The sequence below is a fragment of the Mugil cephalus genome, chromosome 19 (genome assembly GCF_022458985.1).
Source record: "Mugil cephalus isolate CIBA_MC_2020 chromosome 19, CIBA_Mcephalus_1.1, whole genome shotgun sequence".
In the NCBI taxonomy this organism is placed as follows: domain Eukaryota; kingdom Metazoa; phylum Chordata; class Actinopteri; order Mugiliformes; family Mugilidae; genus Mugil; species Mugil cephalus.
The window spans coordinates 17,645,402-17,789,580 of NC_061788.1; the positions used below are offsets into that span (position 1 = coordinate 17,645,402).

Below are 144,179 nucleotides of genomic sequence, written 5' to 3' on the forward strand. Positions count from 1 at the left end.
GTGTGCGAGCGTCTGCCTGTGCCCGTCTGTAGGTGCAGGAAGCTGCAGAAGAGGTGTCCCGTCTCCCCACTTCACTCTAATGTTCCTCTCAGTGAAATGACTCTCTGTCTCTTTCAAGCACCATTGAGTCCATTTCCTTCGCAGGCGGCGCGGAGGAACGCTCGAGTGTGCGCATGTGCGGGCAAACATCTTTGCAGACACGTGCGCGCGGCAAGCAGGCAAAGGGGTCTGGAATCGAACGCATCCACGGGCCTAACCCGAGCTGGTATCCCTTTTCTCTGAGCTTAATGGCTTCAGCAGATGGGGTGGTCTCTTGTCATATTTCGACTGCTGTGCCCACATGGACTCTGGCCTGGTTTAGACCATCCATCCTTGCGGCGGCTGTGAGGCCCCCCTCGCTCAACGTGCGCTGTGCCCCGTGTGTACACAAGATCTCTGGCCTCGGCGGGGAGTGTTTACCCAGCTGAAGTCCAACAGTGACACACTCTCTCCCAGCTGTACTGTAATGACTCGAAAGGAAGTCACTTAGCTAGGGACCAATATCAGGCTTCTATCAGGGTTATAGCTGCAATGAGCTCCGGTTTTCGACCTAAGTGCTTTAATTGTATTGCCCTCATTTTATTGCAACGCTTGTACGTTATTTGGAGAACAGTGTATTCAAGTGTTAGCACGCTCAGTCACCCTAAATACACATATCTCAATTTAAAGATTAAGATCAAAAAAAAAAAAAAGATTTCTGTGAATGTAAAAATAGACTTTTCGTCAAGCCAATCGTTTGTCGTGCCTTCGAATACCCCAGCACGCAGCGCAGGATTTAGCAGGACCTCGGTTTTGTTGCAGGATGTGCCTTGATTGCGAGTCCCAATGCCGCAAAGCAAAGCAGGATTAGGAAGCAGACTGGGCAACAATGAAACACGCAGCAGCTGAGCCGAGCAAAGACAAAGCTGTAAGGTAAATTCTATATCTGGTCAATGAGCGTTAACACGGTGAGCTGTGTGCGTTTCCCGCTCGTTTTGCACAGAAGTGTGCGGCATTCATCTGACGACAACGTGGCAAAAAAGTAGAACTGGGAATTCTCCTGTGATTAAAAAAAACAAACACGCTTAATCTTGGTTTTGTGGTGTGACAGATATTTATATTTGGGTTTCCGCACACTAAATTAGCACTAGAGACACGTTAGCTTGCTTTTTGTTTAGTTTTTTTTTCCTACAGATTTTGAAGGAAAATATTCAAAACTCACCTGAGAGGTTTTAACTCAAGCCAGCCAATCTTCGCACAGACCACAAACAAAACGTCTGACTACACCTTCAACCCTTTGCACAGCCATAACTCACCCTCTCAATCTGTCGGCTCCGGCAGGCCAGTATCTCCATCATCGAGCAATAATGCTGGACTCAATCGTAGCTAAGAAGATGATGCTCTTCAGGGAGGGCGATTCTCCCCGTCCCTATAAAACCAGCTTCTGCCAAGTGCACATGAGATTTATCACCACGTCCGTTTAAATGTAGCCAATTCCACTTTAATATGATATTAAAGAATGATGCATGCCTGAGGTTCACATGTTCCCATTGAGGGTGTCTCATCTGCCTGTGGCAGCATTCAAGGCCCAGAGTTGTGGGCCAGTGATACATAACAGCCCTCAGCTGAATGGGCTCTCATTATTTAGGAAAATATTGAGCTTTTCTTTTGGTTTCAATCTACCATTTATTGGCCCTGTGCTTGGATTGGTTCCATCCATCAGTTCGGTTTGATGGGCAGATATCTGCAGAGCTCTTATCCTCCCAAATCTTTGTCTGTGGAGACGGAGTTGCGAAGGTTGAAACCAGGAGCTCCTTCTGAAAATATATGTTTGATAGGCTTATATATTATTTTTGTGCTTTGTGTAATGAAAATGCTGCAAGTCAGTCTGAAACATAGCCGCTGTCTGTGAAACCTGTGCTCAGTGGCTTCACGTAACCCATTCCCATTGTTTTCCATTCAGTTGTAACATTTAAAATATAGAGGTTGTATATAGGCCTCAAGCTTCAGTTGTGTAAACCATCGCAGTGACCGCTGTCTTTATTCAGTTCAGGTTAAGCCCTTCCCCTTTTCACTCAGTCTACTCTTAAATGATGGTTCGAGTTAATTATGACTTGTCTCTAATAACTGTACATTTTCTTATCAGTCTTGCCAGTAAAATGAACTGAGGTCCAAATTAGTTGAGGTCATGGGATTTGATGATGATGCTAAAAATGACGTTTATAAAGAATATTTTTCAAAATGACTGATGCTTGCATGCCTCAAATGATTGCACACATGATTGCACACAGTGTGCAATATATATGCAATATATATGTGACATATGACTCTTGCAACTGTTGTGCTGCAAGAGTGTGAACCTGTCACAGTGACCATTGTATGCACTTTAATCAAAGATGCATTACTTTTTTACTCAGTCTCGATGTAAATGATTATTCTGGTTTACCATAACTTGGGCAGATTATTAGATATTGGGAGTTTGAAAGAATAAAGTCTAAAATAATCTTTTGAATACAGAATGCAAGGATACCATTTCTCATATCAATTAGCCTTTGTGTTGAACTACACATACATGCTGTACAGTAGTTATGCACTCATACAGTAGAACTGTCGGTGTTTAAGGCACACTTCATGTTCATGGGTGTTGTACGCTACATGCGATACCAGTGGCAGCTAATTTACTTAACACTGCATAGAAAACTTAATGGAAGTCAATAGTTGCCCATAGCAGAAGGACAAATAAATCCAAATTTGCACAGCGTGCCGTCTGCAGTGGTCAGCAGAAATGTAAAAAACGGAGATGTGATTTCAACTTAACGTCCTAGGAGGTGCGATCACACACACAAGCGTGATACTTTTGCATCAGTTCTTTGTCGATACAAAAGCCATATTCCAGCCCGTACTTGCTTCTATGTGCGCGATGGCCCTTCTTCCTGCCTCTGTGTGCGTCTCCAGCATTTGGTGTGTCAGCTCATGTTGATTTCCGCAGGGGAAGTTGCCTCAGTGCTATCCTCAGACAAAAGCCCTGACCCCGGGGGTTAAGGAATGTGAACCCGGGGCTGTGACGATCAAGACCTTCCCTCGGGGCAGACAATGCCGAACACCTCAGCGAATGGCCTAATGAGCTCGGCCGCCTTTGTGTGTTCCTCCCAGCACACCTTTTTCCTCTGTCCTCAATCAACTGGTCACATTTAAGTGGGATCAGATTTTCAGACGTCACCTCCTCCTGGTGAAAAGCAATTCAACTTTGCGCGTGCCTATTTTAAGAGGCTCGCCTTTCATTTGAATTTGAAAATTCCGACGGTTTAAAAATGACGAGCCAATTTCATATTTTCAGAATCTGATATTTGCTCATATTGAGGACATTTCATTATGTGCTCAGTTCTTTGCTGGAAAATATTTAGAGCTATATTTGCACCAATATATGCTATATTTATATGTACATTCCTCGGGACTGGAAACCATTGTCATTGCCACTGAAAGAAGCCACAATAACTTTTACGGATGAGCTTGTTGTGAATGGTCAAAGTACAAAGGAGACCAAAAGGCCCTTGTCTCATTTATCACCCACTTTAAGAGAGGCAGAGAGAGGAGGAAGGGGGGCTGTCAAAGCAACCACGCCAGAGTGTATCTGAACAGTGGTGGTCTCCCATCCCCTGAGGCCCAAACACATTTCATAAAGTGAAGAAACAGAAAGAAAGAAACGAGAGGGAGATCTGAGCCAAGAGATCGCAATTTAGGGGGAAGTGTGGAGCCGAGGCCTCTCCGCGAGCAGAGGTGTGAGGCGCTGAGAAGAGCCAAAACAGGCTCTGGAGAATTTATATGGATAGGGGTGAAGGGTCAGGCCGCTATTAATCACAGTCCGAGTCGAGGTTTAAATAGCTCGGTCTCGAGAGCGAGATGAGAGAGCTGATCGAGGTGTTTAAAAGGACTGTGTTGTGTCTGTCTTATATTACACAGTGAAGGCCCGAGGCAGAGAAGCCCGAGCACAAATAGGACGTCCGACTGCCGCTGCTCCTCCTCCTCCTCCTCCCTCCGTGCCCCTTCCCAATGAGCATTTACCCAACCAGTTAAGTCACTTGACGCAGTCGTGCCAACATGAGCCAACCCCTGATTGATTAGCGTTTTGACGGACGAAGGAAATCTTCCCTCAAAAGCGAGAGGTGATCGGCCGCTAATTCTCTCCCGATTCTCACACGTGTGCACAGAAACACGAATCCCTTTTTGCACATATCCGCACACCTTGAATCAGTGCCCAGTCAGACTTCATTTTTCTCTCCCCCTTTTTCTTTTTTTTTTTTCTTTTTTACTCCACACAACTTCCTTTGATCTTAGATGTGCCATGTATCACATTAATTATGTATCTCCCCTCGGCACAAACGTGGCGAACACCTTCAAGTTCTTAATAGGAGCAGGCTCATCACGGGGGCCTCGAGGATGGCTGCAGGAGGTGTGTGCATACCCTGCACTACACGCTCCTATATATCTATATATGCACTGCATAAGGGGAAAATCTAAAGCCTGCATCTGAAGCGCTTTGATCTGGGCCATGGAAGGGACACTCCGCTCTCCCCTGGAACATGCGTCTTTGTCCGTGTGTCGATGAGGTGCACGCGAGGTGGACGTGACTCGAGTTATGCTCACGCTGCCCTGGTCGGACCAGGAAGAGCGGCGAAGATCGAATGGTCTCGATTTCACGTTTTTGTCTAATGCAGAGTTATGCGAACGCGGCCCCGCTTGTTTCAGCGGTAGCCTGGGGAGCTTGCCGTGCGCGAATCTTCGGTGAATTCATAGGCTTGTTTGACAAATCGGTGAGGATTTCACAAACGTGGGCAGATTAAGAGATTTGAGAGAAATATGGATGTTTCCAATGTGTAATGTTTTGGTTTGCGCAGTTTTCTTGCTCTTGATTATAGCACTTTTTATTGTTATTGTTGCTTTACACAATCTCAGTGCAAAGATTAACCCAGAGTTATGATTACAGTTTTAGTTTGAACTGGTGAAAATAGAAACTTATATTGCATATCTATCTATAAAAAAAACTTTAGCACCAGAGCTTGTCTCATTTTATGTGTTCTTATTTGAAGTAGCTCCTCTTATCAAATCTCTTATGTTAAGATAAGAATTAGATGTCTCATCTCATTTCCTATGCTATCTCCGATCTAAGTTTATTATAGCTCATCCTATTTTATCTCATTTTACCTGACACACTGTATCTTGTCTTACCTCTTATGTTAGCTTATATTATATCATATTTTGCATCCCAGTGTATCCTACCTGTTATCTTATGTTATTATCAGATTGGCATATTTTATTTTATTTCCTCTTTCCTGAGATAACTAATCTTATCTTCTTCTCTTTTTTTAACTCAGCTTTTTTAAATTCCTTCACTTCTTACTTTTTAGTTTAGCTTATCCACGTTAATATTTCAGCTTATCTCACCTTAGACAACTCACCTTATCTTCTCCCTTATTTTAGATGAGCTTACCCTATTTTTCATTTAATTTTATCTTTCCTTATCAGAGACAAATCGTCTTATATTTTCTCTTATTTTAGCTTATCTTATCTCATTTGATTGCACCCTATCTCTTCTTGAAATATCTCTTATGTCAGTGTACCTATTTTAGCCTACCTGTTATTCCATACATCTTATTTCGTCTTATTTTTCCTAACCTAAGACATCTTATCTCTTCATATATTATTTTGTCCTGTCTTATCTTGCTTTATATCTCATGTCATCTTATCTCTTATGTTAGCTTACTATATCATTTCTAGCTTCATCCTATCTAATGTTATCTCACCTGAGATATATCATCTTATCCCTCATATTTCATCTTTTTCCCCCCCCCATCACAGTACAGAATAGGAAAGCCTTATTGTTAATGCAAGTTACATCCGGTAGAAGATGAAAACATATCAGAAGGTAGAGCGTGCAGGACATAAAAAAAATCCATTACAATCTTATCTGATTTTATCTTACAATATTCTTAACTTTATCTAATCTTGGATCTGGTTCCAAGTTGAAAAAATACCTGGATTTGTTAATATGTTTGATAAATAGTTTTAGTTCCCTGTTTCACGCGGGAGCAACAGTGATTAATGTTCTGTGCGATGGACAAAGTTTTTCTTTGTCCTTTGTCCATAGGAGTGGTGCCCACACAAAACACTAAAACACGCCGATGACACTTGAGGTTCTTTGACTGTTCTTAGCATAAAGAAATAATAAATAACCATTCTGAAAGCACGATATGATTTATAGCCGTGTAGATTTGAGATCAGATTGGATAAAACGCTATCCATTCCCAATCATGCAGTGTAGCTGAGTATGTTTTATCGTGTTGTGACAGCTCCCAAAAGAAAGATGGCCTGATTTCTTAGACGGTGAGCAAAGACAGTTGAAAAATCTGTCTGCTGAGCCAACAGCCCTGGTTCAACACATGTGACCAGGTTAAAATAACAGAGATAAGCGCTGAAAAGAATAAGCAGCCTGCTGCTCAGCTGAAGCGGGTCCATGTGATTTGCAAAAAAAACAAAACAAAACAAAAACAAACAAAAAAAAATGCGGTTGGCTTTTAATATCTCGAACTATTCTTGTCGTTTCTTCTTTTAGTGCGGTTCATTTTAAAGTTGTCAATCTCCGTTCGGATGCGTCGCGTCGCTGCAGCCCGGGTTACGTTGGTGGGAGTACCCCCTGCGCAGGTCCCTTTTGCAGTGCAGATCCAGTAGTTGGAGTTGTTGTACACCGAGCACGACAGAGAGGGAGAGGTGAGGAGAGGAGAGGAGCAGCTGAGTGAGCAAACACGGCCAGAAACATTAGGTTACCTTCTGAGACTCTCAGACATCGACCTGTCACTTTTACCGCTCAGAGCCAAGTCTTTTTCTAGAGGCCCACAGCAGCAACACCACCAGCGGCAGCAGAAGTAGCGGCATCCGAAGCAGCAGCAGCAGCAGCAGCAGCGCCCTGGTCTGGTCTGCCCGAGCAGCCGCCCGCCGGTGGAGGGGGGCAAAAAAAAAACAAAAAAAAAAAAGAGAAGAAAACTCCCGAACGCGGTCGTCTCAGCTGGCATGAGCTAACCTACGAGTCGGACATGGAAACCAAACCATTCTTGTCATTGGGTAAGTTTGTTTGTTTAATGACAAAGCCTCGCTGTGGCTTTTTTTCTGATAGTAGATTAGTGTGGTAACGTGTCCTCGCGGCGCGTCTGTTTTTTTTTTTTTCCCTTTTTCCCCCTTCTTTGCCCTCTTTTGACAGCGCGTGGTGCGAGTTGCCAAACGCGTCAACATGTTTGGAGCTATTGGCACCGAAGCGGTGGTGTACCTGTATGTCTGTGCATATTTGTAATTTAGCGGCATTATTTTTTTTTTTAACTGGACGCATTTCGCCGGGCTGCACATCTAACACTGCCTCTGGAGCTGTTGACACTTCGCTCTGATACGGTGTGACACCGCTCGCGGTCGGCAGCGCGCGTACCTCGCGTGCGCTTGCAATGTATCTCGCTGGTATTAACTTTTCACGTTTAAAACCGTCAAAGGGAAAGCCCCGTTGTCTAGCGTTTACGCCGCTCGCTAACCAGTGAAACCGAATAAATTCACTGCGAAAAGACGGGAGAATGCGAACTGGGACCAACTGTTTAAGTTTTCTCATTTGTATTTGTTTTGTACGTGTTAAGTTATCATATGTCGGGCATATTTTCAAGTCACGTGGCGTGGTGCTTTAAAATGTGGAAAAAAAAAAGTTTTTAAGCTAGGCTATAGGTTGACTCACGTGACTCCGTTTAATTTAAAATTTGCTTCCGTTTATGTAGGTCGTCTGCACGTGCAGCATATAAAACTGTCTAAAAAGTTTAGTCAAGCACAGTCTGGACTAAATGTAAAGATAACTGAAAAGTTTATGTCACTTGCTGCATACCGTGACGCAGGTGTGGAATATCTGCAGCAGTTCATGAGTTTTTTTTTTGTTTAAACTAATGGGAATTGTTCAGTTATTTAACAAAGACTGCATTGTGTTAAGGCCTTTGCATTTTGTGTGAGGAGAGTCACACGCATGCACATACTTTTTTTTTTTTCATGCTGAATTTTTCCACAAAGTGAGCACTAAAAGGCAAAACCGGACAGCTGTCATCGTTTTAAATGTTGGCTAACCCAAGACATGTAGGAATTTACCAAAAGTACAATAATGTAGTTGAGTGATTATGTTTTCAAACCAGTAATTTGAAGACATGACTACTATTCATCAATGGCGCCTCTCAATTTTCAGCTTAAACACACACGCAAGCACGCCACGCTGTAAATCATTAATGCCGAACGCTACTGTAAGTTTGTCAAAGTGAACAGAGCGGACCCTTGTCCCCTGCAGCAGAGACGAGCGCGGAGCTGCGGCCCTTGCTATTGTGTCTGTTGCTCTTTCGCGGGGGCGTCATGTTACACCTCGGCGCATATCGTCAGCTGCCTGTACGCACCAAGGAGATTCACAGGGACTTCTGAGACACCGGTCGTCTTTCTTCTGTTACAGGCCCCCGCTCTCTGACACCGTCGCCACAACGCCCTTTATGTGGCTTCCCAGAAATACGCTAAACCACCAGTGTTACTCACGCGCTCGCGCTCGCGCACACGCACACACACACACACTGACAGTCTGTTATTACAGGTGCACCGTATTGTGTGTCCACACTGAAAGTGATTCAAGTTTCAGTGTGCCTAAATGTGCAACAAAGTAGCCCATTACAGTACACGCAGACAACAAAGCCCTCAGTGGTCGGTGTTAGGCTCAACAGTTTTCCTTTAGCGTTGGATCTCGTCTTTTCCTTCAGGCCATGCTGCATCAGCAGCTTTTTCCATCGTCCATAGCCCCAATCTGTCACTCCTCGAATCACCATTTATGTTTAAACTTGGACCATCAAAGGTCCACTTGAGCGGCGATTGTTAATTGGCCACTCCAAGGGCGCCGCTATCTGCGGAGTCCTTGAACGTATCGATTAGCCGCTTTACTCGGTGTAATTATCTGTCGCATCGCATTAGAAAATCTGACATGCATCTGTTTGAAATGACAGCCAGCGCGTTTTACAATTACAGATCGGTTGTCGGCCGTGATGACGGCACCGCTCCTCCTTTTAGCGCCATTATGCTCCGTACTGTATGCTGATGTGCCCCCCTTCATGTCTGACATTAAGCCGAGAAGACGGAAGGGATGACATTGAAAGGAGAATGTGTCCTTTTGTCAGGGCATTACCGGGGCTGATCATGACAGCCTGTCAGTGAAATATACAGCGTGGCGGTGAAAGGAGTTTTTGAACGGCGCCGAGTTGAAAAGCCTGTTTTATCTCTGTATTTATTGATTTTTCTATTTGGCTGATTATACTGTGTATTTAATATGTCAGCACCTAGGTAGTTCCCCTTAATGAAATTTCACCAGCTGAATCTTGCGCATGTCTGTTTTTTTTTTATTGGTTTTATTGATTTTTCTGTCCAAGAGAAAGGGTGGAAGGTTCAGATTGCGAAGCGAGCAGAGACGAATTTAGGCGATTTAAATAAAACCGGCTTTGACTAGCGTTCGACGGAGACTGCTGCATGAACTTTGAAGAGCACTGCGCGTAGTTCACTTTTGATTTGTTTTCTGGACTGATTTTTGCTACCAAATTAGAACATGTTCAAACTTTTTAGAGAATCTAAACCAGTTTTTTGTTTAAATAGTGGAGTTGTGAGTCAAAAAAAACACGTTAACGGGAAAAAACAGCCCTTAGAAACAAATCATTTTTACAGAGAAGTTAAATCTCTACGAAATAAAACCTCCACCTTACTCCTACAACATTATTTTGATAAATCACATTTGAGAAGTGCCAGATTACTTGATCCGAATGCCTGTTTTGCCACGTGCTAAGGGGTGTGTCTTGTTTTCCTTGAGTGCGGCGGAACTAAATTCCTTGGTGCTTATTGTTTGTAGGAACATAAGGTAGGAACATAAGGTACCCCTACCCGGACACTTCCAAAATCAATGAAGTTCATGATCTTTGATGAGAAAGTGAGATTCATGTGGATGTGTGTGTGTGGGCGAATGCTACATTCCTTTTCTGGCAGTAACTCAGGAACAAAGGTAATACTGGGAGAGGCTGTGTGTGTGTCTGCCGGGGGGGGTGCGTGGTGGTGGGAGCGAGCTGGTAGAATTACACTGCCAAAAGCATTTGGCCAAGTTTGTCTTTTACGGCCGTCCAGTTTTGTGTTCCTGATGTGATGCTTTTGCTCCCCTTTTGAGAAAAGGGCCTGCAGCTGTCATTTTTATTGGAGGAGTTTTATAGCGAGACTTAATGGCTTAAAGTGACAGCTCTCTCTCCCTCTCCTTTCTCTTCCCCCCCCTCTCCCCCTCAATCTCACCCACGAGGCCTTTAACTCGAGCAAATCAAAGAAAATTTGCTCGCCTTCCATGTGCCCACCCTCCACTTTCCCACCCCTCACCCATGGCGTCATCCAGACCGAACTATACGAGAGGAAAATAGATTGACGCTCAATTATGAGCACAGTACGAGCACGTGTTTTTTCTTCGTGGACTATCATCAGCATGAAGCATTAATTATACTTCATGACTAGAAGACGCCGCTGGGTTGGCTTCAGATAAAACGGCGCATATTTTAGCCTGTCATGCTCTCTCCACTGCAGCAGACACTTGTTTATGTTCTAAACATTGTGTGAATCAGAAAGTGCTCCGAGTCTTTCTGATGCGCAAATCACAGAGTGACTCAAAGGCTCGTTAATTATTTGTGTAAGGGGCTCCTCACTCGCAGGAGGTCTTTATTGATAACGGCCACACTGAACTTTGCACCTCAAACCTTGACCTTTGCTCCCCATATGCTCGATCATGTCAGGAATTCGCCTTTGGCGTTCAATCTGTTGCTTATAGCGTTTAAAGGCAGTAGCTTGTAGTTCCTAAGTTTTTCTTCGACTTTCTTTCCTTGATGACCTTTTTCTTTATGTGTTTTACGATGCTCTTTTTTTTTTCTTTTAGGCTTCACAGTCTGAGAATTTATTCACGTTAGAGTTGAAACAAAGGATTAGTCTAGACGTAGCCGCTTTTGTCGGCCCACGGCTTGATGTGGCCTGTCTATTGTCATAATATGTGAAATAGTGATGCACAGCTTGTATAACAAAATGCACACTGCTTTGCTGTTGTTTGGCCTCGACCCAGACCGTACACTTGACCGTTGACCCCGTGTGCTCTGTGAAAGTCCATTTATTTTGGACCATATGAAGCCTTATTGAGGTAAAATGATACTCGCGTCAACGCTTACTCATTTCATTTGTATGTGCCACATTTTCTGCTTCAGATGCTGCAGAGCTTAATTTAGAATTTCATTTAGAAAGAATAAATGGATGCAAAGAGATAATGGAAAGAATGGAAAATACAATACTAAACTTTACATGATAAACAAAGACGTTAAGATAATACAAAAATAAAAAGATAATTATACTGTTTCTCACCACAAATACGTCACGTGTTGTGTTATTGAGGTATTTAACATCAAACGTTTTTCAAAGTGACACGTTCTGTCTGCCTGTCTTCCTGTCTCGGTCTTCGCTTTGCTGTCACCTGGCTCTTCTATGGGTGAATGCGACTGTAGAGATGCTGCCGATGGCCGTCTCTGGGAAACTGCTGTCTCTTAGGACATTTTGCTGATGGCTACACTTGTTTAACCAGCAGCATTTGTTGTTATTGATTCAGAGTCCTCCTCTCCCGCTGTGTGCCACTGTTGTTTGTCACTGGTCTAGAGCGTGGTCTATACATTGGCATTATCGTCATGACAGCAGTGGTTTTGAACTTACTTTGCTTCAAGAGTGCAGTTTGTTTGTCCTACTTTGATGCTCAAAACAAACACGCAAATAACAATGGGTGTATACTGCTGCTACTAATAGTAGCGATAGCTTACCTAGGGTAAAATGAATTGGGCGACCCTGATCTAGACTATAAAATAGCAAAAACTACACAGCACAAGCGGTCGAGAGTTTGTCCTTTTTAAACATTAGAATCGGGGAATGTTTGTCTGTTTTTGTTTACACTTACACCTGATTTTAGTTGATGACTTGATCCTTTTCGAAGTCCAGGCTTAAGTTGTTGCTGTGAATGCTTTTACTATTCAGTAGTGGAATCATTAGAGCACCATTGGTCTCAGGGTTTATTGTAGGTCCTCGGGGTGTCTGAATGGCTTTGCTGTGGGCTGGCATTATTCAGGGTGCGTACAGCCACTCTTTTGAAGTGGAAACGTGCTCTCTGTGGGGATTTGACCAGATCACACTCATAATTCGTATTGAGAGGAAGGTCGGTTCGCCCTACCCTTCTCTCCGTTCTGTGTGCAACTCCGGGAAAGGGAGAGAAAGACGACGCACACCGGGATAGAGAGAAACAATATAGAAAAGAAAAGGAACGGCGCGCAGCACATTTGAGTTGTTAGATTTCCTAAAACAGAAGCCGTCGGAGGCCAACTACTCTCTCCTCCTCAATCCTGAAGCCGGCTTGTTTTCAGTGATAAAAAAAACAACCGTCGACTTGTCTCCTGTGAGCGCGGTTATGCATGAAAAATATCTTGGCTGTTTGACGGTTGTGATGTGTTTATTAATTATGTTATCAGAACACGGGCTTTGACGAGTGTCCACTGGGGAAGGGATGACGAATCGCGTAAATCCTTCATATGTTCTGCTCCTTCTTGTGAACATATTTTCTTTTGCCTGCAATTATTTCCCCCTTTTGTCACTGGCCTTTATAAGAAATACCAGTTAAGGAAAACGTTGATTTATTTCATACGCGCAAATGCGTATTCAGGTCTATGCGCAGGGCTGTATATGTTTTCCTGACGTTTCCATACACACCCCATGTGTGCGTGAGTCCGTATGTACATGTAAACGCTGGGCAGCCGACAGACACAGCGAGGTGATTAAGACGGTGTCCCGCGCTGCTTCATCGCTGTTTATTTTTGAGGTCGCGAGCAGCTAGATGAGGTGTCCCTGCGTGCCCCCTGCCATCCTCTCTCTACACCGCCACCATTGTTACTGTTGTCAATCACCTTGCCAGATGTGAGGGCGGCGGACTTTCACCAACTTATTTGCCGCAGGGCCTCAGAAATCCCACAGCATGCAACAACACCTCGGGTACGTTCCACATGTGACCGCGTGCAAGTGGGTGGGGGTTTGGGTGTAAGCAGTTTTGAGAGCAAAGGTTGAGACTAACGTACATTTACAACCCAAGGCCAACAAATCCGTATCTCCGGTATCTGTATTTTTGCTTTTGTTAATGCACCACGGTTTCATTTAAAATTTCCATTTTGTCACCCCTACACATGAACTACTATTCCTAATACAAGCACATCTAACAGATACATTTAATGTTGATACACTCTATTTTTAATGCGTTTCCAGAAGAAAGAAGATCGTAAAAAACAAGTGTAATTTGCACTGGCATGAACATGACATATGATGCCGATGTGCCTGTCAAAACAGTGAGACAATGAGACCCAACAAAAAGTAGTGTTTTCTTCTCCAGAGAAAAGGCTTTGCTTTGAACATAGTCAGGCTTTCATACCAAGAAAACGATCTTATTTGGGAATGGCCGTAGTTAGAATTTTAGACGGAGTAGTGTGCAGTTGCCCCTGGGCACAAACGCAGGTAGCTCATAATAAGCGGTGACTCAGTTCTCTAAGCTTCTGTTTTTACATTCCAGCAACCCGTAAATGTGACAGTAAATTCTGTAACTTAAAAAAGCTACCGGTTAGACGATAACAGCTTTGTCTGGTCCCAGTATTAGTCAGAAAAAAAAACTGGTATTATCAGTATTATCTTGTAACGTTCCCTTAAGAAAGAAACCATTTCAGAATGTTTTAAACATTTTCAAAGACTCCAGTTGAACAAACATTCTTCTTATTTTATCACTTTCATCAATTATCTTGCAAGGCTAATGCAGGCCGAGATACATGCATGACTGGAGGAAGTAAAATGTTCTGATAGTGGTGACTCATTAAGTAACGCACAGCCAGCTCTATTAAAACCGTTATAAGCTACAAAGATCATCAAATCCGTAGCTATTCTTTTTCGCATTGTGAAAGACGTTCCCTCGTGAATCACGTCCTAGTAGTTATTTTAGTAGTAGTTATTTCCCTGCCTAAAAAACCACTTAAGCTCTGCAGAAGTCCTTCTTTCTGTTTTAAATGCTTAGATATTTAACGAGCTGAAAGTGATTTGTGAATAGTCTTTATCAGGACTTAATCATGGATCTTTAGATTGCAAGTGGTCATTTGAAGCGGCGTCCCCATAACAGATCAGCAATCTTCTTCCTGTTTCTATAGTGGCTGTTGTGCTCGGTGCAAATGTTTCAGGTCCACTAATGTCACACTTGCCAGGTTTCCCCTGTTGTGTAGCCTCACAGAAAATTAGATGGCAGCAGAAATCTTCTAAAATAAAAGCACATTTCTTCTGTTATCTTGCCCATTGCTCATAAACGTTTTGGTTTTTCGTATTGGGGGTTATTCCCTCTTCGCTTTTCCCTTCCTTTGAGTCTCCTCGGCTTGGTCTGAGGATAGTTGAAGTTGCTGTCCAACTTTCCAGACCCTATAAGAGCGAGCTCCCAAGACACCGACCGCTAAGACGCTTCCGCTTTCATGTCGTCCTTTTCATAAAACAACTGGATTTAGGCTTCTGCAACGGCCCTTTAAACCAGTCCGTGAGATTAAAGGCTGGGACTTCAATTACGATAAACAGAAGATCCATTACGGGAACTACCAAACACTCTGGATTACCGATGAAAGGGATGTTAAAAAGGATTGACACAGGTCAGCTCAGATTTAGAAACAGCCTAAATGTGTTTAACGAGTTGCATCTCCGGCATTATTTCCACAAATTAGAATGCGTGAGGGAAACTATAGAATGGAGGCAGTGATAACGTTCAAGATAACGGGGTTCCTCTGCAAGTTATTTCCGCTTTTCCTCTGCATGTAGTGGTAAATTAACTGTTTGTTGACGCCTGTAGGTCTAGCATGTTCATGCATCCACAGAGGCAATGGCCTCTCGGTACACACACACACACACACACACACACCTGTACGGGTGTGCACACTCAGAGAGGGATATGTGGAGCGAGCCTGCACAGACGTCTGGAGGGTTGTGTCACCCATGGTTAGACACCTTGCTGCGACCGTCTGGTTATAGGAATGTTTTCAACGGCAGGAAGGTGGAGGGTGTTAAGAGCCGGGGGGGGGAGGGGGGGGGCGTCTATCTGGAAAAACGACACAATGGCAGCACTCTCTACTCACTGACAGATGAACGCACTATACCAATTATTTCACCTTGAATAGAAAGCACAATTAAAAACTAAACAATATGTTTAATTCCTAGCAGTACTATGTGTGTGACTGACATTTAATTGGGGGCACTTATATGCATGTTACCTCCCTTCCTCTGCCTACAACATTCAACCTATTTATTCTAATCTATTTTAACATTTTATTGTCCCACAAGGGAAATTTCCTTTGCAGACAGGGCTTGCAGTAAAAATCTCACAGTACAGTCATTTAATAAAAAACAATAAGGCCCGGTTATATTACACATCCATGAAACACATTGTAAAAAATAAACTTAAATTGACTTTATTTAACTGAGCCACCGCAGTGAAAGTAGGGAGAATGAGGGAATGCAGAGACCGTATTAAGTGCCTTCTGAGTTAAAAGTTGAGTTAACACGTCCTCGCATTGCGCCACCGAGGAAAGAATTCTTAGTGTCAGGTGAATGGATTATGTAAAAGGCTGCGCTCTGAGACGGTGTGTGTTTTTCCTTTACCAGCGTAATGATTCCAGGAGGTTGTGTGTGCTGTTTGGGAGAAGTGTAGTTGAACAACCTGGTTTACTAGACAGACAGAGGTTTGCAGGCTTGCAGGTGCTGGCCGGGCCTTTGTCGTTGGCATTCTGCATGCCAAAGTGCTGACAAACAGCTCTGACAAGTTAAGGTGTCGCATTTAGAAGGTGTTCTTCTGTTTCAGCTCAGATTGGGACACAGGGGAAGATTGCAGATTAAATGGGACACATCTGAGCGAGTTATTGTTGAGTGTTCAGCTGTGTATAGTATTTGTGTATGTTATGTAATCATTTAGTTAGTTTTCCAGTAATACACAAAAAATCAGCCCTAGGTGACGTATACGTAATATTTAACCGTAAAGGTAAAAATAGAGGCAAATTACCATTTGAGCAACTTAAAATGACTTTAACTTTATCTGAATGGTTGGATTGTCAGTGCAGATTCTTTTGACGAGGAGCTGAATGATATATTTTAACCCCATTTTTACATATTTGTATGTCAGGAGGCATACGAGTTTATTATTGAGCCTCTGCACGTGTTGTCAGCGTGCAGATGTCTGCTCACATATGTACCTTTGAATACGTCATACGCATGATCCGCTGATGTTACAGCATGTAAGCGTGTTCCGCTAGTGGAAGTGGGAAGTCCCTGACACGCTGATTCATGAACTGATATAAGTGGAGCAGAGCTGGCTGAGAGTCGGAGTGCTGTCTGGGAGAGGTAAGGTCAGGGGTTGTGGCTGGGTCATGCTCTGTGGGAGAGGAGCAGCCACAGCAGACATGACAGCATTTGTATGGAGGTGGAGAGAAGCGAGAAGTGATGGAAAGAGGGGGGGGGGGACAACAAAATCAGATCAGTGTGGAGTCGGGGCACAGGAAGCAGGAAACTTGTTGTTTTTATTTAGGCTTTCCTTCTCTCATCACATGGCTTTTTATTTATTTATTTATTTATTTCTGCTCTCATCGGCGCGGCTATTATTAGTAACCAAGTTAATTGTTAATTGATCCAAAGAGAGATAAAACAAGCCAGCTAATCTCCGTCTCACTGATGCACACACACTTTCACGCACACACACATGTGGGCAGCAGAGAATGAGAGTGGATGTTTATTACAGGATCCTAGTTGATGCAAAGGTGCCCTGGGGGCTATTAAAGTCCTCACTTAAAAGGCACTATCAGGGAACAGTGATGTGGTGGAGGAAGGGCTAGAGAAGTGAAAGAGAAGAAAAGGGAAGAAAGAGAGCGAGCAGAAGGAGGGAACAAACAGAGGGAGCACATCTGGATTGCCTCAGCAGAATATTTGTGCAACATCTGGAAAAATTCCCTGGAATTTAAGGGTCCCCTCCTTTCATTTCGGCTTTTTTTTTTTTTCTCTTTTTCACTTCTCCTCCGCGCTGTTTTCTGCATCTTCAAAGTCTCTTACCTTAGCTCGGCAGGCGCGTAAATGCTGCCCGAGTGATGCATGTTGAGCCCTTGCACACTTTTATAGCAGACCAAATTGGGCCCATGTGACCAGCTCCCCTTTGTGCGGGGCCGGGCTAATTAAGTGGCACACAAGTGAGAGGGCACCCGGCTGTGGATCCAGACTCAGGCCAGACCTGGGCAAAACACAACCGCTCATAAAACGGGGGAAAGAAGAAAGAAAGAAAGAAAGAAAGAAAAAGAATTCCCCCGCTTTCTACGGACGGTAAACTTTAACTCGCAGCATAAAAAAAAATAACCTCTTTGTTTTGTTTTCACCACAACTCACGTTTCCCGCGCAGCCGTGAAAGAGCCTTTATGTGTAACGATTCAAATATAAACAAGCTAGAGAGCTGAAGAGTAGTTTTGAATCAACACCTTCACTTTGTACCGCGGGGCTGCGCTCAGCTACGAGGCCTGTACAGTATATTACAGATGCACACCGGCGCTTTTGTCTGTCTCCACAGCGAGATCACAAGAGCAGTTCCCTCTGCTCTCATCAGCGGTGAAGCAAGCCAGCGTTCATTAGCGATTAAGATTCGGACGGGCTCCCGGAGCCTCCTGCCTCACCTGCGCCAGGCTCCTTGCGGGTCGGCGCCGCTGACAGGCAGGTAGCTTGCTCGGAGTGGAGGAGAGTAGTGATACATGCTAATGTGGTGGCTGCGCTGATCAAAAGAGATGCAACACGGTCTGCTTCTGATGGGCTCACTGATGCCGCCCCCCCCCTGAGAGCCACTGTACGCACAGGCAGGAGCAGGCCAATGATCAGAGGGAGGAAGAAAGGACGACGGGTTGAAAGGGATGGAGGGAGGAGGAGTAGAAAGAGATACTTTTATTGAAGTGGATAAATGACAGAGTGAGACAAGGTGACGGGTAATATTCAAGGTTTATAAAGCATTTAGTGCTGAACCAATAAGTCAACAAAGGATGTTTTTATTATGGCTTATCGTGATCTAATGCGGATGTAGTTTCCTTCATTATCTGCTTATCTGAATGAGCCGGCAAACATCCTGTCAGTCATAATTTTTGAGGTGAGGACACAGCTGATTTTCTTCCATGTTGCTCCGCAGCCGGCCGACATCTTTCTGCCTGGCTGAGCCGACAGTTTGCACTCCTTTCGAGGAATGCTGATGTCGATGATACGGTTGGCTGTATGTGTTTGTGTGATCTTAGATTGTGTCTATTCTGAGCAGTGTGAACCTCCTCTCTGTGAGAATGTGTGCTGGTCTTTTGAGCTTACCTTCATGTGAACAAAAAAGACGCAAAGGAACAGAAAAGAGACTATCCAATAAAAAAGATGAAACAAATATCCAGCTGCAAATTGGATTAAAGTAATACCACTTGCAGCTTCTTATTGTATGTCGTGTTACTGGCAGCTAATCGTTGCTCTTTACATTTTCTTTGAAAGCTCTGGAAAATACTATAAAAATGAAAAGAACACAAATGTGGCAAATTGTCTCAGATTTTCCGTCGATCATCTAATTGAATATTATTGAGCCAAACATACCAACAAAAATGTGAAAGCAAAGTCACAGTTTGATGATTTGATACAATCAGGATTGTTTCCTCAGCCTTAGGGTTGTGTAATGCAACCTCTTCATCAAGCTACAATTGTAAATCTCTCCCTTTGCCTTATGGTCACCGTGTTAGCAGACATCCGGCGTGGCCTTGCTCTGGCTCGTCCACTTGCCCATCCCTTGATCCAAATTAACTTTGCTGCTTCATACGCTACGTTTTGAGAGGGAGCACCGCTGCTCTGCTGTAAACCGACCTGACGGTCTGTCTCTCTTGGTCAGTAATTGTTATTTGAGACAAGAGTTTTTACCCTGAAAGGCAGATTCAGTAATTTTGGAGCAGCCTCATGCTTCGCTGGCTCATCACATCTTGCGGCGTCTGCAGGTGCATGTACGGTGATGTCATCCATGGCATTTCAGCGGCTCTCAAAAGGTTCCTCACCTTCTGACCTGGACCTTCTTACAGTATCAAAATAAACCTGATTTTTATTGCTGTTTGATTTTCATGTGCCTGAGGGCTCTCTCTCCTGGTCTACGCAGTAAAACTTCAAATAAACCCTCAAGGTTGACCAGAGACTTTTGCTCTTATATCTACAATACCAGGTCCAATTACTGTTTACACCTGAGGTAAGAAACTGGTGGTTTCTAAACCTGCAGCTGAACAACTCTGCACATAGTGAGGTGTTACGCAAGCAATGTCAAAATAAGAAATCAGGTTACATCATGCATCTGCATTTAAAGCAGTCTGTTTTTCCACTTCACAATCACTGTTGCAGCTAAAGAAAAAGCTTCTGGCGCCTAATAAATAAACATTTCTCGGCAAAGCTGTTGTACAAAATGTATTCTTCAAATTTATCAGACAACAGCAAGATTTTAAAGTTCCCATAAAACTAGCGGAGCGCTATTTGCTTTCATACATTTGCATGTTTCTTGTAAAATCGCAGCTTGGGAGGCCACCCCCCACCAAAAAGTCTAATTTACTCAAACTCCAGAGGCCTGAGCGGGGACTGCCAATGCATGTCAGTACTGATCAGTGTGGCAGTATAGCAAATCATTTAGAAAGCATTTCATTGGACACAAAATTAGTACCCGCCCCTACTGCAGGATGAGTCATCAACATTTCATAATAATCTACCGGGAGATGAGGAGCTCTAAGAATACCTTCAGACGCACATTTTTTCTCATTGTTAACAAAGTGGCATACATTACATTAAAAGTTAACATTATCCTAAATGAGATGAGATGAGAATTACATGCAGTTGTCCTTTAGATTACGGCAAAAGATGCTCTTAACTAAGCGCTGTAGCACAGTGGATATTTATGTCATCTAAGGTCACAGATACATCATTCCCTAATTATTCTGGGAGACCTCATTGTAGCATCTGCCCGTTTTATCGACACTCTTAAACACAGTGATGTACTTACACTTGGCAGAGCTTGTGACCCTCAGCCTTAGGGTCAAACCAGTGTGAGAAAAGAGCCACGTGTTGGTCTGGGCCGTCGGATGCGTTGCGTCACATCGATTGGCTTTGATCTGGTGGGGATTCTCCAGTATGAGATCACTTATTGAAATAACAAGTAGCCAGCCTCACATTTCTGTGTCTCACACACACACACACATCTTTGTGCGTCCCGCTCTCAGCTGACCACAGATGTGAATGAACGATTGCTATTCCACATCCTGCGCTCCAGGGGATTGACTGAGCTTATGACCAGCTTAGCCTGAAGTCCAGCGCTTGATTGGCAGCTGGAGTTTCCTCTTTGAATGCAGCAGGGGCAGACGGCGGCGGGGGGGGAGGGGTTGATGGGGCACCAGTGGCATTTGGCATCTCACGACTTGTCATCCTGCATTATGCTGTACGTGCGCCTCCATCATACGTTTGATATTCCACCCAAGCAACCTTTGAGTTGCAATAATAATGCATCCGTCAGCATGACTCATTGCCCTTTTTTCTTCTTCTCCATATAGTATAGAGGTAGAACAGTGACTAGTGTTAGCTCAAGACCAATAATATCCTCATCTGTAATGGTTATTTCATGTACTTTGCATATGTATGACCTATCATGGAAAATGTATTCCATCCAGGCCCAATGTCCTCACATTCTGGCACACTTTTGCTGTCACTTTGTGACCAGCTAAAATATGTGACCTCTTTTTAAATTTTCACTGTCGTTTGCATTTACCCGGGATAATGGGCAGTGTATGTTCCAGCCATTAGCCTGTCACAATGAAGCTGTCTAATGCTGGAACCGTGTCCCCTCCTGTTCTGATCATTTTCATGCTATCTGAGGCTCTCGCTTTGTTTCCCGTCTCGGAGGGAACGGCTCACTCAAGTCTTTAATGCTCTGTTTTTGTGCTCGCTGAAAAGCCCCACTTCCAGCCGGCGTACAGTGCGGCATCACACTCGCACTATGCTGAGACTCATCCCCCATGGAAGAGAAATAATTTATAAAATGAAATCTACATTTGTTGTGTAAATGACCACATGCTGTAGGATATTTAATCCTGCCTGCAGTCGATCCCAGTCATGTGACTTGACCTAGTTTTGTATGCCTCCCTCGGCCTGTCTCTCCTCTCTTTTTCTCTCTTTCACTCTCTTTCTCAGCCCTTCTTTCTTCTAAGCGTTGCTTTGTTCTCCTATTCTTGCTCTGTCCTTCTTTTACTTGTTCTCCCCACTTTTCTTCCCCCCTTTTGTTCACCCCCATGTTCTCTGCTGTCCTTTTTATGTCTGATCCAAGGATTTATTTTTCCTCCTGATGTGTTAATGTTTTCTAGAATGTTGCCAATAACATTGTCCTTGATGCACTGAACACAAACCAATTTCAAAAATAAGATCTGTTATGTGGAGGCTGCCGACTTCCAGGATGATTGCTAGTGTGACCGTAGAGTGTGGGTTATTACTCATAAACCTTGACATCTGCAAGACAGTTCAGCAGAATCATTTCTGTTTACAACTGATGAATCAGATTTTCATCCGTTTGTCTTGGTTTGTCTTTCAAGATTTGACTTTGTTCAGATGTCCCTTCCTTAAATTTGAATCTCGACATGACAGAATAAATGATAATCTTGCACTGCTGTAATAACATTAATTTAAGGGCGTAATAGTTTCAGTTTTGTTCAGTGTAAGTTTGGTGTTTTCTTGAATCATAGTGTGAAACAAACATTGTCAGAGCTTTCTCTGTAACGCTTACATCATTTATGGATTTACAGATTTTACTCTAGTGTTTGGTAGTGTTTTTCAAACTCTTACTGGTACCTTTGCTTTCAGTGTTGAAACAGCAGGGTTTCTAGAGTAACAGGGCAATATGAATTCCACTTGTTTATTCTGTACTGTAGTGCAGCCAAATTTACAGTTTACTGCCATGCAGACTTTCACGAATGCAGATATGTGACTTATTTATTTATTTTTTAAACCACATAATTCTATCGCTACCAGTTTACTGGTGATGTTCTTCAGCCTGGGGGATATTCAAATATCTTCCAGTTGAGCAGTTTGGTACACATTGCAAAAAAAAAAAAAAAACATACAAGACCAGGCGAGTCGTGCTCAGCTAAACGCAGTGCTTTGCAAAATACAGTATGTGGATGTGAGAGCGTGATAGATGGATAAACAGATGCATAATCTAGATTGAGGTGGTGCAGAGAGCGACTGCAACCTGCTTGGCACACCCTCGTGTGGAACGATTTGGTCGCCTCTTGGAATGCGTGGCATGTATCCATTCCTGAAGAGCGCGAGAGATCACTCAGGCTTTGGAATAATACTGTAACCCATAACAAGCCTCAGCTGTTCCACGCCCCCGATGATTTTTTGCACATCTTTTAGCGGTGTCTGTGTCTCCTCGCAAGTAGTTTGTATTATACACATATGAATTGATAATGCAGCCGTGTCAAGGAAAACCTAATGTTTCTTAACAAATGCCAGCGTAAAAATCTTTTTTCATCTTCTCCTCTTCTGAAATATTGAACCGTGGTGCCAGATCTTAAACGCGCATCATGAATCACATATAGTGCTGCTATACGCAGGGTATTATATTCACAGCTCGTGACTGTACAGTCACATTATTGTGGGATTTTTCCCTCCTGAATGACGGCCTCATGGTAAATTCTTGTAGAATCACCCCAGCAAAGGTTTTTAAGATGAGACTCATAACATTCGTGGTAGTCTAATATCATGTTGTTGCACGATTGGTCCATTTAAGAGTAATTATTTTACTGCTGACTTCAAGGGCTCTGCAAGGTTCAACCCCTCGCAGTATTTCATAGTTTTTACATAATGCGCATAAAGAGCCAAAGAGTAAGTTGAGATTCTTGGCCAGAGATTTCCTGGACTGTTCAGGTTCTCGCCAAAGACCAGAGAATTAGTTTTGATGGGAAATCAGTGTAATTTTATGTATAAGTTCTCAGAAAAAATATGTTTATGGAAGGACGTGTATGTCTTACCTGTTCAGTATGCATTCATATGTTTAATTTGGCTGAACAAAATGCTCTCGGTTAATGGTCTAAAGACAGTGATTGCACGGAGCTTTGTAAATGTCCTTTCATTTACACGTGAACATTAAAATAATCATTGCTAATATTTGGTATGCACCCGTTGTCTTTGTCTGGACTGAACAGACAGAGTTGTATAAAAAGCCTCTTTCATTCTTCTTACTGAGGCCTCATTTAGTACTTGCTTCAGCTTTCAATGCTCTCGTAAAATTAGCAGAGGACACGGTGAAAAACAGAATGTGCTCTCAAGCTTCACACAGATAGAAGTAATTGTCCAGCTGGCTGAATTTCATCTGCAACTGACAAGCCTTGGATTTTACATGTCTGGTTGAAGCATGCTTCTTTTAAGTAGTAATCATTCCAAACAGCTCATTGTTCGTCAAACCATGTCATTAATATGGGACCTAAAACTCTGTCATTTGAAGGTTAATGCAGGGGAAGAGCCCTGCTGTGTCCATTTGTTATCTTGGCCCAAACGCTACATTCCAAAACCTGACTTATTTGCACTGTTTTTCTGTCTAAGTCTTTTTAGGTCCAGCTCTGCTCTTGAAATGGTGATACAGAATCCGAGTTGTGTACTACGCAACGAATTGAATCGCAACCAATTTGAATTTGTGGGTAGGATTTTCCCAATATGTTTCCCTTCTGCAGCCCTATACTCCCTAATGGAGCTACAACAAGCTGGAATCAGCATTACTGGTTTAAGAAAAACCCATTCACATTTAATGGCTCCAAGAGATTTAGCCAAAGAGTTCACTTAATCCTTGTTTTTAAAACCTTCCTGCGAGTGGTCTGTCTTGTGTAATTCTTATTTTAGTGTATTATGAATTGCACTGTTCTTTTTCAATTCTGGTTTTCGGTGCACACACCCATGCACAGCAGCTGCAGCTCCAGATGTTTTCGTTTCAGGTTTTGAATTATGAACGATCATATTCATATTAATATGCTTCACATATGGGGCTCATACATACCGTTTCCCATTACTGGTATGTATTCAGGGATTTCTTTAATGAAGCCTTTGACCAAACTCTATTTTTAGAATGGCACATCTGTAGATTATTCATCAGGATTTAAAAACATCTCTTTATGTTTTCATAAAAAATGTTTTAGGGATTTAATTCAACTAGATGCTGAACAATTGCTAGTTCCAGTGTCGCATTGTTTTGACTGTTAATAGGAAGCGCACATGTACCATGTCAGACTGGGAATCCAGAAAAACACACTCTACAGAATGAGTAAATATTAATGCAAGGCTCAATTTGAACATGCTTCAACCTTGATTGGTGAATCTGTGCCAGAGTTATAGAACGTATTGTTCAGATGAGAAGAACAGAGGACGTGGGTGGCAGCTCAAAGGCCTTCAGTTTGTTTTGTCCTTGGGTGTTTGTACATGTTTACATCCTTAGTAGGTAGATTGAAGACGCACTAGGCAGGACGAGGTTAATGGGAGACGCTGTGCTCCCGCAGAGATGGAAGCGTGGGCGTGTGGACTCAATTTAGCAGGCTAACAGGAAACGTGCTCCGGGACCTTCCACCAGGACTCATGCGGGCGGTGAGTGGGGCACAGGTCGCCACGCTGTGCCCCACCTCACTTTCTGCCTCAGAGCATCTGTATATTTCTGCTGACGCATTTGATTTCATCCCCCCAGAATATTCATTTCCATAATGTGATGCCAGGCTTTATTTTACTTTAAGTTGCTGGAGGTAATTTTCTTTGATCACCCCAAAACGTCAGCTGCAATCAAGGAAAATTGAGGCCATGAACTAAAACATGAACCATATCCAATTGCAAGCATTAATCAAGACTAAAAATAGTAGTGTTGACGGTAGATTGAAGAAACGCAGGCCCGAGTGAATCCTACAAAGTCCTAGATGAATTTGTAGCTGTGATCCATCAGAGGAAGCTCATAAAACAAAGATTTTATCCGTCTCTTTCTGTTGGTAATATTTCACAGCTGAGAAAGGTCCAGTGTGCGCTTTGCCAAGGGCTGTTGGTGCGGGCAGATAGTCCGTCATGTGAACGGCTACTGTAAAGATCAGCAGCGGGATAGAAGATTTTTAAATGCTTCCTTGTGTCCGTTCCGGGGTGAAAGGAGCCTCTTATACCCCAAGAGCTTTTTCTGAGTCCAATCACGCAAATTTGATTAGAGTCGTTTGCCCAAGGAGCTGCTCTGGCTGCCTGGATGCAGTGAGGCCCTTGTTCCCCTATTTGCCCTGGAGAAAGGTTCTGACGTTCACAAGTGGTCTTTGAACCAGTCCCTTCTTTTCTTCCCCTTTAACCTCATTTACCATAGTCCTTTAGTTTTTCTTCCTCCCACCCGGACTGACTGTGGCAGCTTACCAATGACCTTACACTGGTTTCATCACGTCATAGGAAGACAAAAGACTTAATAAATTATCAGGAGCCGCTGCTTTGGTGTGATCTCCGCTTTACACCGAAGCAGTGTGATGTTTTATGCAATCCCTAGAGACACCAGTACATCTCTGTTGTAAAAGTGGACATGAGATATATTGGATGTAGTTAAGTCAAAAGTATATGTATATAGCTGTACTCTAAGCTGGTTTGGTTTTGGCATAAAAGTATGTGAAGAGAAAGCCTCTCCAGATAAAGATTAAGAATGTGTGTGCCATCTAATGTGGGGATTTTTACGGTAGTGGGGCTGTTTATTTACTACTAGAATCAACACAACTGGAAACCACACTAGTTGTTTCAGAATGTGGTTCTCGCACTCTCCCCCTTTCGACAGTTTCAAAGCTTTGTCACATGGTGTTGAGTCAAAGGTGTAATGGAGTTGAGAACAATAGGTTCATCTAGGTTTTCTCCGTTTACTTTTTTTTGTAGCCATTTAACAAAAAACTTGTGCCATATTTCACAGGTTGTTCCGCTTTATGTTGCTCTGAGTGACGTATTCAGTTAATGGAAAAGTCGGATTGAAATCATTCTAATTAAGATGTAGATTTTCACAAATTAAAAATCATACTGTTAATCAAAATGAGAAGTTATCGCTGTCAGCATTTTAAGAAATATATATATTTTTAAAAATCAGAAGATTAAAGGAGAAAAGTTTGTAGCTTGTAGATAGACATGTGCTTCTCAATAATAATAGCCCTAAAGTCACGGTTTTACAAAGGTCATCTTTGTCAGTTCTACCTTTTCAGTAGATGCCTCGCAGCTTCGAATGCCACACCAGGGCAACTGCCAGTTTCATTATCCTGAGTCTGTGTGAAAGTGCAGACTCAGTTTCAGACAAAGTAGGAAGGCATGTTTTTTTTTTAAAGAGCCGTTACAGAAAGGTGCTCTTGTTCATTTCAAAAGCGCCTCAGTTTAGGTCTCACAAAACACAGTCGCTTAATAAGTCATTCAATAAAGCTGTCCAGTTAACTTTTTATTGGCGGTCCAGACCTCAACAGCGGTTGGTTTTGTGACTCACAGCTCAAAAAAACAAATGAAAGATCCATTTTCAGTCAGTTTTGTTTTTGCATTTAAGACAGGACTACTCATACCGTGAACCCCCTTGTCACTTTTGTTAAAGGAAGTTTTGCCTCGAGTGATCTGGTTTGTTGTGGCTGAACTTGAAAATGTTCCTGCCAAGGTCTTCATCGGTATCTGTTTTTTGCAGATTTTGTCTGACCTCCCATTAGGACTTAAAAAAAGCCCTCAGGTTACTGATGTTACCCTCATGATCCAAGGTAAAGCAAATTATGACTGTGAATAATCCCCAGTACATACAATTTAGCATTCAGTTTATTAATTTGCAAGCTGGTTGTACCTTGATACTCTTTCTGTTTGACAGTGTTCCCCATGCTATGTCTGTACGTTGTTCTAAATCTACGGCTTTTGTTGACCTGCATGCATCTGGTTTAGTTACTCAGGTGGAATTTATACCCAGCGATGGTGTTTTTGAAATTGAAGGAAGGCGTGTAATCAGTACAGATATGCAGGGAAACAGTGTGGAGGCAACGGCTAAAGGATTTTCACGTGTGGAATATATGTCAAAGCTATTTTTCTAACAAGCATAATACTGTGATCAGCATATAGGTATGTAGCATATTGCCTGCAGTGATCTTTATGAGGCCTGCTTTGTTGTCGGGATGGATCTGCTCAGGCTTTGCTCTGGTTGAGATAAATAAGAGCTTAGAGGCATGTTTAAATATGGCTTTTTATTCAAAATGGATATCATCTGGGGGGAAGGAAGACAGTTTGCTGATGGAGCAGATATGTGAAGGAGCGGGCCGGGTGTTTTCCATACTGATCAGACAGTGATGCAGTGCTCAGATGAGAAATAGTTGATTATCAGCTGATTGGTCCTGAAATGGGCTTTAGCTCCTCAGAGAGATGGGTGCTGACCTGCAAAAAAAAAAAAAAAAAAGTTTGTCAGAATTGGTGTAATGACACAATTCACACAGGTGACTGAATAGCAAGATGATGATTAGGTGCCATGCTGGATGTCAGTGGAAGATGCTGTATTTCTAGTGCAACCTTACCTTCTTAGAAAAGAAATATAAGGTCAAGAGTCCATCAGCACTTGTAGGTTATAGAACAACTTAATTGGCCAATGTGTTTGGCCTTGGCTGTGATTACTGATAAACTGATTTTTGTGATAAATCAATTGTCTGTAAAATGTTAGCAAGCAGAAGAAAACAAATCCCGATAGGCTCCTTGAGCTCAAGGTGAGGCCTTTGAATGGCCTGAGCTGTTTGTCCAAAACTCAGCAAATGGATGGAATTAGCGTTTTAAACATAAAACCCAATGAAATGGATATCTCAGGGACATGTGGGCAAACACTTGATGAACATTGTGTCTTCAAGGCTGCTGCAGGGGACAAGTGGTGGATGGGGTGGGGCTTCCTGTTCTTCACATGAAGCTCGGAGGTCTAGTCTAGTATATGGCTGAAGGTGAATGGCATTCACGATGGTAACCGTAGCGATTGATGGTCCCTGCTGGTCTGTCCTTTGGTGCACTCTACGAGGACCTTATCCCCCAGAGTCCCATGAGGGAAGGGCATTTTTTATTGCACCTGGGAGAAGCATTAAGGGTCCAATGAACTTTGACCTTGGGCTTGATCACCCCGGCAACACGAACAATTGTTACGCTTTAGGAGAACTCAGCTGCAATCCCTTGAACTCTCATAAATGTTTGGATGTATTTGATTCAAAAGACTTGAGTTTGTGAGGTCTTGTAAACTGTGGAAGCTCATTCACTGATGTATCTGTGATGAATGTCCGTTAATGAAAATGCTTCTGCTCTGTCCTTACCATGGGGTTTTGTTATGCTGGCAAATTTCCACACCTTTGTTTCATTAGAACCTTGTCATTAAGCCCTTCTTTTATTAGCCTTATATCAATAAAAGCCCTTCTTTCATTAGCAGAACATCTCAAAGGCTCGCCTTCATTAGCACAAGGTTGTAAATGCTAGATGCGATTTCATTAGCGGCCTATCTTTAATGAGGAAACCCCCAGCGTGTTTACATTGCTCTGATCCCCCATGATCACTGCTGCGAATAATGCTGATTGGCCGCTAGTTGGAGGAAGGTTTGAGCCTGTCCCCCAAAGAATGAGATCCTCGCTGCTTAGAAGCGAAGAGCGAGATCAAACATTTCTGTAATCAAGGTCCTGTTAGAGTACATGAGCCAAGACATAACGATGCAGCGTGTTAGAGAAGATTTAATGACGAGGCATGTACCAACCGTACCGCTCCTGACAGCAGATCCTGAACCTGCACGTACACGTCTACTTTCATCGTTCACTTCAAGGCCTGAAAAGTAAAGCCTTTCACTGAAAATGAGTAATTGTGCCAGCAGGAAAGAGACAGATATGTGCATCTCACGATCAAAGTTTTTTCCACATATTTTCATTGCTGTCAAATAACCGAATGTTTTAGGACTAACTCTTTGTAACTATATGTCTTCTATATCCCATCTTCTAGTTCTTAATCATTAATCGTAAGTGATGGCTCCTATGAAAGTTTCATGTAATTCAGTGAAGTGTATTTACATTGAAAATAGCAAAAGATAGTGTTTCTTTTTTGAGATGCTGAGATCACATTCAGATTTAAACTAATTTGAACCATTTTCTTGCGCTCCCTTCAAGCTTTAGGTGAAATTCCAACCCCATACTTTAGCGTTGGTCTGTCCCGTGGGAACATTATTTCAGTGGCTTGCAGCGAAGAGCTTTCTTTTTTTTTTTTTTTTTTTTGTGGGGGGAGCTGCTGTCTGCTTAGTTTACTCCTGACTTTGGAAAAGTGCAACTTGACTGGGAGGCTGGGCTCATATGTTAATGCCTTAATGTTCAGTGACATTGCTCCGAGCTCTACACCATGTGTCATTGTTTTCCCTCCAACCCCTTTGCACAAAAAAGGAATGTACTGTGTTCTTTTAGAAATTGATTAATTTGACAAAGATGGGGAAAGTATGGCTGGATGTAATCGGACTTCTGACCTCCGAGACCTTTTTTCCCTTTTTTCCTCCCTTTTCTCATCCATGAGTACTAACACAATTCTGCAATGAGTGATGAGTGCTTTCTAGTGCTTTGAGGACCAGTGCATTTTCTGATGAAAACATTTTAACGGGTGAAGGATTTTGATGTTGTCTTGAAAGAGAAAGCAAATGTACTAATGAATCAGTCTTTCTTTTGTATATTCACAGTTGAATATGCTGTCATTTGTACTGCATTAAATCGTTTCATAATAGTTTACACTTGTTTGCCGCATATTCTGGCTCCGCGTTCTATTTGTTGTTTGAATGTTTGACAAATGATGACAAAAACTTCTAATTTGGCAGAGTATACTAGAATGATCTCAGCTGATCAAAGCTAAGTCCAAAAACATTTTTGATTGTATTTAGGGGTCAACTAATCCTATTAGGTTGACAACAAATGTACGACTTATTTGTAACTCAATAACACACACACACGCGCACACGCACACGAATGTTGACTGAAGCTTTTATAGCGTAGAATGACAAATCGTCAATGCATTTTATTCATGTCCTTCCAACACGCCTTGGCTCTTAATGATGTTAGCGATATTCCACCATATGATAACAATAGCATAATTATCCTCAGCCAACAACGAGATGATTGGTATAAGGAAAAACATGTTTGCTTCTGGTTTAATGAGATAGACAAAGTGCCGTCCTCGTCTGCCTGATTCAATTCTTGATGTTCGGGATGATCTCAGTCTGTCTGCTTTTTCTCTCGCTGGTTCAGACTTGCTTTGACCTGCCAGTCTCTGCTTCATCCCTAATACTAATCAAAGCTTTGAAGAATGCGTCGACTACGGAAGCCCCCCCCCCTCCCTTTCCACGCCCCCCACCCCTGTCCTCACACATCTACATAGCTGCACATGGCAGTGCACACTCACACTCGCACACCCTTATGAGCAGGAAAATATCGGTATCCCAGACAGCTTATCATGGGGAACTAATTCAATATCCCTGTGCCTGTTTTAAATGTCATTCTCTGAGCTCATCTGGAGTGACATGCTTTTCATGGTGGAAATAAAGGAGCTTTATTGAGCTCAGAAAACGGTGGCGGGGGGGTGGGGGGGGGCTCCTCCATCTGCTGCTCTTGATGTTTGCTGGAAATCCAAAGGTCCTCATAAGGAATGAATAAAGTTTGGATTTGCAGAGGTCAGTGCCAGTGGGATCTGCATGACCTGCCCGGTCGATAAAGGTGGACCAGCTCCTTCACTGACCGAGAGAATCATAGCGCACGCACAAGTTTGGCTAGGACCTGCAGGATCAGGTCACGTGTACATTCGTACTTTATTTAATTTTGAAAAAGGTCGTATTAACTGTCCTGAAATTGCAAATTGCTGAATTGTACGACAGCGTCAGCAAAACGTACAATGTATTATCCATGTTGAATTAGCGTTAGTCGAGACAGAGTTCTTTTTTTTTTTTTTTTTTTTTTTCTTTACTGGAAATGGGTGAGCTAATAGGAGCATCACAAATCAGGGAAGGACACATGCTGACCGCCCAAATCAGGAAACCAATGTGGGTGCCTGCATCATTGTTTCCAAAAGTCTCACTTTCTGCCTATCCACACTAAAAAACAATCCCAGCTGTTTCCAACTAAAATAGGTCCTACGCTTAAATGCAGCACGTTATATATTTTAAAACAGAAAATGAAGTTTCTCTGTGGCCGTAGTCTCTCGGGGTTGAAATAAAAGGCTATTGTCTGTATAAGGAATCAAAAGAGTGTTTTATTTATTTATTTTTTAAAATTAAAATCGGGAAATCTGGATTCTTTTTTTGGTGCTATCCTCCAGGAAATATTTCTAACCAACGTGGCTTTTTTTTTTTTTTTTTTTTTTTTTTGGTAATTTAGGCTCAATTGTTGCTCTTTCTCTTTGCCAGATGATGTCAGTGGTTGGTGAGTCCTTGTCTGGAGGGGGTACAACCTCCTTAGTTGCCTCATTGTGTCAGATAATGACTTCCCTATTGGAAAATAACCTCGGTGACCCCGGAGACAGACAGTAAGACGGCCTCTTCCAGCCCCTGGAGGCACCTCGTCTGCTCTGGCATTTTGCCCACGCAGAGCAGCTAACCCCTGGTCCCATGTCTGGCTGCTTTTTTGCTTTCCTCCAGGCCGGCCTTGCACCGCACACTTCTGGGTCTGTCCAGCGTATTGAGTCCTCAGCCTGGATGTAGACACACAGCTGCCATGAGCAGCGAGCTGGTGCGGTGCCTCCAGAGAGGAGGTTACGATGAAGTCCAGCTGGACACAGAGCTGTAAATGTTAGGGGTTAGCCGGGTCTGATGGTGGCACAGTGCAAGTTGAATTCTTTTTAGGCCGATTCTGTTTGTGTGAAACAAAGAGCTCCTAGGCATTCGTATTCTATACTTCTTTCTTTCTGTGCGTAATTCCTCTTCATCTCTTCACAGGGTTCTTGAAGCCCCAGTGCTCACTGGCTCCTCCCATGCAGCGAGGTCGCTCAGGTGAAGCCTGTTCCTGTTTCAGCGGCGTGTGTCCCCTCCATCAGCGTCGCCTATCCACAGGTAACAATGACTGCGCATGTGAGCGTGTTGCTGCCTGATTACTTTGCGGGTTCTCGGGTAGAATATGCGGGAATTCACCTTTCCTCTGTAATCCGCCAGGTAAGAAATGGGATTAAAGCGGAGACATCTGCGAATGAATCATTTTCAGGTTAGCAACAGGATGTTTCTTTTTAGAAAAATAAGTCACGAGGAGCTTGTTACTTTTAAGGGCACCTCGTAACCCGATGCACCCGAAGGACACTGTGTAATCGCCCAAACTGGCTTCTCTTTCTCATTTAATTGAATCTGTTTTCATGACATCAAAGGCAGACGGCAAAGGCGACCCATTGTTTCTAACTTGATTGTTGGATGTTATTTGTTAAACTAAATTAAGAGTATAAACACAAAAATGAAAACTACCTACACACAATTCCACTTTTGAAGGGAAGCTATTTAACTGGTTTTGTCACAGGATGGAAAATGTTCTTGTTTCTGCTGCACGAACATGCACACTCAAGTGCCTGCAGCCAAAGGTGTGGCTGGGGGGGGGGGGTTATGATTAATGGAGTCTTTGCATGTGGAGCCCCAGTGATGGACAAGTTAACAGAGGTGCTGTGAAATCAGGCCCTTCCTCCCAGCACCTCGGCAAAGCAAGCCGAGTCAGACATCAGTGGATGTTCTGAACTGAACTTGTCTGGTATGTGGCTAATGAATAGGGGTCCAAACTGTGCAAAACATGTGGTTAATGCTCATACATTTATCGTTCCATCCCCAAAGGCCTGCTCCATCTGCAGTGTCGGTGCTGGGACCAGCTGAGCCGCCTGTCATGTGAGGAGAGCATGACTTGTATGGCAGGACAGAGTCACGTAAACTTATAAAACCCTCTTTGAGAGCATCTGTTTTATTTCGACAATCTCTTTTGGTTTTTGAATTGGTTTTTATTTGAGTTTTCAGAAGATGTCTTCAGGCAAACTTTATAGCAAAAGCCTCTCAAGCCCATTAATATGTACATGCACTTTTTTTTCAAATGTATTGTTTTCCATCCTCCATCTAGTTTTACATTAACTCAGAGTTCTCTTTGTTCCTTTTTGCGCTGCGCTACAAATTAATCAGACTGCTTCCCGGTTTGCTTAATTTAACTCATTTCAACTCTACTTGAAGTGCTCTTAGCTGGGGAACAGAGGAATTGGTTTGTTGAAGTGGTTCATCGGGACCTGACCTGCAAGGGAATATCATTGTTCTTTAAATCAGTCATCCAGTGTTTATGAAATTTCTAATCTCTTTTCCGTCCCGGGACAAATTGGTGAAAACACTTGAGATGCTCAGAAGCTTCTTCTCTCAGCAACGATGAATTGTTCCTTTTGAGAACTGGCCATGTGAGCAAAAATAAACCATTCAAGGCTCTGTGTAATAAGTTTTAGATGACAACAAAATCTGATCAATCCGAATTTGATAAGCAAAGAGAAGACCCGCACATGTTTCTTTCATGTCTTTATCAAAGCTGTCTTGGGGTATTTCCAGATTTTAACTCGTACTGTTATATTTGACAATGATCCATTTAAAAAAATAAAAATAAAAAAATAAAGTAAGATACAATCAAATTTGATGATATGATTACGATGATCAAATCCAGCAAGTTTTTTTTTGGCTTGTTGTTTTTTTTTTTTTTTTTTTTTTTAATTTTTCCCCTTAAGAATCAGACATTCAGTCATTCTCGAAACTTTGTTAGAGGTCATTCTTTAAAAAAAAGAAAAAGAAAAAAAAAGAATGGTAATCACATTTGACAAAAATACTGGAAGCCGTGGACGCAGGTTTTGTTGGTCTTCATTTTAATTTTAGTGTCTTAACTACTAAGTTCAGAGCAGGACGCTGAACCTTAACCAGCTGCAATTCTGGTCATCGTCTCATGTGTGGAGAGAAAATAACATGTAGTTTTAAATTCATTGATTTTTTTTTTTTTTTTTTTTTTTATATCATTTTTGAAAGCAAAAGCAGATGTTTTCTTTGCCCCTCTCGTAGTTTTTTTTTTTTTTTTTTTTAGTTTTAATTACCTTGGCATAATGAGACCCCACCATCCTCTCCTTCGCAGGCAAATACTTTTTCCACGGACAAGTTTCAGCACGATGAGGTGCACGGTTATCCCGCCAACCTCACCCCTATCTTTGTGTATTTTACAGAGTTATCTTGATTGATTGCAACATATTTTACTGTCACAGCTTGTGGTGAGGGTGGATGTGTTTCCGGAACAAGTGGGACCATCTGGATCAGAAGTGTTGTCTCGCTGCAGTATGTGAAAGGTTTTCCTTCTTTGTGTTGTGGCTATTTTAAGACCCATGTCACACTAGGTTACAAGGCGCGTTCGATTATTTTGTCTAAGACTCAGGGGCAAGCGGGGAAGAGAGGAGGAGCGGTAGGAGCGTAGACAAAGTTACGTTTCTTGTTGCTGTCTCACCACATGAGACGTTAAAGTAGTTCGGTGGTGTGTTATGGAGCCAAGAGCAGTTTGTACCAGTGGTGAAAGCAAAGTAACTGTTAAGTCATAGTAGCAGCGGGTGGACAGCTGCCCTGGAGTCTGAAGTTTATAGGCCCTGTAATAATCGTGAGGTCTAATTATGGAATGTGTTGCTATAAATCCACCAGCGTCCCCAGATTGTGCGATTGTCCTCCAATCTCGGTGTTCCAGCCGCCCCGATCACAGCCACAATGACAAGCTGCTGTGGGAGGCGCGAGGCGCGTACTGGTGACCGAGCAGGAGGTTTCTGGGAAGGCTTTGCGAGCCTCGCCCCAGGGAACCGTATTCAGCGGCGATCCCCTGAACTCCAGGCAGCGCACTGATGTGGCGGGGCTCCGGTTTCAGCGGTTTTACATTGTTTGGGGTTTTCGAAAACAAACTTACTGGAAAGGGGCCGTGAGAAATGCAATGTCCGGGACTTCGCTTTTTCCGCAGGATAATTTTTAAAAGCAGCCATTTATTTTACTTTTTTATTTTTTTTAGCGTTTTATGAGAAAAAGGAGTTACGGCGGGGGGAAAAAAAAATGTTTTTTTCATTTTTTCGAAATTGTGGTGTATGAGGTGAGAGAGAGGGAAAGCGCAAAAGAGAGCGATGGCATTGAAGACGGGGCTTTTTTGAAAAAAGGCCTTCACAATGCGAGCCTTGTGCTGTGATTTGGTCTGTCCGCACCGAGCTGAGCGGAGGAATGGAAAAGATTATCCGCAGGAATGTCTGGGGTGCCCTCAAACGGAGCGGGCCGCGTGACTGGCCAATAGGAGCGAGGCCTGCAGAGCGGCGGGCTAATTTTTTCCTGATGAACTCAGCCGCCTGCTCCACAATGCGGTCTGATTGCCAGGGCTGAACTCACATATGGTCCGTGTTTGGAGGGTCCAAATGACAGGACCAATTCTGCCTGGAGAGGAGAGGGGCTGGGGGTGTTGGACGTTGATGATTATTAGAGGCTCCCCCCCTTTTTTTTTTTTTTTTTTTTATTTCATTAGTTGTGGATGTGGCCGACTGGTGCGCCGGAAACGCGACTGGACTGTCCCGCGCTTCCTGCTGAGATTAGCCCACCAGGTGTACCGTTTGATGCACTTTATTAATTGTGTTCCATAAGTAGCAATTATTATCCCAGCCAAGCCACATTAGTGTTCCCGCTTCATTACAGGGCTTCAGAATTATCTCACGGCCTCACAAATCCTGCCAGTTAATTTGGAATCTCTTTACTCTTCAGATTAGAAAGAGGCTCTATCGCTCCTCCACCTAGAAAGCGGCCAGAATAAACTACGGAGCAATGCAAGTAATTGCGCTCCAGCTCCGTGCGAGTAATGTGTGTTTTCACGCTCGTTGTTTTCCTCCGTGTTGCTTTATGGCATCGGTACGGCAGTAATAAGCCATGTGGTGGGCCCACAGAAAAGAGGCAGCATGTGTTTGCAGACCTTGTGGTCACACAGCAGGGTTTAAAACTAGCGGCCGGGGCGAGGGCGGGGGGGGGGGGGAGGTGAAGGAGGCTAAAGAGAACGGTCCTAGAAGTGGGGGGTTTGACGTGGAGTTAAAGTGGCTCCCAGCTCCTCGTATTTCCCATCGCGGGGTCCTGCAGAGGTGAGCGGGGTCACCGGGAGGGAGCTCGTTAGCCTCAGCGTGCGTCGCGCTACCTTCGCTGTAATTGGCTGTCTGGAGTCTGGGCTCTCCCCCCGGCTGCTTCCTGCCAGGTCAGGAGCCGGAGGGACCGAGGACACCAAGCTGCAGTTTACGAGCCCTGGATCTCATTCATTAGGACACGCAAGTTATTTTTAATGGACAGCGCAACTCATCCCTAGAAGCAACCAGCTAATCTCTGCGTTTTTTTTAGTGGTATGCACTTTACTGGAGCCAAGACTGGAGTTTGGCACAACAGGGATAAGAACGGCCCAAACCATGTAGTTAATTGGCAGTTTGATTTCATAATAAATGACCAGAAACAAAGAAATGCACTGGCTGCGGTTTCTAAGAGGTTTCTAAGCCTCTTTTTCTTTATAATTTGTTTATTATCATTATGTCTTACTTTAACTAGACGGGAGGTGGAAGCTGAATCAAAATAAATTCCATTCACAGAAAGAAATTTTAACACCCTGCGCTGGACCCCTTCACAGAAACACGAGAACAATGATAACAGGCCAGAATCGGGCCTCATTAGTATCACTCCCTGTTCTGTTAAAGAACCAGACCCAACAATTTTGAAAGTAATTTGAAAATGTTGTTGCGATGTATTATGTAAATGTAGAGCAAACTGCAGACGGGGCAAACTAGTTTCATTCATTTGGTGTTGGCTGCCTGGCCACATGAATTAAGCCCAGTACTGAAGGATGGAGATGCTAATGGGAGCTGCAGTCACTCACTGTGGGTTTACTGCTCTGAGTAACATATGTCATATATCTGTCACGCAGGCGGTTGATCCATTATTGATGCATAAATATTTACTGAGCAGGTTTAAAGCGATCACTTTTATTGTCTCTAGTCACCGACGAGATTCATATATCTGGAATTAAACTTCCCTGAGATATATTTACTGTACGCTCTTTTCGTATTGCCCTTTAATAATCTCTAAAGTAGTCCTCTTATCAAATGGGGAAATTTGAATAGCCATATTAACCATCCATCATCGGATGCCCCCGAGTGACATTACCCCAAGTTACCAGCTGCCACCACAGCAGCAGCAGCAGCAGCAGCAGCAGCAGCGGCGAGGATGCGCCTGCAGAGGCGGAGGTCTCCGTGCGGGTACAGAGTGACGGCAGCCATCCACGGCGGGTCACTAGAAATCAGAGCGACTAAGCCTTTGATAACTCTCTGAGCCTTTAATCCCCCAGCAGCACCATCAGAGTGAAATGCTATCTCATTGTTACAGCGCAAAGCCAGCGGAGAGCGAGGAGGGCAGGCAGCCGGGGACACGGGGGACGGACAGGAGGTGGTCATATCCCTGCTGTCATGCGGCCTTTGTCATCTCCACGGTGTAAATGATGGGGTGGAAATTGAATATAGCTCCAAATCTCAAAGGCTGTTGTTAGGAGTTTAAATTTAAATCATAGCTGTGCAAAGGAAACAACATTTAAATTTAAACCGTCAAGAGTACGGCATAATTTAATGCCTGATGAAGTTCAGAGCGGAATACAATCATGTTCAGTGTTACTTCTCCCTGTAAAATTAGAGAGGACTCGAGCAGTTTTTTTGTTTTAAATTAATTTTCTGTCACATCTTTAGTTATATTTAGACCGTCGATAATATATTCTCTCAGAGGCGGTTTAAACGGATGAGGTGAATTTTCATTCGGCCACAGATTCCAGCTCTCCTCTGAGTTTATCCCGACCCCTTGAGTGAGATTAACAGCACGGTGTGGGAAGCTTTGCATCTGGAAAGGGGGAAACAGGGAAAAGCAATCCTGAATTTTTTATTAACATCAATTAAACATGAATAAGCAAGTTCTCATTCTTCAGGCCCCATGTTGCCTAACACAGAACAATATGTTAATCACAGCGAAGCGTGTGGTGCTCCGATGGAATATATGGGCAAATTAACCAATGGCATGAATTTAAATGAAGATGTACATCTTAACCCAGATTTCACTCTGGGTTCTATCTCCGCTACATTCTGCTGAAAAAAAGCCTCAGAGTCAGGCTGCAGTGTCACTGCAGCTTCTCTGGCTCCTTAAGCCCCGACCCTGAGAGCCATGTTTATATCAGTGAGGTTGACTAAGTGTTGAGGGGCGCTGGCCTCATCTAACCGCAGATAAACATTGGAGAATTGGGGATATGAAAGAATTGCATGTGTGCCACATTTGTCAGCGAAGAGTCAGGCAGGCTCATGACACGCTGCTCTTTGCTGTGCAGACAAACAGAGGGAAATGTGTTCTCTATGTGCAGGAAAAATATGCCACAGGTTGGGATAAGTCATACAAATGCAGTGATAAAAAAAAATCCTCGGGTTAAAAAAAAAAAAAGCCAAATATGTCAGGCGACAATGATCTGCAACAAGACAAAAAAAACAAAAAAATAGAGACATGATTTTGTGAAGTGTCATCTAATATGGTGCCTTCTTCATTCTTTGTTGGTGCGCTAAGACAATGGAGAACGGAGAACATTTTAATTGAACATCTGGATCAGTTAATAACAGCGGGGCCAGATATTTGGACCGGGAGGAGGCCAATTTCTGTGATTTATTTATCAAGTCTTATTTTCTCTGCGAACCATGCGTTTCCTGTTGTTATGGTTTGCTTGCAACATCCGCTGCTGCTTTGGTAACGATGAAGAACAACAGCGCAGGAATGCTGGAACATTTTTGTGCGCCTCAGCAACATGGTTACTTGGCTCCGATGCTCACCGGGCGGTCCGCGGAGGAGGCGCCCAAGAGGTGCAGGTGTCTTGTCCCGTGCTTTTCGCCTCACTGTGGTCAGTTGCTTCCGCCCTCGTTGTTGAGAATTTGAAGGGCAGCTACAGATCATCGGAGTCTGCGTGTCCCCAACCCCCCACAGGAGGAGAAGCAGGGGAGAGGGAGACAGCCAGACGGAGAGAGTGGGGTGACTGTTGGTATTTTGACGTTGAAGCGATTCGACACGCTTGGCATTATAGCTGGCTCGGCGGCGGGGGGAGGGAGAGCCGGTGCAACCGAGCGCTTGATCCGAATGTCATCGATGCCGATCTCATGAAGTGGAAGGTCAGAGACGTTGCACCTGCCACCCAGGCTCCCTCCGCCCTCGTGGTCCCGCAAAGGTCAGGCGGAGAATCGAGGGGTGTAGGGTAGGGGGACGGAGGGTCAAAGATCCAGACGCGTGTGCGTGTGCACCAGTGCGGTGGGTAAAGGCAGGGTGGCAGAGCCCTGACCCCCCAATGTCACATGTCTCCGCTGCACAGCAACAGGCCCACCCGACTGTGCTAATGCAGCCCGGTGCATGCTGGGATGTGATAGGTGGAAGAGGGGGAGAAGTGTTGGCGACTGCCACGTGCTTCGTCCTCAGAGAGCCGCGTCTTGAGGTGCATAGAGAAAGCAAGGGTGGGAGTGACGGTAATGCAGCGGCTAATGGAAATGTCTTGTCGGGACTCGGTGTTGGTCCGAGGAGCTGGTGGCCCTTGGGGGGGGGGGGGGGGCAGACGGTGACCATTGTACCAACACTAAAGCCTTAGCCCCTGTTTTACCAAACAAACAGAGCTACAGCTGAGGTGTAGAAAGTCTTGGTGGTGGAAACCGTAGTGGGTGTTAGCTGTCTGAGCAAAATCAATTGCCAAAATGACTCGAGATGATTAAAACAATTTCGTTCTTTTCGTTTATATTTTACAGCATTGTATTGCGTATATGACAGCAGATCATACAGGTTAGCTGGATTATCCAAAGCACTTCTGGATGAGGGCATCCACAACAGCAGTAATAACCATGACTACATAACTTTCGCAAATGTTTACCAAGGACCGCTCAGCAAGTGTGGCGGATATCGCAATCAATTAATTCGTCCTTAAACCCAGTGATATTCTCGTCCACTCACCGTAGGCTCTGGGCGCAGGGAGGCCTCGGGTTTTGGCAGGGGAGCTGTTGCAGAAAGCTGACCTTTAGTGTCTGTCCATGCAGACGGCTCAGTCAATGCGACTGTGTGATGGGGGAAGCGGCTGTGGCAAAAGAGCGGACCAAACGCCACAGGGGCATCATGTCCACAAGCCCATTACAGTCACTGACATTGAGCTAATTGACTGGCGTGGTTGTGCACCAGCGGTGGCATGACTTTGAAAGGAGGGTAGGGGAGCAGAGAGTACTCTGCGGAGCGGGTGGCGGAGAGGGCGAAAGTTTGCGCAGGGGGGGCAAAGTCAAAGTTGAAATCCAATGGCTCAGCATTGACGTATCTGCAGTTGTTATTTATCAGATGGATTTGGCTATGTGGTTCAGTTAGCCAGACCTTTATCAATCACACTGATATGATTTGGGGCGAGAAATTGAAATAAATTTTAAAAATGCAGGACTGAAGCAATCGATTGAGCAGAAGTAGTAAATGTTCTCATTATTTTTTATGACTTATTTCCACGTTTATGAGGTGACCTGGGGATATTTTTCGCTACTTCCTGACACTTTATGTCATGGGTGTGTTTTCCTCTCTCATACTCACACCTGTCTTCCTTGTTCTTTCCTGGGGCCGCTTCAGGCTTGCCCAGGAAAGAGTTAATCATTGACGTGACAGCTTTGCGCTAAATATTATGAAACTGTTCAGAGGAAATGGAACATTTAGTTCCTATCCACTAATGCTTGTCAAGTTAAGATCTCCTCTGCAGCATCAGGACAAGGGCTTAATGCCAGAAGGAAAAGCGAGCCTAATGCCCTTGCTTTTGCTTTTTTTCAGGAACAATCTGTGGGTGGTTATTTGTGTGCATGTGTGCGTGTGTGTAGGTATGTGTGTCTTTGTGCTACACATCTGTATACGTAGATACTGTATGTTCTGTCTTTAAAAGCTTTGTGCTTCCATCTCTTTGCCAGCTGTGGCGGGCCCTATTTTAGATTGTGCGTTAGTGAGTGTTCCTCCCAGACGAGCGATTAGGAAAAGCCGAGTCCCCGCATTGTCCACGCCCGTCTCTCACTCTAAATTACGCGCGATTGGCTTCTGTGTCGTGATTTGTTTTCCACCTTCCTGCGTTCGTGCGGATGTGATTTTATAGAACATCTATGTCAAAAGGCAGAACGGGGCGGCAGCAGCTGCCTGTAACCCAAGCTGATAATGAGCATGTATTTGTGTTTATTTAACACCCTCCCTGCCATCTGTTCCATGTATTGTGATACACAGACCGGGCACGTGTGCGTGAGCCTGATGATTACACAACAGCCGGGGCTAGTTTTTTGTGGTGGCAGCGTCTCACCCGACACCACCGCGCCGCCACTTCCATTATTCAGACTTTGGCACGACGCGTGAATCGAAACAAGACAGCAGACAGACAGTATCAAGTGTCAAATACACATGTATCAACACAGAGATGCTCCACGCGCAGTCGGTATGATTAATAGAACATGCACTTGCTGCGTTTTTTCTGTCTTCCATCTGCCGGCTGAAGGTCAGAGGGGTTAAGGGAGCCCTCAGAGCCTATGGAAAAACAAACAGGTCCATTATCACTGATGGTGCCTCGGTGTTATTAAGCATTTGTTGATTTTGCCTCTGACTACCTGTCCTCATAACCATTATTTGTGAACTCAACACCTTCAGTATGTGGGAGTGCAAAAAATTAATACCTGAGCACAGCAGCTCTGGAGGTTACATAATGATTGTAAAATGCGCTCCGAGCGTTGTGCACAAAACTGTATTTAGAGCACATTGTTATCTGACTGCATGAGTTATGTCTCCTTACTACTATCAGAGGAAGCGATGAGAGGTTGACTTTGGCCTGCTTTAATGCCTCAGACAACATCTGAATGGCTCTTTTATCTGCCCTACCGTTACCTAATATGTAACCCATGTTGCTGGCAAGCTCTTGCTGTGTCGGCAGATTTCAGAATGGAGATATAGGTATTCATAAAATATTGCACAACCTGTGTGGATGCAGCATGTCGTATTTTACGACGCTCGCATTTAAAACAAGATATCCTTTAAATCTTTCACTACTGTAAACACACAATTCATGTTTCACTTGGCCTGTGTCAAAAAGCACAGAATGCTTTCATCTTAATCAAAATAAAATGCTTTTTTTCTGTTAGATTATTGATGCTGCAGACACAGCCGTCCATAGTTTATTGGCTTTCTAGATCTGTGCTCTCTGTCCCCCTGGTTGAGGCCCCATTGTCCCCACAAGCAAAAAGTCAATTACATCGAAACTGTATTAGACCATGCTCAGAACAATAACATGGCTGTCAGATATGAAATGCACTCCCCTCGGCCATCGAACGTCGCAAAACAGACTCTGACAGATGGACGCTGCAGTTGTAACGCAACATATCAGGACAAGCACAACCATGTGATATCTGCAAGACTGTCTGTCCTCAAAGCTGTGTTGCAAGAAATTGTTGTTGATCAGAATGACATGAAACCACGGCCTCAAAATGTCCCTGTACACCAAGAAATCTACAGAATTCCCAATGTATTCCAAATTGGGATGACATTCACAGACTGTGCTTTATTAAATATTGAATTATATGAGGTACATGTAAGAGCCTGTAGGAAGGCAGACGATCGTCCAGATCACTGGTAAGAATAGACCGGAGAAGACATGTTGTTAGAGGCTATTTATTGTGGAGAAGAAGGAGATGGGGCTTGGCTTAATGTAGAACATTTTGTAAATGGAGCAGCGGCTTCGAGAGAAAGTCTCTTCAAAAGTGACGTTAAAGAATGTCTATGCTGATATGTGTATATCCTTTAGGATGTCCCGTTCCCTGATTCACTATACAGTACATGGAACTGCACTCACACTCTAAATGATGCAAAGAACCGGAGGAACATACAAATGACTTCTTCCTATCCTCACAACAATGACTTTGGATGACAGTTTGTTTTAGAAAGTGTTGGGTTAGATGAATGGGTTTTATGTGCGCTCAATGGGTGTCATGATTGTTTTCAAGTCATTATTTTTGAACTATTTAAATAGACCTGATGCGAATGCTTCAATCCGTATCTATATTCTTGACTTGAATACATACGCTGAGAACAGACAGCTCGTGAGCTACATACTGCGAACTGGAAGATGTGTGTAGCCTTTTTAAAAACAAGCTGCAACTGTTGTAAGATGGCATAACGTATCACGATTAAATTCACCAGCAAATAGTGGATGTGCAGCCTCCTTCTCTCTGATGCCACAGGGTGTTTGGTGAAGTTGTTAATTGACGGCAGTTGAGAGGATTTTTGGACCATTTCTCTGCCATAACACTTGAGGCATCATGTTGACTGGTCAACGGTCATGCGACTAGTTGACTTGATGGTTAAAGCGTCATTGAAGAGAAGTCTGCAAACTGGCTGGTTCATATTAAGCAATCAGACCTGTACCTGTGGACAGGATGTAACAGTAGAAGATTATAGTTCCTCTGTAGGGTTACTCCCACGTTTGATAAAAATGGTCCCTTAGCGCAAAAAAAACAAAACAAAAAAAAAAAAAAACAGGAAGACAAAGGGCCCTACCTTCCTGTTTGTGTGCTGCCAGGAAGCTGAAGGGAAGACGTGCCAAAAAAATGAGAACATAGCGATACTAGATTCTCGATGGGACTACCCAAGGCACGTTTTTATAATTGTGCAAAATCTGTGTTTTTATTGAATTACGCATGAAAAGTTTCTCTCTCGTACTGTCTTTTTCCTGTCTTTGCTTCCATCTCACCCTTCCTTTATCACCTTATCCCTCCTCTATCCTAGAAACCCTGAATCATATTCCAGTGGACGTACTTCTCAGCCAGCTCAGCCAATAAAATCGGCTTAGGTGATTGATCCCTCTGCCTGTCTTGTTTACACCGTGTGCGCTTGCCTGGGCCCAGAAGAGATGTTGACCTTTCACACGCAGGACTGCTGCCCCTCTTTTATCTCGCATCATTGTGCAGCTGATGAGTCAATTGGAGCCAATCATGTGGGAAGGTTTCCCTGACAATAGCGGGGAATCGCGCTCGGGTCTGTGCGCGCGGGGATGACGAGGAAACGAGGGATGTTTTCCTCTGAAGTTCACGGCCATATAGTTTCATCGCCCCTGGCGGAGGGCTTATTTATTGAAGGGAACGTGTGTGGGAGACAGAGGCGGTGTTGTGCAGGCGCTGTGTCATGAATCAACTGCTCTGTTGATCTTGTGACCAGCCGGAGCTCCCCCCCGGTCAACTGTGGAGTTCAAAGGTTGTCTCTGAAGCTTGTCTCTAATCTGCACTTCAACCTCCTTGAGGAAAGGTGTAAATTGGCCCTCTATTGACAGTACGCCGAGTATAAATGTCTGGGATCTTGTGTGCTGCTGTGCCACGCTTTGCTGATACTGACACACTAAATCCTAAACTGTTAAAAAAAAAAAAAAGGTCATTTGAAGTTTTCTGGCATCGGCTTCCCATTTCTGAAGATGTGTTGTTTTTTTTTTTTGTGTGTGTGTGTATATTGTTTTTTAGACTTGGCCTCTGAAGTATTTTGACCGGCATTTGGCACCGAACGATTATCGGGAGAATTATTATTAGATGGAAACACAATCTTAAGTGTCTTGTTTTGCTTGAGTTTTTCCCCACTTAAGCACACACAGTTGTTTATTGCAATATACAGTAAGTGGTGTCAAGACATTTTGAGCACCCAGAAGTTCCACAGAAGAAGACGCGAAACGAAGAAACGTGCTTCTCTCCCTTCACAGCCGTTATAAAACGAGGATTAATCCTCCGTCATGTGATGCGTCGTTCAATCTCCTGTTGAATCTGTGCACATGACCCGACGACCCCAGGAGCCCGTCCTATTCAGCTACCGCCGCTAATATTAACCTCCATAATCCACTTTTGTGCTTGAGTTATTTTGACCACAAGGACATCTTTGAATTTTGGTGCCGCTTCGCTGTCAAGCCGCCAAGTTGCGGAAGGAGCTGACCTCCTGCCCATGGCTTTCCCTTTGGCATACTTGTTTCAAGAATGTTTCCCTTATTTCTATCATTTTATTTCTCTCTTTTTTTTTTTTTTTTTTTTTTTTTTTCGCTATTTCTCCCAGCAGTATCCCCGAGGTACGGGGGGAAATGGAAGGAGTGAGCAGAGCACAAAAATAAAGAGAAAGAGAGAGCTGAGATATTCTACTGGGGATTGTGGGAACCCACTGATAAAGGCTTGCATCTTAATCCATCCTAAGGCCTGTCTTACGGTGTACGATGAGCTTTTATGTGATCATTAATGCCGCGCGCTCGTGTGCGCGTGCGCCCGCGCGCACGCCGTAGGTGCGAGTGTGTACGTGGCTTTAGGTATTTGATATGTTAATGATTTCTTCTGCGCTCGCTCGCGCTGTAGTCCAGTCCTTTTGAATCTCGTATTTCAAGACTGTTCGAGATCACCAGATGTCATGTGTAAAAACGAGCAAGGCAACACTATCCCACAGTGAGTGCATAATGACTTATTTTATAGCTCATAAGTGTATTAAAAGCACTAATTAATGCAGCGCAATTCTCCATCCAATGCAGCGCACAATGTAGGGATCTCTCTCTCCCTCTCTCTCTTAGGTTATGTCTTCAGCTCCCCCCCGTTCCTCCTTCAGCTTTAGTGGAATTTGGCTGATGTGCGCCAAGGGGAGGAGAGGAAGGAGGCACTCATCTTGTTTCAGTGCTTTATGAGTCTGACGTGTACGTCTGTAATTGTGGTTATGGGTGATTAAACTCTCGATGCCCCTCAGGATCCGCAGCCAGCTATCAGTCAGCCCCGGGGCCGAGCCGCACGGCGCTGCATTCAGGGCTCAGATTGGTTCTGTCTGTCAGATAATGCCGCTTCATGCCACTCGCTACCATTTCCCCTCTATAGCTCCCAACTTATTATTTTCATAACCGGCGACTAGTTTAATTAACGTGAAAAATATAAAGTGAGAACAACCCCCTGAGCAACAATATTAAAAAACTTAAGCAACGTTCTGGAACTGATATGTTTATTTGTCAATTGTTGATTCGATTAAAAATGTATCAAGCAAAAAATGCTAAATATTCCCTGCTGTGGAATAAATAAAGGAGTATATTATCTTTATACAATTTCTCAGTTGCAAGACAAAAGCAGGCATGTGTAGATGTGGGGCCTGAGAACTTAAAAAGCTGATTTATCCTCTAATTGACTGCTACGTGATGAATTGCTTTGGCTCTATTCCATATTGTCCTCCTTGACTGTATGTTCCAGATACTTGGTGAAGCAAGATGGGAGAGAACTCGTGTTTATTATTTGTCTAAAAATGGATGTTGTGCGTGGGTGGATGGGAGTGGGGAATTGGAAAGAAGAATCAGCGGATCATTTCATGGTGCCTGTGCGGTTATGTATTCATGCCTGTGCGCAATGTGCTGCCATGCGTGCCGTTGTCATATCTGTACAGTGCGTTTGATTTATATTTATAACTTTAAAAAACGAGGCCCTGAGCTAAGGTCCGCCGCTTTGCTGGTCTAATTGGCATGTAAATCATGTCTCTGTGGGTGGTAGCTGCGTGTGTTTATGAAAAAATCCATGACTTATCTCCAGAGGAAACATGACCGCTGGAGTGTTGTCCTCCTCGCTGTCCGCTCTGACACTCTCATGGCGAGCGGACAGAGATTTTCTCAGCTGATGGGAGATAGGCAACCAGGCTTCTGAGCATTACCTATCACATGGATTCGAGTCCAAACAAAACACTTCAGCATGTGTGTGGTAATGAGGAGCTGCATCTGTGTGTGTGTGTGTGTGTGTGTGTGAGCTATCTCTCAATGACCTCCTCCCATTCATTTGCTGACTTGGCTGAGCCCTTCTCTCTGCTGCAGCTTGGATGTTTTCTCTCGTCCCTCCCCTCCTCCACACAGTACCCTTGGAAGCAACAAGAAAAATAAGAGGAATCCACACCCTCTTTACCCCGAGGACCCTTGTTAGTCATGGCAGAGTAACCTCATAGAAGAGGATGCAGGGTCATGAGGGCAGAGAAAATAACTTTTGTCAAAGCACGGAGACACGGAAATGTCAAGAAAGAATTGCTGAAGATTAAAAGAGAAAAAGGGGGGAGAAAAAAAAAGAGACTTAAGTGAAGAAATAACTGCCGCTGCACCACTTCTGAAGCCTTTGCCTAGACTTGACTGGGGCAGAGTGTCTGGGTCAGCCTGGGCCGGCCTCGCTCCGCAGTGTAAAGGGCTCCATGTGTAGAAGCGAGGGGTTGATTCATGTTAGACCCATTACAGCCAAAATATAGCTATCTTAGGTCTCTTCAAGCCACTCGATCTGCTCAACGACAACATCATCTGGTGCAAACATCAGCTGAAGCTTCTTTCTGGATGACTCTCTTAGTGACGTGGCTTTTTTTTTATGTAAAAAAAAAAACAAGGGACGTGTCTTCCAAAGCTTCCAAAACTTCATCATTGCTTCTGTTATCTTGCGTGAGTGCTTTAAGTTTCATTTTATATATATTCAAAGATCAAAACCGTGTTGTCATCGAGAGGATTTTTCCTGTAATTAATGTGGAACACATCCTAATAGTCTTTGTACTCCTGTCACTCTAAATCACGATTCCTAACTATTATTGGTGTTTTAACTATTTCCATCTGCTTTCTCTTCTGAGTGGGCAAAGCAAAAAAAAAATCCCCCTTTACTGGGTGGAAAAATCCGAGCCGAAACTGTTTTTGAAAGTCTTGCTGGACAGCATGTGTTTGTTGGAAGGCTGCCAGTGAAAATGCAAGAGAGGGGAAGTCAGCAGACTGGCTGTCTTCTGTTCACTGTTGTTCAGATTGACTCTGTCAGGCCGGCCTTTGAGGCCCGTGATCCAGGTGGTCTGTTCTCCGCTCTCCCCTCCTCATCCTCCCCTCCCCTCCCGTCACCTTGGCCACCCCGTGCCCACAAACACGCCTGGCATCAGCAGTTTTCCCAGAGCGGTGGCGTCTTCCCTCCGCCAATCGCGAGGCTCCGCAGCTATGGGCACATCGGCGCGAACCAATGAGCGACACCTGTTTCTCTCAAACGTGGCCGTTCGTGCCAATCATAACACCTACTTTATTTGGCCTCTGTCTTGAAGCCAATGCCAACACGTAATTCACGGGCATCCTGGCCACGAGAGGCACCAAGAAGAAAGAAATATGGATTTTATCGCTGGGGAACGGACCTTCCAGAAAATAACTTTCCCAGCACAAATGTCACAGCAAATGTGTGTTGCATCATTGCATCACTGGAAAAAAGTATCTTAGACTTAAACAACCTTTTGATCGGACTGAGGGATCATTGTTCAGCGGTGAGACGCTGGAAGAATGAGTCATTTTGTTTCCTTTTAAAAGTTTTCCCTGTGTTTGTATGTACAGCTGGGAATCATGTCCAGGATCACATGTTTAACATGGTCTCAAATATTAATATGTTACTTTGTATCATATAGCAGAAGGAGTTTTTTCTTGAGGCATAACAGTAACTGTCGCTTCACAGACTTGATATGATCCAGAACAAACAATGAACTCATTGAAGAATATAAAGGTCCAGTCCCTAACTAAACATCTTGTTAGAATAGATATTTATGCTTCTAGTTGACAGTCCTGGCCAGATGCTTTATGTTTTCATGTTATCTGTCCATATGTGTGCAGCTAATTATGATGACAAATGCCTCCTAAGGTTAAATGATGAAATGATGTAAGGCTTCACACACAAGTGAACACATCACATCACATTAAATTAGTAATAGCATATGAGTAAGTCTGAGCAGCAAGGGATTTGAACTGCAGCTTGACTGATTGACGGCGAACAACCGTGAGGTGGTAATTCTAGTGTGACAATCATTTGACTATTCCCTTCAAGAGAGCACAGCATTTCAGAAGTCACGATATTTTTTTTTTTCCTTTTGAAGATTATGAACTAGATGTTATGTCATTCGTAACACACACAGAAAAAAAAATAATCTAGACACGCCACAATGAAACTTAAATGAAAATTAAATATCTTAAAACATCCCTTGGCAGACAGTCTAGTGGGTGCAATAAATTGGAAGGCTGAGGAGTATCTGAGAGTATCTGTATTCAATACAGGATTAGGATTACTAGGGTTAGGGGGGATTGTATAGGAAGCCACTAGACCTACTGAAGAACTGGTATGAAGTGGATGGAGTTCGTGTAATGATACCAAGTTTTATGGTTCAGAACTAGAATAAGCTATTGAACAAATCATTTTTAGACTTTGACTCCTTCTTATTTGCATATACAGTCAAATTCTCACATTACAAATGTTGGTTGTGTCAAAGGAGAGGGTGGGCAAAATACGAAAACACAAAATAGGATCAGATTTGAGTCTGTATTTTCATCAATACAAATCCGTTTAAGTGTGCTCAGAGTGGCTTAATACTAATCCTCAGTCACAAAGGCAGATGAATAACAACCTGCAGGCAAGTACATATTTAAAGTACATAGTAGAATCATCCCTTATTCTAAAATGTTCTGAAAGGATCGGGCTGATTGACTAGTTCTGCTCATTAACAACAACTTTTTTCAACTTTGGCTACAACCCTTGTCCACTTCTGAGTGGAAATCTTTTGGCCACAGTATACATTTTAGTTTGGGGATCTTCGTTGCCGTCCTTGTTGGACCCTCCTGAAGTATCCGGAGCCTATATTAGAGCAGAGCATCAGTGCGGACTCCCGTTTAACTCCAACACCTGAAGATGGATCCAACTCCCCCGTGTTTGTGCAGTGTTTGTGCTGTCTAAACACAGCGTAGTAGAGTTAGTCACGTCCTTGGCAAAAGCTGTGGACTTCATAATGAAAGAGAACATAAACAAGTGGGAAAACACTGTAGGAAAGAGAACAGGCAGCGCGACTGGGAAGCTGATGCAGGTATCTGTAGAGAGGAAAGAAAGCTGGCAGCGCTCTCGCTAGTGTGTCTTCCCAGGACATGAAAGACTCGCTGCTCCGAACTGGGATTATCCTCCTTCTCTGGGGATTCCCTCTGATGAGGATAGAAGAGAGGAGGAAATATGTGGAAAGAAATTAAAGGAAACAGAAACAGGGGAAAGGCGGGATGGGAAACATCAAACTTGAGCCCGAGCACTGGGGACAGATGAAGAAACATACATTAATAGGTGATAATCCGCATGGACACCAGCTCCACTGAGTCGCCTTTTCAGTTGGCCACATTTTTGCTTTTAACCCAACGTGCGGCCAACCCCCTGAAGAATGATCAGCGCTGGAAGTGCAGCAGAAAGCCATGTTCTCGTTTGAATGTTCATGGAAATCATCTGTGCAGGCTCAGACAAATAAGATGTGATCGCTACTTTTTGACAGCAAAGACTTAGATATGCACAGTAACAAAGACCTGCACTGCTCAAGAATAACAATCTCGCATGAACCGGCAGATATTTGCTGAAATTTTATAGATTCCACAGTTTATTAAATGAAATTCAAGATTTATACCGGTAAAATATGTATCGGTTCAATATTTGTGCGCAGGGACTGGATTCATTAGTTGTGATATTTTCTCTTGCTTGAGGAAAATATGAGTCTTAGGATTCAGCAGTGTTACTGAGAAGCTTCTTTGGAACTTGCCAGCTGAATAAAATGTGGATTTGAAAGGGAGTGTTTCAGGGAATAAGGTTACGTTGTTGACATAGGCTGTTTGTGTTGTCCACGGGACTTATTTTGTTAATAATGGGCCAAAGGGTAATTGATTTTGTGTGCACAGGACAGACTGTCTGTGTCCAATCGAGCAAGAGAAGGGGCGGATGGGGGGCGTGGGGGGATAAGGTTGGGCCTCATAAGTCAACGCAGCTATATTTTCACGATTTTGTTTATTTATTTTGGATACGGCGCGCCTCCGATCCTCGGGCCCGCATGATTTTGTGTTACTTGTTTGCTGCGAGTCGATGCACCGGTCCAAAGTACACTCCTCCAGTGACAATCACGCACGGAACACACACATACACGCACTTTTCAGGACATACAACCCCTGCTCTTATTGAGCGTGTGTGTTCCCACCCGGCTCGCAAGGCCTCTTCCTGCAGCACGTACACACATAGTTTCCCATCGCCGCCAACCCCCCCCCCCCATCTCATCCCCTCCAACTGGCCCCCAGGGTTTCAAGCTTTTTTTTTCTGAGAGACTTTCTCGCACTTTCTCTTCCTCCCAGTTTGAATCTCTTTTATCCGTCTATGAATCTGTCTATCTTCTTCATCTATCGATCCCCCTGTCCATGCCCATCCTTGCCTTTCGCCTTCATCTGAGGCTCGTTCCCCAGAGGGAGTAAGAAAAGGGGCCTGTGGTGGGGAGGGGGGGGGGGCCAGTTCCAAGTCAGGGCCAGGAGCCAGAACCTTCTCCATTTGGATTTCATTACAAACAGACCGGCACCTCACAGCCTACAACAAAAGAATAATAATCAGAGGGGAAAAATGAAGGAAAGGGAGGCGGAGGATGCCTTAACGGCTTGTAATGTAGTCAATAAATTCAAACTTTATGTTGGAAAAAAAAAAAAAAGCTCAGATATTATTACTGTGTCCCAAACCCTAAATGCGAACCAGCTTCCTTTGTCTTAGCTGACACAAATTGAATATGATCTGATATCCTTAATCACATGTAAACATGCCCGGATTGGAGAACAGTAACCATTTTTATGGGCTTGCACACTGACTCTCCCAAGACCGGCCGGGGGAGGGGTGGAAATGGGGCAGCGTGTTAAACCAACATCTGCCTTGGGCCCAATCCAGGTGTTGCAGTGGATCAAACACACACAGTGTACACACAGTATACACACAGTGCACGCACAGCGCGCGACGTTTGATGTGTTTCAATGCTTCCAGCGCACAAATGGAAGTCGTCAATCACCCGCTGTGTCCGAACAAGTCATCAAGTGACAAATTCCTCATCCAGATGTCGCCAAAGGGAGGGGACAGTTTGTTTTTTCCTTCGTACTAATTGGGATAATTCATCTCCACTGACTGATGGTTTTATGTCTGCTGAGACATTCAAAGGCATACCTCCTAGGTTCGTTTCATATCTACTTCTTCACATCAATGTCTGATATTCATCTATTTACAGGATACTTACATTTTGTAACAGTGACTGATCTATTTAAACCCCTACTCCCCACCAGCCTTTTAGAACTGAAGAAACAACTCGGATGAGTGGTGACGCATCTTCAAGTCCATTGTCTCCTATTTCTCTTATTATTTTTTTTTTTATTCAGCATGTCTGGTGAGAACCTTCACAGACTCCCGTTGGTTATTAGTTATGTTGGCTGGATTTTCACTTTTGTTTGAATCAATAACTATTAATAATCTAAACCTTAATTCAAAACTCTGCCCAGCTGTTAAATTATGTTTTGTGATGTCCTTGTGGCATCAGTTTACAAGAGGCGTCTTCTATGCGTGCAACTGCTGAAACCCCTTAGCGCACAAAATGAGTAATGGCTGGTGTGCCCCGTTTTCTTTTGAGTCAGCTTTTGATTTATGGATGAAGGCAATCAAAAGTTGTTCCAGAAGTGGTACTTTTGTTGCACTGCACCCAATCTTGTGTTTTGCAGTCAGATTGTTACTTTTGCATGCTTTTGCACGCCTCCTCAGATCATGCATTAAAATCGTATCTGGACGATCTGATCTCACGTGCCCAGCTTTAAGAACGTGTGTTCATATCTGGCAACGTGCATCTTCAAGCAGCTCTCCAGATGTGATTTCAGTTTCATGCTTTGTATACAAATAAACCCCGACATCATCAGAGATGTAGTAGAATATTATGACAGGGCTGTCTCTAATGGATCTATACTGCCAGTCCAGACTCATTAACAGAGCTGTTTTATTTGTGTGTGTCATGACTTGGGCACAAGTTAAGTCGTTATTTATTGATCTTCACGTTAGTTAGACCTGCAAAAACTCAAAGAGTATAACTTGAACCCTGGAGGTTTCTCTATGCACCATAATCTCCAGTAATAAAAACAAAATAAAGACGTCAGTGACTGAGGAAATGCCATACGCCGCTCCTTATACGTCCTCAATGATTAACCACATGCTGACAAAAGCACACTTGTGCCCTCGTATAATACTAATACTTTCACTTGTTAATTATTGCTTAGATGTCTATTTATGTAGTTAGTATTTATTTAGTTCACATCTACAGGGACAGGCTCTCATTACAAATGAAAAGAAATTATTTTTTATTCCGTTATAATAGCCACTGTATATTTTAGTTTTCTGAATGAATGAGACAAAACTCCACGGATGCAGCAGCACCCCTGTTGAGTGCAGATGCTCTTTATTGTGACTCAGGACACATTGTGTTCATACTACCAAAGGAACACGGACACATGTGACCCAGACCACCTCCAAATGTGCTCAGACATGGGATCTCACAGACGCGCTTTCACTGTGTTCACACCTGTCTTTTTTTACAGGCCGCTTGCTGTCGGATTGGCAAATCGGCTCTTAATGCTATATCGTTAGCCTAATGGCATAATTGCCTCGTATGTTTTCAGAATACAAGAAGAACACAATTTGAAGCAAGCAACAATGAGTCAAAAAATGTCTTGGGCAATTATGTTGTTAGGCTAACGACGTGTATATGCTCTGCCGTGTGCCTTCGAGTGTCTTTTGGCAGTCAGCAAGGCAGATAAGGGCCTGTTGTGATTTTTATCTCTAGGCTCAAGAAAAGAGGAAGTATGACGAATCACAGCTTCCTGGCTGCGTTGCATTTCCCCAGTAGCTTGTATTCACTCAACAGTCCTGTGCGCGACAGCTCAGGAGGCCGAAAGAAGCAGACAATAAACCAACCCATTAACTTATTGGTAGGAGGTTCAGAAGGAGAAATGGACGAGCAAAGATTTGACGTCATCATTCAATAAGACTGTCCATTTGTACTATAAAGGAGTTTGCAAACTTTCTACTTGCTAAGCTCCCCGAAGAGGTAATGAATCCTCAAACAGAGCAGTGGAGCATCACTCTGATCTCCTTCTCCTGCAGTGGTAATTATCGCTCCATGCCACGTCTTTGATCAACTTCTATTGTCAGTTGGTTCTCATGACATAAGCTGCTGACCAAAGCACAGTCAGCATGGCACATTCACCACGCTGACTGTCACTCATTTGCATAGTACATCTCCTTTTCAATAGCCTTGTTGCTCTCGCTCGCTTTGTATCCTACGCATTTCTCTCCATGGGTCGCACTCTTAACCATTCGACATGTATCAGTTGATGCACAAATCCGCTCCGCTTTGAAAGAAAGGTGCATATTTGTTGTTCAAATGAAGCTGGCTACTGTCGGAGGAGAACAGCACTCACCTTTGAGGCCATTTGGGACTACTTGGTATTGTTTCATCAATGCTGAATCCATTAGACGAGCATTCGCCCAAGCAATATGAGTTGTAAAGTCAAGTTTTTACTTTCAGAGACTTTTAGAGAAATTTAAGTCCAACCTGAGATAACGAATTATACTCTAAACTATAAACTGTAGGTTGGACTACAAATAAAAACAGCAGAGAAACATGAATGTAACATGAGTTTTATGTTTCCACTGGAAAGAATGAAGCAGGAACTAGAAAATTTCCAAGAAAAGCTTAAAGTGCTCATAATAAAAAGGAAACATTCCCTTTAGAGAATGGATTCCAGTCACAATGGAGAGTGACAGTTAATACTGATGCTACTGGCATGGCTATTCCTCTTTGAAGGCCATGTAAAGAGGAGAATCAACTGAGGGACCATATTCTATAGCTATACATCATGCCCATGTCTCTGTATTTACCACCACTGCCTGAAGGAGTGAGACAAAGCTTCTGCACTGTAGTTATAATACTAGCGTTTTTGTGTGGATGTCGAGCTCTTTCTCTGCAAATGACTGGCATGATGCTGCACAAAGCTACTGCTCATTCAATAACAACAAATTGGAATAATCCTCTCACAATCAAGACTTCCTCCACTATTGAATTTATTCCATCACAGCTGATGAAAAGAGCTGTTGACACTACTAACCCTGTCCTGGACTGCTTTATTGAATTAGATTCATCTAAATTAACCTTTGACACAGTCGTCCTCTGATTAAAAGGTAGATGTGCTGTATGCGTGCTGGCTATAATTTGGCGATCGAAAAAGCCTTAAAATTGCTTTCAAAAATAAAAACCAACATACACACTAGCTGGAAACATGACATCATCATAAAAAATGTCAAAACAAATGTGTTCCTTATATTCCGTTTTAACTTTTTCCGCGTGGTCAACCAGATGTTGGTCAAACTGCCAAGGCCTTTGCTCAGTTAGGCTAGAACAATTAGTGCGTTTGTATCGTTCTTTAGAGCGTATTTCCAGGCCGCTACTTGAGGCAGTGCGTGCTCGGCTTCTTCTATCGCCGCTCTATTTGTAAGCCGGCCAGCGCTCTGGATCTGAGCTCCCGGGGAGAGATGGTATATCACCTCAGAGCTAAAGAGAACAATTAGGCCATATCAGCAGATCAGAGTGTTGGCAGTCGAGCAATACCCCCCAATAATTTGTGGCTTAGCTGGCACCTGGCCACAGCCAGCCGCGACTCCACGGCCTTTTCAGACACTTCAGAGTCGCCGAGGCCACTGGCGTGTCCCAGGAATGGGCGCTATCATCCTCTTACTATCAGGAAAACGGATTGAACTGGAAGGAAAATAAAGCCCACCAGACACGGGAGAGAGTAAAAGGGAGGTGGGAGGGGAAGTAAGTCTTTAATGAGGGCGGTTGTTTCAGCATGCAAAAAGAATCAGGTTATATCAACATAGTGTATCAAATGATGGCTTTTAGTGGCCCACCTACTGTGAAATTATGGGTGGCCTGTTTTGGTTCTTTTCTGCCACTTATCCCACATTAAGGCCATTTTCTGTTGCTCTTACATTCCCCTTGTTTGATCTACAAGTTGGTTCACGAATGCCAGCGGATGGATGTCTGAACAGACGGCATGAAGAGGATACTTTTGATTAGAGCTGTCACAAAGATACAGCTGTGGTTGTAGCCGCCGTCTGATCGTATCTCGTCTGGAAAGGGGGTGTTAAAGCTAAAGCCCTCGTCACTTTGCGGCTCTTTCCTCCCACCGTCACTGTAATGAGGATGTAGGATTGAAGGCAATCAGCCTGAGGGGGATAAAATTAAACATAGTGTATTCATGTCTCCTGTCGCACACCTTTAATTGTGCAAGGATTAAAAAAAAAGAAGCACCAAGACTACGGAAAACAAACGACTAAGAGAAAAAAAACAGTTTTAGTAGTGCTTTTAATAGGACTGAAATCATTTGCACAGTTTCAGACGGCAGAAGTGATCACACTTGTCCATCTTCTGTTAACTTTGCATGGTTTAGCATTACATTTTTCTTTTATATATTTCTGACACATTAAGGTACGATGATAATGATGATCATCAAATCACCTTTGACCATAGACTCTACAAATCTCACTTGACACATCCAGAACAACTGATTTCTGCTCAGCATGGCGAGACTATCTTCACCACACTGACCAATGCTGGACATACCACACAAAATGCATGGAAGGGGAGCAGAAATCAGATGTTTACTGGAAGATTAATTGCATTCCCCCACTCACTGGGTCTGCTGAATGCCCATTTTGAAACCAGAAAGCACAGAGCGAAGCACTTAACAGCAAAGAAAATAAGATCATAGTACGATTTTAATAGTTGTTAATATGTTAATGGTTGATTTAAGTGAAATACTGAAATAGTTGTAGATTTCTCTTCTGGATGAGAATATGGCTAATATGGTGCAAGGTATTCATTTGGTATCTAATTGCTACTCTGGAAATAAATTCAAGTAATTCAAGAATGGTCTGTCTTTTATATGTTTTGATATTGAACATTTCTATATTTTTTTTTGTAGTGCTACTTTCGCAGAAACAGCCATGCAAGGCGGTTGTGGGAGTTTGTGAAGGTCTTTCGTCCCATTTTTTTTTTTTTTTTAACATTTTATTTGCTAAACGATTATGAGATTGTGAAAGGAAACCGTTTAGTGTCGTCTTTTTTTTTTCACTGTTATAAAAGCACACTGCAGAAATACGTCAGGTCAGTGCTCAACATGGTTTACATCACTTGTTGTCATGTCATCAGCCAATTACAAGCTCCGCTCCTTACACCATCTTCCCACCACCCACACGTACACAATATCTGTATCACACACACACACACACTCACGGTCCGGCCACCTCTCCCATTTCCAACGAGTAAACACACGAGACTCAGATATTTACACTCTGGACCTTAACTGAAGGGACCCGATTAGTGTGTTTATATAGCGGAAAACAGTAGACAGACATTCCCAGATTAATGAGCGCACACACATATGGCACACGAAACATGTTGACTTTGCAGATGTAGAGTGCAACGCCGAAAACCAACGGCTGATGGATAGCGGTCTACTTGTTGAAACATCCAGTACATAGCAACATGCGGAGACAGAGTTTCATTAGAGATTGAGTGTAATTTTCGAGCTGCTGTTGTCATGGCGATATAGACATCAGTGATGAAAACTCACTAAAAATGAAGATGTTTTTGCCGAATCGTGTTATTTTGGGTTCTGGGATTTTTTACACAATCCACTTATTCTCTTGGGTTTTTTGTTGAATCTGTTCGCCCCCCTCTCCTCTCCTCTCCTCTTCCTCTGAACACATCCGGAGAAATGCTAATGACTAGCGTTTCATCCCGGCTCCGCTGCGCCGCTCGGTGCGCTTCAATAAGTGACTCACCTGCCTCCATTAAAATGTCCCTGTGAATAATAATAACACTAAAAAAAAAGTTTACGTTTCGACTCAAATCAACAGAGGAGCGGGGGGAGAAAAAAAAAAATAAAAATGGGGGCTGTGTTATTGTTGACAGGCCGCGGTTTCATCCTGTTTTTTCTCCGAGGAGCCGCGGTTTGCTAATGCGCTGCGGTGGAGGTGCAAGTGACTCACGGCTGCTTAATTTTCGCCAAAGTCAATCGAAGAAATGATGGCGTTTCTTTTCCTGGCCGCTGTCTCGCGAATGCCATCATCCCTCGGCTGAGCCGTTGCCAGCGGGGTGGTATAGAAAGCGCACTGTCTGGGCCGGGATCCGCACAGAGCCTGTCTGAGTAACATTATTGTTTGTGTGCGTTTTTAGCTGTAGTGAAAGATCTAACTAAGTCTCTGGAGAGTCTGGGATTGGATGGTAACTATAGGGGTATTAGCGTACAGCTGGTGCTGCTGAGTGAATCATTTTGTGAGCGCAAACTTACATAAACACATTGTTATTTTTTTCCTATTGACACTCGGTTTCAATGATCGTCATGAAAAAGATTTAATGGCGGATTGGCAGCTGGGCATAAAATATGTGATTTACCGAGATTTATGAGCTCTGCCTTTTTTGATTTTCCTTCATCCCACGCCCTCGCGTTCTACTAAATCTCCACTGTGGCACTAGTAGATGAATAATAGAGGAGGGGAGTTAGCCACAGAGAGAAATTAGCATCCGTCCGCCTGTGTATGTGCACATATTATTATTGTGAATGGATTTTAAAAAGGAAACAGACTGGAAAATGCAGTGGGAGCAAAGACTTGAAGAGTCCGTTAGGGATTCAAAGGCAGAAGGAAATACGCGATGTTCGTCAGTTTCATCCACTCTTAGGGTGGTTGAGACTATCGTGGGGGTTTTAGTGGTGGACTCCATTTATAATGCATCAGCCCTTGCTGGTGGTGGAGGCAACATGAGCCCATGAACAGGTTAGGGAATGAACTATTTGTGTTAGGTCTGCAGCCGGCCGGACAGTCACTTATACAGCATAAAGTATATATTTTGACTGCCTCAACATGCTGTCCATTTTTTTATTTTTGTTTTGAAAGAGCGATGAACCGCCTATGCCTTGCCTCCTTTTATCAGTCAGTTCTTGGCTCTTTTACTTGACTCACACAGCCCATAGAGGTGAGGAAAGGTGGAGAGTCATTCTGGCTTCTGTTAGAGGCCTCAGCCTGTTGCTTTTCACCACAGGCTTGACAAATAATGCACAGCCCGCTGGATTCCTTCAAGATACGCTCTCCCCCTGCCGTCCTGTACTTAAAGAGCATCGCTGACTCGATAGAGATGTCAGCGTTCTTCATAAATAACTTCGCAATGACTGTTTATTGATCGACCATGTTGAGGAGGAGATGGAGCAGATCGTAGCCCCCTCTTTGCACATTAAAAGTTCAGTCGCTGCAATTCTTTCCATTGCAAAATCAGTCCACATCTCACTTTCCTTTTGCTTTCAATTTGAGCCACACTTCGTATTATTTCCAAGTGTGCCGTTAAACAAATGACAGATGGTGTCACTTTTCTGGAAAGGGCAGCTGTTAATCAAGCGCAGCGGTTCACCTGCCAGAACAGCGTAAACAAGGTGCTCCCAGCTTATCTTTTTATGGCGTCGACTCTCGCCTCCTCATTCGCTCTCATCTGGATAATCCATTTATCATGTTCAGAACGAGCAAGCGACCGCCGGTGCTTCTGATCGGCAAATTTTTACTGTAATCACACTCAATGGCAGAACAAGAGAGCGAGAACGGCAAGAGGGGAGGCATTGTTTAGAAATAGGAGATGCTTGAATGGAGTACGGAGGCGATAAGTGGAGAACTCTCTCTACGCCTGCCAGCAAGATGGGCCCTAATTTGCTTATTTGTAGCTGTCAGTTGTGTTTTTGTGTGCCCGGCAATCTAGACCAGTTGACAGACGGAGGCTGCAAACGACAACGCTCAGAAGTACTTTTCAGCCACTGTTTAATCCGGAGTCGACCTTTTTTTTTGTGGGTTTGTTTTCAAATATTGACACTAAGGGAACCTGGACAGCTGCCACTCATTTCTTGGACGCTTCAATCATTTTTTTATCACACCCCCCCCCCCCCCCCCGGCCCTCATCTGCTGGCCTCGTGCTCTGATTTGCTTCACACACACTCTTATCTAATCTTGCGAGTGTGTTTATTTTTGCGCGTCTAACAGGTAGTGCGGACTGTTGCCAGAGACCGACGGGTTTTCTCAAGACCGCTCATAAAACATGCTTCAATTTCAAGTTAAAACAGGTTGACGTGAAGCGGCTAAGTGAAGAGATACAGGCCGGAGTGTCGGGTCTTTTTATTTCATTTCTTTCACCGTCCAACTCTTCCTTTCCTTTCCGTAATTTCCCTTTCTTTTCTTTGTTCCCTTTCCTCTTTCTTCTCTCATATCAACCACTTCTTTTCTTGTTTTCTCGCCGACTCTCCTAATAAGTGCTTTTTGTTTCCTCTCCCTCCTTTCCTTGTCTCCTCTCCTCTAATTTTCTCCTCTCCTTTCCTCTCCTGGGAGGATTAGGATCGAGTCCTTTTCATCCCGCTGTAATCCTACACTGGCAACCCAACTCCAACAACAATAAACATACACACATACATGCAAAAACATGCACACAACACACACACTTTGCTATGAGAAATCTTTATGTTCTGGGAACTTTGCCCAAACGAAATCCTCCACATACAGTACGACCACATAGCTGCATAGCTCCGTTCTTCGTCATGTGGAAAAAGAACATCAGAGAGCCGAGCCGCTGCTCTGGTTGGTCCTCTTTAAAACGGCATCAGGAACGAATGGGGGGGGGGAAAGAGACATAAAGTGTCGTGTCTACCTCCCGGTCCGTCTCTGTCATCCCCCCTCTAGGTGGGGCCTTGCAGGGGCTCCGTCAGCTGAGCTCCCCCCCCCTGCTGAGACCCACAATGACAGATTGGCAAACCAAATACCACAGCTTGCTTTATCTCCCTGAATTAAAACCCGCTCGGAGAGGGGTTGTGGGAATTCCTGGCTCAGGGCTTTTTAATTTTTCTTTTTTTCTTTTTTTTTTCTTTCTTTCAGGAATTATGTGTGTGGGCGCATTTTGGGATAAAAAATGTAATCAGAGGAATAGAACCTCAAGGGGTATCAGTCTGAGGATTAAACAGTGAACTAATGCAGCTTGCTGCGGAGCCGTTGTTAGCCCTTTATTAAGACGGATGTTTGTTGGCTTTCCAAAGCACCGGCCCATGTGTGCTTAGAGGAAGCGCTCGTGAGCCAAGCAGGATGCGCAGGAAGTGCTTGGCCAGGTTGGGCGCGCAGAAAATTGCTGATGCAGGGAGAACGAAGGGGATGATCCCTGATTTCGTACACCGTTCACCTAGAAGAAGTGCTCTGTAAAGAACACACAAAAACAAAAACAAATCCTGTAAAGTCACCTGGGACAGGAACAGTGGTGTGAGCTGAACTTGTTACTCAGCTGTCAGCTAAACTGAGTCGTATGGCAGTTTTCTGTTAGGTGGAATCAGAGGGACCTGCTCGATTACAAAGCGTGGGAGTGTGATAGACAAGCCGCGCTCGCTCCGATTTATTACGTAACAAGTGCCCGTGGTCCCGCTGCAGAGGGCAGACAAAGCACATTTGTAATGTCAAAACAGGACAGGGTTTAAAAGGCAGGGTATTTTAGGGCAGCAGACTAACTGAGATGAACCTGGGTTGTTTTATGACAGATGTAGAGGTGAATTAAGAGGTGGGACGAGGTGCGGATGTCTGTTAAATGCATGGAAAGCTGAGATACGTCCTCACAAAAATTCCTTTTAAGGCTATAGTCTCCAGGTTGTCTGATTGGTGTTAATTTCATAAGGAGAAAAGTGCTACATCAATAGATTTCCAGCATTAATCCATTATGTCTGGCGATGGGGGGGGACTGACTGCCTATAAAATGTGTTTGACTTTATCTATGAACTTGTACAACCTAATGGACAATGCTAGATTTAACTTGTGTAATATTTGCTCCGTGTTTATTGATGCCAATGGCTTAAAGAAGAATGTTTGAGCATTGGTTGAGGAGAAGGTACAGTTGCACTTCACCAAGATTTTTAATTTTTTCCCCCCATTTACTATAAACCCCTAATTCCTGCCATTGATTCTGTTCTTAAATTCCTGACATCACATGGTACCCATCAGCCGTTGCCGGGGAGTTACATCATCCGGTGCAACACAAGAACATAAGAATCCTGACTGATTGATCTGGAGATTATTTGCGGTCTGTCTGTTTGACAATCCCATTTTCCAACCATAAAAGCGCAGTGAGATGAACAGACAAAGAGCTATAACAGATTAGATGTTTCTGCATCGTATCACAAAAATGTTTAAAATCGTCATTGTTCCTTGTTGTGAATCAGCTGTTGTGATGATATCCTATTGTATTCTTTCACCACCCTTATGTCTCGGGCGTGTTATCAGTCTGCCTGCAGCACATTTTTATTAAACACTCACTTGCGTACAAGGGTGGAAGCAAAGACGGACGCAGTCACGAAGTGAAAGTTAAAGAGAGTGAGCGGCGGTGTTGAAAGAGGAGACGGGAGGGAGGGAGTTGTCATCAGCTCAACCCTGTTGCCAAAGACTCAGTGACATGTCACAGTATGTCAGTGCTCCTTTGCTCACGTTCCCGTCTGTCTCATATCTTCTGTGTTGACAGCTGACGGGGAGATGGCTGGCTTAGTCAAGGTAAAGACAGAGGACTAAATCTAGTAGGTAGAAGAAAGACGTAAAGGTCAGATAAGCTCCTGTACGTATGACCTTATCCTTAGCACTCTCTGACTTCAGTGTCACTCATTGCATGTTTCTCCTCAGCTGTGCCGCAAGGTCACTTTTTCATCTCCTGGGCCAACTACGCCACTCACCAGCACATGCATTATAGATGCACTGTACATCTTGTCCTCATAGATCCTCAAAGGAGGTGCTTTTGTAGTCTGTCAGGGAGCAGCACAGCTTGTGTATTGAGATGGCCGTCCTTGTCTTTTCGCGTAGCCGTTTTTCCACTGTGAGCTATGTTGGCTTTAATTGTCTTAAGTGTTTCTGCTGAATAGTAGCTGAATATTTTCCTGGATGGCGCTCAGATTCAACAACTGCTTTCACACTTCACCAGATGTGCTAGATGCTCGTTGCCAGTGATTCGGTCAAGAAGAACTCAAATTAGATGGAGTGTGAAAACGGCCTTTTAAATAAAGCTTAACGTGTTTATGCAGAGTGCGGTTTCTCGTGGTCTCGCGCCGCGTCGGGTTTCTCATTTGAATGCAGTTTCATATTGTAATGTTTTCCAGACAAGCAAATGACAATGACAGCATTGATTGACAGCAAAGACCCTTCTCCACATTGTCATATTTTTGGAGCTTCCTTTCCAACACCTCTGTTTTTGTTTTTCCGAACAGACTCGTCGGGCCAGGTGAGCTCCTCACCCCTGGGCTCGCCCACCTCCCACCGGGGAATGCACCCGTCCCTGCTCAGCCCAACGTCCATGGGGCCCTCCGGCTCCCTCCACTCTCCCATCAGCACCCTGAGTTCCCCGATGAACGGCCTGGCCTCGCCCTTCTCCGTCATCAGCTCACCCATGGGGCCCCACTCCATGAACTCGCCTGGAATGGGCTACGGCCCAAGCGTTAGCCCCCAGGTGAGGCCCGTGACAGATTCGTTGTTGGTGTGCGCACACGCGCACGTCTGTGAAAGTGGATGTTCCACAGATGCTAACAGACAGAGTTGGATATTTTATTCAGGCACTGTGTCTTCAAGGTTTTTCTTTTGCTCCCTGCTGACGCAAAGTATTGGACAATACCTGACTGTGCAGCAGTGTTTTGACAGTCTTATACTCTATGTGAACGCAGAAGTATCCACAGTTATAGTTCACAAAGCTGTAATGCGCAAAGTTGGACCTGGTGGTAGGCTTATGGGGTTTATACTGTACATCATTCATTCTCAAACGATGAGACATATAGACGTACTATGCCTGAGTAATATAATAGCAGAAAATCTGATTTGATGTGTTAACTATTATGTCTATTCCACTGTACATCACTTGTACCTCAGTGTCTGAGTCATAGCATGAGTCATAGTTTTGTGGGAATTATTAAAGGTGCTTTAAAGTTTTTCTTTTTTTTTTTTGGGAAAAACAAGAAAAACATACAATGGCTCGTCCTGCACTTTAGTTTAGGTCCAAACAGACCTTTGGAGATGACCAGTCAGAGCAGACTGCTCAGATTTTAAAAGTACGTACCTATGTGTCCATAGAGCTGCTCTATAAACAAACCAAACTAGTTGTGTATCATGTCCTACACAATGCTCTCGCACGTCTCTTAAGTGCAAACCACAGTTTCTCTCACAACTCACACACGAGCATATCATTTCCGTAAGCTAGGCCCCAGCAGACAGAGGCCCTGCTTTGACCCCGTGGCGCAGTTAATCAAGGCCTATTCAGCGGAGATTCCACAGTTCTTCAGCTCTGTCACTCTTCCTTCTATATCTGAAAGCATATTTGCCACTCTCTCCCACCACAACTTTCTCCTCCGTCCCTTCACTCGTCTCCTCTCTCTGGCTGTCCTCTCCGCTCCCTTTTACGCTTTCTTGTTTTTATTCCTCGTCTTTGTCCCGTCGTCTCCATTTTCTCTCCTTTTTTGTTCCATCAATAAGCCTGGGTTTCCTTGGTATTTAAAAAAAAAACACACACACACAATTAAGACATCAAAGCTCGCGGTGGCCCAGTTTCCGTCGAGAGCCGTATCTGAAATTGAAATAATTTCCCCCAAAATGCAGCCGCCGTCCTTTTTTTTGTGTGTGTTTGTCGATAATTGTGGTGAAGTAAGTCAGCGACGCGATGCTGTTTGGGATGGGCTCTCCTCGCCATTGTTGAGCTTATCTGCGCCTGCTTAACGAAAGTGTCCCACATGTAATGGAGTGGATTAGGGGCACGTTGAGAAAGAGGCCAGAATCTCTCCTTGCTAGAAAGCCCCTCCCGCCCACCACCACTCCGTGATTCTTCCACTCTTCATATTTCAAGCACTTACATGTGTGCTGCTGTTTCCGTCCCACAGTGGCAGTACTCTGCATGCAGGTAGCAAAAGTTCCTTTTAAGTCGGCTCCCTCTGTCATTTGATTCTATGAAAGGAGCTAAGTGTACAAATTTAGCCTGTAACTCTACAGGTTGGTGTATTACAGTGGTTATGACGAGCGTCTTGTGCTTTGCAGGAATGTTTCTTAACTCATCGTTACTGCCTCCTGGACGATCCTGCCAGCTCTAATAGCTATATAAAGAGCAAGTCACAGCTGTTGTAGTTGGTGGTGACAGTTTTAGTGCTGCATGTACAGTAATTGTATAACTGGTGTCGAGGGTTAGGCCAGGTTTCCAGCGTTCAGCTGTGCTGTATTGTTTTGAATTTGCTCAAACAGGTGTTGCCGGGCAAACGCTTAAAAACACAACTGAAAGTTGCCACCTGCATGTTTCAGTTTGTATTCTTCACATTGTATTGTTTGAGTAATTATTTTAATTATCGGTAGTTTAGATGCTTTAATGTCATAGGTTGATGTGAAAGCAATGCATATTACAGAAATATAAATCTGGCTTGTTGTTTTCGAGGATTCATAGAAAGGACCGGTTGGTGACAGGGTGGAGAAAAGGGCACCGCCCTCATTAAAGCTTCCTGTTTGTTTGAAAATGCCAGTTTGCGGTGAACACATGCAAATTTGAAGCAGAATCCCCCTTCTCCTCAGGGTCCTCTCTTGACTCTGCATTAACCCTTACTCATGCTTTCATCAGATGCTTACAGATTTCAATTGTAATTGAACAGATACATGATAAAATGAAAAAAAGAAAAGCAGTCAGTCTGTTTACGAGCGAGACTAAGCGCATCTACACAAGCGCAGTCGAAAAATGTCAGCTCCGAATTTTGCAGGGTGGCTGCTTTTACATAACCTTGGCCACAGAGTCCTTTGACTGTTGCTCAGCGAGGGTGGAGAACAGCGGTTTGATGTGAGAGAGGTTAAAGATGGTGGCACTGCCCTGTGGTGGTGAGGCACGGCACTTCTGATGAGACCTGATTTGAGTCAGACGGCGAATGCCACTTACTCTTAACACTCGGCTGACTTGCTTTTTTCGGGGGGCACTTAACTGGAACGAGGTCACAGCTCAGCCTCTTCTTTACTTAACCGCCTAGTGCCTAGGACGCAGCCCTGCTTAAACCACACACACACACACTGAAGTATTTGAAATGTGTTGTTCTAGCTGTGAACGCGACATCTAGATTCATGGAAAAATAAAAACCATTCCAGTTCACTTCATTAAAACCTGTGTATATTTGAAAAAAGTGACAAGAAAAGAAAAAAGCGTGAGCCGCAACCATCTCCTACATCAAAGGCCTAAATGACAAGATGATGAGAGCTGGGGACGGGTGAACAAAAGTCCCTCTCTTGCATCCTCCCCACAGCCAAACCACATGTAAAGACAGAGACAGTCCTTTATCTTCAGCCAGTTCTTACATCTCGAACAACTGTACTTCCCCTTCAGCACTGTCCCGAGCATCCAGACACACCAACATACTATGTCTGTGTCTTTTTTTTTTTCTTCCTACGCATTGACAGCAAATATATTATGACAAGAAGAATTTGGCTGCGATGAAAAACTTTATACTTTGCCTTTCGTTCTGTGGTTTCGCCGTTATGAGACTTGTCATCTCTTTCTGAGAAGGGAGAGCTTGCAGGACGTGTCCCCGGGATTCTCGCGCGGGGGCGTCTCCAGGCCACAGCCCGGATCGTTGCGATCAGATCCATCAGTGGTCGTGTCTGTGGACTCGAGCACGCTGACAACACAGGCCGTCCCTCGATCACAGACACCGCAACTCTCCGGGCAGCTGGAAAGGATTACATGCGAGGCTTGGAACAGATTTTACACTTCCACTGACAATCCAGAGAATTGTCTGGCTGTCCTTTGTCATCAGACCACTGTCGGCTTCCACTTTCCGCGTTGCTTCTCGGCCTGTACCCCTTTGGCTTCTGCCGTCTCCCTTTGAAAACTCCCCGAGAATCGTAAACCAACAACAGGCCTCCTGTCTCTCAGCGTGCCTTAAAAATACATACAAAGCCTGAGTGTTTCTGGAGTCGAACACAGAGAAAAACACTAATGTGAAAAAGGTGTAAATGTTTTACAAGAGATGGAACATGCGCTTAATAAGTTATAAATGAGCGGCGGTGGTGATGTCATGTGCCACTTTTGGGTACGCCGTGTTCGTCCGAGGGTAGCTAGGAAACCGAAACACAACACAGCCGAGGGGAGAGAGAAAGAGAAAGCAAGAGGGAGAGTAGTGGCCCTGAGCTCCTTCCTGTGTGGGAGTAATAAAGGTCCATTTCACTGCTCTGCTCTTTGATGGACCTTGCTGTAGTCACTCTGCATGACATCATGCTTGAATGGCCGCACAAAAGAGCTGTGTGTAAGGTCCCAGAGGAACAGTTAAGGCTTACTAACGTCAATCAACCCACAAATGGATAGAGGAAAAGATTTTTTGTAATCAGTGGTCTCCAGGTAGCAATTACAAGCAGTTTTAGAGATCACTTTTGTCCCCCGCGCTGTGTGTAGATTTAATCTAGTTCACGCTTAGCGCACAATTCTGAAGTTATTGGTTGCTTGCGGAGAAAATAGCTATTCTCGGTGACTTGCCTTTAATCTAAGTATTATGGTTTAACTGTTTTACTGCATCTGTTCCATATTAAAACTGTTCCAGCACTTTTGGGGCCAAATTCCCTTTCCTTCCCTGGAAGGCTTTTATTCTGAAACTTATGCAGGAAGTGCTGTTTTATTAAAAAAGACTTTAAGTCCCAAAAGCAGAAACGGTAAATGAGAACATAATGGTATTTCTTTTTAGGGGAAGATCAAAGCAACGGAGTAGAAAGTTGTGTCGGTGGAAATTGAACACAACTTTTAGCTCTCCCGTCGCTTTTATGTCGGCCGCCTTCATTTGTTGTGTGTACTGGAGGCCATCATTTGAGAACTGGCACTACAGTATGTATTGTGACAACACTAGAGCCTGTGTGTGTGTGTGTGTGTTCTGAATTGTGTGGGGCCACGCAGGAGACGAGGCATTTAGGAGGTAGCAGCTATAAGGAACTGAAACGGTAACATTAGGTTTAGGTTTCACAGAACAGCCTCCTAATGCAGCCGCTAGACTGCGTGGTTTAAATGACTCAGGGGCACACACATTTATTTTAAAGCTGTGGATAATCCCTTAAGGGCTTTAATTTCATCTGCCGGTGTGATCTTACGGCAACTCAACACTGTCTGAGGACAGACACGTACTCTGTGGCATGTCCAAAATGTAACAACACTTGACTGTGCGGCTGGTTCTGCTTTTGTCACTGCTCACGCACCTATAAAACTTGTGTGTGCATGTGATGTAGGCGTCTTTATTGTTAGTGTCCTAAATTTAAAGTAAGTATGAAGTGCAACTGTGGAGACAGGTGTCAAACTAAACAAGGCATGATGCAATGAAATACCTAAAAAAAGAGACAATAATAATAAAAAAAAAAAAACACAGTTTGCGTCCTGTGACAGACGCCTGTGTCTGGATGACTGAGGATCTTCAGACGTCTGTTATCAAGCTGAAGTAACGGATGAGTGGGTTCTGACAGAGCATCTTCATCTTATATTCAATACGTTGTGAGTGATATCTATCTATCCTTTTGTGTTTGAGGGATTGAAAGTAGAACAGTTTTTCCTGAATGTCAGCTGACGTGTGTAACAACTTCCTTAGCCTTTCAGAGAGACAGAAGGAAACCTGCCACATCTCACACATCACATATTCATAAAAGCGCTGCACAACAGCCCTTAAAGCACCTTTGAGTCAGTGTTAAACCCCCCTTGTCTTTTGTTAAGGGAGCTCATCGGTTATTCACAGGATTGAAACGCTCATGTGTTTACTTGTTAGCAGCCAGGAGGCAAACCCAGTGGTCATGTGACAAGCTAATACCCAAGTAAAAACTTTAGTCTGTTTAAAGCTGAGTGACTCGGAAGTGGATTTAGCATCCTCTTATCTGCTACATGCTGGACAATGGAAATACAACTGAGTGACTTGCAGGATGTAATTAATGAGAACACGCTGCTAAATTCAGTGGTGGTTTGACTCCGAAATACCATTTGAACTGGACTATGTGCTGTTTGACAAAAGAAACTTGACTTGACTTTGTTTTCACCCTAGTACCCCTAGAAAGCCACGGCGTATATTTGATGCTAATGGAAGTGTAGAGGATGAATCACTGGACTTTCTTTGTCTTGACACTGAAATTACTTCTTGATCTACCTCTAAATAAGACAATGACTTGCTAGAGGACATAGCAGTGGACAGAGAAAATACTGGCTGAATGCTCACGGGGTTAAAAAAAGAAATCTTAATCACTTATTTGACATGGGAAATTGAATGTCAGTCAATTGCTAAGGGGCCAGTGGACATACTGTCAATTACATTAATCACTGAATGACAAGTAGATGCCATACGTAGTCATTGCACATTGTCACAGACTGTACTTGTGCTTTGAACTCATGAACCTGGTTTCCTGTTAACACTATTGGAGTTTGTTTGTGTTTGTACTCTACCGCACCGCACCATCGTGTCCTGAAAATCCTCTGTTGTAGTTTATTTTGTTCGTTACATGGATATTTCCATTCCAAGTCAAACGTGTATCAAAAAAATGTTCTTTTACCCTAGCCCTTTTTTCCGACACGGAAGCTCTGTTTTACTGCTAAAGTAATGATTTAGGATTATTTACACTGATGGTTACTGGGTATGGGTATTGTTAAGGTTTTATCTGATACGGGTGCCAATGGGTGTTTCTGAAACGGTGCCGGTGCTTAAAGAATGTCCAAATATGAGCCTTTTTATTTTTAAGGCATTTTGTGACGTGCAAGTTGAACAGAATATGAATTTAAACACAACTGGGGCTAAGAAATAAACTAATCAACAACACACTGTCATAATTATTATAATTGTGGGGTCTCGCAGGTTATCAAAGACGGCACCGTTTTCAGGTAGTTGCTAGGCTTCATCTGATGTTTACATAAATTCGAGGTGTTGCCTCCCTTGCACAATATCGCCTTCGAGAAGTTGTGGCAGGTTGCTGAGTCGGCGTCTTTTGAGGTGAAGTACAGACAAACTTGTGACTGTTTTGCCTTTTGGCGGCATTTCGAAGGTTCGTTTCCGACCATGCAGGTGAAAAACTGACGTGACGTCACGTGTAGCGTCAGCACAGCAGTAGAGCTAAGGGGGCGCTAATTCAAAAGTGCATGGAAATCTATCTACCTATACTGTTTGCATCAACACCGACCATTATGGTACTAGTATAGTATCGCTACCCGTCCCTAATTGTTAGTGGAAAACCAAATAAATGGCAGCAAACCATGAAATTATACGATGAGGGTTAGTGACATTTAGATGATACTGGTGTGAGAAGACCTATGCTATGTCAGTGTGAGGTAACACAGTGTCCACAGGAGATGAATTGTTGCCTATATAAACAGCCTGTATGCTCCTCCACGCTCACACTAAGTCAGAATGGCAAAGTTACACATGTGCGTTCAGACAAAACACAAACACACGCTCATGTACAGTATGCAATGCACACAGGTACACAACAGAAAACACACGCAGACATCCGCAACGCACGTTAAAAATACACCCCTGAATGCGTGCCGGGGACCCACCCCTGTGTGCACACACTCCCACGGATGCCAGAAACACTAAAGACAAACACATGCCCAGATACTGCCACGCTGAGGTGAGACAACAGCTGAAAGTCACTCCGCGTATTCCCATCTCGCCGCTCGGAGGCCCGCCGCTTTCATGCCGCTGATATTCTTAATATCCCTTTTTTTCCCCCACTGTAACAAAACTTTCTGTCAAAACACACGCACACACATGTAAGCACCAGCACTTCTTGCAGTGATTCACTTTCTGTTGTGACACAGCATGGGGTGAGTGTTGGAAAGCTCCGAGCTGTCTCAAACAATGTCTGCTTCTACTAAATTCTGTCTAGTGGGAGAGGGAAGAGTGTGTTTTGTTAGAGCTCAGTGACAGTAATCATGGAGCTGTTTCACAATACGACGTACTTAGGAAGGATTTATTTGTTGTTACTGAAGATTTTTTTTAAGTGTGATGTACAGTATTTATTTCCTTAATAAGCTATAAAAAGGCACAAAGGTAAAGCCAAATTATAATATTCTAGGAAAGGATCCCTTTACTTTCATGAAGTTTTATTTCATTAAATGCTTAAAATAGACAACAAACAAATCACTGGATTGTTTTAATGTTAAAAGCCTCCTTAGAAACACAAGTGGAATTTCTTCATCTTAGAACGAATCATCAGAGCTCTGCTATGGCAACTAATAATACAGATTTTGGTTTAACAATTTAATTCACACAAATTCTCTGAATTAAGCTTGATTGTGCCAAAAATGATTAATTAATTGTCTTTCCTGTTATTTTTATTTCATTTTGTCATAATTGTTGCAGTATTGCAGTGTATTCCCAGATTTTTTTGGTCGTATTGTTGATTGTTTGAGTAGTTGAGAAGAAAAATAATTTCAGTATCAAGGCAAAAAAAAAGATTCCTTTGACGTGAAAATGACGGCACGTGCTGTTTAGGCTAAATCCCATATTTCTTCCATATCCTGAGCATGATTTGCATATTTACAGTTACACAACTGATCTATTTGTAGACGATCCCGAAGTTCCCCCGCAAATAACTGCACGACAATCTGTTCCCTGCATTTTGTGCTGGCTCACACGTGTGCTCAAACAGGTGTTTTTGAAACCGAAATTCAAATTCATCCCAAGGGGCGCCTCACTGCGAATATGCCCCGAAGGCCACAGAGGAGCCGGATCCGTTAACACACCTCCCTGTGTGAAACCCGATCCCCTACCTCTGCTGATGCATGTCGTGATAAGACTCGAACACACCACAGCGGTGAGAAGAAAGTTCTTGCTCGTTTCTCCGATAGCTGGCGGGATGGCTGAGATAAGTTTGCTTTTAGAAGGAAGTGATTGTCACTAGGTGTCAGAGGTGAAAGGGGACTCGGGGTTATCTTTAGGGGACATCGCGACCTCTCAAGAGGCAGCTGTTAAGACCTCGTCTTCTTGTCAACACAACATTTGTGTCCCGTCCGCTCACACTTCCTCCCTCTTTCCATTCTAGTTTTAGACATTTTTAGTTTCAGCCCGTGAAACCAAAATAAATTAATTAATTTACAAAAAAAAAATCGTTCTTAAGCAAATCAGTGACACAGTTGTGAGGAGTATCTGGAACACTGACTAGGACGTCCTATTCCTGCTCACGCTTTTCTATAGTATAATGGAAATTCTTATGAAGTGATTCTGTAAGGACGTTGTGAAAGAATACCGTGAAGATAACTTTCTCTGTGGGAAAAAAAAGGTGCCCTTGAACTGGAAAGCAACTGAAGTTCCACATGAGGGACGTGCATTGAGGAGTGGCGCGCTCGGATTTGATGTCTCCTTTTGAAGTGTCTTTATGAGCAAACTCTGCGCTCTGACGCTCTGAGTCGAGCTAAGCCCATCATCAGCGGAGGCCTCTGCTGTCTCGGCTCTTCGTTCCTTTTTGTCCTCCGTTCACTCGAGGGACGAATCCTTTCTTTAGATTTCACCATATAGCATACTAATAGTAAACAGGACCTTCCTGGATTAGTGGCCTCATTAAAGGGAACTGCCTCAGCCAAACTGATTCTGAAAATGGCTTTATTGCAGTTTTGTAAGATTATGCCTGCTTTTATTCTTCTTGTGTACTGTAGACTAATGTATGACCATGTTTTATGTATTTCCCTGACTTTCAAAGTAAAACTCTTGTCGGATCCTCCTATCACTTGACCTCTTTTTTAGTTGTGTTGCCTGAGAATATAGTAAAAATTAGTGCTGGAGTGTCTGGCCAGCAACAAATTAAAAGGCAATTATATTTTTGGGGAATAAATAGTAATTTTAAGAAACATTCTTGCTTATTCTAGTCCCTCCAGAGTGAACCCTGATAATAATTTTCGTATAGTTTGTAGTCAGAGCAGGTCATGTTTTCCAACTACATTGTCTTGACTTTCATGATTAGTAGAAAAATTGTTTATAGTTCACTCAGGTCACCCTGTACTGACTGCACTGATAATTTCAATTCCCATTTGTTACCATAATACGTTTGTTTTTATGGCACCAAACCAACATTCAAGCTCAACCAACATTTGCCTCATATACCTCATCCCACACGATCTCTAAAAACCTGGCTGAGAGCCTATTAATTCATCCCCTTTAGCCCAATGTTTGAATATTCCAGCAGTCTGCTGAAGCCAGCAGGTGGCACAGAACATATAATCACATATATCAGTTCTGTGCAGAATCTGACACCCACAAGCAGACAGAGACCCCCGCTGTACTGCATGTACCAGTCCAGTGTCCTCCACAACATGTTATGTAACACCTGCAGCACATTATACAGCGCTCGTCAGCTGGAGCATCGGAGCCGCCCGCGTTGTACATTGTACCGAGTTGAATGCGCATTCAACTCCTTGATGTTAAATGGCCCGTCGTTTGTTTCTGTCCTTCAGTCGGTGAAAAATGTGAAGCCTTCTCCTCCTCAGACTGTATGCAAGGAGAGGGTTGCCAGTGGGGTTTCCCAAGGCGGCACGGCTGCACACACAGCTGGCATACCTTCCTGCGAAGTGTCACATGTATGTGTTGTAAGGGAGGGCGCATGTATTCTATTTCCAGGACCAGTCCTGAGCCACTTTAATCCCCCCCCATGCCTTTTTTCCTCCATCGCCATGGGCAGAAGAAAAAGAAAGCCCCGGGCCCCAGCTTTACCCACCCCACCACAGGGGAGAAGTGTTGCTAAGATTGAGTTGCGGGCTTACTGAAAATAGATTGCGAGCGGAGGAATCTTTTCTGTCAGGCAGACAGAAGACGGTTTGATAGAGACGATCTCAGCCGAGGAGACAGCTCTGTTAGCGCTGTGCTGCAGGGGAAATCTCTAGACTCAGGGCGTTTAATTGAGGTAAGACCTCACTGTGTGCGGGTGTGCGCGCGCGCGCGCGCGTGTGTGTGTGTGTGTGTGCGTGTGCGCGTGCATACGAATGACCGTGTAGGGATGTGGATGCGTGCACGTGATGTCAAAGTGATGCAGCTACATCGGTGCCTTTGTGACCAATGGAGACTGGAGAGAGATTTTTCTGAAAGTCGATCTTGTCAACTTAAATGAATAATAACGGCACTTGTAAGTGGTGGTATATTTAAATATTGCTGAAAGTATCAGTTACACATTAAGTCACACATATGACACACACACATATTGTTAGCCTAAAAGCATAATTGCATATTTGAACGTTTTTGGGAAAACAACAAAAAACACAATTTTTTAGTAAGCACATTGGTATTTTTATTGATATTTCATCAGAAAGTCAACAAAAAAAACCCCAAACATAGTATGCTATTAGGCAAACAATATCAGTTTGTGATGGTGTGGAGAGAAGGCTAGGTGTGGGTGCCAGGGTGTGAGGCTTTCACATCCCTGAACCCACTATTGCATTCCTCATTCAGATGCAGCCATGTAAGCTTTAATGTTAAAATTCAAGTCAGGTTCCCCAGTCAAGGTCCGATGACGCCACATATGTCACGCTGAGTTTGACTGAAGTGTGTGCAAAATTGTGCCGAAGACATGTTGAATATTCTATTTGATGTCATGCTAACGTGCCTTGGCTTGGAATATTTCTCTCAATAGAAGCATGGCACTGTAGCTCCAAGCAAAAAAGAAATATATATATATATATATAGCATATGGCATTGCTGACGTTTTTCCAACTTAAGCTATTAAAGATGAATTATATTTATAGAGTTTTGAAAGGTGAAATGAGATGCCAGGAGCCACAGCGGCTTGGTGTGTACTGTGTCAAATGCACATACATGTGGTCATATACTGGGTGTGTGTGTGTGTGTGTGTGTGTGTGTACCACATATAAATGCCTGGCTGTTTTTACTTTTGTGTTATTAGCTTCCCCCCTTGAATGCACAGCCTGTGACAACAGTAGTGTATGTCCTCTGAGGCACTAGAGAAGCTTTCCTAGTTGGAACGTCTAACAACAAATTTGCATTATGGGAAATGTAGGATCTGTTTATTAAATCCCGTTTCAACAAATTTCTCATAATTCAACAAATTTAAATATGTTTGATACTAAACTTGGAGTAATCATTTACATTCTCTCACATATTAAAACATATTCTCAGACATATACAAACATGATCTTTCAACATAATCTTTTCCTTGTGATGAACCTGGTATCCATATTTTTATATTTCTGATGTAGTCTATAGAACCTCAGTGGCACGGTAGTGCACTGTTGATGTCTTTGTGATGTAGGCCTTGTGTGTGATGGAGTGTTTTCATGTATTCCCCCTGTGGGTGGGTTTTCTCCAGGTGCTCCGTCTTCTTCTCACGGTCCATAGACATGCGTCTTAGGTTAAGTGGTTCTCCGTTGGTGTGCATGTGGGTGTAATCAGTTGTCTCTTTGCGTTAGCCCTGTAGCAGGCTGGCAACCTGTCCACAGTGCAGCCATCTCTCAACCAATGTCAGGTGGGACAGGGTCCAGGCATCTGTCATGGTTTACAGGATGAGCGGTTGTAGATGATGGACGGATAAAAGACTCATTTGTTTTTTGTTTTTGTTTAGGACTTTATTTAATAGTGCCATTTAAGAGAGACAGGAAATCACGTGGTAGGAGAGAGTGTGTGACATGTAGTAAAGGTCTGGGAACCAATCTGCAAGGAGAAGTACAGCTATTTATGGTTTGCCCATTCAGCCAAGATGCTGGGAGACCCCACAAGGCAAATAACTTTGTCACGGCTGTATGTCTCATTTGTATTTTGTAGGCTTGATTCTGAAAATGAGTAATATGTGTATCCCTAATACATGACAGCTCTGTACATAGTTGTGGAAACACTTGTGAGCATCCTGTGGCTGTTTGCTTGAAAACTGTGTACGTCTGAAAAGGGCCATTGTCTGCTGTGTTGTATACTTTCCTGTTTTCTTCCATAACATAGATAATGTAGACTGTCAGATGACTGTAAACACAAAAAAAAAAAACTGGCTCTGCCGTCTTGCCTCGTGGCACGAGACACAGTGCGTCTCTGCCATGATCAGTTTTAAATAGAAGGAAGGTTTGTGCTAATAAACATTTCTCATAAGCGGCAACTTAGAAAAAATGACTTGCATCTCTGTTCCAGCTCTCACACCTCTCTGGGTGTGCTTGGATAAGCACTGCTTACCCTTTGAATACACTGCTTTTTCCATTGCTTCTGTTCCATATAATATATTGAGCGTTTAAGAATCACTTATATCCTGCCCCTCGAGGTTTTTTTTCCTTCTGGAAACAGCATGTAGCTAGTTATAGTAATTAGTTTCACTTTTAGCAAAAAGACAAGTCAGTTTGAGATGAATTTTATTCAAGCTCTTTTTCAGAGAGAGAGATGCAGACAGCAATTGGATTCAGATTTAAGACTGCAGTTGCACCGCAGCTAAAACAAATGCTGTCTCCTTATTCCCCTGAACTGTTAAATTTTGCAGTGAAGTTATGCTAGCGCCGAACATTTGGGAGCCAGCGGGGCTTGTTGAGAGCATGAATAAAAGAGTTCCTGGGGTTGAGTGGTGCAGGATCCTGCTGCGCCAGATTTAGATCTGAAAAAGAGTGGAATAGGAGGGAGGAGAGGGACAGAGGGAGCGATGAAAGTGAGAAAAAGAGGTGTTGTTAGGGCTGCTGATCAGCTACAGTGGTCATAACATCCTTTTCACTTTGTACGTTTAGCAAATAGCGCTCGGCGTGACATAACTCCACACAGATTTAATGTCCCTGTCCCTGTTCGTATGTGTAACCAAACCTCTCTCCTCAGTTGTCCTGGCGCTCGTTCAGCACTCGATGTCATCAGCTAAATATTCCACGCTAGCCGAGCTATGTGACGGGGCTTGAGCTTATGCGATGGCACGTACGCTGTTGTTGGTGTCGAGTTCGTGGGGACTGCTTTGTGACCTGTCGGGGTGTGTGTTTGTGTGTGTTGATGTTCCAGCTGAACTCTCCGATGAACTCGGTCAGCAGCACGGAGGACATCAAGCCCCCGCTCGGCCTCAACGGTGTGATGAAGGTGCCCGCCCAGCCCTCAGGCACGGCCCTGTCGCTCACCAAACACATCTGCGCCATATGTGGCGACCGCTCTTCAGGTGAGTGATGGCAGACTATGGTGACTGTCTAGAGGGAAGCAAAAAAAAAAAAAAAAAAAAAAAAACCCTTTAATTCTTTTTGAGAGGCATTAAATTGTTTGACTTGATGCTAACCAGAAAGTCCATGGAACTTTGTATGTATAATTTAGGGACAAATTGCGGGAAGCCATTGAGTTGGGGAAGTCTATAAATATAAATTCTCAACAGCTGGGTTTCCATTATTACTAAATTAAGAGCAAGCAGGACTACCCACCATCTTGTTCAAGCCCGTTCTCCAACCACACTAAACCTCCAAAGAAGTTCTAAGGTTGAAGTCTGGCCAGAGCTGGCAGAAGTACATTTTTGCATTGGATTTACTTACAAATTTGGCCCTAAATGGTAGGGAAGCCACGATGGCAGCAGGATAAAGACACATGGAAGATACTGAGGCAAAAAATTGTACAGTCGGAAGAAACCAAAACTTAATTCAGCTTCTACTGAAACAGACCAGTGCTGTGTGTGAGAGTAACCACGTCATCGCATTCCCGACGCTGCCGGATATAAAGATGGATTCTGTGAGGTTTTTGTTAATACACAGAAAAAATCTGTCACATCACATGTCAGCATCAATGTGCTAATACACCAATCAGCCACAACATTATGACCACTGACAGGAGAAGTAATAACATTGACCATCTTGTGACAATACAATGTTCTACTGGGAAACTTAGCGTGGATGTTACTTAGACATGTAACACCCACATAAACCAGACCAGGCAGCAGGATGCAGCCTGACACAAGCACCAACTCAAACAACATCAAAAACAGCACAAGGTGTTGACCTGGCTTTCAAATTCACTATATCCCAAACTGAGGAAAGGGGGATGATCCACAGATGCCCCTCCCCTTATTCCCTAGGACCCAAAGACCCCCACCAAAGGACACCCTGAGAAGGCCCATATCCATTTGGTGCCTGATCGGTGTATGTACATGATCTCAGTAACATTTATTCATTAATATTTTTAAACATTTTTAAAGCTTTTCATGCCTAAATTATTAAAAAAAAAAAAAATTCTTGTGACACCCAAATATTTCCTGAGTATTTTTGGTCCCAAGTTCAAACCCGCTTGCGTAGCTCTTTCGGGTCTAAAAATGCTAAACAGACAATATCATTAGTGACTTTTCACAAAGCACATGCTCTCCCTAGGGTTCTCTTACTCATGGGCTATTATTTGGTCAAGAACAAGCTGAACCACATTAACCACAGGAACATTAAACCCACACTTAGCCTAAGGACAGGACTCCCTCAGAAGTCTTCCTTGCAGACTGGACTTTCTTCTTTTTCACACAACCGACAAATAACCCTGTGTTAAAATGTTTTTCAAAGAATAACCATGAAACGTTTTTATCTCCAGAATGAAGGTGGATATCTAATTTATTGGACAGTTATACTGTCATTCTGCGTCATCTGCGCTGCTTGCACCCAAAGGGCAGAATCAAAACAATGTTTAATAGCGAGTCATGCTTCATTTCGCTGTGCTCAGAGGCTTTATTTATCTTCTCCGGTGGTCCGACCGGCACAAAGCTAACAAAGAAACAGTTTGAACAACACTGAAGAATGCAAATGGACTCCATCCGTCATAAATAACAAAAAAGAGCTCGGATAGAGAACATATGAGAACAGTACCAATCCATGGGCCCCCCCTGCAGCCTGCCTGCAGTAGGTTCCCCTTGTCTTTGTTTTTGCCACTGTAGTGTGTCCCCCAAACATAATCTGTTCACTTTAATAGGCCTTTGATCGTAATTGCTCTTTTGTTCCCTCAACAGCTTATTCCTGCATGCTGTTTGTGTGGTTGCACATTACCACTGTAAACGTTGCTGCGATCTCAGTGGGAATACCTGCTAATGAAGTTACAATGTCACCATGATTGCAGTGCTGTTCTGGTGGTCTTGAGGTTACACACAAGTAATTATGTAGTAGTATTGGACAAACAGCAAGCCCAACAACCAGTGGAAAATCATGTGTTGATACAAGGCTGAGGTGCTGTCAACAAGTCAGTGACCTCATGTGTCAAACAAGAAAGAAAAACTGTTGACGGGGGAAAGGGAAACTATGAGCCAAGAATATTTGTGTACTAACATTCAATTAACCACCCTTTCTTTCCCACAGGTAAACACTATGGAGTATACAGCTGTGAGGGGTGCAAAGGATTCTTCAAAAGGACTGTGCGCAAAGACCTGACCTACACCTGTCGCGACAACAAAGACTGTGTCATCGATAAACGCCAGAGGAACCGCTGTCAGTACTGTCGCTACCAGAAGTGTTTGGCCATGGGCATGAAGAGAGAAGGTACAGCACATACCGTTGAGGATAAAGTCCCACTTACCCATTCCTACAAATCTGTACTAATCCACATGCATTGACACTTTGATAAGGGCTCTATTTTTTTATAATAAGCAGCAGCGTTTATCAGTCTCCAGTACACATAAAGTATATTTTTGGTACTTTCGGTATTTTTGTGAGCAGAAACTTGCGACCGAGACTCCTGATGGAATTAGGCTACTGCTGCATTTGGACACCAGTATTCCTCAAATAAGAATGATAGCCCAATAAGAAGAAAGAGGCGTCATCTAAAGGAGTTTTCATTCAGTAGAAGGGGGAAGGCTGGTGTAAACCGTTTGAGGCGTACTTACCATGTAAACATCCAATTTTCCTCAGTGGTGGGAATAAACATGTGGGATAAACATCATGTGAATTGACAGAAACATGGCGTTAGAACAACAATGACTGGCTCAAACAAGTGCTTTGGGCAGCACTGTTAAAAACATGGCTGTGTCTAAAGCACCCAGCAGTTAAGTTGGAATCTATAATCAGAATGAGTTCAATCCCACTGAAGAATAATGTCCATGTAAATTTAGCCAGTATGTTCTCAGACTGGTGTCAGACACAACTCTGCAGATGCCTCTATAGTCACTGCAGGTTCATCTTTGATCGAAACAGGAACATAGAAAAACATTCTGACAGGTTTATATATAAGCATAATATCACACTGTCCTTCTTTTAGTTCCAACCAACACATTTTGAATTACTTGATCAACTGATGGCGACCTGCAACAGCTATATCTTTGTCACCCAGCCTAAGGTTAGAATTTGAAGTGCCTTTCCACTTGCACTTGAAGTTTTTCAGTTACCTTCAACTGTGATAAAACTCCTCTGCTTCCTACTTTTTGGGAGATAACTCATTCACTCAACCGCTGCGGCGCCACAGACCCAACATCGCGGAGTTAGGGTTTGTGAGAACAGGCAGTCCTCTGAGACTTCACTGATATAGACTGGAGAAATAAAAACATAACAATGGAGCTGTGTGAACTTCTGCTTCCACTGCATCCTATGGAAGTCACTGTTCGTGCTCTCGTGCTCCTAATGATTTGTACAAACTTTGCTGGAGTTGTGTGGAAAAGCTTACCTGCTTATAGTGGAGCTACTTGTTTTTTCAAGACACAAGATAGCTTGTGCACTCATGTAGAAAGATTCCCAGTGCACAAAATTTAATCCGAGTGCTCAAATTGGATAATGTCCCGTAATTTGCACAGCACAGTGAAAATTTGCACCACATTCCTCCAATTAAAGTTTACTCATGGTATGCATACACTCCTCCTGCCCTTTTCTGAAAGATACAAGGATTTAATCAACTACATACTCAGCCTGTTAATCAAAAACAGTTCAGGAATCGTTATTGCTTTAACCGCTATCTTTTTCAGCGTTCATGTAAATGTGTTTAGACAGTTAATATAGTCTATACCACATGAGTACACGTAATAAAATTTGAACAGAACACCACATTTGCTCAGTATTATATATATATATGTAAGTGATACCGGAATCCAGTGGTTAGATTCCAAGTAAATGATGGTTTTGAGAGTCGGTAACCAATCATTTATTCAAGATTTATTCAAATCCATCAAGCAGACATTCCTGTGCATCAGATGGGAGAAACCCTGTCCTCTGTCAGTAGAGGCTCTGGAGTCTAAAATGACACACGGTAACATCGACATGATTAAGTTCGAACCGTCTCCGCTACGTATCCTGGAGGTTTGTGTATTTGTCTAACATTCTTCAGCAAATTACAGGTCAAGTGAGTTGTTTAAAAAAACAGAAATCGAATGAACAAGTTCGTTAATCATAGAACATGACTCAGCCAGCAGATAAATATTTTTCATGGCGTTAGCTCACGTTCCTGCATAGTTATTTTGCTACCCGGAGGCGGAAATATTAATTTACTGCCAGATAATGTGGTTGCAGATAGGTTGACTGAAAACCTTTCTGAAACAGCTCGTCTGAAGTGTCAGCTTTTACTGGAGGAGCTCCTTCAATTCAAAAGCTTTTATCTAGAATATACCATGACCTGGATGACTGAGAACCTTCACAGACAATTAGAGACTGACGCATTAAGTCATTATTAACCTTAAAAACTGACTACACTGCTCATCTAAAGAAATTAAGGGTGTTATGAACGGTGCAAAACAGACCGTACAGTTTGTGACTCCAAATTTTTAATTGAAACTATGTGAATTAGCAAATAATGTGTTCCATCTTCAGTCTTGACATTTCATCAAATATCCTGCAGCCTGTACGATGGCTGTACAGTGAGATATAGTCACACGCCTGTCAGGCACACCTGCTAATGATCTGTGAGGCCTTGCTCTCGTGTGAGTTATGCAATTATGCTTTTCTGCATATGCTTTTAGTAGTTGGGAGAGAACACCCCTCCCTCCCAAAGTGTGCAAATGAAACTTGGAAGAGACTGGGATTCTAAAACAGGCATATAAAAAAAACACGCATCTTCAAGTAGACGGGGCGTGATGTACATCACGATCCAAATGTTTTAGGAATGTCTGAAATAAAACCTGAAAGATTTAAAGGTCCGGTGTGTTGGATTTAAGGGATTTTGGTAGTCGGGACGTAACACCCCTCCCCTTTTATGAGCGTGTAAGAGAAACTTTAGGTACCTTCACCTCATCATAGGAATGCAAAAGGCTCTCTTCAGAGCCAGTGCTAGGTTTGTTTCCCTTTGTGTGCTTGTACAATGTTTTTTCAAGGTTCTTGGAAGGTAGGTAGTCCTCACTTTGTGGAAGTGTGCGGTCCCAAACTGACCCCACAGTATTGAGATCAGGACTGTTTCATTTCTTACCATTCAGCTGCTTTTATGCTGGATGGGCATTGAGCCTGCAGCATGCTTCACTGTTGCCTGCGGACGCTCCATTATGGAGAGCAGCTCGTCTCTTCATTGAACAAACTGTCTTCTGTTAATGGCAAATATTTCAAATTATGACTCATCATCAGCTCCACAGTTCTTGCTAAGTAGCTTCGCTTTGTTTCCAGAACAAAGGCTTTTGGCTGCAAGTTCTTCCAAAAAAACTGTACGGTTTGAAAGGACGTCAGCTTAAATCTCTCTTCTGCTTTCTGCTGCACTCAGCTCGTTCTGTCTGCCACTGTTTTTATAGTCCTCAGTTTTTTCTTCTTTTTTTTTTTTTAAAGTTTGGACAGTGCATCATGGAAACATGTGATCACTCAGTTTATTCCCTCTACACAGCTGTTTCTGTTAGAGTTAATGCAACTTTAAGCGACATATTTAAATGTCACTTAAATATTTCACTAATACAGAACGTACTATATCATTTCATGATGGGACGAATGCATTCATCAAACATGAAATGTACCTCAAACTGTGGTATAATGCTTAATTATATTACAATAATATAAATACAGAATAATTTCCACAGAGATATCCAAATGGATTGCTTCATATGTTGCATCCTTTTTATATTCTTGAGAGACTGGAGTGCTACGATTATCAGGTTAAAAAAAGGTTTAATTGTGAAACATACATGCAAAAACATCGTCTGTGATTCAAAAACGAAGGCGTACAGGAAGGCAGCTTCGGGGAGTGATTACAGTGTGGCTGAGGACATGAAGAGTTCTATCCTACGGGGGGGACGAAAATCAGTCCGTGGGGTGTGAAGTTTAACACTCCAGGAAGGTGTTAAAAATATTAGCACTCTCAGCAGTGCTGTTAAGCGCTCTTTCACACATTGAACAAATCAATTGCTGCCTCTAACCATTGCAGTAATCACAGCCACTGAATGGAGGGATGTGAAGATTATACCGGTGGATGCACGGTGTAGCCGGGAGGACCGATGACACAAAGATTGTGTTAACCTGGTGCGTATGTGCAAGGTGTGTCGGATGTGGCGTCGCCGCTGAGCGGCGAGCGAACAACAATACACGCGCGCGTGCACATTTTGGAGACTGTTCTGAGGCCAATTCTTCTTGACCTTTACTTGGCCTTCCCTCCCCTCCCTCCCGCTTTATTTATGTCATTGTTGGGCTCTTTACTCCTTTCAAGGATATTATCATTTACTGCTTTTTGCCTCGCTCGCAGTGCTGCCTAAGCCCCCCCACCCCCCACCCCACCCCCAATGCACCTCGAGGGCTGTGGTTAGAGAACACTGCAGCAGTAGCCCAAAAGGCTAAGCGAATCCACAGAAAAACAGGATTAAATGAATTTATGCTCTCCCAGTCAGGAGAGGAGGAGAGGAGGGGGGAGAATAAAGCTAACATGATTTCAGCCCTCCTCACCTCTCCCTGACTCCAACACAAGTATTCTACCCTTGGGCTGACCTCCACCTCCAGACAGCAGTTCCTCTAAAGAGGGGCCCCTTTCCCTCTCCTCCTCCAACAACCCCTGCTTCCCCCACAACAAGAACCACGGCCTCTCTGATTCAGGACTTGGAATAGAAACCAGAGTAGGGGAAACTTAAGAGGGCAGATCATCCTGCAAACCCAGCGTGTGTGTGCGTGCGTGTGTGCGTGTGTGACACCGTGGCTGCCCAGGTGTGTGTTATAAACCTTCACGCTGGCTTAGAGTTTCCAAAAGCACTTTATCATACAACACATTATGTCTCTTATTAATCTGTGGTTGGGAGAAAAACGTGGAAAATGCCACAATACTTTTTTTTTTTTTTTTTTTTTGCTGTGGTGCTTTGGATTAAGTAAATTATAGCCTTTTGAGAAGACAAAGCACACATGCAACTTTTTTCATTCTCACTTGAGGGTGGAGGTGCGGTTTCTCTTGCCTGAGCCACAATGAGTCTTGGTGTCTGCTCAGCACACAAACCATTTCCTGCGTCTACGTTGCCAAGCCAATCGGATGACAGAGTCGACGCTGCTGCGCTTAACTGTGTTTTTATGTACGACAAAGTCTTCATTGACTTGTGTTGAGGGTTTTTTTTTTTCTTTTTCCAGGATGTTCTAGCTGTCATTCATTGCTCAAGAAGCAGTGACGGGCCCCGTGTTGTTAATGTGTTTAGAAATGTTTTGCATATGAATGGAGCCTGCTGTTTGTCATTGAGAACTACGTGAAAAACACATCTCTTTGATAAGGAAACTGGAAAAAGTCATTGAATATTCCTGCGCTGCTTTGTCGCGTATAATGCAGGTCTTAGGTCCTTATATGTTCCAGTCGTACCATCAAAGCAATTCATGACTAAACTATCTTGAATATGCTTGCTGGGATAATACACACAAGGTCACTATTCACTGGCTTATTGAGACACACACAATGCTCACACCCACATGTAGGCACATGTATACTTCATGTGCACATCTGTGCAGATACAATCACCTTGCTCCTGATGTGTACCAGGCTACAGATTCTCCCTCTTCTGGATGTTCCTACTGGGCTTGTCGTGCACAATTGGTCGAACAGAACACGAATGCTGAAAACAGCTGCCGACTGCCTTTTACCCCAAACGCTCGCTTATTAATCGAAAGCACGCAAGCTCTGCCCCCGTCTTTTAACACACGTGCACTCTTGAACATATGCTGACATTGTAAAACAGCAGTAGTGACCGGAACCAGTTTTGTTACATGCAGCCGTTCAGGAGGAGCGCCAGCGAGCCAAGGACAAAAATGAGAACGAGGTGGAATCCACCAGCTGCGCCAACGAGGACATGCCGGTGGAGAAGATCTTGGAAGCCGAGCAGGCGGTGGAACCCAAAACCGAGACCTACATCGAGACCAACCTTGGTGTACCATCTAATTCGGTGAGTTGGCTGTTTTTTGTTTTTTTTTTACACACACACACACACATGCTGTGTCATTCTGCTCCATCAGTTTTGACTCACACAAGCACACGTGTATTCACAGTGACTAGTTTGTTCAGATCCTTTTTGTGTTTATTCTTACACTACACTTCATTCATACTTATTCTTAATAATATAAGAATATAAATATACAGTTTAAGAAAAATATATATGAATAGGTCTGAATGGACAAGTCTGATACACAAAAAACATGTAACTTCATGTGGGAAGTACTTAAAGGAAGGATGACACATAATCATATAAAAAGAATTCTAGAAGAAATCTATGAGACTAAATGCAAGTATGTTAACTTTCCATCAACAAGTTTGTGAATGAAACAAGAGGGGACTGTTTATATGGTGTGATCATGGTAAACACAGGCATGTTTAAAGGTAGGCTACACTGACTATGAACACTTCTACCTCATCTCCAGCCCAGCATGATCCATCTCTATAGCTGCCCCCATCCAACCCCTCACTGTGTATCAGTAACTCCTCGTACATCTAACCGCGCCAGTACAGACATTCTCCTAAATTATTCACACTGACATCTCCTACTGTACAGTAACTTGATAGCAGTAAAAGACAACATTTTTTATTCTTTACCTTTATATTCTCTCTTATTTATTTTTTCTTCTTTATTTAATTCAGTTCTTAGGCGCAACATTTGCACAGTGTGGGTTGTTGCAATGTAATACATCATCCATGTGACAAAAAATAAACCTCGAATCTCCAAATGGGTGTGGAAAGAGGTATCGCTGTGAAAACAACAATCAGCGCAGAAAGTGACTATAAACAAACTTAAAAGATGGATGACAGCTGGTACAATGGCACAATGAAAACTCCTAAGTGTCTTGACAGAGAAACTCTTCATCTCTCTCCTGATAGATGTGGAGATTTGAACAGTTGTCTATGCGTGAAAGCTTCTCAATAGTCACTGATGTAACTGACAACTTATGCAATGAAACGTTATTTATTGCGTGTTAACAAGTCGTCTTAATATCTGTACACATGTACTAAATCTTAATTTATGGTATGGGGGGTTTGAAGTTTGCGTGGAAGAACTTGCATTGCATGCATTATTTTGTAGTAATGATATAAGACTTGCGTCAGTGGCCATCAATCAACGTGCAGCCGTGTCCAAAACTAAATGTTTTTCAGATTTATGGCCCGCGACATGTATTTTAGAACGTCTGCTTCCCAAAGTCCTGCTGGAGCTCTTCCCCCTTTTTTGTCCACAAGTTGTTATAATTTTTTCCATCTGCGAGCATCTCATTTTTGTAGTCCGCGCGAAACACATGTTTAAGTCAAGTTAGATCTGTCTGCATGTGGGCATATTATGCTCCTTTTATCGTTTTTTCACTGTGCATATGTTCTAAATAATGAAATACTTCTTTTTTTTATATATATAGTTCCCTGTTTTTTCCATTAAAGCAGACACCCTCCTTCCTGAAAGTTGTTAATGAGTATCAGATAGGGGTACTGTTTGTCCTCTTTCGTTACAGCTCTTTGAGTGGACTGTGTAGGGTGTAGAGCGCTGCTTTTCCTGTTCACCTCGTCTCGCCCGCTTCACTCAGCTGCGAGTTTCCTCATCTGTCCCTTCAGTAGTAGCTGGGCTCTATGGGCTGCCTTTGACTCAGAGGAGACTAACAGTGATGAATAATGCAACAGACAGACTATTCCTGAAAGCATCCCACAAAGCCTCAGCTTTCTCAGGAATTCTGCTAGTACATGAGAAACAGAGGAGCTGCACAGCCGACTACCAAAGGAGGCAGGGAGGGAGGACGGGGGGGGGGAGGGAAGAGGACGGGCCTCGACTGCTTCAGGGAAGGGAAATGTCCTGTGAAGTAAAGGTAGAAATGTGAAGGCTGTTATGTGAGTAAATTGGAGCTATTTTGGGGGAGGGAGGGAGGGGGGGGGGGCAGATGGAAATGTAGGAGATGAGCGTTGACATTGGGGAGAGAGAGAAGGAGTGGAGGCTCATGGGGGAGCGGCTGGCAGCTCTGACACACTAATGCACTCAGTGTGCTCAGTAGTCTCAGCCACGGTCGGTCCCTGGATGCCCGCTGTCTCCTCAACACCACGAGGACTTTTTTAAAGGATTTCACTAGACATGAAAACAGCACTCATCAGCTGTATAAGGCAGAAAAACAGAATTATATCATTCTATTGAATTAATTATATCTATTATATACAGTAAAGATAATGCAATAAAGTTAATGCTTCATTGTATTGAATCAGGTTCGTAATGCAATTTTGTTTACTTCACATATTGTGAAATTGCAGCTTTATAAATAATAATAACAACGGCCACAATAATAATGTTATAGAGTGGCGATGTGCTGCTTTACCAGTGGACCATGTGGAACTTTATCTTACAGGTAGGAATCAGTGTCGGCAGGCAAATCATTTTGAACTGATCCATGAATATCAGATATGCTTGTGAGTTTAAAATAGAAACTTTCACGTCAGGAAAGGTGAAGCGTGTTAAAACATTATGCTGAACCCACTGTATAACACTGTAAACATCTGTAAAGAAATACTACACAATCATATGCACTACCAAAACTTTCTTCTTCATCCAAAACTAGGTGCCTACTGGAAGTGGAGCTTCCTCAGCTCCTCAGTTCTGTTTGTACAGCTTATTATTACCAAGCACCTGGGAAACAAAATTAAAAATAATAAGTTCACGTGTCTCTATTCAGTGTGGAAATTTCAGGCTTTAATGACCTTGTACTTGTTCTTGAATGACTTATATGCTGTAGGAATATAGTTGTTTTTTTTTAACTTGTGGCCAGTGATTCAGCATCTAGCAGTGTAGTTTGCAGAAATGTTTTTAGACGTTTTTTTTGTTCCTTTAAGCTGACAGACCAAGCTTGTTTTTATATCCGTTGTACTGGAGAGGCAGCTTAGATCTCAGCAGTGTCAATTCAAGAAGAGCTGGAAGTTTCTGCTGCTGTTGCACTAGCAGCTCTGGTTGGTTGGTTGTGTATAAATGCTGAGGTCCAGTCCTGGCAGGTAGAAAGAGGGGCTTGGCAAAACTTTTTCAGACATGGAAGCAAAAGGTGAGTAATACATCTTAAATTCTACCTTATAACCAGAGCAATCAGCTAGACACCAACAGGAGTATGGCCTGAAATCATAGGTATTTTACTTTTATATTTGAGGGAACTTACCCTCAGCTAATAGGGAGCCGCAGTGTTGGCAGAGTATCGGCACGCAGGCTGTCCTGACTACAAGGACTCCCCTTCTCTGTGAACCCCGTCCCCCTGCCTCCCCCCTGCTAGGTCCTATTGAGATGCGCTGCCCCGTGCTGTAATTAATCACAGGGCCCAGGCCATGAGTGTACACCATGAATAGGCCACTGCCACTGTCTAATGGCCGGGGTCTGGCCAAGCTGAATAAAGTGTGTTTATCTCATGGTGACCTAGAACAGGAGTTAAACAGGCGTTAGTAATATGCCTTCAGTCAGACAAGGAGAGGTCTCCTCAGAAGAGAAGCCATCGTTTGCCAATCCTGAGGGTGTTTATTGAATTTTATTTATTTTAAATACATTTTTTAGGTTTTATATTTTTATCTTTTTTTGTGTTGTCGCATGCTTTTACTCTCTTTGTATTAATTTATATAACAGCTGATTCACAAGTTCTTATCTTTCCCTTGAATCAAGTCAGGCAGTATTGCTGTTATTTAGTTGTTACTTAGCTGATGATTCATCCCTGTGCTCGTTGGGACTGTTTCTTTTTTTAATCTAAAGGAAAAATAAAGTAGGACAGTTGAGTAATTCATTTTTATGCTGATCTGTATGAGTACCCAATTTTCTCTCTGTTGTCACGCTAGTATATTCTAGTTCAACCAGAATAATGAAAAATTGAAACGCAAATCTTTCGTCTCCCCTCCACAAGTGATGAAAATTTCATAGGACAGTATGCAAGCCTGGCATTTCTGTTGGAGGATGGAGCATGGTGGAGGAGTGCGTCTGGCTATAAACCCTTTGATTAGCCTGAAATGAACACAGTTTGTGGCAGCAGACATTTTAAAAAAAAAAAAAAAAAAAAAAAACTTCCACTCAAATGGGCTAAAACTTGAACTTTTATTCTCTTGCCACTCCGTCTGAAGTGGAGGTTTTTGCCCAGGCTTCCTCCTGCTCACTTGTTCCACATTTTCAGCCGGCTGAGTGGAAGAAGGGAAAGTAGCTTTTAGAGTTCAGCTAGATGGATAATTTTATACACGGAGGCAGTTCTCTCACAGGTCGCGGCGGGCTCCTCCATTGTGGCCTGATAACACCCCAGATGCTGCTCTGGGGCTTGTAACAGTAAGTACAGTAATGTGATCCCCGTGAATTGTTTCAGGAAAGTGTAAGCTCCTCTCCCCTGTCATCTCCACAGACAGAGGCAAAGAAACCAGGTCAGTGTAAACATGGCTAAGATAGCCATACAACATTCATGAGGCTCGTCATGTCTAACGAGAACCCTGGGATTTCTATCCTTGTGAGAAGGGGTGGCTCGGCTGCAGCGCGCGCTGAAGCCCCCTTTTGTTTTTCTTTGTTTTTGCAGAGCCTGCCCTTTGGAATGAATTAGCTGAATCTGTTTATGTTTTTTTTTTCTTTTTTTGGTGAGGAAACACAGCTCACCAAAAACGGCCGCACTGAGCTGCACTGTCCACATCTCCCACGGAGATCTGATGCTGAAATATTCATAAGATGCCTGTTGTCTTACTCCCCCTGACAAAAAACAAGAAAAAAAAGGCGACTTTAAGTTTTCAAAACAGTGTAGGCTTTGTGTCTGGTTTAAATTGTTCATATTTCACATGCGTGTCTGTGTCTGTGAGTTTCACACCGTAGCGGGGGGAAATGTGGAGGAGAGGACGGGATAGACCTCGGCCTGTGCGTTTTAAAAGGAGAATGGGAGTGGGGAGATGTTTTCTCCTTCATCTTGAACTAATCTTCTCCTGAGAGCCGCAGTTGATGTCAGGATCCTCGGAGCTTTTAGCATCGATCCGTGGGATTTGGAGTTGGAAGTTGGGGAGAAGTTGCTGACTGTTGGAGTGCGAGTTCACACAGGGATACACGGAATTTAAGGATGTTTACTTGATTCAAAATTATGCGCAAAAAAAAAGTGTGTGCGCAAAGTCTTTGTTTACACACACATGTCAAGGGCATGTTCTCCTGGGACGGCTGTAAATTGATCGTCGGAGATTCACAATGTTGTTTGGGATTTTCCCCCCTTTTGCCCAGATGGAGTTACATTTGAGGGAGTTAGGCACACTGCATGCATGCGTAGCATTAGCATTCCACCACTCCTCCCTGTGAGTCAGAGCATTAGACATATGAATTTAATATATGAGGACAGTTGAGGAGAAGCAGCCCTTGTGTTTGGACTGGTGCATAAATTGCTAAAAAAAAATATATCTTCTTTTCCAAATAGGACAAACGCATACATTAGTGCTCACACATCACACTCCGACCACTCGAATGTACAGTTATAGAACCGTATGCTGCCACAAAAAAATGTTTTGTTACTTTAGCTGCTTACCAAAACATATTGAAGTTATATGTATTTAATGGATATAGACTCAAAGTGCAGTATTCAGACAGGAATCCACTGCTTTTTGAAGGGTGCAAAGATAATTGGCTTAAAGGTTGTTTTTTCTGTGTGGTTGTAATTCTTCCACCGTCATCCAATTTGGATGTGAACAGCCTAACTAAATAAAATCAAACTAAAACAACAACAAAAAAAAATTGGAATAGTGTCCAATTACCATTTCATCAAGCACGCTTTCACTGCAAAGGTACACTCCGTGTGGGGTGTTCACTCCAAGGGTCATAATAGTCGCTTCTGACTGAGTGAAGACAGGATTTTTAAAAGCATATTCACAGTTTCTCAAAGCTGCATTTTTTTTAATAGTCTGACAAAATCAAATCAATACATAATTGTACTTTTCTTCTGGATTCACCTGGACCTTTTATTTCCCAGAGGTGATGGTTGACGTTGCTGTTCCTGCAATGAATGGACACTGTGACATCTATTAGCCAACCCACCACTCAGAACAGCTTGTTTTTCTAATTTAATAAGCTCGTAATTGTTCACCTTCAATAACAGCAATCTTGTTTAAACTGATAACAATATTACAGTCAAGAGTGTATGTTTTGAGTAAGCAGGAAATGCCACATTGTGCATATTGTAGTTTGCACATTTCACAAAGTCCTTCCTGGTCTGATAATAAAGTCCCCCTTGAGCTCCTAAGCACTTCTTCTGTAGTAAAGTGTCAGTAGAGCCTCTTGAGGGCCTCTTGAGCTCCACTAACTGTCTGAGAGGCTGATTTGTGTTTCGCCTAAAAGGTCCCCAAAGAGAGAAAGTCTGCTCAGCGAAAGTTGTTTTTCAACCGGCAGCTCTCCACAGGTATTTCCTCCGCAAGCCGGGGCAGGATCCCAGTTTGTTTTGTCTTCCTGCTCGCTCCTCTTCAGAAGATATTATTCACAGCGTAGTACTCATGTTGGTTTCATTGTGTCAGTCTGAATGCGCAGTGATAGGTAGCTCATCCTGACACCGGGCTCCGAGCCAAGAGACACACTCGGACCAAAACAAAAACCTGACACCTATTCATTTCACATAATAAATGAATTTCTGACTTTTTTTTTTTTTTTTCTCTCTATTTCCCGCAGCCCAACGACCCAGTGACAAATATCTGTCAAGCAGCTGACAAACAACTCTTTACCCTGGTGGAGTGGGCCAAGAGGATTCCACACTTCTCTGAGCTGCCGCTGGACGACCAGGTCATCCTTCTACGAGCAGGTCTGTCAGCGAGTCCATTAAAAAGGCTTTTATGTTTCACATGGAAGCAGAATCCAGTGATTGACGGAGTAATGTTGTCAAGTTGTTCAGCACAGCACAGAAGCCCTCTAATGAGTTTATATAAGACGCCCAGTGGTAAGTAAGGTAGTGCACCTGGTAGCAGTGGAAGGTAGTGAAGGAAATGTCCTTTGAGCGTGCAGTAAAAAAATACTGGTGTTTTATTATGAGTGATAAAACAACTGCAAATCAGAACAATAAGACACGGCTGATAAGTGACCTAAGAGCTAAATTACCATATATACTCTATGACAGACAGAAAGAAACCCTGGAAACAGACACTAACGCAAGTTCTGTCTGCAGTAAATTGAAAATAAAAATAAAATAAGAATAGACTTATTTAGCCATCCTCGTGAATAGCTCTCTTGGTCATGTGACAGAAACATTAGACAGACTAACAATCACTATATATAAATATGTGGAGAAGCAAGTAGCTTCTCAGGATCTCAGAAGCAGCAACGTATAACGGAGTGAATCATCTGTCCCTTCTGCTCCATTCACTAATGCACCAAGGTCTCTCCCAACACGTTGCCCTTGTTGCCTGCCTGTCTCTCTAAATTACACCATTATATTGTAAATTCTCCTCCAGGGGGGTTAAAAAAAACACTATTACACACCCATCCCTTATACCCTAGAAAAAGAAAAAATCCTCCCATCGTTCCTCATCCTCTGCACGTACATGATGGAGAGACTTCAGCAAAGCGGAGGGTGACATTATTCCGCAAAGCTTCGTCTGTTCTCGGCTCTCAGGTTTTCTATAAATAAAACTCTTTAGTTCTGCTGTATCACAGATAAAAGCGTGCTCATACCCAACTCAACTCCGGGGAGGAGAGGCGAGTGTTGCCAGGCAGAACAGTTAAAGGAGCCCTGTCACTCAAAAGGCAGCGTCTTGTGTCTCCGTGTCAAGCCCTTGCTTTGGCACATCAAGCCTGTTGTCTTTATTGTGATGGCAGGCGCAGTTCATCCCTTTTACACGCTTGTCTCTTTAGAAAGCGCGATTCAGACGTCTTAGTAATAACCTGATGCCCGCGCTCGAGAAAGCTGCGAGCTTTTATGGTGCGACTTAATTGATTCATCGGAACTCTCCCTTTGTTGTCAGTTTCGTTTTGCGTGAATGCTGTGTGAACTTTTGTACTCGGGTTTGCTTGTTCTTTTTTTTTTTTTCTTCACATTTTTCCATCTCTTTCTTTCTGTCTCAGGTTGGAATGAACTCCTCATTGCATCATTTTCGCACCGTTCGATAGCCGTTAAAGACGGGATCCTGTTGGCGACGGGGCTGCACGTCCACCGCAACAGCGCCCACAGTGCCGGAGTGGGAGCCATCTTTGATAGGTCAGTATTACAGTATACCAAACTGATGCTGTTAATTTTAATCATTTATTAATAATATAATAGAAGCGTGGTTTACCAGCCTGTGAAAATTGGAAAACATTAGAAGAGTGTGAATCTGCTGTTCGCCTTTTTAGTTACTTTAAAAAAAAAAAACGTGTTAAATACATGTTTCCTTTAATATGATCTTAAACATTTGACGGGACATCAAAGGTGCGTGGAGGAGGGCAGCGCAGCACAGGAACGATCGATCGACTCCAGTATATTACATACACTCACTTAGTGCACTTGTGTGCAACAGGGGCCGCACGCAAACCCTGAACTGCTCAGAAAATGTCAACAACAAAAAAACGAAAAAAAAATCCATGCTCGGCTGAGTCACAGCGAGGTCGAGAGCTCGCAGGAACCGTGACGGCGACTGTTACTGACATTGACGGGCTGACATCTGACGAGTCTGAGACGCGTGTTCGCCACAAACCTGAGCCCATGAGTTAACAAAGTTTGGAAAGATGCAAAAGTCTAATTGTTGTTGTTAAGAGTGTTTTTTTACTGTCGAATATAGAATAACTTGCACTATATGCCACCTTAATGGCACTGATAGAACCAGATATGTTGATGACTTATCCTGCGTTTGCCTCCAATTAAAAACTTGGTTTGGCCATGGAGCTGATCCCAACAGGGGGCGGACTTCTTAGTCTGTCGTTTTCAAAAATGGAAAGATTCCAGAAATAAATGCCATAAATATTATTGATCGCCATCGTTTTGCAAAATGAAAAGCAGAAACCAAAAAGCAACAGGCTACAGCACTTCACCTGAAGCCGGCAAAACGAAACGATAAACTGATGCCCACTACATGACGCATTGCATGTCAAAACCGAACTGACTTTTTCCATGCTCCACTAACGCGATGACGCATCAGTTCATCACAAGCATTTGTTTCACCAGGTCGTTTTTCAGTGAATTATGACAGCCAACAATGGCTGCTGCAGTAAAGGCGTAGCTGGCCGTGGTTTTTACTTGTAGTATTGCAGCACAGTGTGCACAAGGTGAGAGGCTACAGGTGCTGTCATCAGCCCCACACAAGCAGCACTCTTTTAAATATCTTCCCTCGTTTTCTCGTGCCGCCGCTCCTCTGATCATCTGCTCAATCATCAGCGTTCACAGCCACAGGACATGTTCCATCTCTGCATTAATCTCGGCGAGCATTAAGATACAGAGAGCCGATAATGTTTCTTTATCTACTCCCCCTCTATCTCCTCCCCATACAAATGAAGAGACTGATTAACTTAAACACTTGAGTCCTTTCTTTTTTTCTTTTTTCTTTTTTTTTTTTTTTTGCCCTGTTGTTTCTCCTCAGAGCAAATTGAATTAGAATGAGCTAAGAGCCACAATTGACTTTACTATGCGAGTACGAGGGACAGAAGGAAACGGAGCGAGAGGGAAAATAAAGAGCGCCGGGGAGAGGGTGTGACCGAGTCAAAGAGGGGTGAGGAGTTCGAGAGACTCCACGCACCGACACTCCCACCAGTGATGTCACGCGCAGACAGTGGGAGTGCTGGTGTTAGATTACAGCTTGTGTTTACTCTGTGGCTTTCCTTTTATGAAAACCATGTACTAAATATAATGACTTTGGAAGGGTTGTAAACTTTTCCACTCATCTAACGGTGCTTATGTAGGCTCACAGTATCCTTATGTGCATCGGTTCTTAAATAGACAGGAGCTGGACGGCGGTTGAAAACACATTCTTAATGCACCACACTTGCATCTGGATAATTCACATGAAGAGTAAAGTGTTCTAATTAGACTTAAATGCTTTTCCCTGATCTGATTTTAACTTTTCTGGCGCTTGTTTGTTTGTCTGATGAATAAAAATAATCTTAATTGAGAGGAATTAAACTTGAAATAGTATTTTCAACTACCCGTGGATTTTAATGAGCCACGGCTCTGGCCCCTTTTTTTTTTAATTTTGTCTCTTTTGTGCAGAGTGCTCACAGAACTGGTGTCCAAGATGAGGGACATGCAGATGGATAAGACGGAACTGGGGTGCCTTCGAGCCATCGTTCTTTTCAACCCAGGTAACTACCGACACGCACTTGAGATTTCTTTTGCTGTGGGCCGCTTCAAAGAAGGAAACACACTGCATTCAGAATACAGTGCAAGGGCATGTACAACACCACAGCTGAGACAGACTTAAAGTAGAATTCCTGCAGGAACAGATATATAGATTAACATAGGAAGCTGTCAACAAATCAAGCCTGCTTATTGGTTTTTCTACTCAACTCTTACTTTTAGCATTTGCTTAACATTTACGTTTAACATTTATAGCTCGGCTTGAACTCGCTGACTTGAACTTGAACCTCTCTTTAGCTGTAGATTTAAAGGAGCACAGAATATACAATCTGATACAGCACATGTCATTATTTTCTGTCCTTTAATGTGTTCTCTTGCAAAGACGGGCCATAAAAAAAAAAAAAAAAAGCCCAAGAAAGTGCGCTTTCTTTATGACATGTCACTTGTGCTCTTCCAAATTTAAACCTTATCCATCCTCGGTATACTTAAACAGCCCTTGAATACGAGCCAGGTTTTTAACGACTCAGTGTGGGAGCCTCCCTCCGTCCCTCTGGGGCCACCGTGGGTCTGCTCACCCCAGACACACTGATCCTCTGTGTTCTACATTTTGTGTTCGGGCCGCATCCAGACCCACTGGCCCCGATTCGCTTTTCCTCTTGATTCCTTGTTAATTAGGGGTTTGCGAGACCGGCCTGACTGAGAAAGCGCAGAGTGGGGGTGTAGAGGAGAGGACGCGGAGGCTAAAAAGGCCCTCGGTCCTTTCTTTTCCCACAGTGCGTGATATAGACCGGCCATTAGCACCGAATGTTCATTCATTGTTGATCAATTGTGGGGCGCTTTGTTCGTCGGAAATGTTAATCAGCGACATGTTTTTGTTGTTAATCAAAGATGCATCTTTTAGTGAGGCTTAAATTAGCGCGGCTTGGAGACGACAGTCTTTAATTGGACTAACCCAGAATGCGGTGACACATGTCCACGCTGAGCCTGCGGGGGTGAAAGCTCAGCTTGTGAGCAAAGAAGGCTCCGTTTTATACAAATATATATATATATATATATATCTATATATGAAAAACAAATCTTTTAAAAAAACTGTGTTTTATTTGTTATTTTTGTGTTTCTCTCCACAGACTCCAAAGGTCTGTCCAACCCAGGCGAAGTAGAAGCTCTGAGAGAGAAAGTCTACGCGTCTTTAGAGGCCTACTGCAAACACAAGTATCCCGAGCAGCCCGGCAGGTAATCACAAACGCCCACATTATTAAAATGTATAAGCCACACAACCTCTCACGACTCTTAAGTGTGAGAAACCGATTTATCGTATATCCACGCAAAGAATCAGCATCAGTAGCTCTAAGTTCAGGCTGGTCTTAGTTGTGGCTTGTTGCTTGCACAGATGGCTATATTTTCGTTACGTTATATAATGCTGTGATAAGGTTTTTCCGCCGTGAGACGGTTCACTCTCATCTCGTGTCGCCGCAGGTTCGCCAAGCTGTTGCTGCGGTTACCGGCACTGCGCTCCATCGGCCTCAAGTGTCTGGAGCACTTGTTCTTCTTCAAGCTCATCGGCGACACGCCCATCGACACGTTCCTCATGGAGATGCTGGAGGCCCCGCATCAAATGACATAATGGCAGCGAGGGCCGAGCTCCCCCTCGCCTCCCGGACCCTCCTCACCCACGTCGCTCGAGATCCCTGGGAAGGGAGCTTTTTATAAAAAAAAAAGGAAAAAAAAAGATAATTAAATAAATGAATCCCATCCACAGAGAGAGACAGATCACGTGACAGCTTTGGATGAGGAGCCTCTCCCTTCCTCCCTCCGTCCCTTCCACCCCTCGACTCCTCGTGATGTGTTTCGAAAACGGTGACTTCGTCACGTCTGTGGGTCTGTTTTATACCTTGTAAAAATATATAAATAAGAAATATATATATGAAAATCAAACGACAACGCGAGTGACTGAAAGGAGGACGGACAGGAGACAAACACATTGAGCCATCGTTTGGATCTTTTCCTACACGCTGAAAAGTAAAAGCAGAGATGATCAGGTTTTAACACCCACAGGTATATTCACAAAAAAAAACAACAACAACAACAAAAAAAAAAAAAGCAAACAACAGCGATGATGATGTCACATTTGGACACTCAGCGTTGTGATCGGGACAATCGCGGACTCTCAGGAGCCTCGGGCTGTTTAAGACTCGGACCTGAGCCCTCTCTGTCTTTCAGGACTGAACTCACGTACTTCGGGGAGGGGGAAAAAAAATCCGTCTGCTTAAAGGAACTGGTCTGTTCCTGCCTGACTCCACTGAACACGTCAGGTCTTGCACTAGTTGTTGTTTTTTTTTTTTTCTTTTTTTTTTTTTTTCCATGTGTGAGCTTTTCCGGAGGTAGAGGTGGGGTAAGAAGATAGAAAGTGCTCATAAACCTCAGGTCTCTGCCCAATTCCAACAAATACAACCATGTCTTACTCTTACTCTGTTAGCACTGTGCAGCACTGGGGAGGATGTGGTAGTACTCCACTAATCAACCCTCCAGTTCGAGTATTGATTATCGATTAAGGGTTTGCGAGAGCTCCCTGTGTACAACCTCCGCAGCTCTGTCTGCGCGCAGGAGCGAACGAGCAGGATGTTGTGAATTAGCCGCAAATTAGCTTTACGCGACCGGAGCATCTCTGGATGCTCTGCGAAAGGCCACCAGCAGGGGCAGGAACAATCCACGCGGGAACCAATCCGAAACGTTCCGTCGCAACCTCACGGGTGATCACGACGCACCTGGGAAGCGAGCGCGCAGCCTTGGTCCGCGGGGGGGGGGGGGGACGAGATTAGGTTCCGCCGGCCTCCGGGCTCCTCGCCGTCCCTTCTCCACCCTCCCCCACTTTTCATGTCATGTGAATTTTCAGCACACCATTTACACCTCCACACTCAGAAATCCCTCCGCTCCACGCCGAGGGGCGTCAGCTTTTCGAAACACCTCATATCTAGCTGTACAGTTAGTTACAACCGTATACAGTGTTGACATTATTTACCTTTTTTCATTTTAATACCAATGCACAATTACCTCCATCCCTCAAGACGCCCAGTTCTCAGCAGTCACAAACACGGACGTAAACCTTACACAGCACGCGAGAAAAAAACCGTGTCTGTCGTCGCAGCGGAGCCATCCTTATTTTTGTTTGTTTCGTTTTGTTTTGTTACGTGGCACTTAACCTCATGACAGTGGAGTCGTCGGGTTACTAAACGGAGAGCCGACGCCGACGGAGCCGACCTTTGAGGTGGAATCCGGCCCCCGGTTGTTTTCCTCCTCGGAGGGACACACACACACTCTGCCCTCGCTCTCCCTGCACTTCTCTGGACAACCAAGTGTCATCCAAGTTGAACTGAACTGTTAAATATCTCCATGTCATGTATAAATACGCTTCATGCCTATATTCTGCTTTTCTTTTCTCCTTTTCTCTAAATGCTGCAGCTGCTGCAAAACTATGCATCGAGTGCATTTCCAAAGATTGTTCACAGGCTGGTGTCGGTGGGAGGCGTGGGCCCGCTGTGATGTTTTTCTTGGAAGGGAGTGAATATTATTGGGGTTATTTTCTCCGTTATTCAGATATTTGATAGTCATTCTGGTCTGGTCTAATTCACCTTTGACTGAAACGAACCGTTATTAGGTCTGATCTGAAAGTGTCTTATGGAACAGGGAATAGTCATGGATCAGTGCAACATAAGAAATGGACTAAAAGAACTTAATCTATGGTTTTCTCCTCACATATGCAGCCCCACCTCTCCTTGGACCAGGAAAACAAAACAAAAAAAAAAATCAAAGCAAACCTCTGCACTGTGTTTCAATATCCTTTGATAAACTCAGATTTTTTAATGTGAGAGGATATGGAGTCTTTAGAGTGCCACATAAATACTATTTCAATTTACATTTAAGCATGAAAAACTTTTTTAAAAATAATAATTAATTATTCCTTTAAAGTGAAGATTGAAAAATATTTATCTCAGCAGTGTCTTTAGTGTTCCATGTCCTCATTTCATAGTCTGCTGCTCTAACAATCACAGGGCCCATTTCACAATCGCTTTAATTTTAAGCACAACTTCATGAGTAAATTAAAAACTAAACCTATTAGTAGAAACACAAGCTTAGCTCATATCGTGCGGCTGTCAGCAAATAACAATTTCACAACTGCCTTTTTATCGTTTTTGACCGCATTAACAATTTTTTGTTGTGGCACCATCAAGACTCCATAGATTGCCATCTTTTTTTCAAAACAACTATAATATAACAGCTACATGTCAAATTTTCTTTCTTATTTGGGGCTAGTTTCATAAATCCATCCATGTTGGGGATGGGGGATTGAGGGAGGTTGTAAATGTTATTCCATCTCTGTGAGGCCGATTTGCGAACGCACAGCGATGTCCTTTCTCTTATGACGCTGGTTTATATGCCAGCTCTGAAATGTCAGATGCAACACACCTCTAGCAGGACTGTACACGGTTTACTCTGGGTCAGAGAGAAGTTTTAGTGAAGGGGAAGAGAAAGCGACGCATGTGGTGGTGATTTGAGAGCTATGAGCTCCCTCTAGTGGAAGAGAAGCAGCGCTGCAACATTACTTGAAGTATTTAATCAGAGAAATCAGATGGCACTTTGTGGCAGCGTCTCAGAAAAGTAGCAATAACTTCAAAGTGAACTATTGGCTTGACTCAACCTTTTCAGTGAGGTGGCCGGTATTATTACAGCCTATCCAGGTGACAGTATTGACTGCCATCTTCAGCTCAGTTTACAGTATTTATATTTTAAGGGGATATAAAAGAACTCGACGTGTTTTGTGAGGAAAACGCTGATAGATTTTCAGGAGGAGGGTCACATCTCTGTGTTTCTGAGAGGCCGGGATGTGACTTCTTTTTTTTAGGGGCTAATTTTAATTGAGAAAAAGCATATACTCAGCGACCGAGTGCTCGTTTTTCGATTGCATGACATGAATTTTCAAACGACTCTCCTCCTCTCCGCGTTGGTTTCCTCCTCTTTAGTGTACTTGTGACCGGCGAGCGCAGGTATAATAAGCCATAATGTGGATGATGTGCGAGCTCAATCCCCTGCAGGAAACGGACAGGCAAAGGATCTTTTTTTGACGAGATACAAGACTCGATCATCTGCGTAGAATGATGACCTACACGAATGCTTTATAACGTAAAGCTCTATTTTGTTAATATGTATATGTGTATATATTTATAAATATATATCAGCAGATCTGTTCCTCGAGTATTTCCAACATTGAACCAAGGAGACAAGTCTTTCAGACCAAACTGTTCCAGGACCAGGCGTTCTTCAGATCACAATTTTTTTCTTTCTAAATCTGCGTATTCATTCTGACCTCTATTAAAATGAACCCTGATCAACCAGCAGAATCGCAGCAGCTCTACACTCAAAAGAACCAGCTCTTCATCAGTTTAAGGGACCTCAAAATGGTTAAGACTTTAAAAGCCTCCGAAATGTCTGTTGCTTAGCAATTGTATGTTCATAAAAAAAAAAAAATAATAAGTGTAATCAGGAAAAGCTGAGCTTGTGACTCAATCACTGCTTTCTTTGTTGCATAGATGGTAAAATGCTCTCGTTAGAAAAAAAAAAAAACATGTGGAAAAAGATCTATTTTTGTACAAAGGTGATTTTATCCCTTGCTTATGTACTCTGTTCTTTCCCTTCTCTGGGATGTTATGTACGTTGTGGAAAAGCTTGGTGGACGAGGCAGGAGAAACCGATTGAGTGCGAGGTGAGAGGAACAGTCAGCTTTGTCACCTTTTGTAACTGTGTCGCCTTTACTTTGCCATCTTTCAGCCCGCCGCCGCGAGACGGGAGCGTCTACTTTCATTATATTTTTTTTGTCGATTTTTAAAAGGAGATGGATTTTTGTCATCTGATCTTTGTGGGTTGTTCTCTGATGTTCTATCTTTCATGGACAGAAAAAAAACGGTTATTAAAAAAAAAATACTTAAAAAAAAAAATGACGGCGGTCGACTCTTGTGTGAAGCAAAATGCAACGGCACACGACATGAGACGTACAAAAAGAACTGGTTTTTATTAAGTTGTGGGGTGTAGCTGTCAAATGCAAACATACAGTATACGCCACAAAAATCCAGGTTTACTACAGAGAACAGAGGCTGCTGGCTGTGTGTGCAGAGCTAGGAGCTAATCAAGCAGAGGAGCACGGAGAACACAGGCGGCTAAAGTAATGAAATCACAGTTCATGTCAATGTCTTATGTACAAATACTAGAACACAAATATAACTGCATTTGGTCACTTGTAGTCTGTAAACTGATTTTTAGAAGAAGGGGTTAATTATGTTCGACAGAGAAGAAGAAACTGACACCATGTATGAAATTTTTATCTTTTATCTAACATCGTGTTGCAATTTAATCTTTCAAAAATCTGGTTTGTTGCCACAAAAAATCAGCACAGGACTTAGTTAATATCTTGCTGTGGCAGCTTTACTTTAGATTTCACTTTTCTTTTTTTTTTTTTTTATCTTAATCTGATGGTCACAAATCAAAAAAGGCATGAGCGTGCATACAAAGGCCAAATAACTATTACATTTACTGTACGAGACGAGATCCGCGTGCAGGAGCTGTTACGAGGCGGTGACCTTAAGATTAATGCGGTGTTAAAAAAAAAAAAGAAGAAGAAGAAGAAAAAAAAAAAACAAATACTGAAGCACCAGGACATCGCTGCCAACCAAAACAAAACTCGCTTTCCCTAATGAGACGACCGAATGTGGCGCACGCACCGACGACGAGAGGACAGTGTCTGCTGCAGGACTGCGTCTGTGTGTGTGTGTGTGTGTTTGCGTATGTGTGTGTGTGTGTCTGATTGCTTGCTGATCCTTGCCGATTTCCTCTGCATCCAGCAGGAGCTCTCCGTTAGAAAAAAAGTCCCTTTTTCTTACAACAAAATGTAGAAAAGAAAAACAAAAATATTAAAAGAAAGGTGAATGGCCTCGGGGATCCAAAAGGGCTTTAGCAGTCGCTTTTCCATAGCTTGATGGTTTTGTCGTTTTCTAAAGCCGCGGACGCGATGATGTTCTCTGTCGGGTGGCAGGCGGTCGAGATGACGACGTCTGGGGAGATCGGAGGGAAAAAGGGGCAGATTAGGAACAGGGCAGATTTAGCTGCGGTCGGAGGGGGGCGCTGGACGGTGTGGGCCTGGCGTACCTGTGTGTCCCTGGAGCTTCTGCACGATCTCCTTGGTCTGCAGGTTCCAGATATAAACCATGTTGTCCTCCGAGCCGGACACGATCCACTGTGACACGGACACATGAGCGGCATTGAGAAACCGTGAACGCTTCCCACCTAATGCACCCGTGAACCGTGACGCCGGCTCTTACCTTGCCCCCGGTGACGGAGAAATTAGCGAATATGCAGTACTTCTCGTTTTTATGGCCCGTGTACGTTTTCAAGCACTGAAATAAATGAGACGGCTGATGAGTGGAGGCAAACAACAACAGAATGATCCGGCTGACGATGAAGAGCGTCCTACCTTTCCTTTGCTGTAGTCCCACAGCTTCAGCGTGCTGAAAGTTACACACACACACAAACAGTACAGTGTAAACAAGTATTACTCATAGAAGAGGAAAGCCGTGTGTGGTGTCACACTGCCCCCTGCAGGTCAACATTCGCTCATCACACTCACTTATCCAGAGTAGCAGCCAGGATGTATTTCCCGTTGGGGGAGAACTTCACGAAGGACACCGGAGGGTTGTCGTCGTCTGCCGTGGACACAAAAACGGGGACAAGTTCAGAAAGGACTTCTTTTGTTTTCATACACTTAAGCAGAGTTTTCAAAGAAATAAAGGGCTGAGGGTGTCACCTATGAGTGTCTTTAAACACTGCCCCGACGCCGTGTCCCAGATTCGACTGTTAATGAGAGATAATTCCGCCGTTATTCAACCGAGAGACTTCATTCGTCGTTCTCAAAGGCGAGCCGGGCCAGCTCGTCCGAGTTGGAAATGTTTTCGAGGATCTGTGTACTCACCAGAGGCCGTCGTAGCTACTGGACACGATCAGAGAGCCGTCCCTGTTGAAGTGGACCTGCAGGCCAAGACGGATCATCGCACTAGTTTGTTACCACGTCGGTGTCAAGCCCGGCACGTAATGTTGCGTAATGTTAAGAGTTCAAAGTAGCTTACGGCAGAGACGGGGTCAGAATGAGCCGGCAGTGTTTTCAAACATTTCCCGGTCTTCACGTCCCATATCCTTACGCTCTCATCGAACTACAAGAGAAAAACACGAACAAATGAATTTGACTGGTAGGTGTTAAGATTGTAGGTAAAAAGTGGCCCACTCTAAGTCTTCGTTTTCCCTTGACTAAAAATTTAAATGTGTGGCTCTGCAACTAAATCTATGTTAGTGTTGATAAAGTTAAGCTCCTGGAGATACGGCTGGTATCACTCTCTCTGCTCGTGCCATTAAAGCAGAGGAGGAGGAAAAGAAGAAAGGTACTGGAAATATTGATGGAATAATTCCTGCTGTTTTTTACACGGGAGGATGGAACTGATTTTAATAGGAATGATGAAGGGCTGCAGATAGCTGGAATAATCCTGACCGGAAGATCACGTAACAGCTGGAGCAGACCTGACAGAGACGAGCTCCGAACGCTTGGAGGGAGGAGAGCTTTAGGAAACGGCCCCACATCTGGTTTCCATCTATCGGCGCGTTTCTAACTGGTACTCACCGAGCCGGACACAATGAGGTTGGACTGGGGGTTGAAGTTGCAGCAGAAGACGTAGTTGCTGTGACCTTTCAGGGTTTTTAAGCACTTGCCCTGGAATGAGGAAGAAAGGGTTGAAATGAGGCGCAGCAGATTATGTTTTAATCTCATTGACATTATATATTAACGTTAATGAGACCCTGAGCTCAGTTCACTTCGCTTTACGGTCATATTGGCATTGTGTTGCAGATTTCTTACAGAGCTGACGTCCCAGATCTTCAGGGTTTTGTCATCAGACGCAGACACCAGGAGGTTGGAGTCAGAGGACCAGGCCACGTCAGATATGCCCTAAAGATTCATAGCAAATAGTCAGGTTTAATACAGTTTTCTTTCTACTGTGTGACCACACTGCATTGAATAGACCGCAGATAAATAGCTCTGCGTGTCAATAGAAAAACCTAACATGATATATAATCAGGTGCATTTCATTTATCAGTTGTGCTGAAATGAATATTAACAAAGGAGTATTCGTATACATCACATTAAATGATGGAGTTATTCACTTTAAAGAGTATCCCCGTTTAAACCACACACTTTCATTGCATGTGCTGTAACACAGGCTACAAGTTCCATCTGGAATTAGTAACTAATAAGTCACGGTGATAGATGGAGCAGATGACTCTTGAGTCTTTATCAGATAACTCTATTGAATATTCAGACCTCGTTTCCTCTACCCGCAGCCACTGCCAGAACAAAAGAGACTCCCTCTATCCACTGCTCCAAGTCGTTCACTTATTGCCAATTCTAGTTTATTTATCTCCGTATAAAATACATCCTGAAAGCTCCAAGAAAGTAGAAAATCAGCATTTTCACAACAAACAAAAGTCCAACGTTAAAGATGATGATCTGTCAAACTTACAAGCTTGTGTCCAGATATGCTTTTCTCAAACTTGCCGTCGTACGCGCCCCAGATTTTGATGAGTTTATCAGCAGCTAGAAAGAAGAAAAAAAAAAGAAAAAATGATGCATTTGGCTTTGCTCCATACATATCTGCTCACTAGAAAAGAAAGCATAATGATAGAACTGTATGTTAAGGTATAAATTAAACTGAAGCCGTGTTGATCAGTTGGTTAGATCTGAAAAAAATAACTTGATTATTCTGCTAACTGCTTAATTGTAGTCACTCTTCAAGAAAAGTAAATGTCTACATCTGTACTCCTAGCCAGAGATTTTTTGGGGTGGGCCAGAAATCACGGCTTGATGATGCACTAAATTTATACCGAGCGTGACTCCGCTAATAACCCTGTGGATTATGAACATCAGAGCACATTAACATCAGCGGTTCAACAGCTCAACCCGGGAATTACTACACCTACTACAGAGAGGTGTTCGCTAGCTACGCCTTCGCCTCACAAATCCATCGTCCCCAGAGGCCAGACTTATCAGGAGAGCTCTCCTTATTTAAGTTCCCTCAGAGTGACGCGCCCGAGGAAGAGGCGGATTTACTTTGTAAAGACTTGACGGAGAGTGGAAGATCATAACCAACAAATGTATCTCACCATTTCACACCGGGTCGTTTTATAAACCTCAACTGGAAGCTGCAAGGTTTCACAGTTAATCTGCCGTTACTGGTGAATAAAACCGAATGTCACTCTGATCTGTGTTTTCCTTTCCACTGACATCTGGTTCCGGTACTGACAGTAAATGCACACTGATGAGTGTAAGATTATAAGTAAGCGTAAGCTAATCTGCAGTGAATGTGATGAATTTCAGCTCAGGTGGGCGGTTAATAACCCAGCAAAACAAAGACGGATCATCACAACCCTGATTTACTTCCACTGGCATATTTTTAAACGGGAAAGGAGGGAGGACTCACATGAGCTGGCGAGCCACTCTCCACTCGGGCTGAATTTGACGGAGGACACGGCTTTAGTGTGACCGGCTAGCGTGAACTTCAGGCTGTAGTTTGGCTTCGCGGGCGCAGACTGCAAAAAAGACGACACCAGACGATTAGTGACAGGCAGCGTGCGGCATCTGGACATGTCTCGGCCCCGCCTGGAATTAGCACAGATAAACGGGCCGGCGAACCGCAGCAGATGGAATACAACAGGAAGCGACAGGAGTTAATACGTCAGAAATCCAAACCTTGCTTTGGCTGGCGGATGCTGACTGGACGACTGGAGGTTTTGTGTCAGTCTCTGGTTTCTTGTCTTCTGTTGCCATGGTGAGGAAATCAGCATCTATCGCGCACAGTCCTGAGACAAAAAAAAGAAACACAAATAAGTTAGAAATGAAATTCTTTAAGAGCCACGTTCACTGATAGCCAAGATAAAATATTGTGTAACATGCTGGAAATATTTAATTTTTAATCAGACTGAGCAAAATATAGCCGTGTTACAGGTTAAGAGATCTACGCAGATTATTAAAAACACATGTATGCCTATGTCTCACAAGACAACACCAGTGTATAATGTATATTAAAAAATGTACACTAAAATGTAGAATTAACGTACGTACGTTCAGTATTAACGTCAATTGGCCTGTTCTTTGTAAACAAAACTCTCCGTTAACGTGTACGCTAACTATGGACATGGTAGCGGCTATTTAACAGAAACGACCGAATTCATATCTATTAAATTGGACTACTGCTTTAACTACATGTCGCATTTGAGTCAAGAGAGAAAAGTATGTGTTGCTATGATCTATAAATAGAATACACAAGCAGTGTGGCGATTTCTACTTTAGCTTTAGCTTGTCCAGCTAGCTTTAGCGAGCTAACGCTAAGCTGCCTTGTTATGGTTGAGTGAAACCACTAAACAGAACCAGCCCATGCACTCGGGTAACACTAGCTGGTGTTTACTTTAAACGTGTTCACTTTTATTTGTGCTCAGAGGCAATAAATATGCTAGAAAAAAAAAGAAAATTAAACAAAGGACGAGACGGAATTCCTTCGCTGGGGAAATGTAACTATGACAGATCGCATTCTCACGATAGCTACATGCTTATTACGAGATTTTACGATGTGAAGTAGGAGATACAGGCGTGGATAACATAAGACCACTGGTTTTGTAGGACAGCTAAAGGGAGCCTGTTCGTACAGGCGTGTACTTTACATGCAGTGTAGCTGTTGACAAATCGGCTGAGCTGCCACGGAGGGGCCCTCCATTCAAACAATGAGGAATCGGCCATAAGACGGTACTTACGGGGTTTAAATGCGGCGTCACGCTTAGATTGCTAGTCCTCGTATAGACAGGAAAATAAAACCGCACCGATGTTTGTTCAGACGATCATGGAGAACGCGTAAACCAAGCGTCTCGCTCCGAGATATTTGCCTGCTCGGAAAACCTGCGAACTGCGAAGAGGGAGAAGCGGGGAATGTGGCTGCGATGGTGCTGTGCGCATGCGCGCTGCGCTTCAGAGTAACGGGAACTAATGAGGGTCAATTGTCAAAGGCAAAAAAACACTCACATAGTTTAGTAATTGTAGTTTAACAAATCTGTCTTTTATGGAAACATCAACAATTATTTTTATACGTTTAAAGCAGCTTTGTTTTAAAAATACGGTACTTCAAGGCAAGTTTTAGTCGGTATATTGATGTATAGTGACAAAATAATAATGACAAAATGTTATTCACACAATATTTTATGGCGTGTTGTCTGTGAAGGTTTTCGGTCATCCAAGTCATATTATATCCAAAAGGCAAATGGACTTGTAGTTTAGAAAAGACCTTTCACCGTTCATCCGAGTAGCTTCTTCAGTGGCTGGTGGGAAGCTTGAGGTTAAAGAGAAAACTCTGGATATAACCCATTAGAAACGTGCTTGACCAGAACTGGTGTAATTAATTTCTATTAACGGACAGATACTTATCTGTCGTGTCCCTGTGAATGGTGCCCTGATGAAACCGGAGGCTCCAGTCTTTAAGGTGCGAATGATGCCCACATGGAATTGTTATTACTGACTAGACCAGTAGGTGGCGGTATTCACCTTTAACTATACAGCGACCAACGACTGTACCGACGAAGAAGAGTATCTGCCAGCCTCCTGTCTCTGGTTTGTCTTCTTGGAGTTTCTAGTTGGTCCGAGGGGGCACTCTGGGGTCAGACTCAGCATACCTCAGCTATCTAATGCATTTGGGTGTATCCTCTTCTGTATTCGGGCAGCTCGTGGACGCTCGTTCCAACGTATCAGCCTCAGAGAAAAACGAGTGAGCAAGCACTTTAGTAACTCGTGTTTATGTTCTGTTAGTTTTTTGTCGTCATTCCCTGCGGAACAAGTACCGGGTATTTATGGAGCCGTTATCTGAAGATAAAAGCTAGTTGAGTGGTAACTCCGACAAACCTTGCACAGAAAGTTGACCTCTTCAAAAAAAGCCCTGCTTTCAGAGCAGGTCTTTCGTGAATTTCAAGTCGGCTTCGGGCATATTAATTGTGTTATTATTTATTAAGTAGTTACCAGCAAATGACGCCATACGTCTTTGGTTCATTTAGCTAGCCAAGTTTAGCCAACACGCCGAACGTTTTCTCCGTTAGCTGTTCACATAAAAGGTTTTATCTCGTGCTGAAGTAGAAATGCTCAAGCATTGCCGTGTGTCTGTTTACTAAGTACCACATTGGGTACTTTAGGATGAAGTAGTGACATTATAATGTCGGTTAATGACAAGGGATGAAAGTTAGTATGGAGGTAAAAACTTTACTGCTAATGTGACGCTTCTCAGCATAAAATAATTACTAGCATGTCAAACATTTCTGCTAGCATTTTGTAAACCCTGTCTGGCTCAGGATTTGGCTCAAACTGTTTCAAGACACCGTTGTATCCATGTTTTGGTCAAAAAAATCCAGACAGTTCACAGTCATGCTCACTACAGCCTTATTAGAACAGAATAGAACGTCCTTCATTGTCATTGCAGAACACAGGTTGACCAGTGCAAAGAGACTTTGTTCAGAGTTCTGCAAGATGCTCAGCATAACCATTGAAAAAACAGTTTTCAAAAGATAAAAATGAACAGCAGGTTAAAAAAAAGAAAAGAAATAACAAAAGGGAATTTAATTGAGCAGACTTATAAGTATAAATATGAATAACAACATAAATGTGACTGCAATAGAAAATATGGCTCTGGAATATACAGCGTTATGTACAGTATTGTATATATATTGTATAGATAACCAATATTAACAAGTAAAGTGCAATGTATGCTGCTGCACTAAAGTGACGCTGCGTTAGCACATACCCTGCACGGAACATTTTGCGTAGCTGATTTGCATCTTCCCAGACGACGTAGAGCGCAAGAGCTGTGATTGGTTCGGAAATGCGTAGAAAGTTTTAGCCACCGTTGTTGAAAGTGAAGCAGGAAGTGGAAACATAAATGGACCTCACTGGCAAAATTAGACAGCGGCAACTAGCGTTTGGGTGGCGTTGTTACAGAGCGAGCCAGACTGACGGGTCCTTGCGTGCACATTAATATAAATTACTATAAATGTTGAGTTACATAACAATAAATTATTATTAATTTGGAGCAAGGTGTGATACTTATTGGTAAAGTAATGTTGGCAAAGTTTTTCTTAATTTTGTATTTTCCGATTTTCTAGGCTTAGCGTTCAAACCATGAGAACCGCCCTCTACTAACTATTTCTTCGTTTACATCAACAGGTCACGTCATGTAGTTTGCCAACTATGTATGAAGTGGCTCTGTGTCTCAGGCCTGTCATACATAATTCATAGGAGATAACAAACCAGCAACGCGCTATCATGTCGGCGGACGCTGACCCTCCACAGCTTGTGAACCCTCCTCCTCCCGAAGTGACTAATCCCGACCACCCGGGCCGGAGGACCAACCAGCTGCAGTACATGCAGAACGTGGTGGTCAAATCCCTGTGGCGGCACCAGTTCGCCTGGCCTTTTTACCAGCCCGTTGATGCAGTCTCTCTCGGACTACCAGTGAGTAGTTTGCACGTGTTAAGTTTGAAGCACAAAATCTAACTGCAATCATTTGATAGTAGATTCTTTGATGCATTCATTTTTCAACCCATAATTGTATAAGCTCAAGCTACAACTCAAGTTGTGAGATGGCAAGTTTTCAAACTGTTGCAGGAACTTCTTATATTCAGTTGAGTTGTTGTGTCTTAATTTTCTTATTTTATAAAAAGAAAAATGGAACAACTAAAAAAGGAAAGAACAACTATTTTAGCTGCACACAGGCTCAACATTTGTTAGTGAAATAAACGCAATAGGAACTAAATCCTAAAATGAACGTGCAGCTGTTTCCTCTGTAGAAGCTCTAGCGAACTGTAAATCTGTTTTGGGGAAATTATTATATCACCTATTAGTACTATAGTAATTATACATAGTAAAGGCAGTTACATATTCATAAAGAATATATTAAGCGAATTAAAGCTTTTTTGGGTGCCTGAATTATTTCTTTTTGTTACAGTTCAACCAGCATTATGTGCACCCGTCAGGCATAACATTATGACCACCTGATTAATATTGTGTAGGTCTCCCTTGTGCAGAGAATGGACATTGGCCTTCTGAGGGTGTCCCGTGGTGTCTGATAACAGAATAATGGGTTGAGGGGAGGGGCCTCTGCCATCCTACAGATACTTGATCAGTTTGGCATGTAGTTAATTTGGAGGCCAGGTCAGCACCTTGTGCTGTTTTTTTATTTATTTATTTATTTTTTTTTTTTTTGAGTGTGCCTGTGTCAGGCTGCATCCTGCTGCCATCAAGGAGTGTCATTGCTATGGGGTGGGGATGTCTGGTCTGGTCTGGTCTGGTCTGGTCTAGGTGGGTGGTACATGTCTAAGTAACATCCACTTGAATACCAGGTCCAAAAGTTTCCCAGCAGAACTTTGAATTGCGAAAAAATGGAAAATGCCATTTACTTCTCCTGTCAGTGGTCATAATGTTATGCCTGATCGTTGTATGTGTCTAAGTCGCCTCATGGGAATCTAATTTCCTCTTGTTTTTACTTGAGTACAACTGCCTCTAAATCATCTTTCTGTTTTTTTTTTACTCTGTCATTGAAGTTATTAATGTGGGTGTGTAAGATTTGTTCACTCCTGTTTTTTGTTTCTCTCCTGGTTTTGGTTACCTCCTAATTTTCACGCACACCCCCTTTAAATGTCACAGTGAGTATAGAGACATTGGATTGTGGTGTCTCAACTTATCTCAACAACATCCCAATAGCCCTGAACCTGCTTTTATGAAAAGTACTAGTACTTAATGCCTTGTCAGATAGGAGTAGGTGTTTTTGTCGAATGTAATTAATTTTATTAACTCATTGTACTAAATGATTGATAATCAGACCCAATTAATACTGTCTACAGTGAGCTTCGGGTATTATCCACATAACCTGGGATAGTATTGAACAGAGTGTCCTAAACCATGACAAAAAAAGCACGAAAACTTGTTTGCATGCTTAGATTGTTCAAGCTTTATTTCAATTTATTACAATGTGGAGTCTTACTTATGGCTTATAGGCAAGAAACACAAGCACGCAATGTTTCACCAGGTTATCCAAATGGAGCTGCTGTACAGTTGGCTTATAATTTAATAGTTTGCCTTCATTTCTGCTTTCAGTTTGAAATCTGCCCATATTTGACATTCCTCGGGGTTTCTTCTGCCTCATCTTCTGAGTGCTTCCAGTTTCTTGCCTCATCTGACTCTTTAATGCTTTAATTAAACAAATTTACTCAACGAGTAATCGTAATTTATCACTGACAGAAATTATAGACAAAAAAAGAGGTGTTGGTAAACTGCAAAAAATGTGTTAACAAACAGGAATTGTGCAATGATGGATTTTTCTTCATCAGCTAAACTTCCTGAGCTTCCTGACAATGTAGGATAGAACAAAAACCAAGACTACAGTACCATCATCTGACACCGACTCTGTCTCTTAATCAGGATTATCATGAAGTCATCACATCTCCTATGGATTTGGGAACCATCAAGAAGCGACTCGAGAACAACTACTACTGGAGTGCAAGTGAATGTTTGCAAGACTTCAACACCATGTTCACCAACTGCTACATATATAACAAGGTAAACTTTGAGATGTTTGGAAAAACACACTTCTGGTTTGGCTTCTTGACCGTTAAGTCCTCATAGACTTCCCTCTGTTCTCTCTAGCCCACTGATGATATAGTGCTGATGGCCCTTGCCTTGGAAAAGATTTTCTTGCAAAAGGTTTCTCAGATGCCTCAAGGGGAAGTGGAGGTCTTTCCTAATGCGGCCAAAGGGAAGGGCAAGAAGAGCAGCGCTCAAGGTAGGCCACCGGTCACGTTCCAAACTCTAAATAGTCATTAGGTTTAAAGAAAGAACTTGGACTTTACTGAGATCTGTCACTAAAGACTATAACATACAAATACGTTGACGTAATACGGTGACTGAATTTGAAGTGTTTTGCAGTAGATGCACATGAATGTTCTCAGAGAACGATGGGATTTGTGATGGTAGTTCATTTATTTGAATGAAAAAGGTAAAAGAAAATGACAGTATCACCCGCTTGTTAGTAGCATATACTTACAGTTCTGAACATCACTGAAACTAATGGTTGATCCACATGCATTTACTTCAACTCCAACATGAGCCACTCAGTTTTACTCACCATTGTGTGAAGTACAGAATAAATCCAAGTCAAGGTGTCGCTTATTGCTGTGGACATACTGAGATACAAGCGCATAGGCATAAATGCTAAACACGGTAAATCAACCTTAATTATGACAAAATCCCACCTTAGTGTCTAGTAGGACTTTCCACTGATAGCAGGGGGAAATAGGTCAGATAGGAGCAATAAGAAAAACTCTGAGTGGTCTAACATGTATTTATCTTTCTTTAAACCTTCCTTTTGATCTGTCTTCAGCAGTCACAACCCCTTTGAATGTTTTATCAGAAAGCAGGAAGAAGCATGAAAGTGCAGGCTCAGCTTTCACTCCCTCTAAGAGCGACTTTGAAGAGAAGGAGTCACCGCAACAAGAAATCAAACAGTGCAGCCTGAGCGAACAGCTTAAGCACTGCAGTGATATCCTGAAGGAAATGCTGTCCAAGAAACATTACGGCTACGCCTGGCCTTTCTACAAGCCTGTAGACGCTGAGGCCCTGCAGCTACATGATTACCATGACATCATCAAATACCCCATGGATCTCAGCACCGTTAAAGTATTTAAATATTTGATACTTGCTATGCACTCGTGTAGTCTCTCTGTCAGTGGTTCACTTCATTTAATTCATTTGTTATTTGCAGAAGAAGATGGCTGCAGGAGAATATCAGGACGCTCAAGGATTTGCTGCAGATGTTCGGTTAATTTTTTCTAATTGCTACAAATACAATCCTTCCCATCACAAAGTAGTCGAAAAGGCCAGAAAACTTCAGGTGTGTTGTGAATGACTACTGACTTGAATACACAAAGAGTTTAAAACGATTTTTGTGTCCGCTTTCCATTCACCGTTCTCTATCCTCACACATATATTTGCTTCAGGGAGTGTTCGAGAAAATGTTTGCCAAGATGCCAGACGAGCGCGTGGGTTTGATTTCACCGGAGGGTTGCATGTCTGCTAAGAGCGCAGCCGTGAGCGGGACGGCAGACGACGTCCCCAGTTTGAACAAATCGGAGACGACAGAGGGGCGCTCCGCCCGGCTGGAAGAACTGCAAGAACAGGTGGGCATAAAACAGGATGCTTTCATGTCACATATCGGCCGATCGTTTAAATGTCTACGGTCGAGCACACGAGCTTTTGCAGAAGCTACCACAGCGTGCGCTGTGAAAACCCTTCTGCGTGCCGTTAAATACAGTACCGTGACGGCAGAAGCTCTCCCCTCACCAAAGCTTTTCCACATGAGATGAGAGAATTTCCTGGAGCGGACTGGAGTTGGCAGGTTGCAGCATAGAATATAGAAACCGCTGGCAAATGACCCACGGGCTACGTTTTGAAAGAGATTTTATGTGAGATGAGAACTGAGGCACTTCTGCGGCTTTGATTTGACCTGCAGGACCTCTGTCTGGCTCTTATGATAACATCGATAGCTCTATCACCTTACCTCTCGCTCTCAGTTATACAGCGGGGACAACTAGATAAAAATACCAGAAGCAGAGGACACCGACAAACTCATATGCCGATCTGGAGCTGGACTCTTTTTTTATTCTTGGTGCTGCTAAACGTCTTGTTTTTATTCCATCATTAAATGCCACCACAGTAACCTGCAGTTAAGTTCATATTTAGTTATCTGGTCTTTCTATTTCCTTTTGTTTATGAATGATGCCCCTTCTGGTGAACCCTCTGTGTTTGTTCTACTGAAGTGGTTTCTTTAAAGTAGACGAGGATAATGATATGCCGACCTCCCGCCGAGCGTTCTTCCCTGGGCTGGGTGTTGTGAAAGGATTCTGTGATCATCTAGCGCTCCTGTCTTCGGTGAACGTCCAAGCCTTTTCATGTTGCCGAGCTCACCAGTGTGTCTTCTTTTTTCTTTTTTTTTTTTTTCCTCTGCCACTTACAATGTTCCAGCTACGTCTCTGATGTGCTTTGTGTTTGCAGCCTGAGGATTGGCTCAGGTTTTTGGGGCTTTGGGGTTTTGGTCGCACACAATGCTGAAGCAGTTTCTAACAAACTGTCAATAAACAGTCGTCTGAGTCAACCGTTCAGTTACATTTGATGCAGTTCTACGTTAAAGAGCCGTCATTTCTAAACTCTTTGTCCAATTTGGGTGTCTGTTATTTAAGGCCATTATATAACTGTGTGTTTAGTGTCAAAAAGTAGATGGACCTGACTCTATTTTTGTTGACTCTTTCCAGCTTAACTCTGTTCATGAACATCTGGCTGAAGCACCTGAGAGTAAACCTAAGAGAGAACAAGAAAAGGACAAGAAAGAGAACATCGGACAAAGCAAAGGAAGCGTTAATTCCACGCGCACTCCAAACTCCACCGCCAGGTTTACTTTAAATAAGACTTTACATAAATACTGCGTTTACTGTGCTGTTTTATTACACTTCCAAAGAGACACGTCATTGTTTTGTCTTCATCTCAGGCAGTCGTGGAAGCACAGCAGCGTCAGGGAATCGGAGGACGAGCCTTTACCGATGACGTACGACGAGAAGCAGCAGCTGAGCCTCGACATCAACCGCCTACCTGGCGTGAAGCTGGGCCACGTGGTGCACATCATTCAGACACGAGAGCCCTCCATGTCCAGCACCAATTCAGATGAGATCGAGATCGACTTCGAGAGGCTGAAGCCGTCCACCCTGCGTGAGCTGGAGCAGTACGTCAGGTCGTGTCTGTACAAGAGGTTTAAGAAATTTCAGAGTAAGTATAAAACATTTCCGCTGCCTTCACTTGGAGCGATTTGACTTAAAAGTGCTAATTACTCAAATAATTTCATCAGACTTGGAAGCTTTTAATCAGCAGTGGTGCTTCTTTTATTCCCCTTCATCCAGAGAAAAGCAGCTAGACTGCATCCCATCATGTCAGCAGCAACAGCAGCAGCTCATCAGTCTCTGACACCAGCGGCTCTGTTGATCCCAGTACAGAAGACCATGACTCACGATGACTGCGTCGCTGTTATTTATTTATTATTTCGTGACCAAAGACGTTATTTTTTTATTTGTTATTGTTATTATCCTGTTCGAGAAGTTGGAACCTGCCCCGTATTTGTTTTGTATTCTCTGTCGCTCTCCTCTGCTTCTCTCTGTGTAAATCACAATATCCGTCTGCGGTGTTTCTTATCAGACGATATAAATCTGCTGCAGAGCTGGATGGCGTTCTGCCGAGGCCAGAGCATGTTTCGCAACAGCTGGGTTTAAGCCAATATCCAGGTATTGTCGGTCCTTCTTCCATTCTTTTTAATCACAGCCACAGAATTGTGGCGATGCACTTGTGTTCTTTTTAAGATGCTGTCGTTTCACTCGGCAGCTCTCGCTGTCAGTTATTCATCCTGTCAGCTGGTTTCAATCTCCACTCGTTCAGCTTTTATAACTATCACCACGTTACAGTAATCCACAGTCTTACTCATTTTTCAAGTGTCGACGCTTCAGTTTAATTTCATGTTTAAATATAATTAAACATGAAAGCAGGGAGGCGGGACAATCTCTTCAGAAAACAGGAGTTTATAATGCCTGCAAAACGGTGGAACTTATCAATGGTTTGGTCTTTGATAACCACAGACATTTTTGTTATTTGTAATTTAGAGTTTAAGTTTAAGAGGCATAATCGAAAGTGTTCCGTTTCTCTTCAAGTGCCTTGTGGATTTTTCTAATCATTTTCTAATAGTTACTTGAAAGCATGTGTACTGTACATGAAAAATCATTATTCATCTTGCGAAGAAGGTTTTTTACTTTCATCCAAAGAAAAGTCGGTTCGTCTTTGCTGTACATATGTCTCGCAACCTGGACTGAGGCGGTTTATTTTCTTTTCTCTCTTTTTTTTTTTTTTTTTTGTCAATAAAAGCCCAAAGATTGTCTTACAAATAATGTGTGAAATCCCCTTAATGCCGCGCTCTTTAGAAAACATCACAACAGCGAAGAGAGGGCCACCTCCGCTCAAACATTAACTCCACTTCCAGGTGGCCTGCCAACTGCTCTGCAGAAACTGGCACCGGCCCATCGCCGCCCAGTTTCAAACAGCTGGTGAGTCCGCCGGCTTACGCTCCGTCGCATCTCGACGCTTAACTTCCTAACATGCACCAGGAGCACTGCATCTGTGCTGGGTGTGAGTATATGAGTAGCCTGTGGCTGTGCACCACTGATTCACTGTCAAAGGAAGGACACCAAAGACAAACTGAGAATGCAAACTGGGTGCCTTTGGCCCAGAGCTGCCTGCTGTTCAGCTTCCTGCCACTAGATGGCCATCATGTACCATCCTGGCTTTTATTCAGATTGAGTTCAGAGAACTTAAAAATATTTAAGGCCTATGTGGGCAGTGTGGTGTTTAAAATAACACTTTTAAAGATGCAAAAACAGAAACAATATGTACAAAAACTCTCAACACTCCAAAGGATGTAAACGTGGCTGTATGAATGTCAATTTAAAATATTAATTTGTGTAATGACGCTGAAACTGGATGCACTCTGCATCACCCTACTATTCTACCAGCCCAGCTCGTGCGACGTGCTCTCTGTGACCCGCGTTCCCATCGCATCACATGGAACATGCCACGCGGCGGCCCTCTGCAACCTCGGGGCATGATTGATCAATGCCGCGGCTCAAATGACAACGAGTCATCGCCGCTACTTCTGGCCATCACTCAGTCCGCGCATGGATCCGACGTTAAAATGACCACACGCACACATGCACCAGCAAAGAGCCCGTGGTTGCTTTGATTAATGGATCGCTGGTTTTCCTTCTCCCTTTCACCACCTCGTGGGAGACCAATGGGAAATAAATAAAAACTCAGTTAATGTGGTTACGTGTCGATGTCCATTAGAATCAAGGCATATAGACTGAACTGCACATGCATGCACTTTTGTCCGGTGAACGATTTATGCTAATGTGACATATATCAAGAACCTTAATTGCAAATTAGCTGATACTTTCTCTTTCATATCAACATGCTCAATTTGTAGCAAACTTTATGGTGCTTATTAACCCATCTCAAAACCATTACTTACGCGGGAGGGGATTTTGCTGAGCACGATCTTTCGCGGCTCTCTGCTGCCTCGCATTCCCGTACGGTATATTCATGTGGTGCATTCACGTATGGGAGCTGCATAGGGCCTTTGGCTTAGTAGCACTGGATCCGCTACCTTGCACAGATGTACTGCTTTAGTAGTTGTGCTATCAAACTCTCAATTACAAGCCCATTCTTGTTACCTTTAGCCCACAGTCAACTCCAATTTAGCTTAGAGACGTTCTCAAGTTCCCTTGATTTTAGCCATAACACGCTGATACGTTCAACTCTCTGGATAGGATTCACAGAGATGTCTTTTTCTTTCAAATTAAAGTTATGTAAAGTGCCACTTTTGTCATAAATGAAGGCTCAGACAGCAATCACAAGGTTACTCCGAAACCGCCAAAATGTTCTACCGAGACTAAAGAAAGTAAAACCCTTTCTCCAGCTACTTTTTTGTTACGTTTTTTTTTTTTTTTCTCTCTCTCCAACAGTCTCTGGAACTGGTATCAGCGTTGCGATACAATTCTTCCAGCGCAGAGGCCTGATTAAAGATTCATAAGCTATATTTTGGGCTGATGGGACCATTCAAAGGCTCTTTAAATGTTAAGTGATCTCATGGCTCCGCACTCAAAGAGCATTTTGTACATGGCAGGATATATTGGACATTCGTTTCTGCCACTCCCCTATTCCCATCTGATCGGTGTTACATATGCGAGTTGACAGAGCTTTGTCGGTCCACATCTGATGCAGTGTTAAACGAGACATTCCTCCGCCAACGGCGTGATTCTTGTAGGTCGAGACTATAAACCAGAACTCGTTTCCAGACCAGGAAAACCACAAAAGATGAAATCTCGTAATACTCCGAGACCACATGTGCGGTACATGTTCTGTAAACAAGGACTGTCGATTTTGGCCGGGGGTTATCCTGACGTCTAAGCACGTCGTTCATCATTCCAATCGCTTTCCAATTGATACCATCCGGACTTTTGGTTTACTGGTAGTATTCAGGTGGTGTGACTGAACCCTTTAACTGTAGGGAAGGGGGTTAGGGGTAAACTGGAAAGGCAACAAGGTTACACTGGTGTGGTAATATTGTCTAGGTCTCCCTTGTGCTTCCAAAACAGTTCTGTCTCATCAGAGAATGGACTCAGGCCTTGTGAGGGTGTCCTGTGGTGTCTGGCAGAATGTTGTTAGTGGGGGCCTTTGGGTCCCATGGGCTGGGGTTAGGGTTAGGGTTAGGGTCTCTGTTCTCATTGCTATGGGGTCGGGGAGCCTGGTCTGGTTTAGCTGGGTACTACATATCTAATTAACATCCACATGAATGCCAGGTCCAAAAGTTTCCCAGCAGAACATCGGATTGTCACAAGATGTTCAATGGTCGGTTCTCCTGTCAGTGGTCATAATGTTATGTCTGATTGGTGTATAAACACTGCTCTTTTAAGATTGACCACAGCTGCTGTAGACTAGCAAAACTAGCAAGTTTCTTATCCAGAAGAACCAAGGACCCCCGGGTTGCTTTTTGTATTCCAGTCAAATGCAGAATGGCTTTCCTTCTGTGCGATGCTTTGGCAGTCCTTTATTGTAGCTGTCATCGTGTGGGTCTTTCTGCCTTTTGATTTCTCTCCAGCAAGTGAATTCAAAAGCTCTGGGTTTCCGTTCGCAACTTTGCTTTGGCAGTTCCGAACCCATCCAGCTGCTTCTATCTCGTAACCATTGTCTCAGAGTGTGCCAAAGTTTTAATTTGCCCACTCCGAAGCCCATCTTCTCTGATGAATGTGTTCTGTTTCCTCAGACTGGTTCATTTTACACTGAGCGATCCTGTTTTCTAAAATGTAAATGCCACACTTGAAATCAACTCCAGACCACTTGCTTGCCTCGTTGACGAAGGACTGTTCCATGCCTGTCCATGAAACAGTTACAATCCTACAGCTTTTCCTCCAACTTGGATATGAACAACCTCAAATCAAAGCGGACAATACGCACTTCTTGAACATGTTTTAATAAACAACCTCAAATTAATATATTTATGTGTGTGTGTGTGTGTGTGTATATGTATTTATATGTATGTATGTATACATACACACACACACATATGTATGTATGTGTATATAAATATATATTTATATATATCCCAGCATCCCAACATGTTAGAGTGCTGGTACAGTACTGCAGGGAAATGAAACAAGATTTTTTTCCTTTCAGTGCAGATCATAAAGTGTAAGCTCAGTGATCTGGTTCAGAAATGTGGCTGCAGCTGCCATGGAAACATTTGATACACTACCTGCGTGAAGCTATGAACAGACGTAAGGCGTGTAGACACCCCACTCTGCAGTGAGAGATGCTTAAACAGCAACAGACGCATCCGGCAGTGGGTGCGCTCCGTAGGCTGGCTTTATCATTGTTAGAGTAAAACGAGCCCTGGGGGGGGGGGGGGGGGGGGGCTGTGTTGAGGGCCCCATATATAGGATGAATGCAGCTACCATCTCCTCCACACCTCATTTAGAATTAGTAAGTACCCTCCCCCTGTGTGCCAGCCTGTGGAAAAGGGCAGCAAAAGCTTGGAAATCGGCACTGCTAAACCCTTTAACACTTAAGCATCAACAAAGTCCACCTGGACTTTTATTATTTTGACTATAAAAATGTCTTGTGGCAATTTTTTATTTATTTATTTATTTAATTTACTGCATTTTATAAGAGTGTGATAACTCTCCTGGGGAGGTGTAAGGTAAATTACCATAATGAAACCATATTGGCCGTAAAACACAACGTCTCAGCTTTCAGGAACCATTGATATTTTTCCAGAGGTGCAAACTACGACATAGTTACGGTAATCCAAAATGTGCTTGCACAGATACATTAGGTTTTAAAGGGTTAAAGAGCTTGTGAAATGTTTTATTTATTTTATTTTTTATTTTTATGTAGTTTATCATGCATTATGTGTCATCTATACAGAAGTATCTGGTCCATAATGGATAATAATAATTATAATAAGCTTGTTTGTGAACCTTCTTGACGGTAATAGTATTTAAAATGTTGCTGACTCATCCTGTACTTGGAGGCGTGTACTAAAATGTATCCAATGAATTTCTTCTCTTCGACTGACAGCTTTGGCTGTAGGAGCTGGCCAATCACAACAGAGCTTTCACCCGGAAACGTGCAAAAACAAAGTGGCCATTTCTAAACAGAACAAAAGTCACCTTCACTGCTTACGCGGTTGTTATGAGTCATTCCTGTGTCATCTATGTTTACATATTCCATCATCTTTAACTGTCCCATCACATCCACAGATTACACATATCACAGTGTCAGACAGAGATGCTATTGATTGTACACTAAATTACTAGGCTAAAATACTAGGTCCTCGTGGGATTCTGGAGGCGAGTGGGGAGTGCGATGATGATGATGATGATGATAACCGAGTTGGAAAAGTAATGAGGCGTGACCAAGGGAGATTAATAAGGAGCAGGTAGCATATTGATGTTGCAGACAATTAAGTGATTAATTGACCAGTTTTGATCATTTCATTAACAAGAGAAAACACTAGTAAAAATTCAGGTGAAGGGGATGGATTTTGAAGGTTGTTAAGGTCTTTTTTTTATTATCACAGTAGATGTGAAACATAGAAAAGTATTACTCATTTATCTTGATGACAAATTGATTGAAAACATGCTAGCAACGATAGATAGATAGATAGATAGATAGATAGATAGATAGATAGATAATACATTTTATTTATATAGCACTTTTCAAAAGTCAAAGACACTTTACAGACACAACATAAAACAGAACACATTAAATAAACAATGAATGAACCAATGAACAACTGAATGAACAACTTTTTACTCGTAAAAATCCAATGCTTTGCTGGGAAACTTTTGGAACTGGCATTCATGTGGATGTTACTTAGACATGTACCACCCGCCCCATAGCAACGACACTCCTGATTTAACTGATAGGACTCAAAGGCTGATAACTTACAAGTATTTTGAAGGCACAAGGGAGACCTACACAATAATATGGAGTTAAGAATGGAATTTCTATCTACGGTAACGGTGGTGTCTAGTGTGGTGTTTTTTTTTTTTTTTTTGTTTGTTATTTTTGATGCCATCACATTTATCTGAACCTGAATCTTACATTCGCCACACGCATAAAAGGTGGCAGATAGGGATCAGCATAGTCTGCGGCTGTGCAGCAGCATGTATGGGCCAGCCTTCACTCCCCACGTACTGCAGTGATTCGGTTCACCACCGTTCCTTCCTTCCTTGGACCACTTTTGATAGATGCTTACCACTGCAGACTGAGAACTCCCCACAAGAGCTGCAGTCCTGGAGATGCTCTGACCCACTCGTCTGGAGATCACCATTTGGCTCTTGTCATAATCGCTTGAATCTCATGCTTGCCCATTTTCCCTACTCCTAACACACAGGTGCCACGATGAAGAGGTAATCAATGTTATTCATTTCACCCGTCAGTGGTCATAATGTTTCGCCCGATTTGGCGTATTAGGCTTCGTTTTTTTTTTTTTGTTTTTTTTTGTAATAAGCCCACCCCACACAGAATCACACGGGGACATCGTCGTGGGTGGAACGCTCCGCAGACAGAGCATCATCGCGTGTGTGCGTGTTTTAAATAGTTCTTTTAATCCAATTATGTCAGTGGCTGCGGCGCGCGCCTCGTCCGCCAGGGGGCGCGGCCACGGCTCTCCGGAGCTAAAGAAAATAGAAGGAACTCCAAATCTCGGGAGTGTGGAAACACACCAGTAAAGTGTGGACGCCGAGTTACAACTTCACGCTGGATACGAGGCGCAGGGCAGCTTCCCCGGGGAGACAGCTTCTTCTGGGCGAGCCCGAAGACTAGACCCCTGTTGGTGTTTTCTTTTCTTTTTTTTTTTTTCGTCCTCGGCAGATTTGCGCAGCTCCGGGTCGGGAGTCGGGACCCGTTAAACATCTCCGTCCGAAAGGGAAACACACAGAGAGAGAGAGAGAGTGGAAGAGCGCGGACATGAGCGGAAGGCTGGCAGAAAACAGAGTAAAAGCTCAACTGAGCGCACGCTTTACGCTGCTTTGAAGAAACGTAACAAAAGTACCAAAAAAAAGAGGATAAATGTAAGCGCAAATTGCTTTTTTTTTTTCTCCCCTTCTTCTTCTACTCTTCCTTGGACACGTTTCCGCTGCTGGCGAGCGACGTTTAAACCGTGTTGTGGAAAGCTTCTTCTTTTCTTTATTTAATATATTTATATATTTTTTTAGTTTTATTTTTTTGCTCTTGGAAATAACTGGAAGTTCTCGTCTCTGGCGTTTCAGCTAAAGAGGAAACGTTAAATGCAAATGCGGTAGGTGACTCCGTTTTTTTTTTTTTTTTGCTCAACACCCAGAGACTTAAAAGCGCCGCTTTTTCTTCTTCTTCTTCTTCCCCATCTCCCGGTAGGTAGGTAGGTAGGTAGGTACATACATACATACATAGGTTGGTAGATAGCCTGTACCATGGTCTGTGCTGCATGCTTCACTGAAATGTGAGACGCGCTGGGGAAGTCTGTACATGACAAACCGCTGCATCCAGCTGTTTTGTTTGGCACCGCTCGGATAAGCCTCCGTTTTCACTCCGTTTTCTTGTTTGTGTGTGTATGTGTGTGTGTGTGTGTGTGCAGGCTATGCTGAAGAAACTTTTTAAGAATGAAGAGGAGAAAATCGCCGTAGCACGCCTCTGTTGTCTGCCCGCATCGTCGCCGCGCGCCGGAGAGCACCAGTGTTGTTATTCCCGAGCCCTCACGTCGGGGAGCCGCGAGAGCTGACACGCGTCTGGAAATGTGGATCTAGCGTGATGACCTGCGAGCTGAAGTTGTGAGATCGCCTGACTGTGTCGAGCCGTTAGTGAGTGATCGAGACTTCCGGAGCCAGCGGGGGAGCCCACGACTGCTTGTTAGAGCTGAAAAGCCGCCCTACGAACCAGCTCTCGGATCAGTTTTATTTATTTATTTTTTATATATATTTTTTTTTATTTTATTATTTTTTTTTTGCGAGGAGAGTCCCCCGCAGCCGACATGGAGGAGTGGAGGCAGTGCGGACGGTGGCTGATTGACTGCAAGGTCCTGCCCCCGAACCACCGGGTCGTGTGGCCCTCCGCGGCCGTCTTCGACCTGGCGCAGGCCCTCAGGGACGGAGTGCTGCTGTGCCAGATGTTGCACAACCTGTCCCCCGGATCCGTGGACCTGAAGGAGATCAATTTCAGACCCCAGATGTCACAGGTGAGTCGGGCTGTTTTGTGAACTTCAAACCGGCGAATGATTGGAATTGATTTTACACCCCGGGGCTACGGTTGCTCATTGCTCTGATGCTCGTTCACGTCGTGGGATTTCCGCTGGCATCCTACATGATTTGCCTCAATTGTTTGGGAGGCTGAATGTTATGGCACAGCGTTTCCCTTCCTGGGTTTTCCCAGTTGTTTCGGGAGCTTTTTAACCAGCAACCTTCCTGTCACAACAAGCCCACTGCTTGGCACTACTTTTGCTGCATGTGTGACAACGCGGTGGTTTTTACTCTTGCTCACAGTGCATACACTAATATGTGCTTCATTTAGTTTGCACAGGCCAAGCGAGGGTTTTCAGAATAATGTGGCACTTCTGGGTTGACGGTTTCCCCTATATCTGGTTCTAGTGGCGCAGCCGCCGAATCTTCCAAAAGAAATGGCCCTGTTCTTCAGGTTTTAGCATCTATCAGGAATATCACGACGCCTCGGTGGAATTAAATTCCAGCTGACATCTGCAGCATCTTCGCGTCTGCTTCAAAGGGTGTTAATTGAGTATTAACCAGCCAAGGCTGAGTGGAAGTGAGCCGTGATAACAAACTGTTAAAGGAACAGGAAGTGAAAGGTTTATGCATCCTTGGTTCATCTTCCCTTTGTGTTGTAGGTGGGTGTGGCAGGTCTTCAGATGAATTACTAGCAAGTCAGAGGGTTATGGAAAGTATAGGGGATACTCTCCTCCAGTCATGGCTGAGTATTTGCCACTAGCAGCAGCTTTACCCACTTTGTAGAGTGGGAGACTAGGGTTTCTTCTAGTGCTTTGAGGAGAAGCTCAGAGGAATAACCGCCTGGGTGTATAATTAGACTCAAATGTAACCCAAGTCTACACTGTGGTACGATTAGAGGTTTGGAGCGTAGATGTGTTGTGCCTCTGCTTCCGTGAAGCTCCTTCTCAACTTCAGCTCATTCATGTTTCCAGAGCCAGTATGAGGAAGTGTTGGGTGCCACGGGAAGTTTACACGACCGCAGCAACGGAGCGCAAGTGCGCTGTGGCAAATGTTTGTATTGACTTTTATTCGCCCTCGACGTCTGCACCGAAACGTTGCTGAGAGGTCTGGAAATTGGGGAAGGAGCCTTTGGTCGCTCGCAGTGGAAACCGTTTCAGGTTATTCTCATTGTCGTGCCTGTAGATTCCCAGACAGACATCATGTCAGAGCCATTGGCCGCTGACAGCACATTTGTCTGATATTCTTGGCACACCTTCCGTGACCCCTTTCTGTCATAATAATGTGTGAATGTCTGCCTCTTCATCTGTCTGCCCTCCACTCTGTCTGTGTTGGTTACCGCTTTCTTGCAGGCACGCCTTGCTTTTGTTTGAGGTTTAGAGAAAACGTAAATCAGCCTGATCAACCAAGAATAAATATACAACAATCTTGAAAAGTTATGTTACCAAATGACAATGCCAAGTATTCTGTTTCCAACTTCACCAATGTGGATATTGGCTACTGCTGTCTTTTTTTTTAATCCTGCTTTGGTATCGTTACTCAGTGAGTGTACAAAGTACTTTGTTAAATAATATTTGTGTTATATGGCATACACTAAGTTTAGACCTCCACTGGGTTTGTGTTAGCCTGTTTCCTTTGCAGATGTTTGCACTAGTGCATAGAGTAGTGCATATCTCCAACACTCAAAGGTTAAGGACCATTATTTGACAAAACCTATGTAGCACAAATGACATAATTGAACTGAGGTGCAGTAACACATTATGTTAATGTGTTAGAGTCCAGTGTAATGTGGTAACTGTAGAGTGTTACTTTGTTACTGTAATATTGATTCTGCATGATTGCAAACTGAATATGTTTTGATGTCAGACAGTTGGGCAAGTCAGTCGTGTCGCCTGGGGCTCAGCGGACTTGTGACTTTTAACAGTTTTGTTCCATTTGCTACGCTAAATGCTTACTAGAAAAATAAATCAATGGAAACAAAAATGTTAGTTGTAGCTAATAGTCTCCTTACCAACGTTGATTTGCCTCGTAACAGGAGTATCGACTTGTCAGCTCCAGAAGCCACTGACTTCCCTGATTACAAGGCGAGAGGCAGGAAAAAGAGAGGGGTCTGGATGGCACGCTTTGATCCGCCCACTAATCCCGAGCTTCCAGTCCCACTGAGTCGATCCGCAGTGAGGGTGTAGGGGATGTCCTCGGTGACAAATTGGGTTAAACAAAATCCTGGCAGCAGAACACTGGCACGTGATTTATGATAAGGCAAAGGTCAGAGCGCATTGGCCTTAACATCCAGAACACCCAGTGCAGTGACTCAACCAAATGCAGAGGAGGTGAAGCAGAGTGATTAAATTATGTGCTCTGGATGAAATTTCCCATCCCTTCAACAGATCCACTTCTGGTTTGATTGATAGTTTCTTGAATTGAATTTTTCCTCTGTTCAACATTTAGTTATAGCATTCTCATGTATGTGAGTAGGTGTTAACGCTGGCTATGATTCAGTCTGACCCGCATCGTAGCGGTGGCTTTTAGAGAACAAAACGGTAACATTCAGACAACAGGGAAGCACTTTTCCTGTTTCTAGTGACCCACTAACTGTATTCACTTGCTGCTGTTAACAGTCTCTAATCACACTAATGCTTTAAAGTTTGGCGTTGATCCCGGTTTGTGGGTTCATTAGGTTTGTGACCATTCTGCAGAGCTCAATTGGAAGTCATGGCAACAACCCAGAGGTGATGCTGTATTATTAAAGCATGGCATGTGAACTCTTAATGACACACCAGCCATATAATTTTCCAAAGTTTTCCTTTCTAAATGTCATTTTTAAATCGTTTGGACTTGAACATTTTTAGAGAGTTTCTTGAGGGTGTGCTTGCTTTGGTGTACATGTATCTGACCAACATGGCATCTCTCTTGTCTGTGTGGACTTCACTGTCAGTGTAGGTTCCAACACAAAACTGATGAGCAGATCAATTAAGTCGATTTTTACGAAGGGATCTGACCTCAGTTTTGATGCGATAAAATGTTAGTAAATGGTGCATTTTGTTGTGTAAACTGAATATCTTAGGTTGCAAATGGGACAAATTAGGCAATGTGAAGGCATAATTTCTGGAGACTCTGGAAAATCTATGATGTTTCTTTCCTGCATTTGTGACATTTTATTGGACAGACAATTTAAAATAATCAGTAGGCCTAGTAGGTTTCCATGAGGTGTGCCGGTTTCATCTTTGAAGGCAGAGGTTTTGTTGCCTATATACTCTACGTATGGGGTGAATGTGTCAGCCCTGGTGACTTGTCTGCGTTGCAGCTTGGCTTAAACCTGTAACAGTGAGCGCACCACATGATCAAAGTAAAAAAAAAAAAAAAAAAAAAAAAATGGGCAAACTCTTAGTCATCCAGTAATTTCCATATGTTTTAAAGAAACCCCCAGAAAGTCCAGTTCCAGATAGTTTCTGCTTGTTTTTTAAATATACCTCAAGCTGGATGACTGAAAACCTTGGTAGAAAAGCATGACATCGTTAGCATCGACTTTAGCAGTGCTGAAGGGCTGCATGTTTGGTTTTCAGGTTTAACAGTGGCACAAAATGTAGGAAAAAAAATTAGCACCCTGAATAAATAATGGATGAATGATGATAGAAAATGTTCATTCAGGTGGCTGAAAATAAAGCCGTTCATTTATCCATCTTCCCACTATGCAGGGAAGAGGTTCATTGTGAATATGTATAATCATGAAGGAAATTATCACGCAGTGCAAAAACTGTAAGGGGGTGATGTGCAAAATGTCAGCAGTAATTAAAATAAAAATAAAGATTCTAATACCTGGTTTATCAAAAGGAAGCTTGGAAGTTGCGGTTCAGCAGAGTTGTTAGTGCTGAAGTGATAGGATGAAAACACTAGAGAACGTGCTCTAAAAATGATTCGCGATGGTTAATTTTGACTGCCTGATCAGGTGGAAGACACAATAACCGGTTTTGGCACTAGCGAGCGCAGAGGTACTAATCAGAAGTGCGCAGGAAGAAGAGGAGACATGCCTATGCCCTGTTATTTTTGTTCATTGTGTATAGGAGAGGAGGTGAAGTAGATTTTGCAAAGAAGCTGTGAAACTGGCCTCCATTTATGTGGTCAAATAAATCCCTCGCTGTCTTGTTTCACCATTTATTTGGCTTTACCTCAGGGTTGTAAACGGATGCTTAATGAGCGCCGGTGTTTGCAGAGGCTTTCGAGCTCAAAGTGCGCATTCAGAATCCAGCGCCTCGGGCAGCGTCTGAAAGACGAGACTGAGCCGTGTGTTCTCTGAAGCCTTTTGTGTGTTCTGCTGTGTTTTTTCTTTTCTTTCACCTCTCATTCTCTCACTTTTTTCCCCCTGTTAGTGAGGTGGTTGTGAATGCCTTTGGGATGACTCAGGCAGGTAGGTATGCATGCGTGTGTGTGTGTTGCTGAGCTTTTGTTTCAGGGTGAGTGTGTGTGTACTTGCCTGTGTGTGCCTGTGTGTGTGTGTGTGTGTGAGGGATGTTACAGTACCTGTGTTGAGGCCGAATCACTGCTGGCTGAGCCTACAGAGCTCTCCTGAAGCTTCTCAGTACTCCACAGGGCCCCAGATCCCACACAGAGCTTGCCACTTCCACTCACCGTAATAGAGGTTCTTCTTCTTTGTCCAGCTCCCACCTGATATATTGACTGCTGCTGGGAAGTAATAGAGACTAATTCCAATAACTAAAAAAAAATTTAATTTTCTCCTTTTAGTCTAAACAAGAATTATCATGGATTCGCTGATATGTATCAAGTGCGATTTCATCAACGTAAGCAAAGTTTCTATGAACGATGCAATTCTCTGATAGGGACAAAAGTGTCCTTTCCCAGTTTATTTTTTATTTTTTTGATAACTTAGCAGTAGTTATGCTTTTTGCTACCCTGTTCGGCAAAGCTGTGTATTTTTGATATTTCAAACTCGTATCCCATAATACTAGACATTTTTACACAGTTTAGTTGTAAATTGTTACGTTGTGACCATTACGAGAGAAAAGTGTCTTCCTCAATAACGCCCTAAAAATAACATGTTATTTTTTTATTATTATCATTTTTTTTTTTACATAAATTTTAGAAGAGCAGTTGAAACGGATTGAAATGTTTTTTTTTTTTTTTTTTTTTTTTGTGGTTCCCATGGCTGTAAAACCAAATACTCTATTGGAAACTACGTGTTCTTGACATTAAAATGCGAATTAAAAACAAAGACACCGCACGGAAACCACTGTGGCACCTCAGACAGCTAAATGACCTCTTAAAGGTTTCACCTTCACCGTTGATTCTAACTAACATGTGTTTATCTAACATGCATTCGGTCCAGTTTTCAAACCCAGGGGCCCTGTTCTTTTCCAGAATGCGAGGATCACTCGAGCAGCGGTGACAACCCCTGTATTTATTATGGCCAAGTCATATTTTGAAATATTCAGCAATTCCCTCTGATCCCCCAGGAGACACACGCCTCTGTGATTTAGATGTTTTCATACCTTCCACATCCCTAAATGTTCGACAACTTTATTTCAAACAAGCCTACATTCCCAGTGTTTCTGGAAGGCGTTTTGCTACATGTCTAGTAACATCCACATGAATGAGAAGTCCAAACGTTTCCCATCAAAACATTGAATTGTCACAAATTTATTTCCTTCCCCTCTCGGTGGTCATATATTTATGTCTGGCAGGTGCATAAGGAGTGAAATAAACCTTTTTTACATCACTGTACACTGTGTAATTTTCACCCTAGCCTCTCTAATATATTTTATGGTATATTTTCAGCCATTCTTCCTCTTTCATTTCACACCCCCTACCCCTGCCAGATTTTAAGACAGTATGTTCCACCCGTCCACTGCTGTGACGTGATTTCATTTTGCTATCATGCATTTCATTTGAGTATTTTCTTGCTCCTTCCGCTCTTTGTGCGGTTTTTAACGTGATTCCATACGAATGGCGCCTCATTCTGTTCCTCTGTCCAGACAATACGCTATATAGTGAATGGATCTCTTGGCAGAAATTCTGCAACGTTGGAGCTACATTGAACGCCCTGATCAAATCATTTCCATCCCGCCTTGATCACGTGATCAGAGTAAATGCTCACTGTTCTCTGTAGGTCATGTTTATGACACTGAAAGCCTCAAAATAAGATCAGCTGGAGTGTATGTACCAGGAAAGGACACGTTAAATGCCAGCTCACCTTCTATTTTGAATTCTCTGTTTGTAGCCACAGTTGGGAGGGGGTGGCTACTGTAGACGCCCACCCATCCCTGCCTCCCTCGGGGGTAATTTAATGTCAGCGTCAGGTCTGCTGTTGACCCCATGACCCCAGGGCTCGCCGGATGCAGGTAATACTGCTAATGGAGCTCATTAGGGAGACGTGCTGGGTTGAACAGCTGGGACAGCACCACTGGAAGCTAATGGGATTGACAGGGAGGGAATGGGTATTCTAACCTTTAGTGTGAGGTAATCTGTGTTCTAATGTGTCAAAAAAAGAATCTTTTTAACTGGAACTTTTCACATTTGTGAGGCTCGAGTGTTGACATTTGCAGGACTCTCATATAAACAGTGTGTCATTTTTTTGTGGCAATGGAAGTAACCTTTTCTCACTCTGTCGCTTGCAAGCACGGTGTCTTTCGCTTGTGAACAATTCAGGGCCTATAGAATAAATTCCACATTAAAGACACACTTTAAACTAGTATTAGTAATGTAGTCTGCCTAATTGTAGGTATATATAATTATATATAATTGTAATAATTTCAACTATTTTGTGTTATAAAAAGATTTAGGTTTAAGAATCTGGAAAACCCTACACATTTAAAACAGTACAGTTAATTTAAATAGTAATTCATGGAAGCTAAACCACTGAATTAAGCTGTGCCGGACGGCTGTACACTTTTCATTCATTCATTCGTTCATACACTGGCTTATAACTTTGTCCGTTATACATTATTTTTAATATGTAAGTGATAATTTGCTCATACTTTAGTGACATAAGTTCGGTATGTGTTATAATGACCACCTCTTTGTCCATGAAGTTATTCAGATCATTAATTCTTCTCCAGATAAACAGCTTACTGGTGCAGCCGTACAACTCCTGTCTCAGTGATGCTGCCCCATCTGTACAGCCGATTATTATTTTTACTATTTTCATTATCGGAATGATGACGCAATGACAGTAATACCAAAGCTGTAAAATATATTTGTTTCATCCCAGGGGATAACGCAGGGGGCGTAGCACTATATTGATATTTACTCAGGATCGTGCCTTGGTCACAGTGGGATAAGATTGCATAGCACAAAGCAGTGTCCGCCTCGGCTGCTGGGAATTCACCGTCTTATTCAGGGTCACTTTATTAGGTCAGATGCCACATGAGGCAGTTTCAACTCTGCCAGGCTGAAGCACAGTCTTTTTTATCCTCCTGGCCTATAAAACACTGACTAAAAAAACAACAGAGAAGGTTTTAGAAGCATCTGTGCATCTGCTTACGTTCAAGTTTGGACAATTTCATATAAGCCAGATGAGATTTATCCTCTTAAAGTTAATCCACACGTCAGCTGTACAAACAGAGTATTTGAATAGCATTAATGTCGCAAAGAGAATTCCCACAGGGCTGACCTGAACACTGTGTGCATGACGCCCGGTATATGATTGGGTTAGTCTGACAGTGGATAGGAGAATACAGCACAATGTTATGGTGATTCTGTGTAATAAGTCAGTCTCACTTTTAACAGCAACTAAGAGATGTTTCAGACTAGTAACTACGCTGAATCACTTTGAGAAATTCCAAGTCCACCTGTCAAAATAAAAAGAGCAGATGAGATAAGAAGTTGCTGCATCCTGGTCTGAAGTTCATGTTATTTCAGTCTTCTTGCTTCCTGGTTGCTTTAAGTCGTTCTTTACAACACCATGGAGAGCCACTGAAGTATGACTTACGCCAAAGCGCATTCCTTACAGTAAATTGATGTTGACTTAACACATCATCGTGCTGCTTACATGATGTCTTTGCGCAAGCTGTTTTTGTTCCACAATCATTTCTTCTGCGACTTATCATTTTAATTGCCACGTGAGGCATGCTGCGTTATTACTTAGTCTAAATTGAGCAACAGACTGAAAGAGCAGTGATTCGCCGGAGAGGGCTATTCCTTTCAGATGATGTCTTTTGCATCTAACGTCAGGCTTTACAACATAGCGTCTCATAAAAACAAATCGGAGGCTGTAAACCCGTATGGCTTGCAGTGTTACGCGAGTTAAAGAATGGACAGCGGACGAGGCTTAAACAGGAAAAGGGTTAAGCACTTGTATAAGGCAGCGGCTGAATGGATCCCATAGTAGCTGAGGTCGATATTCATTAAGTGCAAATGAATGGCAACGTGTATGCCACTGTAATTCTGCAGGCCTGCCGTCTGCGTGTCGTGACAAAGAAGCAGGAAGTGAAATTGGAAAGCATAAAAGCCCTTTTATTTAGTGCATGACACATCTGCAACTGCTGTGGGTACAAACCACGACTACCACAACATATGTTACTGAAGCCAGTTTTAGACACTATGCAAACCTTTAGAAGCCTCCCTGGCCAATGCACACAATGCCTATAATATAGCAGCCTTTACTGACGCTGATCAGGCATAACATTATGACCAGCTTTCTGATATTGTGCAGGTCTCCCTTGTGTCTCCAAAACAGTTGTGACTCACCAGAGAATGAACAAGGGCCTTCTCAGGGTGTGCTGTGGTGTCTGACAACACAGTGTTGTGTTAGTGGGGGGCCTTTGGACCAGACTTGTTCCAGTTCCAGTGCATCCCACAGATGCCTAATCTGTTTGGCATCTAGTGAACTTGTGCTACTCTTTTAGTTGTTCCTAAAGCGTCTATGTGTGTGTGTCTGTGTCAGGCTGTGTTCTGTTGTGGATGGATGGTTGTTGCCATCAATGAGTATCACTGCTGGGTGGCGGTGCCTGGTCTGGTCTAGGTGGGTGGTACATGTCTAAGTAATGAATGCCAGGTCTAAAAGTTTTCTAGTAGAACGTTATGGTGTCACAAGATGGTCAGTGTTATTTACTGCTCCTGGTCATAATGTTATGCCTGATCAGTGTATAGAACCCATTAGTTGTATTTAACCAGTTTTTAAAGCTCTGTCCTTCACTGGGACGTGGTATCACCCTCTCTCTCTGGTCTTCTTCCTAATGCAAACTGTGAGTCATCAGTTTTTTTTGAGTGCAGGCCACGTGGAATTGAATTGTTGATTCTTAAGTCTTAAGATCATCAGAAAATATTGAGGGATGGGACCGAGCTCAGATCTCAGAGCTGATACAAGAAAACAGCTATTAAACACGGAAAAAGGAGGTCTTGTGGGTGGACGAGAGTTGGAAGGAGTTCCATGTCCTCTCTGAAAGTGGTTTAATATGCACTGTCATCCTACAGAACGTAATGAAATCAGTCATAAATAGAGTAGAGTTAGCTTCTTTTTGTCCGCTACCCATTTCTTAGCTCTTATTTACTCTACTTGGAAACAATCGAGGATCCAAGACCACCTTAAAGTCATCCAAGCATTTGTGCCTCATGATGAAACATTTTCAACTTACCTTGCAATACATTTTGTTGGTGGTCTAAAATTGCTTGAACATGACTCGGCCAGTCTGTAAAACCCAAAGCCATGTGTTTTATCTTGTGTATTAAAAGAAAGTGCTCCACCTAAAGCCTGTGGAACATTCACGAGCCTCTTCCCTCTTACCGCATTCCTCAGGGAATTTTAGGTTGAAATGTGCGTGCAGTGTTTATGCGGGGAACTCCGAGCTGACCTAATCTCTGAGACCGAAACAAAATTCAAGCGATGCCATGTAGAGACAGATCACTGTAAATCTGTCAAAGGGTATTTCAGTGGCATGAGCGGAGAGCTTTTGTCTTAACCTTAAAATTCTCGCATCTGTGAAAACATTCCGCGGGGACTGTCCGCTCCGTTCGCATCCTCTCTTAATTGTCTTACCTAACTAACCTCTGGGGACGCATTACACTTGGTAGGAAACAGATCCTCCGTGACAACATTCTGCCAGTTTCTCCTTTCCACAAAGAGATCATGGAGCCTTATGGACGCCGTCTGATTTCTAAAGAGGCTCCATCTGCATACCGGTTGTTGGGGGTGATTAACACGGGCACGCCGTGGAATGGCGCCTGGATCTTCCCGGAGCCGCAGCGTGCTCCGCTGGGCGCCGTCACTCGGCGGAGAAATGAGAAAGAGGACGCCACAGTCCTGCCTCTGTAGTTCTGAGCCAGATGGCTGAATCTCTCCCCTGCAGTTCTCCCCAAACCAGACCACATGAGATCCTTTTATTGTTGTGTTTTTTTTCTTTTCTTTTAATACAAATAGATTGATTTCGACTCCTTAATCAGCAGTCGGGTTTTTGTCCAGGTCTTGAGTGGCGTCAGTCTTCATCGAACACCGTCGGTAATGACACGTGGCCTGTTACATGTGGAGCCGCTGTCAGAGCGGAGAGTCTAACGGTGTGAGTTGTTGTGGTGGTGGTAGACTGATTGTAGCCGTTTCCTGCGGACGGGAGCAGATTAGGATCTGGGTTGGGGAGAGGCACAACCCCCCGCGGACACTTCCAACCCCAGCTGTACACGCACACACACACACACACACACACACACACACACACACACTCGAGTACATTAGCAGCCTCTCTCTGGGAGGAAGATAAACAGCGTTATATTTTTTTCTATCTCTTTGCCAATGGAAACGGATAATATGGAGCCATGTGACGCGTTGCCTGGTGGCAGATTAGTACGGGAGGGTTTGCTACAGTATGTCACACTGCCCATCAGGCCTTTGCCACAGAATGGCCACAAGTAGCACCGATATCCCATTACTGGCCGCTTATTGATCATATCACATAATTGGCTCTGGAATAGGAAGGGCACAAAGGTAGGGTTACGCTGTTAGACTCGGGCCCGTAAAAAAAAAGGCCAGCACTTATTGATCCTACCCACAGCTCAGCCTCTTGTTAATCATGCAAACAAAGTGGGACACTGTGTTGTGGGTTACAGAGGGCGGAAGAGATCATTTCCTCATGCTCCACATTTAGCTCAGGGCGCACTGCTTTGTGAGTAGTAATTTAAGCTCTTACCAGTTGTTCACTTGTTACAGTTGGTTACATTTTCTAAACGTTTTGTCTTTGTATTGGGGGATTATCTTTTCATACATTATTTTTATTTAAAAAAAAAATAGTTGGCGTATAATATAGGGCTGCACTACAACCGTTGTGTTCATCATTTAATGCTGGGTCTTAGTGTTACGCTTGTTTTTTTGTATAGTCTGATCACTAACATAAGAAAGCAGTGATCTAAAAATGGATTTTGAAGTAGTGAAGATTAAATATTTGCAGATGATTGAAGGAACATTATCTGTTATATTCATTTGTACTTTCTCATGCACCTATATCACAATTATATTGTGCTTTAGTCAGAAGTCTGTTAGTCTCATCTGCTGCTCTCACCGTCGCCTTAGAGCTTGCTCTGGGTGTTTCAGGCTGGGTGCTTTAAAGTGTCTTGAGATAATTTGCATTGTTGTTGACGCTATGTATACAAGTGTGAGAATCCTTTAAACAAAGACCCAGTAAATTGCTTGCTCAGTAAAAATAAAACAGCCCAGCACTGTAGCTGAGCATCAGTGTACAGACGGTCACAATGTGATCGGTCTAGTTCCTCGTGGATTCTCATTGTCTCGGAGTCACTGTTGCCTCCTCAGATCTGGTGTTTCAGACAAGAAAAGAAAGAAGAACACCATAGAGCAAAAGCTGCTATGAGGCTAATATGTATGTATAGATGTGGCTTTGCATTAACAACACGCTAACCAAAAAAAATTATTTATCCATTGGAAAAAGCAATCACTTGTTGTAGCCTGTGGAAAAAAAATGAATCCTATCCAAACAGATCAGTCTTCTGCCCGACTAATCAACTAGTCTCTTCAGCGCTAATGAACTGCATATTACACAGCTTGTGAATTTGATTTTGTTATTGGACATAATCCAGTTACCAGCATATGAAATGAATCAGATCAGTGATTACAGGCTTAAAGAGTCTCGCCCTCACAATGTGCCTCAGGAACAAAGCACCTCACCACCACCTCCAGTTCCAGCGTCATGCTCAAGGACAGGCAGAGCAGAGTCAGGAGGGACCGGACCCAGGATCTGAAGCTGAAGGTCGACCTCTTTAACCAGTCAGACAATGACACAGAGCAAACAAATCCACCTCGATAGTTTTAACTGACACTCATTTGTATTCTCCAGGTTTTAAACGTTTGCCTACATTTTCCATTATTGTACTTGCAATAAGCTGCCCTCTTGCATACTAATCAAACTGTAATTGTCACTGTGAACAAAGGCCAAACCCGTTTCAAGCTTTTATCTAGAAGCTTTGAGAATTCGTAGCAGTTTAACGAGTACTTTGTGTTGGAATGGAAAGATGAGACCAAAAACCCAAGACAAACAGACATTATTTGTGCTCTGTAGGGTGCTGTAAGATTGGAAGAAAATCTCACAACTGTATATTTGTACTTGTATTTATATTTAGTCTAGTGTGAGACACAGTCTGTTTTCTTTCATGCAGCTGGTGCGTAAATCCCGAACAACCGCATAGCACGTTTATGTTTGATGCAGACGTCTTGAAAACCTCGTTGGACGTTTGGCCACGTTACATCGTTGACTCATGCTGATGATGAGTTGATCTATTGTTGATGATCCAGTTGTTTTAGCGCGTGATTCAGCGGGTGAGAGAAAGAAAGTTTTCTTCTTTCAGACCAAATCAGCTGTCTCTTTGATGTCCTATAACGCAAACAGCCGTCCCGTCTGCCTGTGATCGAAGACGTGTCCAAAAACCAATTTCTCCTGAGCTGGTGAGCGTCCTCGGCCCCGTCTCAAAAAAGGTGACGAAAAATGTTAAAGCCGTCGCCGGCTGGTGGTGGTAGCATAATGAAAGCAACAGAGCGTGAAGACGCCGAAGCTAAACAATCTAAAACGAACGGTCGAGACTCCTGAGGAAAACAAAGAGGGAGGGAAAGACGAAGGTAGAGTCAGGAAGAATGGTATTGACAGGAAGCTTTTAGTGACTTTCTCTTGTGAAATTGAGCGTGACCCTCACACTGACGCACATCTGCTCCTCTCCAGCTTACTCTCCATCAGCAGACAAAAGATTTGCTTTAACTACACCGACTATGACAACAAGCAGAGCTTACACACACAGTGGTGGTCTCTGCTTTAGCAATCTGATCCACTAAACCCCTACCTAAACGTTTATTTATACTTCCTACTTCTTTAGTCCCATGTAGAGACAATGATGAGGCTGGATGTATTGCGTAAGTGCTCGCTGTCATTAGACCTGTTAATACCGATGTCCTTCTTACGCTTGGAAAGCCACGAACCCCAGTGAACCTTGATCAGGTTGTTTGTTGCAGTCAATTATTGATATGCATGTTAACAAAGTGTTTTCTGTCTTATCTTAAGGAAGTGCTAACAGGTACTTTGATAAAGTAGTTATCCAGTTGCCCATAGTTTATGGGTAATTTTCACAGTTAATACAAACATAAAGTTGAGTTGTAACAGGAAGACACGGTTCATGGTGTTGGTGCTTTGTATTTTGACACAAATTTACCGTTTAGATCATTTTAATGTTTTCACGTAAACAATGTAGCACCAGATAGATTTGAGCTTTTACATTGATATTTAGATTTAATTCATTTTTTTTATTACAGTTTGTTACAGTATAGACTAGTACAGGAGCAAGGTTAAAATGAGGATCAACATGAATAAAAATGCCAACAGATTTATATATTCCAATCAGTGCATTAATTTAGTTATGGTAGCACATACATGAGGTTACAATATGGTTCGCATGAAAATTCTCACAAACTATTTATAAGTATATGTGTAATTCTTCTGTGTTGCGTCGATTTTTATTTTTGAGAATGAGGGAGAAGACCACGTGATCTGTTTTGTCACTATTTATTTTTAAGAATGAAAAAAAACAAAACAACAATGCTTCTCTAGTGTCCAACCAATTATAAAAGGCGCCGAGTCGCATGTTCGCAGCCCGAACATGTATTTGTCATCGTATTTTTTGTGCTTTGTGCAAAGTTAAAAATTATAAATAAAAACTTTATTGAGCTGTCTCTTCCAAACATATTGTGAAAAATAAATTATACTGGTGTCCTTAAAAATTGTAAATAAAAACTTTGTGATCTTGCAGGCCGAGCCGAATGAATATGAACAAGGTCGAATTTTCCTGATCATGCATTTGACAGGAAGTGATGTCATCCGAAAGCGGCGGTGTAAAACTTAAACTGGTCCTCAGAAAGATAGCTGCGCGCGCGCACACACACACACACACACACACACACACACACACACATACATATACATGTATACACTTTTCTTTTTGTTGTTTTGTTACAACATAAAATGATGATTACCAGCGTTGCTTTCCCCTCCCATTCACATGCTTGTTAACATTCCAGGATGTGCTGATATATCTACCTGTTGTCGCTGCGCAACTGGCAGTTCTCACTGTCAAATATATGTGCACCAAGTAGAAATGTCTATGTTTCTGCTCCGTTGGTCCTTGAGCTTTGACCCGGCAAGAAAAAGACTCAACAGATCACGCTCTTGTGCTATAATGATACTGACTTTCATCGTACAATGAAACCAGGTGTACATATGTAGATATTCTAAGTACCTTTCTCTGGATCCTCCTTCTGTGTTATTTATTTTACATGCTTGTCGAACTCATCTCTTTGTGGATCAAGACAACATTTCAACCGATCATGCCTAGAGAAAGTTGAGAAAGTTTGCAATTACGGAATCATCAAAGTGTATGATCATTACAGTTATTTTGAAATCATTAATTTGTAACGATGATGGAAAATATATTAACAACACTAAATATATAATTGCATCATATTTAAAGTAAAACTGAAATTTATTCTCAAGGTAGTGTGCAACTAAAATAGCTCTCCTTGTTACTAGGTAACGGACATGTGATGTGTAGTTCCCTTGAGGACAATAACACAAAAATGCTAGGGGAAAAAAAAATAAATCGCGGCAAAACAATAGCATACATGCCTGAGCAAAGCGGGTGGCGGGGACGCGGTCGATTCATCTTTTTTTCTCCTGTTTATCCAAGTTTTCCCTTTCCTTTTCTGGGGACGTCCTCCGCTTCCCACTTCCTGCTCAGCAAAGGCTCTCAGTGGGTTCAAAAGTGAGCGAGAGAAAGAGTTGTGTAATTCCCTCCCTCCTTTCCCCTCCACTTAGCCAGACAACAAGAAACATCTGGACGGAGAACAGAGAGTTCAGAACGCGCCCATCCCCACCTTGGATGAGTCCAACAATGCTTGGCTCGGACCGCGCTCTCGGAGTCTGGACGCCCCACTGTTATTCCACCAAACCCAGTGCAAGTGTTGCATTCTTATCGTGACTCGGTTGATTTCTGAGAAGAGCGCGTGGGTGTATTCTGTCATCAAGTGCTCGCCGTGTTGTGCAAAGTGTGTAATTTTCTTTCTTTGAGTGGGGCAGAAGGTGTTATTTTCCTCTCTACATTTCCATCATGGCACCGTGCACATCCTTTTTTTCTGCGCTTTAAATGTTGTGCGTCTTCAGGTTGTCGATGTGCGAGGAGCGATTTCTCACTAATTTTCACATCTGTCCTGATGTTGTCTTTCGTCATTTGTAAATAATAATGTGTTTCCGTCTCATTTTAAACCTTAGCAAATGCGCTGTATTCACTAACTTCTGCTGCTCATATTCTTATAGACACCGAGCTTCACGTTTCAGAAAGGAAGCTCCCCAAACTTATGTCACACAAGCTTTTTCTACATCATTGATCCCAGATGAGTATGTGGTGCAGGTGCTGTAGCCAGTAGCAGATCTGAAGGATAAAGCGGGCGAACTTCTGCTTTTTGCGAAGCCTTCGTATTTGCCTCTTTATTCAACTGTGTCTGCTTCAGTTTCCACTCTTTCCTGCTCGTGTTTGTGCATCATGACTGGCAGAGACTGGCCCATCTGTCCTGTTACGTCGCAGCGGTTGAATTCAGGGGATGCATTTCCCTAAAACCATGCAAATTATTTAACATAACTGCTATATTGGAGCAGTGCGGGGGATGTGGTGGTAAACCCGTGGCTATTAATGGTACTTAAGGCTCAGGCTAACATTAATTTAAAGTCATTTAATTTGCCACAAAGGGAGTATGTTCTTATACTGGGTAGAAAAATAGTTTCACATAAAAATAGTGGTTTTGGAGTAGTTTTCAAATTCTAAGAACCAAATGAAATTCTAAGATGGAAGCAATTAATGTTACTCAACGTTAGCACACCAGCATCCCGGTAATGAAGCAGGTCATGGTTTTGATTATTCTCAGGATCAATATGAGTTTAGCTACATCTGTTGCATTAGTCAGCACTAACACCACCTTGTGTAGTGGCTCAGACCTCATTCTTTGGGTCTTGTTGTTTGGCCACGTAGAGGTTCTTGTCCAGTGTAATTGTACATTTACAGAGACTGGGATCCCTTACCCTGTTAACTCCAGACCTGAATAGGTCCACGTTTGATCCCTTTTCCCTCTAAGCTGCCACGTATGAGTGAGACCCACCGCCGCCATTGTTTGTGTTACGAATGCTGGTTGAAGTTGTGCCTAGAGAAATACATTACAGCAGTACTCCTACTAGCAAAATTGTGTTTCCCAAAACCGGGATCAGGGCTTATCCAGGTCTCTGCTATTGGGATATGATGGCTACATTCACGTCTATAGTTCACCCCTGATCAACGTGAATGCATTTGGCTGGCGACCTGTCCAGGGTTTACTAAAACCTGTATATCAGCCTTTCTTGTTCTTTGGGGTGTTGAGTGGTTGCCATGACGCTCTTTAGCCGCACTACTGTGTAAAAGTGTATGCAGGGTTTGAGCTGAAATAAAGCAGGCACACAGAACCCCCCCAATTTCTCCTGCTGACTGAGATTCAGGCTATTGCGTTATCTCATTTGACTTCACTGAGCACTACCTCACGGCGGCTGGCTTGCTATTTTTACCCCGGCTTTCAAGTTTGACCATCTTTCCCAGACAGTATTACAGCTTTTTGCATTCACATTTGCCACAAAGCGAAACTGGGTCTGCACCTCCCTTGTGTGTGCCACAGTGTATCCATTAACTCAATGACAAGGCTCCTGTCACACGGTGAATATCCTTTTCATGTATAAAAAAAAAAACCCTCCGCCGCCCCTGACGTTCAGACGCTTTCCTTGCTAAGGCCAAAGGCTAAACTTTGCTGCGGAGTATACCCAAGCGTGCGACTGTTTCCTCTTCCCTGCCTAGCACTTAGCCGAGGGGCTAAGCGTATGTCGCGTTTGACCTGCTCTTCGTTGCCCCCGGCAGCACTCTTTCATTTCTCTCGCCCTTCTCTTGTTTATCTAATATGACTTGACCTTGACAGTGGAGCATGGCGGGAGTAGGTGGGGGATCACATTTTCCCAGACCGCAAGCCTCAGATAGGTTTCTGAGATGATGAACTGCACTGCTTGGTGACATTCATCTTTCCCCCCTCCTCTCTACACACACTTCTACCCTCACCTCCTTTCTATGGGTCTTCTTTGTCCCAGTTTATGTGGTGAGGAAATTACATGATAGATGTGTGTCATATGACTTTGTAATGCTATTAAAACACTTAAACTGCATGTAGTGCAGTATTTCTTACTTAAGGATTGCAGAGCTTATAGCATAGGGTTTTGTATGTCCTCCTTGTTACTAATAATAACACATCAGCTGGGATAGGCTCCAGCCACCATGTGAGGGTATTGGGATTGGAAGCAATGCACGGACATATTGCATCTCTGAGGTATTTAATTGTCTATAAATGCCAGCGCGAGTGATGATACTGTTGGGGGGGATCATTACAGGGCTCGCTGGCTTAAATGAGCTCACTTCTAACCAGACAGCTGAATGGATGGACGGATGAACGTGCTACCGGCCATTGGCCGATTGACTGGAGGGACTTATACATTTTCTCCTGCTGTAATTTAATCGGCGTAATCACAGAGGCAGCCTTTCAGATGTCCTCGGCCTTGTTAAGCGCAGACTTGGTGGATAAATACGAATGTGCTCTGAGCTTCGGGCTGTCAGTCATAGTTTGGTTGAGCAGCAGCCAACAAAATAGTTGACTACCGAGGGGACACATGTCATTAATCACCGCTGTTGTCAAGAAGATTAACCAGCACGTAGGTTATGTTAATAACAAGGTTGATTGTTTTCTGGTTATTTAATTATGGGATTAAGAAAATCAGAGCATATCAGTGCGCTGGTGCAAGAGCCTGTTAATTTATATGTCTAAGCCTCTAAGCCATGTATGTAAATAATGATCATGAACTGGAAATCCTGTTGTGTGTGATTTTAAACGGTTTAGTGATACTATGTGGTATACATGAGTCAAATCGTGCTTTTTTTTTTCTAGCTTGCTGCTCTCAGGTTGAGTGATGGCAAGAAAAATGAGACTAGGGATGTTGGAGTGGCATCTGAGGACACCGCAGTCAAGATGGTCTTTAGCGAGAACTTTTTGATTTCAGCCATGCCAGCATCTGGCTTGATGGATGGAGGTGCTGTATACTAGTTGATTCGCCCATGTGTAAACAAATGTTTTAAATTTATATTTTTGCTCTAATAACCCATACGTACGTTGAAAATGATCTAGTCCCCCGAGGGCCTCCATACAGGCGTCTTCAAATATCCTGCAAAATGTTGCAACTCCACAGTAACTTGATTATTGGCGCAACATCTGTTTACTAGTTGGCCCACCACTTTGGTCCACGCTAATACATCACAATTATAGGTACAACTGGGAGATACGACATGTTGTCATTTTCATTTAAATACGGTCATAGGAAGCCATATGGCAATGTGGTAATGAATCACTGTATGTCAAATTGTCAACACGAAATGGCAACTTGTGTTTTTCTGGACAATTTTCCCGGTATAATGGAATTACAACGTAATTGAGTTTGTATTATCACTTAAATATACAGTAGATACAGCTGTATTCTGCTGGCGGAGTTAAGGTACTTCAAAAGCCCTTGTTTTTCATTCTGTAGTTGTTGAGATACACTTCAGTCTGGACCAAAGTGGTGGACTGATCGACCGTTAAGAATAAAAATCTTGAGTGGGTTATCCTCAGGTGTGGCTCCAGTATCACAAGCCTCATTTTTCTCACCAGCACTCAAACTGTGAGCTGCAAGCTAGAAAAAAAAAAAGTACAGTGTGACTAATGAACACAACATAGCAGCATTTAAGCGCTTATTGCCTTTAAAACCACACACACAACAGGATTTCCAGATGATAATATCATTATTTACATGGCCTGGTGGCTAAGACATGTAAATTAACACACTCTTGTGTAAATTGGCGTTAGACGCACCAGTGCACTGACATGCTCTGGTGTTCTGAATCCCATAAATAAATAATGGTAAAATAATTAACCTCATTATTAATATGACCTACATGCATATGGATCTTCTTGACAACAGCCACATAAAATAATGTGTCTCAGCTCAAATGTCGATGGTATTGTTGACTACTGCCTGGAAGAACTGAAACCCATAACCCAGAGCAGATCCTTTTAGATTTTTACTTCAGTAACAAAAATAAGTATGTTAAAATGTGAAGTCTGTAAGAGAATTATAATTTTCGAATTCACAAAATAATCTTAATCTTGTCCCGCAAGGAGCCCCAATATTATATCTTCCCATATTCTGCTGTAACTCAACATTTTCTTGATTCATGTCACATGTGTTACAGATGTGCATGGCTCCCTAGCAGTGTATCATGCTGAGTTCAGTGACCCTACCACTTTTCACCTAGTTGCCACCGCCATGTAAAAAAATCA

The 144,179-nt window shown here is 43.2% G+C and overlaps 4 protein-coding genes across 20 annotated transcripts in view; 3 read left to right on the forward strand and 1 right to left on the reverse strand.

Annotated features, from left to right (window-relative positions):
- The first annotated feature begins 6,546 nt into the window (after positions 1-6,546).
- On the forward strand, positions 6,547-101,266 carry rxraa (retinoid X receptor, alpha a). Of its 4 annotated transcripts, none has more exons than XM_047569942.1 (11): positions 6,547-7,134; positions 32,189-32,302; positions 63,516-63,754; positions 77,208-77,367; positions 79,517-79,696; positions 85,268-85,452; positions 92,152-92,281; positions 93,538-93,670; positions 95,651-95,742; positions 96,865-96,970; positions 97,214-101,266. In XM_047569942.1, the coding sequence occupies exons 1-11, from the start codon at positions 7,107-7,109 to the stop codon at positions 97,359-97,361; spliced, it is 1,515 nt and encodes a 504-aa protein (XP_047425898.1). In that variant the 5' UTR covers positions 6,547-7,106; the 3' UTR covers positions 97,362-101,266. The 4 variants fall into 4 exon arrangements, with proteins under 4 accessions (XP_047425898.1, XP_047425899.1, XP_047425900.1 ...); XM_047569943.1 differs by having other exon boundaries at positions 77,217-77,367; XM_047569944.1 differs by having other exon boundaries at positions 6,552-7,134; positions 85,283-85,452.
- Positions 101,267-101,782: 516 nt separating this feature from the next.
- On the reverse strand, positions 101,783-107,830 carry wdr5 (WD repeat domain 5). Its single transcript, XM_047569950.1, has 14 exons — positions 107,630-107,830; positions 106,572-106,681; positions 106,303-106,411; positions 105,346-105,419; positions 104,685-104,774; positions 104,451-104,540; positions 103,906-103,989; positions 103,752-103,807; positions 103,587-103,633; positions 103,410-103,485; positions 103,257-103,290; positions 103,105-103,179; positions 102,932-103,019; positions 101,783-102,837 (listed from the first exon to the last, which is right to left on the reverse strand). Exons 2-14 carry the CDS (start codon positions 106,647-106,649, stop codon positions 102,737-102,739), a joined length of 1,002 nt encoding a protein of 333 aa, XP_047425906.1. The 5' UTR covers positions 106,650-106,681; positions 107,630-107,830; the 3' UTR covers positions 101,783-102,736.
- Positions 107,831-108,456: 626 nt separating this feature from the next.
- Positions 108,457-116,847, forward strand: LOC124996690 (bromodomain-containing protein 3-like). 3 transcript variants are annotated; one of them, XM_047569946.1, is made up of 10 exons: positions 108,457-108,630; positions 110,073-110,360; positions 112,326-112,463; positions 112,551-112,686; positions 113,284-113,579; positions 113,665-113,793; positions 113,900-114,079; positions 115,211-115,347; positions 115,444-115,718; positions 115,850-116,847. In XM_047569946.1, exons 2-10 carry the CDS (start codon positions 110,172-110,174, stop codon positions 115,861-115,863), a joined length of 1,494 nt encoding a protein of 497 aa, XP_047425902.1. In that variant the 5' UTR covers positions 108,457-108,630; positions 110,073-110,171; the 3' UTR covers positions 115,864-116,847. The 3 variants fall into 3 exon arrangements, with proteins under 3 accessions (XP_047425902.1, XP_047425903.1, XP_047425904.1); XM_047569947.1 differs by having other exon boundaries at positions 113,287-113,579; XM_047569948.1 differs by having other exon boundaries at positions 108,458-108,630; positions 113,314-113,579.
- Positions 116,848-122,567: 5,720 nt separating this feature from the next.
- Positions 122,568-144,179, forward strand: part of vav2 (vav 2 guanine nucleotide exchange factor) — a 195,189-nt gene continuing 173,577 nt past the window's right edge. For 3 of the 12 annotated variants that reach the window (XM_047569550.1, XM_047569557.1, XM_047569555.1), the window contains exons 1-2: positions 122,571-123,351; positions 123,667-124,263. In XM_047569550.1, the coding sequence (XP_047425506.1) occupies positions 124,060-124,263 (204 nt within the window). In that variant the 5' untranslated portion in view covers positions 122,571-123,351; positions 123,667-124,059. Of the gene's footprint in view, positions 123,443-123,666; positions 124,264-144,179 lie in introns of all 12 variants that reach the window. The other 9 variants (XM_047569560.1, XM_047569556.1, XM_047569554.1 and 6 more) reach the window with 8 other exon arrangements.

Excerpts from the sequence above, each read along its gene's own strand:
- LOC124996690 (XM_047569946.1), top strand. The coding sequence starts at position 110,172 with ATGTCGGCGGACGCTGACCCTCCACAGCTTGTGAACCCTCCTCCTCCC. Across the intron at positions 110,361-112,325 it reads CAGTCTCTCTCGGACTACCA|GATTATCATGAAGTCATCAC; the intron begins GTGAGTAGTTTG and ends TCTCTTAATCAG. Across the intron at positions 113,580-113,664 it reads TGGATCTCAGCACCGTTAAA|AAGAAGATGGCTGCAGGAGA; the intron begins GTATTTAAATAT and ends TGTTATTTGCAG.
- rxraa (XM_047569942.1), top strand. The coding sequence starts at position 7,107 with ATGGAAACCAAACCATTCTTGTCATTGG. Across the intron at positions 63,755-77,207 it reads GCCCAAGCGTTAGCCCCCAG|ATGTTCCAGCTGAACTCTCC; the intron begins GTGAGGCCCGTG and ends TTGTGTGTGTTG. Across the intron at positions 85,453-92,151 it reads TTGGTGTACCATCTAATTCG|CCCAACGACCCAGTGACAAA; the intron begins GTGAGTTGGCTG and ends TATTTCCCGCAG.
- wdr5 (XM_047569950.1), bottom strand. The coding sequence starts at position 106,649 with ATGGCAACAGAAGACAAGAAACCAGAGACTGACACAAAACCTCCAGTC. Across the intron at positions 104,541-104,684 it reads AGATCTGGGACGTCAGCTCT|GGCAAGTGCTTAAAAACCCT; the intron begins GTAAGAAATCTG and ends TCCTCATTCCAG. Across the intron at positions 102,838-102,931 it reads GAAGCTCCAGGGACACACAG|ACGTCGTCATCTCGACCGCC; the intron begins GTACGCCAGGCC and ends CGATCTCCCCAG.